The sequence below is a fragment of the Acipenser ruthenus genome, chromosome 20, assembly GCF_902713425.1.
Source record: "Acipenser ruthenus chromosome 20, fAciRut3.2 maternal haplotype, whole genome shotgun sequence".
Taxonomy (NCBI): domain Eukaryota; kingdom Metazoa; phylum Chordata; class Actinopteri; order Acipenseriformes; family Acipenseridae; genus Acipenser; species Acipenser ruthenus.
In genome coordinates this window covers 19,825,594-19,927,554 of record NC_081208.1, presented here as the reverse complement: position 1 = coordinate 19,927,554, position 101,961 = coordinate 19,825,594, and the positions used below count along the sequence as shown (strand labels likewise).

Here is a 101,961-nt window from a genome sequence, read left to right as displayed (position 1 = left end):
TGTGGTATTACCAAGAAAAAACACGTCTAGATATCCCATAGTAATCCTGTAATAAACTGGTCACTAATCCTATTGCAACTGTCTGCAAAAACTCCTGCAGCATTTAGTGTAACGTTTTGTCGCGTGGGTCCTGCAAGAGTGCTTCTGGGTAATATGGGATTCTAAACCACTAGAGGATTACTGTTACACAATTACAATATAATGCACTGTGCAACTATTAGTCATAATCCATGCAATGCAAGCAAAGACGCAGCCCAGAGGTTAAAGATTGCATGTGCACTGCGCTACATGTTGTAAAAAAGAATGTATTAATTTGCTTAGGCACTGCCGTTTCTGTAGAGACAAACTGATATATAAAATTGCCTTGGACCTTAAAGAAGTGCCAACTAACGTTAGCAATCCTTTATTTTCAGTTACTATTTTTAACACCAGCAATCTGATCCGTGGTCCCTCTTTTTATCCGTGGTCCCTCTTTTTATCTGTTGAAGATGGTCTGGTTCTTTGCTTGTAATTTATACTTAAGCATGCAGATATCTCAATGGGCAACACTATCGTTGAAATGTTGCTGCTGCTCCTTCCTGGTGCCTCCTCACTCATCATATGTTGTAATTGAAAGTCACTCCAAGAGTTGCAATATGACAATGTGACCTACAGAAAAGGTACCAGGATGCAGCCGTATATCCATGGCGTTGTACTTTAAATATTTGCGGATGCATTAAAAACAAATTTAAGTGAAGTTGGGAGAAGAACCGAAAGATTCTAAGCACAATAAATGGTGGGCCAATAATAATGTTAATAAAGCAAATAAAGACGAAAGAAAATTGATTTTAAAACACTGATTAGCTCTCTAATAAGTTTAAAGAGGTTCTCAACACAGTATCTTAACAAGCAGACTCACTGCCTTCTAGTTATAATTTATCCATCCATTCCAAAGATTAGGATTTGTCATGCTACAATAAAACAGTCACTGCTACAGTAACTACATTTAACAGTTCAGACACTGCTCTTCAGTTCTAGTTGCCTGTCATACTGTAGCTATGTGTAGCACAGGATAGATCAGCCAAAGAGTCTAAATATTGTAGAACAGGGGTGTCCAACCACGGTCCTGGAGGGCCATTCCACTCCAGGTTTAACAGCTAAAATGAACTAATTAACTACTTTGTGGTCCGGATGTAGGTTTAATTTAGAACAGGGTTAGGACAAAGAAAGGTCAGGAGTCAAAGGGCCAACGTTGACCACCCCATCTAGTGATCTGCCCCTTTGGAGCAAGTTTCCTTTCTTTTCGCTGGGCAATACTACAGAGATTGAAATGCGTTTGATGCATTCCTGGTTTTCCTAAGAGTTTAATAAGACACACCTGAGCTTGTTACCTGTACACTGTGGCTAATCAAGCTTGTGTCAAAACCTGGAATGGGTGAACCTGCTATGCAATAGGAATCTGTTCTACTGGATCCTTAACACACTTATGAAAATTATTATTATATTTCAGAAACACTTGATGACTACAAACATCATAAAAAGGGGGCAGTAATTACATAAATAAGAAAAGTTCTCACATTTCCATGAAGTTTTTCTATAGGTGGTACTCCCCTGCAGCACACTGCCATGTGGTCTGTGATTGTTTTCAATGGAACGGATACAGTAATTCAGCTTCTCTGAGCTTGAGAAAGTTGCCAACATGCTAAATTACTGAAACAGTTTCGGGATGGTATTACGTAAGGAAAGAAGGTCCCTGCACACTGCGGATGCTTTTAAATTTATCACCACAAAATAAAACTCACCATCATTTGGGCTGAGAAAACTGCATTGCTCTATTGCAAGAAAGTCTCCTAAGTTATGCACAAGCAGAAGTTTTTCAAGCAATGCAAATTTAAAGCAGCATATTAGTTTGCTGTAACGGTATCCATTGTACCCATCATTTTCACCCTACTCAAATACTTCTTTCATGCACTCTACCGTGAAGAATGCATATATTTAGTTCTCATATTTTTATTACAAAAGAAGAAAAAAAACTGTCCAGGCATTTTCTGCCAGTACACTTTAATACATAAACCCGAAACAGAATACACTGGGGTCTGGTCCCTTGATCTAAATACTGTCACTGTTAAAATAATGAATGATGATGTCATTTCATTTGTTTTAATAAAAGAAACTCACAAACACTGTTAGAGATGTTGGTTTGCTCAATGTCTCTTTCTTGTAATGATTTTAATAACAGCGTTAATAACATCTGCCACCACTTACCTTACTGTAGATCAATTGAAAAGACCTAATTATCTTCATACCGTAAACAAAAAAAAAAAAAAATCTACCAAACTTCAAAAGCCTCGAGTTGGGTTACAAAATAAATTAGCCCCAAATCCAAGGTCAGACCCCTCTTAATGTAATATAACTCGTAACTAAACACATAATACAAAATTAGGCACTTTCTAAGTAGGCATTGCTAAAAATGATGTTTTCCTGATGTTTTTATTTTTGTTCTACATCAAAAGATGTTGGCATTGTACCCATACAAAAATACTGCTTAGTTATTTATAAAAATTGTATCCTTTTTTAAAAGTAAGTGAAAAAAAAAATAGTGCAGAAATAATAGGATCTCTGCAGCATTAGAATAACCTCTTCCAGGCTAGCATGTATTATTCATATTTTATGAGCTACACAAAATTCTGCAGCAGATGAAAACAGGTCAATCTGTGACCTTTATTTCAAAACACAATGGGTTAGCTTCTACCCCGGTATAGACTTTGTACCGGTTTTGAAATAATATTGACAGTATTGTTTGTGATTTGTTTTTTAACCATGTACGCAATACATGGTTAAAAAGCACATCACAAATAAATGTGCTTATAAAAGCTAAATCCTTAATATGCAACTAATATGTAAACTACACAAAACGTATTAATTTATATTACTAGACCACACTTTTGATTTGACGTGGCCACCATATTGTCATCTAAATTCCAAGAGTGATGCACAGATTGATACCTTCCAAATGGCTCCTTTTGAAATCATTGCGAGATTCCCTTACGGGAAGGGGAGTTCCTGAGAGGTTACTGACAAAAGTTTATACAAAGGAATAATTTAGAGCAGGAAGACTGCCCAGCTTGTAAATGACTAATAGCAACACCTGCAAAGAGGGGTGTGGGACTGGAATAACCTGGAGATGGGGTAGACCAGAGCCCTCTACTGGTCCAGCACACACTAAACAGCTCCCTCAGACTAAAGCTTGGTCCCCATTTCTAACACAAGCTTGTATTGTAGTTCCAACGATTCACGATTCAAAGAATTGGCCCTAAGTTTAGACTGTTTTTTTTGTTATGTTACAAAGCTTCAAAACGAGATCAATAATTTTTTAATGGTAATTCTGTAACATTAATCTTTAAATATACACTTGGGTGAATGTCAACTAGGAGGACATAACAGATCCAGGTTGAATATCAAGATCCTATCAGGTTACCACAGTGAACAAGCAACCCTTTCACCTTGATATTAAGATGCTCATAAACTACTTAAAGTATCATTCCATTGTTTTCTTAATTCCAATTTTTATTGAAATGATGTGTGGGAGCTGAATTAAAATGACGGGGATCAAATTTAAAAGATGTGTGCAAATGACTAACTGTCAAGGTTACCTGCACAGCAGTTTGCCCCAACGATGCTTCCTACTGAGATGGGAAAGCAATCGGAGATGATTGCTTAAACAAATGAAATACCAAACTGACATTGACAAACTGGAATTGTATTTCCATCCGTGAACAACGTGCCGGTTTAAAATGAATGCAATTTTAAAGTTTAAAAAAAGTGGTCAAAATGTAAAGAAAAAAAAAAAAACACTTAAAATAACACACACCTTACGTAAACAGTTGTAGCAACACATGGGAAAATGTAACACAAAATCAAAAGGTCCTTATGTGCCCTTTAAGTCTTATTATAAAAATATTTAAAATATGTGGTAGAAAAATACAAAAACACATGCTTGTAGTATTGGTCTAAGACATTGCATATATCTACCATATGATTTACTGCCTGCTATTATAATATTCTGCCATTGAAGCCCCTTATATATATATATATATATATATATATATATATATATATATATATATATATATATATATATATATATATATACATATACATACATATATATATACACACACACACATATATATATATATTGTTTTTATTGACATTTTATCTTTTTTCTCTATTGTTCAATCTTACAAGTTGAAAGGTCACAAGGTTTGAAAGCAAGGCAGCCTGTTAGACTGAGCAATAAAATTCTGAATATCAGTAAACCTCATTTAAAGGATGTTTGTAGTTATATGCACTTTAAATAAACAAACATAAACACTTCCTAATTAAGGATCAAGTATCGAATTAATAACACTATGTAACACAATTTTTGTTCCTGGGTAGTAAGTGTTATTTCCTAATTGCTTATGCCTCAAAAGTATAGAAAATGGCTATTATTCCCAACAAACTTTGCTTTTGTGACCAGGACAGTGATATTTTGAAATTTACCTATTTCCAATGAGAAAACGGGCGAATTAATGTCTTCGTTCACATAAAGTCAGAAAAAAACAACATATGAGTCCAAATTAACATGTATTTATACTAAAGTAATACAAAAATGACTACAAAAGATTTAGAAGTGAGTAGTTTTTCGAGATTTACGATTATACTGTAAATCACTTTCACGAATCAGCCCCCAAATGTAGTCTCCCATCATGTTCTCGTTATACTGTCCTTGGTAGCAGCGTTCAAAGTCCAGTATATCCTGGTGGAAGCGCTCGCCTTGCTCCTCCGAGTACGCTCCCATGTTCTCCTTGAATTTATCAAGATGAGCATCAAGGATATGGACTTTGAGGGACATCCTACAGCCCATTGTGCTGTAGTTCTTCACCAGAGTCTCAACCAGCTCCACATAGTTTTCGGCCTTGTGATTGCCCAGGAAGCCCCAAACCACTGCGACAAAGCTGTTCCAAGCCGCTTTCTCCTTACTAGTGAGCTTCTTGGGGAATTCATTGCACTCCAGGATCTTCTTTATCTGTGGTCCGACGAAGACACCGGCTTTGACCTTTGCCTCAGACAGCTTAGGGAAGAAGTCTTGAAGGTACTTGAAGGCTGCCGACTCCTTATCTAGAGCTCTGACAAATTGTTTCATAAGGCCCAATTTGATGTGCAGTGGTGGCAGCAGCACCATCCGGGGGTCCACCAGTGGCTCCCACTTGACGTTGTTCCTCCCCACAGAGAACTCGGTCCGCTGTGGCCAGTCCCGCCTGTGGTAGTGCGCCTTGGTGTCCCTGCTGTCCCAAAGGCAAAGATAGCAGGGAAACTTGGTAAAACCGCCTTGGAGACCCATCAGGAATGCCACCATTTTGAAGTCTCCTATGACCTTGATGCCATCTCAGAAAAATGCAGATATGTATCCACTTAGGCAGCTGGAACTAAACTGAACTGGTGGGCTTAAGGCCCCTGTATTTATACTACTATTGATATTACTGGAAAGTTCTAGAAGTTACTCGAAGTTTACTCAGCACTGAATCTATCTGGAATGTTCTGGAAAATAGGTAAATTTCAAAATATCACTGTCCTGGTCACAAAAGCAAAGTTTGTGGGGAATAATAGCCATTTTCTATACTTTTGAGGCATAAGCAATTAGGAAATAACACTTACTACCCAGGAACCAAAAAAAAAAAAAAAATTGTTACACGGTGTAATCGTTATACTTTTGTTCTTTATATTATATGACCTGTGGAAGCTCTCTGCTATTCCCTTTAATTGGGATTCCAAGTCCTGTAATGGACTTGGAATCAGCACAAAACTGACTTAAAATAAATAAATAAATAAATAAATAAATAAATAAATAAATAATTAAAATCGCAGGTAGGTTTTGTTGTTAATGGACGGCTGAACATGATCCGGAGCTGTGGCCAAAGGCCAGCACTTACACGGACATCACTGCACCAACTGTTCACGAATAAACTGTATTTGCACCACGAGTGCTATATATATCACTCACTGTGGACTTGTGTTTGTGTTTTGTCTTACACCTGGGTGTTAAAGATCGGGACTATTATTATTGCGGGATGAACCCGTGGACTAAAACAGAGCAATACACGCAGCTGTATTGCCTATTATCACTGTTATTATTTACTGTCTTTGTGTCATCAGACAAATTGGAATACAAATAAAATATCATTGCACCTTGATTATCGTTGTCTGCTTGTTTATTGATCACCGCTGTATTCCTGCACATGCACACTGTTAACGAAATTGCCACAGTATCATAATAAAGAAAATTAACAAACGGGTAAGTCCTCTGATAAATGATGTTATAAAAACCCTGATGCAAAACATAACCTTGTTAATTCACTGTGGCACATCTATTATTATATATCCCAAAACCACTTTGGAATAAATACGCTATCAGATATTTAACAATGGCAAAGTCTGCAATACAGCAAATCTACAGAAAACCTTAAACGATAAAATAACCAAATAATACAAGCATAACTTCACCAAGTTATACACACAAACATTACAATTATAGCAAACCGTGCCTCCTCATCCTGTGGAGATATTGGAGGATTTTCAAATTAACTAGAATGAATGTTGAATTTTAGGAGCATGCAAGTTCTTGAAATAACAGGTAAATTCTGTATATTGTATTAAAAAGAACGTCAACTGTATATACTGTGTGCAGTCATTAAAAAAAGCAAGGCTGTTGTAGGTCTAATATTCCAATGCACAAAAATGGTGTCGACAACCTCTCTGAAAGAAATGGTCATTTTTAAACATTAAAAAGATGAACCTTTGAAACTGGTTTCCTGTGTGTTTTATACGTTTTAATTCCATGCAAGAAGGACTTGCTTTAGTCAATGTCTGTCGTTCATGTGGGCTGGTATAAGTTCAGACCAGGCTATCATACAAAACCTTTGCCATGGCACGAGCCACCTTCACAACTTTCTTTTCCTTGGCTTCTGGACCCATATTTGCCCGGGATACTTTCACCCAGTACTCTTCAGTCCTGCTCAGGTAGTCTGCATACTCCTCTCCAGGCTTAACAGGAGGGTGATCATTCTCTATAAAATAAAAAGGAAACATTCTGTAACTGATACGGTCCACGGCAGATATTAGGAATATTTATTCTGTTTTTGGCACACATTTACCATTAAGTTCCATCTGTCACTATGGCATTTCTTTTTTTTTTAGGTAGGCGTTTTAAGAAAATTGCAATCATTGCAGTGGTCATTTTCTTAAAGCAAATTGCACTTAAGAAATAAATCTACATTTCCAAGTTTTTAACTCAGTTTCCGAAGTTTTGTTGTTTCCAGTTTAATTCGTAATTCAAATTTTAAACTGCATTGGTCTGCTTCTATTTGTTTGCCACTAGCAATCAGCACAACAAAAACACCTTTGGGAAATAAAAATGTAAAAACAATGCCCATAAGTGCATATCACACAGATATTTAACAATAAGCAACTTGTTCTTTCAGCATCGTCTAAATCACTGATGTTACCCGTGGTCTTTTCTGTGTCAGTACTAAAATTCAGCATGTGTCGATATACTCCAATTCACTTTACGCCATCCCTGTAGTTAAGTGGAAAGCTGAACGTAACTGCATAAGGAGAAGTGAAATGTTGTGGTCATGCTTGTTACCTTCTCCTTCCTCACTTTCTTCCTCTGAGTCATCTGATTCGTCCTCTTCATCATTCCCCCCCGTCGCTCCTTCATCAGACTCGTCCGACGATCCCTCAGAGTCAGACTCCTCCAGCCACTCCTGCGTTTCTGTAACAAAAAACTTTCAGCCCCAGAGCGCTGGCAACCTGCTGGACTACCAAGTCCAAGCAAACAGTGGCACATCTTAATACAGCTGCTCTGAAATTAAGAAACCAGTGGCCGGTTGCATTAAATATCATATATTACATTCAGACCCCATAAGTATAACACCGCAGCAAGCAAATTTTGTGTGAGAAAACTGAGTGCGCTGCTGAGTGAATAACTGTTTTTAAATGGCTCTCATTTTTTAATCTATCTTGCATTCATTTAAATCTAACAGAATGGTGAATTGTACTGTTCCAAATTATGTTGGGTTGCCAAGCAGATGCAGAGCTCTTCAATGGAGGCTTAAACATACTTTTTTTTCCATACATTTTACCTTCATAGAGTGCTGCAGTTATTTCCCTCATGAGGACAGCTGATAACAACCCGTTCTGGGGCTAGTTGGTTATTGGGCTCCCTCATTCATGGAATAACTACAGTACTGTGTACACCCCAGTACACATGATCTGGATACTCACTGGGATCCATCTCCACAAGAACCTTCCACTCGTCCATCTTGTGCAGGTCGACACTGTAAAAGTCATTGAGGGTGAACAGCCGGTCTCCGACCTCGAACATGCCCCCGTAGACATAGAGGACCCCGTGCTTCACAGTGGTCATGGCGTTGGAGCGAGGACAAGGCTCCACCATGGCAGCGTCAGCTCCACCCGCCCCGCTCCCCTCCTCCTCCTCGCTCTCTGAGTCTGATGCGCCCCCCTGGGCGCTGGGTGGTGAGATGACCTGCTTGATGGTCATGACGGTCCCATCCTCTCCCACAATCTCCTTCACAATCTCCACCGGCTCTTGGGGTGCCTCCCTCTCCACACCCGGCTCTCCCCCAGCACCCTCCTCCTCGGCCTTCTTGTCTTTCCGACGCTTTTTCTTCTCCGTCTTGGGACCCTTTAAGAATAGATATAGAACGTCTCTTAGTCTGAAGACCTGCCTGCTCAAGTAGGCTTATAAGCAAACAACTGCTCATTACTTCACATTATTTCGAATCAAGGTTTGTTTCCTTACCAAATCAAGTTTTGTGAGCTGGAATCTACACAGTAGAGGATTCAAATTAGTGCATGGGTTTTTAAACTCTTTTGTATATTAAAATGTTAATATTAAACTGTTCTTTTTGAATTTGTTGTAAAATAAAAAAATACGTAGCATATGGTGACAATATACAATGCTCACCCTTTATAACGCTATAGTGGGGAGCCATGGTTACAAGCTATTTGTGTTCCGCCTTATAACGCGTATAAAAGGGCTACTGCAATGGCATTATGGAGCAAATGGGAGCCACGACCCTACCGTGTTATAACCGATTCCGCACTATAACGAGGCGCGTTATAACAGGTTTCGATATGTTGTACATATCTTTCTCAAGGGAGCATGTGTTTGAATTAAAACGTTGGAGGTATTTATAGGTTTTTGACGGCATTACAACTACTATTTATCCATTTATTTTCTTTTATTCTTCTATATGTCGCATTGTCTAATTTTAGCTGTTCTAATACTACAAACTTTACGTCATTTATGTCATGTCCTTGACTGGTGAAGTGCTGTACTATTGGTTCATTAATTTTTTTTTTTATTTCTAATTAATGAAAGGTGTTTCTGAATTATTTTATATAAAGTTGTTCCAGTCACTCCAAAATATTTTATTTCATCACATTTTTCACAGGCTATTCCATAAACAACATTGCTATTTTTACAGTAGGTATTAGTTTTTAGTGGATATGTGTTGCTTATGTTTAATTATATTTTATACTTTTGTCCATATATTTACACACTTTACATGTACTAGTGCAATTACTTGTAAAACCTATTCTGTCAATTATTATTTTATGTTTACTGTGAACTAAAATATCAACTAAAGTAGCTTTTCTTTTGAATGCTACAACTGGGGCCTTAAAAAATCCTTTTTTCAATTTTTCTGAATTATGTAGAATCTGCAAGTATGTAGAATGGAATAGAATAGGCAAAGGTTTAGAGTAAGTCATTACTAATGGGACTCTTTTGACCTCTTTATTTCTATTTTTATAAACTAGTAGATCATCTCTTTTTAGTTTATCCACTTTTCTTAACTCCGTCTCAAATTCTTTCTTTGTATCCTCTTTTTTTTAAGATTTGTTTTTAATACATTTCTTTGTTTTATATTAAATCACTGTCTTTTGAGCATATTCTTCGTATTTTTATTCCTAGACCCTTTGGGATTGCCCTTTTAGTGTGTATCGGATGTGCAGAGGACATGTGTAAATACTGGTGCATGTCAGTAGGTTTACAGAAGAGGTCAGTCTCAATTGAACCTTCTTCAAGTTTTACTATGGTATCTAAAAATTATATTTCTTTTCTTTCCATTGAAGGTTCACCTTAATATTACTGTGTATTTCATTTGCCATTTTATGAAACTGGAAAATAGATTCTCCTCCATGTGTCCAAACCCCCAAAAACATCATCTACAAACCGAATGTATTCTAAAATGTTCTCTCTCTGATTTTCTAAGTAATTGTTCTTCCCATTTTCCCATGTATGTACTGGCAAAATGCATTCCTAATTTAGATCCTATTGCTGTACCATCATTTTGTTTGTAATTCTTATCAACAAATCTAAAAAAAACTTTTTGACAAGCCTCTAAAGTTTCTTTACATCCATGCAAAATAAAATTGTATTCTCTGGAAGGTTGTGCTTTAGTGATTCAAGTCTTTTTAAGAATTGTGTTGTATCCTTAACATAGCTTGGTAATTTCTCAACGTGTGACCTAAGTTGTTGAGTTATTTCAGAATATATTTGTCCCAGCACTAATTCAAATGATTATATATATATATATATATATATATATATATATATATATATATATAGACTTAAACTGATGAAAGCCCACCATAGGGTTCATCACAATTGGATGAGCAGTTCTCAAGACACTTATACAAATGTGTCACATACACATCTTCATTGTGTTACCATGGTTGTTCGTTGAATAACAAACATGGTAATATGTAATATTTTTGTAATTGTTTCCCCATCCAGCCAGACAAGCACACACCGTTATAGTAACTCTGCTGAGAAACTGAGGGGTACCTTGAGCTGCCCTGTGAACCAGCGGTTCTTGCCCATGTCGTAGAAGTACATGTCATTGTAGAAGTCTCCCTCCAGCGACTCGTCATCCTCCTCGTCATACACCCCTCCGAACAGCACCGTGCGGTTGTTGGGGCCGACGGCCAGGGAGAATCCTGAGCGGGGTGTGGGCCTCACTCCCGCCGAGTTCATTCGGCTCCATGCCCACTTATCTGAGAGGAGAGACGTGAACACAGTGACAATCCCAACCCCTCTGCATACCAACAGCCCGCTGTTCACCACTCTTCTGCAACGCTGGCATTGAAAACGGGCTAAGTACAGTGTAGTATATTACATTATATAATTAGGCGATATCAGGGCACTTCACGTGTATGAGGAGATATGTTTTCTGAGTGGAGAAATCATTTATTCAGCCCGACGACAGGATGCGGTCAATAAAGACCCTGACACAAACTGTGCCGTGCCATGTTATTATAGGGTAATAGGTTCTGGAATCACACCATGTCAAATAATGAAAGATAAAGGGGTTGTATTATAATTTTTTGGTAGTTTCCTGATTGGGAAGGTTATATTTTATTGTTATACGTAAACAATTCCGGATATGCTAAAGCAAAAAGTGAATCATGAATTTTATTGCATAATCCCAGCCTCTACTTTTATAAACATCAATTTGAAACTCAGCATGAACCAGTACCTTGAAGCGGAAATAACACAAAATAAAACTTGAAACATACCATCACTTCAGGCATTACATTACAATAATGTAATATATTCTAACACGAAACTCCTTCTAATTAGTTTGTTCTAATGAGATTTCTTTTTAACCACATTAAAAAGCCTTTTTGAGTTATCAAGGTGACTTAAAATATAATCAGGTACGGATAAAACATGCATTATCTTGTGTCTAACAGTTGGAGGCAGTGGTCCAGTTAAGGTTTTAGGTCTGGGAGTAACTTACTCTCTAATTTTAACACAGGGTAAAATGTCTTTTCAGGGGGTAAAATGCAAATTACCTTGAAGTCATGAGTAATCTTGATAAATACTGTACAAATACTGTACTGTAAAAAGAGCCTTCCATTTTAACTGCAATGTTACTTTGAACTACTGCTCAAAAACTTAGTATTCAAATAAAATCAGAGACAACAGCTATTCTTCTTCACTTTATTGACCACATCCAATACGACTTTGGAGTTATGCATAGAAACAGAACATATATATGAAGATAAGCACAGAAACAGAACTTCTATTTTAACATTAAATTCTTAAACTTAGTGAACATATTAAAACTTCACTATTATGCCATACAGATAAATAAAGTAAGGAAATGCACTAACAAGTTATAAAACAGTTAGTTTAATATTACAGGCACCTTTTAGCAGTTGCTTCTAATGATGGTTCCACTTGAATTTGTAGCTGGACTGGGGTGTTTACATTTCAACCTGTGTAGCTTTGAATTTTTCTTATTCTTACTGTGATTGGCTGTAATGACAACAGGGCTAGCCGGAGATTGGAAGATGTTTTTTGGGTTGTTTTTTCTTGTGTACAGATCCCTAGTAACTGAAGACATTGCATTCTGGGAGATGTAGTTGTTAGTGGACGTTTTAGGGGAGGCAGACAAGCTGTGCAGCAAAATTGCTATGCTTATTTTTTTAATGCATAAAAACAGCAGGTACTCAGCTTATCTGGACTGCCGTTTGGAGGTATAAAATGAACACATCAATACATACATAAAATCACAGAAGCACTGGAGGGGACAATTAAAACATTTCAAACATCTTGGTGCTTGTGCATTTAGTGCTCATGAAAAGTGAGAGACAATGGCACTGGATACAGTCAGGCACTGTGTTGACAGATGCCCTGCACGAGAGCTTTCCCTTCCAGCTCTGCAAGGCCCTTTGCCTGCCCTGCAGTCCCAAGACTCTGAATTCAATTCAATTCTAACCCGTACCGTTTTGAACCCAGGACTGAATGACTAAGGAATAGTGTCATCGACGGTGACACAGGAATCATATTTTAGTATAAAACTAAACATAGTGCAGCTTTAACATGTCATATTGTGCCACCAGCAAGATTTTTTTTGCTTAACTATGGCTGTAGAGTCTGGCATTTGCAAAATACAACGCCTTCATTAAAATATTACATTGATGTCTGGGGAACTGAGAAGTTTATGTTCAAATGTGAAATACTACAGCAATTAGCTGCTTAGCACTGGATTTAGTAAGAGGATTTTATTTATGCATTTGTCAGCTATACAATTCAAGTTGTTTTTTTTTTTTAACAAATGGATATTTTGGAATTCTGTAACTCTTAGACACATTGTCAATCTATCAGCCATATTCAGAAGTGCTTGAGTGTTAGTGCTCACTTAACCATTAACTTGGCATACTTAAAGTGCTGTTTTGTATTACGGGCGCAAACGTCCAAGTTAATAACATGGATGATGCAGAAATGGAAACAAATGTCGGGACACACCAATATGTCTGTACAGTATCCACAGTGGCGGGAGAAAACATTTGAAATATTGCCAAAAGGGGTTGTGGTGTTGACATTGTTCTGGAGAGATATGTTTGTCAATGATTGCTGCCTCTTATTTCTCCAGGCACATTAGGGGTGGAAATCTGCTGCCACATTAGGGGTGGAAGTCTGTTCTCCGGAGTGAGTCAGAAACTGTACCCTGTGAAACATCAGCAATTTGTGCCATCATGGATATGAACAGGAGCGGAAACTATCAGCAATCAACCGTCAATCAAAGTCTGTCACATCTACAGTGAGACCCAAGAAAATGATAATCAGTTATCGTTCCAACCCGAGGTTCACATTTAAAAATATTACAGAATGCATCGAAAAAGGTTCCATTCGCATAACAAATTAAAAACCGGTCATGTGAGGACAGCCCTTTTACACTAAACAGTGTGCTACATGTGGCAGCAGCTGTGTTACCAGCAGTCCTTGCAAGCTGGGTTAGACTACAAAAGAATGGTAGCTTTCTTTAAACTCTAAAATCACAGATTAATTCCACACTGTATTGATAATCCAGAGACCAACTACTTTGACACAAGACTTCTAAAGACGAGATCCAAAAACGATGTAATCGTTGCAACTGCGACTTTGCAAGTCCATTCCCCTCAATGCTCCTCCACATTCAAGGAATAAGTGGTTTTTCATAACAGTAATACTGCGTTTCACTCAATCTAAGTATACGTGATCATTATCATCGCTTTACAATAGCAATCCAGTTTTGCTTAGAGGAGCTCTACTCTGACAAATGGTACTGTATCTCAAGTCTCGGTTTTCCACGAATAGGATGAAGATTACCTGTAATATGGTTTCTTCGTAGAATGGTGAACTCCACACACAGAGTGAACTCCCAGTCTCCATGTCGCCTGGGTCAGGAGAAAAGCCGATCTCCTTCCCAGAGATCCTTTATATAATCCTTTTTTAGCGCCAAGTAATGTCCCTCCTCTATAAAGCCTCCCCTTCCTGGAGTATCTATGTTCAAATTTCCAAACCAACTACCCAAAGTGAAACCAAGAAAAGGGGGAAGGAGGGTGGGATATAGGTGTGTGGAGTTCATCATTCTACGAAGAAACCATATTGCAGGTAATGTTCGTCTTCTTACCTCGTATGATGAACTCCACACACAGAGTGAACCCTACCATAGGAAGTAGAAAAAGGGTGGTAGGTTAGATAGTAGTGCCCGAAGCCACAGATAATACGAAGTTAGCAAAAGTTGGCTGAGAAGACAACACATTTAAGTTGTAGTGTTTTGTAAAGGTCTCAAAGGAGGCCCACACGGCTGCATTGCAAATGTCTTGAAATGGGACAGATTTTAAATGTGCCCATGTAGTAACTACTCCTCTCACTGAGTGCGCTTTTAACGGTCCTGGAACCGGTTTCTTGTCCAGGTTAAAACAAAACTTGATGCAAGATGTAATCCACCTGGAGACAGGTTTACCTTGATTTTGTGAATTGAAAGCTACAAAGAGCTGTCCTGATGGTCTTTTGTTGATGGTTCTATGAATGTAGAAAGTAAGTGCTCTTCTGACATCAATCAAGTGCTGTCTGACCTCTGATTTTGATTTATGCGGTTTTGGGAAAAAATCATGAAGAGTTATGATCTGATCTAGATGGAACTGTGTCACCACTTTTGGCAGAAACTGAGGATTAGGTCTGCAGACAATCCTGTCCCTGAAGATCAGGAAACAGGGTGCATCAATGACCACTGCCTGTATTTCACTTCTCCTTCTTGCTGATGTTATTGCTACCAAGAATGCCGTTTTCCATGTGAGGAATTTTTGGTCGCATGTTGCCATGGGTTCAAACGGTGGCCCAAAGAGTACTAGACTGAAGTTCAATTGTGGAAGGATATGTTTCCCTGGGGGCCTTAGGTGGTTAACCATCTGAAGAATCTGGACACCGTGGGGTGAGAACCTACCGGGTGATCCTCCCATCCAGGTAAAATACTCGATATTGCAGCGATGTGCACTTTGATGGAGGAGAGCATAAGGTGGTAGGTGGCACCAGTAAGATACAAATGTTGATAGATTTATGTTGGTGGTGTGCAAAGACTTTGAGTTGCACCAATGGACGAATTCCTTCCATTTACCTGTATAGGCTTGAAAAGTAGATGTTTTTTTTTTAAACCAGTAAGATGTTGGTTACTTGTTCAGATAGCCCCTGATCTAATAATTGCTGCTATTCCATTTCCAAGCAGCTAGTTGTAACCATGCTGGGTTGTTGTGAAGCATCCTCCCTCTGTTCTGAGACAGCAGATCGCGGGTCACTGGTAAGTGTAGTGGCCCGGCTTTTGCTATCTCTAGTATTTCTGAGAACCGGAAGCTCTTCGCCCAGTAGGGAGCTACTAGGATGAGACTGGCCCGGTCTCTCTTCACCTTTCTGAGCACAGCTGGAATTAATGGCAGGGGAGGATATTCATACATTAAACTGGTTGACTATGGGATGGACAGACCGTCTACTGCCATTGCTGCTTCTTGTTGGAAACTGGAGCAGAACAGTGACAGTCTGTAGAAAATCCATTGTAAAACCTGTGGCCAGATTTGCCATTTGTGAGGCAACCACTCTCTGCTCAGATGGTCTGCCAGGCTATTGTCGAGTCCGGGTAGGTAAGCCGCCTGTATGTGGATGTCCTGTGTCCTGCACGAATTCCAGATCCTTAAGGCCTGGAGGCACAGTTCCCACGACTTTGTGCCTCCCTGGTGATTTATGTATTTTACTGACGAGGTGTTGTCGGTAAGAACGAGCACGTATTCCTGTTTTAAAATTGGTGCAAAGTGTTTCAGTGCCAGGGAGATTGCTAAAAGCTCCAGATGGTTCATGTGGAGGTTTCTTTGTCTTGCTGACCAGGTTCCCCGTACTTCTGCTTCCTTTAAATGGATTGGTGTTCATTTATTTTAAAATGCTATTGATAAAGTGACCACTCTTGGTATCAGAATTTTCAGGTCAAGTGTACAAGTATCACTTCTAGTAAGTTGTTAAGAGAGACCAGCAAGTCTTTTTTTTTTTTTAGTTTTGATCTCAATAAGTATATACAGAACTGAACTGTACCTTGTCCCTCTTTGCCTTCGTTTTTCAGCAGGAACATGTCTGTATGGTGAGAACCTTTGTCCACATCCTTTTTCACTTTCTAGACAAAACAAAAAAATAAAGGTAAAATTATTGTGTGGTGCTGGGCTCATATGTATTTGAGAGTTTTATAGTTGGATCTGTGTACCAATTCTGCCTTATCTAGAACACAGGACCTAATGTTCTACCACAGTGTTAACTATCCTAAGAAGACTGCTGAGGCTTCATCATGAATACAAAGACATGGCTATGGTGACACAAAGCAAAGTCTATTTTTTTAAAATTTTTTGTCCAACTTATTTTTTGCAACCAGGAAAAATGTGTTTACCGTAACTTGACTACATTCTGTTCCCCCAGAATCAATAATAAGGATTCCTTTTTATGAAACATTGAAACAAAAATCTTGCAATTTTTTTTTTTAAAGAATCATCATTTACAGTTCATTTCTAGTACTGTATCTGAAAAATGTATGTGCAAAATGTAAAATTTTACAAAACTAAAAAATACAGAACTTATATATAAAGAAAGCTATACATACTAAACCAAGTCTACTTTTTTATTTTTATTGAAGAGTGTTAAGATGTTAGATTTACAGCCTAACTAATGAAGCTAATAATAATTCAGGAGCAGCAGAAACAGCACATGTACCTTACCTCATTCCTGAAAGAAAAGCCCTGCTGGGAAGCTTTACATTTCACATACCCACCAGGCTACTGTGACAGCTCAGCAGAACTGACCTTTACCGATCACCTTAAAACTAAAAATGCTAATCATACCAGCGTGTTGTTCTAAGCTGTGTTCTGCTTTGGCGAAACAGATGAACACACAGACGCATGAATTATACATGTGTGTGCTCGAGTGGACATAAACATATTTTTAATTATTCCCCAGGCAAGACTGAAGCAAGGAAATTAAGCTAATTAAACCCCAAAAAATAAATAAATAAACATCATGTTTGAGTAACTTATATAAAATAGAATCATTCTAAATTCTCTTTTTTGGAACAATGTTGTAAAACACTGATTTTCAGTAAACCAAATCCTCTACCGACTCCTATGCCCACAAGGATTCCATCCAGGTTATTACTTCAACCTGTTACTTGTTCAAAGTAGTCTGATGATGCACACAGAAAAATCAAGGCAAAATCATCTAAAATCTCCGACGCTGTGTGTGTTGTTTAATACCCAAGACTGAATTGCCCCCAAGAGTTGGGAACCTCTGCAAAAAGATAGAGAATGCTCTACTGCAAAGGGATCAGCTTGCATTTCACACACTGTATGAAACTGCAATAGATATTTAAGCCATCATTACAGACAGGCAGCTCGCAATTTGTATTATTACTTGCCCTTTATTTGCAATAGTGCTCGTTTTTCATATCTGCGCTGATAACTGGTTGACACAGGATCAGCTGATCAATCAAACAAAAATGTCTAGATGCCAAAAACTGTTCAGGCTGACACCAAGTCTAACTGATGCTAATAGAATGTAGGATTGCTGGCAATCATTCAAATTAGATTTTGAAAGACTGGCTGTTTTTTCCCCCCGCAATACAGTACTCTGATTTTGCCAGCCTCTCTTATTGCTCAGGTATATAAATAATTCACCTGCCGTCTCGACGGCAGACATGGGCCTAGGCTGCCGCCACTACTGCCCTCCCAATCACCCTCCATCAGTCACTCTGCAATCATCTGCCTAGGCCTCCAGTTGCCAAGCAACAGCAGTCTCCTTGCGGGCTGGGTCGTCATGGCTGCAGCCTCGGCAGGGCACAAGGTAACTTAGTTTACTGGTAAATGACAGCATCTGGCTCCAAAAGTATAAAAACTCATGGAGCATGCAATGGATCTTACTGCGCACAGCCTTTCAACCAAGATATCAAATATAAATTAAATATAAATTGCTGACCTGCAAGTCAGCAGCATTTATACTGATCACACACAATTACCGTACGCAGGATGAGCAGATGTACAGCAAAGATTCAATTGATTTAATAATAAAAAAAATTCAATCAATCTGGAAGGAAATAATTTGGATGAAGGGCTCTTGATGCGAGAGCAAAGCAGCTGCTCTTCTGTTCGGTGGATGCAGGGTGCACAGCCTGAGACAAACTATGTAGATTAAAATATTTATGTTCCTAAATCCGCTCTAACATGGACTTCCTCAATCTGTTTTCTTTACTGTATCCATTGATGTTAAAAATCATTCTAAGGGACAACACGTGCAAGATGTAGAGTTAAAATGGGAAGGTATACAGTACCACTGTTTAGATCAGTAGGACCGGGAGCAAATGGTACAGCAACATCAATACAATAGAACCACACAAAACCATAAATACAATATCAAAGTCTAATTTTCTTGTAACATCAGACCTTCACAGGTTCATGCTGTCTAGCTCGATACCTGTTGCTAATCGGATCTGATTAAATTATGTTTTTGCCTAATCATGTTCTAGTTCAGTTCAGTTCTAGCATTGAATTCAATAGATTCAGTTATTATTATTATTATTTATTTCTTAAACAGATATAATTTTAGAATCTAATGTAAATTGCATCATTAAATCCAATGAATGGCCTGACTGCATTGTTACAAATTACACTGCGCTGCTAGAAACGATCTGTTTAATTTTGGTTTAAACAAACTTTTCTTTCTCACATGTTTTAAATGTAAACGGCATACTGCATGAATGTTCATGGAGTTCTGTGTCCACTTCACTCATAAGAATTGCCCAAAACAACTCACTTACCTCCTTCGGGGGCTGGACAGGTTTCGCCCATCCTCATTCGTGGAATAAAAAAAGTACTCTGTAACATTCATGGACTATCCTCTATGCTTTCTCTACGAACAACTTTGATTAATCTTCAAAACAGTGAACGACAGATCATAAAACTTTGAAACTGAGCAATGAAGATTCCTGGCAGGAAATGAAAAAAAAATAAATAAATTATATAACATTATTGCAGTTACAGATCTTTTTTCTTTTTTTCTTTTTTTTTTTTTAATGTTTTGATGTATTAATGCCGTCTCTGCACTGTATGTAACTATGACTGCCAAATTAATCTCTTGAGGAAAAAAGACATTAACTGTGGTGTTAGCTATAGCCGAATAAATAGGGCAGCAGTGTGGAGTAGTGATTAGGGCACTGGACTCTTGACCGGAGGGTTGTGGGTTCAATCCCCAGTGGAGGACACTGCTGTTGTACCCTTGAGCAAGGTACTTTACCTAGATTGCTCCAGTAAAAACCCAACTGTATAAATGGGCAATTGTATGTAAAAATAATGTGATAACTGTATAATGTGAAATAATGTATAATGTGATATCTTGTAACAATTGTAAGTCGCCCTGGATAAGGGCGTCTGCTAAGAAATGAATAATAATAATAATAAATAAATAACCCCACTGTGAGGTCTAGGCTAAAGCAGCAGCAGCTGCCAGTTCACCCACAACCTACTGCCTGCCAGTCCAGCTTTACCTGCTGCATAGCATTAGATAACACTGCAGCTTTCTTTGACCACACTTTTTACCAACAGGCCAAACAGCTGATAACTAGATTGCATCTTAAGGTTAAGGTTCTTTACAAAGAACACACTGGGGAACACACATGCTTGTAGATCTAATCATGTTTATGTTTTGCGGAAACATCTAATAGCTCTTGGACATAATTACCTTGTATGCCGTCACACCAAACTGACTAGCAGTAGAAAAAGGCTGAATCTGGGAATACAGCGGTAATGCTTAGGAACATGCAGCAGTGACATTTTATTTCACAGGAAACAGAATATGCTATTTCCTATTGATGTGGTTCTTAAAGGTAAAATTAGGTCAGGAAACAGGCTTCTAGAATGGAGGAACATTTTCATTTTGCCATTTCTTTGCAGCTCCTGGGATCTGCTTTTAAATTACTTCACCGAGCTCCTAAACTTCACAGTTACTCTACAGTGCAATTTATCAAACTGTTCAGCAGCACTTGCCTAAACATTAAGGTTACACAAAGCTTCTGAAAAGTTATTCAGCAAATGGGCTAAAAAGCAAATAATTTCGGTAACATCCCATCTGCCACTACTGTACACAGATTGTTTGAGTTTGAGTGTACTGTACAGTAGTATGTGTTTGACAGACCAGGGAGGTCAAACAAACGTTCCCTCATTCTGCAAGATGATCAAATCCAGTTCTTCTAAAAATCAGTTAACATACAGTTAACAGTAAATTATCTTTATTATTACGCGCAAAAAATATGTAAAACAACCAACATTTCTAATACAAAACAGCATCTCTGACAGCTGGAGATTTTTACCAAATTTTTACCAGATGAATGGGCCATCACGGCTCCCAAACAACAAGTCTCTAAAATGTTTTTGATGTTCTGGAGACATACATGACCACTGCTCAATGACTACCACTATCCATACAAGTTTCACTTGACAATGGGTAAAACCAGTTCAATATGATTGGTATCTTGTGTTAAAAATAAATATTAGATTTACTCAGCTGGGGCCCTATATTTTCGAAAAGGCAGCACGGTTTTCAATGATGGACAAAACAAACTGCTAAAACTTTCCTGTATACACTATGCAAAATAACAGTCATGTTTCCCTGTAGATCAGGCTGCCTGGTGGTGGGGGAAGATTCAAGGGGTTTAGGAGATATCCCTTCACTGCTGATCTTCCCAGCTGTTTACTGACATGGAGACAATGGTAATCCAGCATTATGTATTAGTGTGAGAGGCAAGGCAATCCTGGCGCACAAACAATCTGAAGTCTTAGAGGCAGCGAGTAGGTGGTTTATGTGTACAGTGGAAATCAACAAAGGTTTTTCTGTCAGAATGCTAAAAAAAAATAAAATAAAAGCCTATACCAAGTGGATTGTTTTTGAGTTACCCACAAAGAACCATAGTGTTTTCTGTTCATCACACACGTAATTAACCATTTACTTATTTTGATAGTTTGAATTGCCCGTTGCTGTGGGGGGTTCTGCATTCCAATAAGCCGTTATTGACACATCACTGCTACAAGCTGGTCACAGAAAAAAAAAAATACACTTTGGACACATGTGCAGTATATAAATATTTAAATTCATACTTAAAGGTGGTACGGGATTATTAGTGTTGGTAATCACTAAATTAGTGAAAACTGTAACTGAAGATTTTACCACTTTGGAGTATCCCCCGTAGATGATGATGCCCCCTTCTGGTGTGGTGGTCATCTGACAGCCAGAGCGAGGGGAGGGGGCGGTTCCGGAGGGGGCAATTCTGGTCCAGGTGAAGGTGTCCAGATTAAAGGTGTAAACATCGTTGTAATAAACATAATCCCTAGACACATTTAAAAAAAGACATGAGAAAAAACATTACACTCGAGACAGACAACAAAGTCTTTGAATAACTTTCATTAAAGAAATCTTATTTCACGGGTGACCCATGTGGAAACTGCAACTTTTCAGTGCATCTGTCCTTTCTTTAGGAACAATGTTCTACTCAATATGAGGATATGAACCTGCAAGGCCCTGATCATAGCAAGCCCCTTTGGATGAGTCACTGGGGACTCAATCTATGCATTCGTTTTAAATATGTATCTTTCAGAGGAACATACATGAACAGATTATTCACCTTGTGCTCTCATGGAAACCTCCAAAGACGACCAGCTGTCTCTTACAGGCCACCATCCGATGCCCACTTCTCCCTGAAGGCCCGCCAGTGGCTCTGTCAAAAACATGAGCTTTTATTAGTACAGACATCACTGCGACTGTGGTCCTGTCCTGTGTGTGGAAAGTTGGTTGCACCATGGATTTTGACAAAGTGAAATCTCATCGGTATAAACAGCCAAAAAAAAGCATGAGCCAAGATCTCCTGATTTCAATAACACCCACTGGGTAGGCAATTCAAACACTGGAGCCTTACAGTCATATTCAGAAAGAACCCTTGAGTGTACAGCAAGCGCTCACTTCAGCGCGCCAAGTTCATGGTACAACTGAGTACAGGCTGCGTATGATATAGTAATGTGTCACGTGTAGCAATTGCCAAAGGCAGTGGGAGTCCAGTGCAATTATCAGTAGTATAAATTGAGGTCCGTATGCATGAATTAACACCACAAGGTTTAGATTATTTTATTTATTTTAGCCAAGAGTTATTTTTTCTTATGGATTCCCAATGTTTTTGAATTAACAAAGGGTTGACCTGGGAGTTCTCATGAGAAGTAAGACTTACACAAAAAGGTTTGAAGAATATTATGATTTCCCCAGCAAAACTGTACTTCTGCAGTATATGACACAAAACACACGCACACAACATAAAGCATAACGACTTGCTCTCTGTAACTACAGGGACACAAAATGTGACATACTGTGTAACCACCACAGGCATTTCTCTGAGATTATTTTAATTCTCACTGCCCTTTCAAGCAGAAGCCCACTCTAAGGGCATGGACGTTGTCTAAAAAAATATTTTAAAAACATGCCAGCCAGACGTCATGCACTTGATCCTTCATGATCCCACAATCGTCTGAAATGTCTTGGCTCACCATGTCAAATCTTGGAGCCAAAGAAAAAAATGCAATACAATTTAAAAAGGGGTAATAGTCAGCGCTTAAACCTGAGACATTTGATAAAAGCTTAATAAGGAGAATGGAGGTCGACCTCAAATTGGGCATTTAAAACTGGGTAGAAACTCATCAGTACAAATATTTATTTAAAAAAAAAATAATCCCTGTCCCCAAAAAAGTTGAGAGGTGTAACGGCTAGACTGTGCTGTATAGATCCATCACATTGAGCTCATCGAGATTTGAGAAAAGAAATCTCGTCTGTCTTTGGAATTGTATGAATTTTAAGTACAAATCTTATTAAAATGTTAATAAATTAATTAATTAGCCATTAATGTCTGATGCAGTCTATAGATCTAGATGGCGGAGACAGCTAACCACTATCTTAAAGTCTTAAAGTAATGACTGCTTTAGGTACTGGATGGCTTTAGGCTTTTTGAAAATTAAGTGGATGAGTTTCAAGAGCTTTAGAAGGCATCTACCAACGGATAAGTAGTGCTCAAATCAGATCCATGAGGTTTATAATATATTCACTGATTTTCAGCACTCATTTTTGATCCAGCGTCGTGTACAGCAATTGTAATGCTTTTATTCCCCACAATAAGGATATTTGATCTTACAAGACTGAAAAGTTTACATTCTTACAGGTACCTCTCAGAAAAACATCTCAATTCTGTCTCAGAATTGATAAGGTCACTTCATCAGCTGGGTCTGTAATGCGATGCGTGCAACCGCCAACCTGGACGGGATCAAATAGGATAAAACTTTTTTCCCCTTCCAGATAAATTGGATTTTCCAAGTTTAATGACATGCTCTCAGTGGGTGGTCTGGGATCTTCAATAAAGCTAGAAAAAAAAAAAAAAAAAAAAAAAAAACTCCTACTTGCATTAATCAGAATCTGAAGGAAAATGAAGGAGTAAAGTGTTGATTTTTCAAGCACAGTATTGTAGGCAGCCATCTGTCTATAACAATGTCATCAGGCTACATTGTCAGAACATTGGTACCCAGAACACCGCTCATCAGTTGAGCTCTGATTGGGCAGCCAGTAGGCTCTTTTACAGCAAGCCACCTGGCAGAGGCCAGAGAGACACCCACACACATTCTGGAGACTTGATCCTTTCACCATCAATTGAGTATTACTGTCAAACCAGTTAAAGGAGAGCAGTTAAGACCAAATAAGAGGATTCCTTAAAGAATCTGGCCTATAAAGCCATGATATTGACCTTGCACTGGATGAGGGGGGGAGAATGCGCAAAGCTTCCTATTGTTGAGGAAGGGTTGATGAAAAGGTGCTCTGATTATTATGCAGAGCGTACCAACTTTATTGCTTGGAAAATGAGTGCTAAGGAAAATGTACCATCATAAAATAAATGAACAATACCTATTTAGAATGAATTAGTAAGTTACTGATGATGGCTTAATCAAGTCATTTGGTGGGACACATTTTAATTTAATGTTATTTTACAATAATATGTTGTTTCTAGGTAATCTCTAAGAATATATTTTGAAGGCACTTGTGTTTTAATAATAAACCTCTTTTTTTTTCTTTTTTTGTTTTTAACTCACCCCTTATTTTAAGCAGTTTTTAGCAAGATGAATTATTTGAATGTACACTTTGACCTGAAATAATATCGATCAGCGCTCATTGTAAATGACAGGGGTGCTGTTCATAAGGTTCATGGGGATACCAAATCCTGCTATAAAACGATGCGGTACAGTTTGGATAAACAAACGTCCTATCATGTCCTACTGCAGATCAATATTCTCAGGAGACAACATTGCAAGCACATCTGATCAGGTTTGAAATAATCAAGTTTGTTTTAAAAAAAAAAAAACACACACACACATTGAGGGCCCTCAATAATCTACAGCACACTTTCTATTTCAATATCAGGCATTTTGGAGAACAGGTTGCAATTACTTATTTTTTTAACTGTATAACAAACAAATGTCCTGAAGAATCAATTGACACCATAGCAACAGCAACAACATAGTCACAGAGCCAAATTACTGATTTGGTTAGATTCGGAGCAAAAGCAGCACTTGAAATACTATTTATTATAACCAGAGGACTCGTCAAGTTCCCTTGTCTCAGAATTTCTGTGACAAGTGGAATATTTCTGCCATGCCTTTCGCTGGGATTCTAAGCCCATAATAACATAACAGGTTACAGTTTAGATAAACATACATTACAAAGGGTCCATAGCAACAGCAGGCTGTCGCCAAGATGACTGTAATCTCCTCCTACACTTGATGCACCCTGTAGTTTATGCTTATATGGCAGGTTGCAAAAGACAACTTATCAATTTAATTTAATTATTTAAAAATGTTGTCTTCTTTATATTCTTGACAAATTTATGAGTTCAGCTTACTCTTCATTCAAACTATGGCTCCCAATTTGCCACTGGAACCCAGGCAGCAAATGAAAGCTCTGTGAAAGGTAATGACCTTAGAAATCAAGCTTACAGTTGCTAGGCAACCATATCCACTCTCCACAGAAACCAGCTTTAAGTGCATGTCCTTTTTTTAGTTGTTTATTGAGATGGGAGTCTAAATAAGCAGTTGTTTAAGTAATTAACTACGGCATATTTTGTCCATTTATTTCAGCAGGGTATTTTAGGGCGAGGTGTGATTATGTTTTTTGTTTTTTTAAATGTTGCTGTTTCTAGCATCTTTATCCAGATTTATTTTGAAAATGTTGTATTCAAATGAATTTTTTTTAAATGTGTCTTTTAGATAATTTAGACTGACCTGAAGAAAAAACAATGCTGGTTTCTGAAGTTAGGTTGTAGGTTAGAGATTTAAATTCTCTCCCCCCCCCCCCGTTGCTTGACAAGATTGTGACGAAGAACATCTGATAAGATCTGATAAGATAAGCACGACATCCTCTGGGTTTAGGAAGCACTTTTTCTCAAATGCTTTAGGACACAATACACTCTCTTTTCTCAGCTTATCTCGTTGCATGAGGAGATAAGCGCATTTCATTTCAAAGATACACTAAACCAACAGAAAGGCAGGGGTTGAAATATTTTTTGGGGATCAGCTGGATGTAGATTTAGGGGCTCCTGCACATACTGGAAGATTGTTGCGGTTATTATTATTATTATTTGTTTATTTAGCAGACGCCTTTATCCAAGGCGACTTACAGAGACTAGGGTGTGTGAACTATGCATCAGCTGCAGAGTCACTTACAACTACGTCTCACCCGAAAGACGGAGCACAAGGAGGTTAAGTGACTTGCTCAGGGTCACACAGTGAGTCAGTGGCTGAGGTGGGATTTGAACCGGAGACCTCCTGGTTACAAGCCCATTTCTTTAACCACTGGACCACACAGCCTCCAGCTTGTTTGGCATGGTATGAGAAGTATTCTTTCAGTAATACATATACATAATTAGTATAAGAGAATATTAAACAGCCTTATAAAGGCTATTCCATGAACACTCATGTGAGTATTGTATTCCACAAATGAAGAAGATAAAATAAATGATAAGCCCCTGAAGACACACTGGGTTTCAGGCACACAGGGCCCAACAATTTCTTGGCCAGGGTACACTTTCTCTTTAAATATGAAAGGTTATCTATCAACCTGGGTGCTGTTGGATAACCCACCATGTTTCAGTTTAAAATGTAACCAGAAAACTGGATGGGTCATATTAAATAAATAGAAATCAACTTATTTACTTTAGTTCTAAAAAAAAAAAAAAAAAAAATGCACCAATGTGTAAAGTGAGATAACCTGCTGTGGGAGAGTAAATCAAGAAGCTAACTACACTTGAGTTTGGTTCTAGTATACATTTGGCCTGGCTCTCAATTTAGATTAGTGTTTTGGTTTATTTTTCTTCTGAAATACAAACCATCTTGGGCTGCCTTTTATGCATTGGAGGAATAATACAAGAATAGGTAGTACTGCATTATTTGAGATTGATAGAAATATACTGTATATGCATCTTTTTTTTTAGTTCAGTCTTTCTAAGCCACACTGTTTGTATTTATCATTCTTTAACACGCAGCTCATCGAATGTGGCAGGCGGATTGCTTATCAAACCATTTCGAAAACCAAGGGGCAGCTGTACAGCATCAGCTCGGTGGGGGCCAGGTGGGCTGCTGGCATCGATCAGGTTTCTTACTTGATCTGCTCCCAGGTCTTGGTGGCCAGATGAAGCACCCACAGGTCTTTGTAGTGGTAAAACTGTTCACCGTCTGGAGATGCGAACTCCCCTCCGAAAACCCAGAGCTGGCCGCCAGCCTGCGACACCACAACGGCCTGCCAGAGAAAGGAGAGGGCAACACTGTTACAAAGTCAGCGTTTAGTAACCAGAATATGGCATCCAAAACAGGTAATGGATTAATAATTATTGATGATGGTCATTTAACAAATTCTCCTGGGGCCTATTGTAGAGTGTGACAGGAATAAATCAGAATTCTGTATTACCTGGGATCAGTTATTGTACTGTATAACAGAAGCCTTATTGCTCATAAGTTGTGGTTAAACACTAAACCGTTTGTCTTTAAAATCAGTTTCTCTTTTTTTCTTGTAAAAAACTAGACTTTGCCCACCCACAAATGCATCTAACCCTAAAAACTAAGACTGCAGTATCTTCTCCCATATATATATATATATATATATATATATATATAAAATGTATGTGGTGGGTCATACATTCTTCCCATAATTGCAGTGCAGGTATGACTCACTCTTTTGGGAATGTGGTGCAATCTTATTAGGTCCTGTCTTTCAAATCTCAAGACTGTAGTAGAGTACGAACCTAACATTAGGCACCAGAAAAGTACATTTTGTGGTCTCTCTGTATTACTAATGGGTTACAGTATGACTTGAATATATTCTCAGACAGAATGGCTTGAGCCCCCAGGTAAGAAATAAATATTGATTAAAATAAGGGGACATGTACTCATCTAGGAGGTGCAATCAGCAATCAATCCACCAATAGAATAATCAGACAGGTGGTGATAAACAATAATGGGTGCACTGAGAACATTTTTGTATTCAAGAAAAACTGAAAGCATGCTTGTGTGTATAATTATGCATAGTAATATATTATATGCATTCAGAAAACTATTATTAAAAAACAAGAAGACACCCGATTTGTCATTAGATTCCGCAATTTATCATCACAAAACAAATACAAAATGCAAGAGGTTTAGTCCAGCAAAACGTTAACGAAAGCCTGTGTTTCTGGGTAGCTAATTACGTGAGTTTTCAAGATACAAGACAGCTTATTCTGCAACCATTCTTTGGTTTCAGAATTACAATCAATTAACGTTATAATTCATTAGGAGCAGGGGTTGCAGATTGGATTGTAGACTGCAGATTGGATTGTAGACTGCAGATGGAACTGGCGGCAGTCCCACTTTGATAATGGAACTAAATGAGATCACACTGGCTTAATGTGCAAATGACAATGTGGCATTAGGTGAGCCTTATAGCCATATTCAGTTAGTGTACCAGGGAAATGGCTTTTCATATTGGGAAAGCACATAAGTGAGCATTAAAACTCAAGTGTGGTTTCTGAAGGTGGCTCTTATTTATGCTGTGAGTGATCAGTTCAGAGATGATTTAGCGAGGGGCTGGTTCTTCAAACTGTTGGCACCTGGTCACTTCAAAGACACAAGCCAGACTGTGTGCAGAATAAGTGCACCTTACTGATGGCTTGAAACGTGCCAGGAATAGGAATCACAATAAACATATATACTGTAATGCTATTCCCCAGCTGCAATCTGGCAAGCCTTTGTAAATAGTTCAGAGACGTAAGAACATCACCATCTGCTGGACAGCAGTGCATGTGTTTTTAACTTTCTTGTCCATTCCAAACAAAAACAACTGAAACTTAACAAATAAGGATACTTAAGGATTTGTTTCTTTCAGCAATTATTATTATTATTATTATTATTATTATTATTATTATTTATTTCTTAGCAGACGCCCTTATCTAGGGTGACTTACAAGATATCACATTATTTTTTACATACAATTACCATTTATACAGTTGGGTTTTTACTGGAGCAATCTAGGTAGAGTACCTTGCTCAAGGGTACAGCAGCAATGTCCCCCATCTGGGATTGAACCCACGACCCTCCAGTCAAGAGTCCAGATCCCTAACCACTACTCCACACTGCTGCCCTAGTAGTAGTAGTGCTGTGATAAGTATTCGAAGAAAAACAAATTGCTTGAAAATTATTTGTAGGCAAAAAATGACTGTACATAAACAAATGCCTAAACCAAACTCTGAAATCACTGAAACTCAATAAAGGCAATGCTATAGGGTGTATATTAAAATATATATTTTTTATTTTTTTAATTACTGTATTTTAAAATTGGAATTACTACTTTTTGACAAAGTTGTAACATCTTAATTCTAATCACTAAGTGGGTACCAGTGGATGGCAGCCAGACACAGTTTATGTATATTGTTTATGTATGGAAAATATATGGTAACACCACCTCGCTCTCATCTTGTTGTATAATTACAGATTATCTCTAGTTTCTAGGTGGTAACGTTACCTGGTGCGCACAGCGGCGCGGTGGAGGGTTTGGAACGTCAGCTTTTGTCCAAGAGTTCTTCTTAATGTTGTAAAAGAACAGATCGCTGTACAGAAAGGTCTGTGGAAGAAAGAAAGAAAGCAAAGTTGTGAACTTGTTCTCAGGTTTGGCCCGATTCTTAAACTCACCAAGCAGAGACGCGCACTCACAAATAAGCTCACCTGACTAGCATACTACTATGGGCTTGTATGCATGGTAAATGTTTTAAGCAAAAATCTCAATTTATAGCTCCTGTTCCTTATGTTTGTGGCCTTTCTGCAAACGTGTGCATCAGCGATCTCAATATGCACTCACTTCCTGAGGTGGGCGTGTATAAGACAACTGATATTGAAACCTCCATTGAATGTTCTTATTTTTCAGGATGAATTAAAGCACAGAGATACAGTAGTGTGGGCTGTAACTGATGTCCACTGCTTGCGGGAGATGAAAAGAAGTAATGAGAAAACCTAGACAGGGCATATTACCTACGCATTTTTTTTCAATCATTTAGCAATTAATACATGGAGGTTTAATGTATGGGGCTGTTATGAGACACGACTTTAATTGCACGATTGAGGAATGACCCAATAACTCACTGGTGGAGAAGCTATCACAAGTCAATGAATTAAATATATAGGTCATTCCTCAGGAGTGCAATTAGTGTCTTGACTGATAACAGCCAATACTGTAACCTATTTCTAATACAACATGCTACACAGGGTGGTTATGAAGGCAGTATTCCACTCTACTATGGAGCTAACCGCAGAGCAATGAAACTTGCCAGGTGGATTCTAGGAAAGCCACCACAGATCATAGAGTGCATAAAATGTTATATTAATGAGGGGCACTGCTGTCTCCAAGTATACGTGATGAGTCCCCTAGTTTGGTCTTTCCCTTTTTAAAGGTGTGCAACATGTTACAGTTGCTATGGTCTCAATAACATGTGTTTATCTATCTAAAATGAATTCCAACGAAAGTGGATGGCAGAGAGATTCCAATTGTCACCCATGTTATTTGTTTATTTAGCAGACGCCTTTATCCAAGGCGACTTACAGAGACTAGGGTGTGTGAACTATGCATCAGCTGCAGAGTCACTTACAACTACGTCTCACCCGAAAGACGGAGCACAAGGAGGTTAAGTGACTTGCTCAGGGTCACACAATGAGTCAGTGGCTGAGGTGGGATTTGAACCGGGGACCTCCTGGTTACAAGCCCTTCTCTTTAACCACTGGACCACACAGCCTCCCAATATCATCAGCCCTGTATAGACAGATGTACAGTGTCCCCCACTTTATAAGTTTAACTGAATCAAAATAAATGTAATTCTAGTCTACATTATTCAGTGACACCTGTATTAGCAACCACGAAGGCCCACTGTCTGTAGCAACCGCACTGATTAATCCTTTAATTATACAGCTGAACCCATCAAGCCTCTGACCAGGTGGAGTAGAATGGCCCAGGACCACAGTTGTCCACCCCTGCAGCAGGGCTACACATTGTTCAATTGCACATTGGCCAATATTATGACTACCAACAGATGGGTTTACAGCTCATTTTATACCATCATGTCCATATGAGGTGCTGGCAGCAATCCCACATTATTATGTACACCCGAGTTTCCATTATTACTATAAACAGGTGTTCTAATCTGTGTGCCAGGGTAGAAAAACCAGTCATACTTACTTTTTGCCCATTGAAATATTCACCACCAAACAGGATTAGCTCATCTTTCTCAGGATGGACAGAGAGGGAGGCGTTTAACCTGTGGGCGAAATCAAAAAATAGAGGAGGCTCCATGAATGTGCATTCTGCATAAAAAAAACGACGATCTCCTGAAGAACATTGTACAGTTGTACACTACAAGGCTGATTTAGCAATTTACGAAGCATGCAGACTGCACAGAAAAATAGTCCTAAACCAGCTAGAAGAGGAGGCCAACACTGGCCAGCCTCTTCACAGAACTGAGTTTCACCAACAGGAACATAAAATCAAATGTTATAAAGCATTCTGCACCGGCAGCAGGCTGCAAGCAAGCTGCAATAAATCCACTTTTAGAAAGGGTAGTCATACAGTACTGTATGTCCAAAATCATAAAACATGGCAGATTCTACACACATAACATTCGTCATTCCAGGTTTTCTGGTGAGGCTCAACTGTAAGTGGCTTATACAGTACAAACGACCCATGGTTTGCAATATGGTTACATTACAATCTCTGTGTCCCCACTTACTTTCCAGCAAGGTCCTGGCCTCTGTGCTGCATTTGAAAAAGTGTTTAGGATTAACTGTGTGGAGCCATTTTTAGAATTTTAAAAACTCTTAACTCCCTGTGTGAGGAGTTTCTGTAACACTGCAAATAAGGAGTCAGTGTTTTTGAGATGTGAGCTGTTGAAACAGCAGAGATGGGTTGACTTCCATACTGTGGAGGAGCTGCCGGATCATCTGCCTTACCGAGGTGAAGGGGGAGGGCAGGCTGTTTCAACAACTTGTGTCTTCTTAGAATCAAGTGCCTGGAACTCAGCTATCAGTGCTTCAAGATCCTCCTGGGGATGAAAGAGATGCAGGATGATCAGGAGAATAATGTTTGCAGTACCAGATACACTCTTGTTAAAGCCCTCCACCAATGTCAATGATGTCATTTCAGCCATACAGGTTATTACTACCAAGTCCCAGATTTCAAAAATATCCTCTTTGATATGCAACTGTAAACAATCAATTTCAAGACAATATTTCTGAGGTCTCAAGCTAGTGTTTGTATATCATAGTTAATCTACTAAACGGTATCAACTCATCAAATACTGTATATTAAATATATATTAATGATGACTTATCTTAAATAATTTGTAGGGGGGTCGCGACAGGCACACGCCAACACTGTGTAGTCTTTGGTGAACTTTGGGCAGAATGTCCTGTTTTTAAATTATGAAATGTCAAAATCTGTCATGTATTGCGAGCTCGTTGATGTTTATTTCAGTAGTCGTTTAATCTTCATCAAGTTTAAATTAATGACACCACTGGGAGCTGCGTTGTCTGACTATCAATATTATTTTCTTCTGAATGACGTGGAATGTCAGTCTATGTAATCTAAGAATGCCTGTATAATTAAAATATAGACTTTCTATTTTCAGTGAAATGTTATTCCTACATGGCGTGTCAACGATGCTCATGTATTTAAAGATTATTTAATTTGGTAAATAATCCAATTTGTATTTTTTCTCAAAGTTTATCATGTTGTTTACCGTTATATTACTACTACTATACTATTAAAACATTACACCCAACTCACCTCCTCTCTCTTTGATCTTTTGGAGACTTTTTTCTCCATTTTAGCGGCTGTCTTTTCAGCCCCCTTGACTTTCTTCTCTTTTTTTCCTTTCTTGACCATGTTTATGTTTCTAGCGCGACTTCTTGAAAACTGCTGTAAACCGTGAAACAAGCTGTACACGTGAAACCACACACATGGGAAAGCAGCAGCACAGTACTTCCTACGGCAAGCAACTGGTAAAACGTGTGTCACTTCCTACTACGACACAGTAGGGGAGGCAGTCAGAAATACGTCTGTCACTGACTCTGGCGACCTCTGCTGAAAAGTGCAGAGACATACATCTTGTTTTGAAAGTCAAATTTTGTTATGAAAAAATAATTCACCACCGCATAATGTTGTAGATTGTCAACAATGTTTGCTTTCCGACTAGATACTATAGATTGAAAAGAAAGCTAAACTATGACGGTATATAGAAGTTAAATGATATCCTACCATCTATTATTAGCACATTAGTGTAATTGAACCTTTAGTTTCTAATACATTTTATTTGTATGTATATCTTTTTGGCAACAACTGGCAGTCCTCTGTCAAGTTTATTCCACCTCATTTCAGTTGCTACAAATCAAAATGTTGCCCTGTTACAGTGTAAAGGCTGGTTCGTACTTAAGTCTTGCGACCACTAGATTTCAAATGTGCGGTTTTTAAAGAAACGCATTATATAGGAAACATGTTTTTTTTTTTATTTTAAAACAGACATCTGGTACTACACCAAGTTTTTCTTACTTAGCTGAATCAGTGGGGACAATTTCAATAGCAGATGTTTTAAAATGAAAAAATTTGCTGTTATGTGTTTCTTTCAGAACTGCACATTTGAAAATGGATATGTATGACAGAGAAAAGTTATGGAACTATTTTGTTGGCTACAATTACTTTAAGGTGCAAGACGCAACAAATCCTTTTTCTAAAAGCTATATTATATATCCAAAACATTACATATATTTGAAAACAAAAAAAAAAACACTTGTTAGTCCAAGAGTTGTTATCATTTTAGTTAATGTATATGTACACCTAACAGGTTATGAATAGAGCCTCAATGCTCCTTTAATATTATGATGAAAAGGTAAATTACTTTCTATCACAAAATGCCAAAAATGTCAGTGGATTGAAACCCCCCCCCCCCCCCCCTCCCCAAATTCCTGAGTGAATGCTGTTTTAAGGCCTACAGCAAGAGAGCAAGCAAGCAAGCTGTGACAAAATAAAACTAATCCTCCCTGCGTGCAAACCACACACGTTTCTCCATTCCACGCTTTATGAAAAAATGTTTTCGGGTAAGTAGCTTTAAATTACATTTCCATTGCTTTTTGGCACTGTCCCCTTACCTTTTTGTATGATATTTGCCATCATTCTGAACAATGCTTATCCCATTAATTACCAAATACGTTTTTCTTTGAAAACATTTGAACACAAGCTGCAGTTATGTAATTTCATACATTACATTTAGACGGAACGTTTGCGGTTAACAACATTTTAGTAAGTTATCATAACAATATCGATAAAAAGACAATTTAAATAAATAGATGCTAGTTAAAAAAAAAATGCTTTCAAAAACATGACAAAGCAGCATGTTGGTTTTAACCACTGACATCTATAAGTCATAAAACTGATTTACACTCCACTCCAGATCACATTGAGAAATAAAACTAATTAGAAGGTTTAAATGAAGGTAGGTTGCTGTACAGTATCAAAATGCAAAGTACAGAGTACTAGACTGAACATTGACAATATTTATTTAATAAAATCTAATGTAATCAATGCTACACCTAGTTCTATATTTAGAAAAAAAAACAGGTATATTATTGTATCAGCACTTGTTCTGTGTTTTATGCTTGTTTCAATGAGAAAGTCAGCTTTGTTTATTATCCCATTGTTCTCAGTCACTATTAGGGAACTTCAAGCTCTGTGATCCAAATACAGTAATCCCTGTAATTACGATTGTTAAAGAACATGTAAGCAATCATTTCCCCCCCCCCCCCAAGACCCTACCTGTACCTCACCAGTATTTAAAATAATTTACACCCACTCATTTGGCTAAATTGTTATTAAACTAAGAAATATATTTATTGTGTTTGCTTCTTTGGTTAAATATTCCTGCCGGTTGCTGAATTAATAACATTGATTTTCTTCATAACAAAACAGACTTTTAAAAAGCAGTCTTTAAAAAAGTACTGTGGATGAAGTAAGACAGTGCCTCTGACACTGCAGAGAGAGAGAGGCCTGTTTACTCAGGTCAAGTTCAATTGCCGGCTCCAAAGAGTGCAGGTAGAGTTCATAGAGTCATCGAGTTCATAGAGGACCTGACTCTTTCAGTTTACAATGCTGACCTATGCTTTCATTTGACTTGTCACATTTTACAAGTGAAGGGCTGTATCATTACACCGCAGTGAATCTACACAGCTGTTTTTCAATAGGGGGTTAATTGCTTAAACATCTCACCGAAGTGCCACATCAAAAGCAGGTCTCTCAAGTTTGAGTGTGATTTCTGTGCTGTGAGTTTTTTGTGTGGGGTTGTGGAGTCTAAACAACCCACAGTCAACTTTTGACCCACACACAAACTGTCAGAGAGAGGAGGGAAAAGTAGCCAATCTACAGCCACATGGAAAGAAACATTTTTCCAATGTTTTTCCCATGGATACCATAGTTTACAATGTTTGGCAATATTTAAAAAAAAAAAAAAAAAAAGCCTTCTCTGGGCTTTATGTGCTTAACCATGCTTTCACTATACTTTATTACACTTTGCTATGTTTTTACTGAGGGAAACTTTTATAAGGGCCCTGCCTTGGTAATAAACAGTTAAAAAGCAGAACCCCAGTGTGCTTCTCGAATGTTGGTACTAACAAGAGGCATCCTGCTTCCCAGCAGAATAATTTCTTATCTGTGCTGGCAAACACACAATACATCCAACAGAAAACAGGAAATTAAATGATAGAAATCACTTGTCTTTATACACCAAAGGATAGAGCCTTTCTTATTTCCAAAGTCTTATCATGCCTGCCTCAGCCATGTTTCCTGTGACCGACCTCCCTGCTAAATTACAGGATATTCTCATCCAATTGATCGCTGATTTTATTAACAGATGACCTTATTCTTAGGCAAACCAGTCTTTAACTGAATAACTTTAACCAGCAGATGGCAGCACTGGCACATATTGACTGCAGTAGTATAAGCTTTTTTTGTTTTGAGGATAAAGGTAACCAAGGTTTTGAAATACATTATCTTCCTTCCTGTTTGCATCTGGAACACCTGCATAGCTATATTAATGTTAAACAAAATACATTAAGCAGAGAATGACGGGCTTATAGAAAATAAAAGGGTTGCTAGGGCCAATAGAAGAAATTCATTTTAAAACCTTGGTTAGAACACATTCAAGATGTTTGGAATCTCCACTATTTCAATTGACTTTGAATTCCATTCCCAAAGACAGTGGGGACTCATTTGATCAAGTATTTTTACAGACAGACATAAACTACTAACATACACTGTTGGAGGACTGATTTTAACACATTCGGACAGATAGACAGACACTCATTAGCTTGCGCTTCAGAAGGACCTTGGCAAGTCTCATCACAATTGGACTAGTAGTTCTCTGGATATATCATTTTGAATTTGCAAGGATATGCATGTCACTGATATCCTGCGAGACTGATATCTAGCTAAACGATTTCAGCTGTTTCAGCCTTTCTTGACAGTTTCCGTTTGGGTGTCTTCGCTTCTTTTTAGATCTTTTGGTACTGAGCTCTTTTTTGATAAGTGAACTGGCTGTAGGCAAGTCTATGGGTAATTAGAAGTCACATTGTTTATAGGCCAACAAATGGAGCACATGACCTCAGACTTACCCTGAAGCTTCTAATCACATACTGATATGGGACAGCATTAATCCTGACCTAACAAAACATGTTTGTGGAGCACTGGAGATAAGTTGGCTTCAGTTGCCTGCAGTGTTAAAATACCAACTCTGAATTGCTGCAAGACAAGTCACATGTGTAAGGAGAGGGGGTTTCAAAAGCATGTGATAGAATTCAGTCTCACACACATTTATCAGAAGGTGGAAGAAAAGATTACTGGAATCTTATGGGACAGAAATACAATGATTCTTGGTTGTAAATCTCCCCCCCAACCTGTGAGGGCGCTAAACAGCGAGAACAGAGTTCCCTGGATGGGCTGGCCAGCTAGGAAGGGGGCAAGACTCTGTTGCAATAATGCATTGACCCGGAAGGGAAACGACGTGGTAGCCGCAGATTGGAGAGGCGGTTGCACTCGTTTACCAAGGGGTCATGTGTGACAGCATAAAAGGGGACGGAGAATCGTAATCTGTTCCTTTGTACTGGTTTGTGTTTATAAACTGAGAAGGACTGTGAGAGACCCTGTTCCGTAGTAAAAAGTACCTTGAGTGTTTTGTTTGTTTTGTCTTGTAATTGTCTTGTCTTGTCTTTCACATTACCAGACAGCTAACACAGTTCCGAAGCTGTCGCCAAGGGCCAGCACTAAGCCGGAATGGCACTTCACCAATAGTTACTAAATAAACTGTATCACCCACCACGAGCACTACTGCACGCACCCAGGACTGGTGACTGTGTATGTATTACTGTTGGTCAGATATCGTGTTTATTAGTTGGGACTGCAATCCCGTTATTGTTTTGTTCTGTAGGCATACATTCCTTAAGGATTACTGTTACTGTTACAAAAATTGATTCGATACTAAGCGATGTATCGCTTAATGCCCCCCCCCCCCCCCCCCCCTCCAATTAAGAATGTCCCATATGTTCCTTACTACAGTAATCCCTACAAAACCCCAGCAGCTCTACAGCGGATGTCGGCGAGCCGCAGGCCTCTGGAGGACAAAGGTCAGACCCGCTTTGAGATCACAATGCGAGAGAGGCAACAACAAGGTGAACATGTTGACATTTAGAAGTCTCCCAAACTACTTTGATAAAATGCTCCCCAAATTCAGGTGTATTCACGCTGTATTTATCACAGACAGTTTAAATTATAACCATATAACTACTATTTTACATATCCAGTAAGAAAGAATTATGTCCTATAATTCGGAGCTTTGACTATTTTTTACTCTGAATTTGGCTGCTCGTCTGTGGTTAGACCTAGCAGGGCCTGATTTAATTTAGCTTTTTCCATCCTGGTTGCCATGGAAACCTGCCCATAAGCAATATAAGGTGGTGTGAAGGAGAGATGAGGACAGTCAGACTACCTCTAAATAAAAACACATAGATGGACTGCCCTTCACTTGACACGTATTCCATCATATATAAAAGCTGCATCTCCCTGTTGCACTTTCACTCATAATAAGCAAAACAGCATATCTGACAAGACTAGGTTGACAGGTGCTTCAATACAGTCAGTGCCCACGAGTAGCATTAAGGCAGGTGTTTATAATCATATGTCAGTTTTGTTCTAAACAAAATACAGTACCCAGTAATGACATTATAGGAAATTCAACTAATCACAGCTGATGCAGTTAAACACATTATATTATCAGAACAGAAAGGTACACCAGTGTGAATAAGTGTACCTGCAAAGCAGTTCATATTTACTGCACTGACTATCTCCCAAGATCTTCTATGTCTGTGGTTATGCAAATTCACAGTTAAGTCTAATTATATCTTAATAGCTGGTATTGAGAGAACAACACTGGTAACTGACAGCCCGTATCCATCTCTCTTCCATGTTGAATGACTGCCCGCTCTGATGCTAAGCCTTTTTAAAGATATTTTTAGTAGAGGGGATTACAATACTCACTTGCAGACTGTGCAGACGTGAACTACTTTGTGACAGACCCGTACCCAAATACTAATACACATTTTATCTGCATGTGAAGTGATTGTGCATTCCCCGTGCCTAAATACAATTATACATTCTAAATCACTCATGCTACATAGCCCAATGTGTACCCCATGCACCAATATATACACACCAACAGTAACACACCACATACAACATAAAACACAAAATACACACAGGGGAGGGGCACCCTGCCACAAATACTCTTGTAATTGTCAACATAAAGCCGACTAATGTGGCAAAAATTTGTTTCGTTCTGAATATACTGTAATACTTGAAGTGTATAAAGAGTCGCTTGCTTTTCATCTGTTGCAATGTGCGAACCATTTTTGTTTCTGCTAGAGAAATTGGTCGGGCCTAGTTCACAAAGCTTTAACATTTTTAAAGCATGAAATATTTCCTACACTGGCAATGGTACAAAATGTTACTTTATTGATGAAAACAGACTTTGTAAAAGCTTTACCATGGTAACCTTTTATAAACTAGAAATAAAATACCCTTTCATCTAATTAAGTTGTTTTTTTTCCTATTACAGAATCTGTATAAACTGCCTTTTAATTTAATTACTTTTACACATTTGGTGCAAACTTTGCAATGTGAATGGTATTATCTGTGTTTGGTAATGCAAAGTGCTTCAATGGAAAGTTATATTGGTTATGTAAGGAAGCAGTCAGAGTGGTTAAAATAGGCTACAAAATGTTCCACCCAGCATCACAAAAAAGTGGTTGAATACTTTTGAGTCACTGTTGTTACTTGAAACTCTGTTTCCACCCTTGCAGCTACTCATTGGTCTAATTGGAAAAGCAAAAAGGGGAGCGAGGGTGTAGTGTATATATTGAATTGTCCAATGACCAGATAATGCCATCTACCAAGTAAAGTTAATAGGAGCTGTCCTTGAAAACACAACTAAATTAAGTCAAGGGATTGGGAGATTCTTTAGACCAAGTAAACAGCTGTGTATTCCAAAGGTAAATAGGTCCAATATCTTGAGATCTGAATAAGGAAACACAGCCTGCTTCCAACAAGCAAAATAATCTGTCTGGCCAATAGGGCTGCAAAGAAAATGATTTTAACCAGGCAGTTCCAAAGACTGCACAGGGTGCATGGCAAGCTAAACCACTTTCCCCTCTGTCTGGATTTTCTCAGAACAGGTCTGTGGGGGTGAAACCCCCTCACATGTAAACAGTGTTTATTTTTGTGTTTTTATTTGATGTAAATAGCTTGTTATCAGTCACTGCCATATTGTACAGAATAAGTGTGCACAATTATTCCACCAACTACATCAATAACAGTATAATTTTTATAGTCCTATTGCAATGCATTAACTTTATTTCTTGGGTAAATGTTCAGTAGTGTTAGTTTTTGTTGCTAAACGTGTATATTACAGTAACTGAACCCAGGAAAGGGTTAAGTTTCAGCCTTGCTTTCAATAATCTTTCCACGTGAGCATGTGGATGAAATGGAGAAAACTGTGGGCCTTTATTGGTGGTTGATTTTAATGAATTGTTCAGTTTAGTTTAAATGATGCAGGTGTGTATAAAAGGCTGCAACTAGCTGGGATGTTCATTCTTGTAGAGGCTGAGGCTTGAGAAAGAGCTCCAGTGGGTTGCTCCTATATGCAGCCACAATGTACAACTTGTCATTATTGGTTAGAAAATCATTTATTTTACTTTATTTTTGTTAAATAAAGGTGCTCAGTAGCATCCCTATTTCAACGGATGCCTGACCGCACTTTCGCCAAACCCTTTCAAGGTCACAGATATGAGCCATAATGCATAATGCATGTTTTTTCCATTATGGGGTAACAACAGCATTGTACTGAGTGTCGGTTCCATTCATTTCTTAATCACTTGAGCCATGTGGTTGTTATGGACTACTGAAAAATGCAATACATCCCAACAATGAACCCAGAGCCTGCTGTTGGAACACCCCCTCCCTGGCCCCCTGCTGCAGTGCAAGGCCAGTATTAACATCCCACAGGAGAGAATACAGCACAAACACACACCTCAGACACGGGCTTCAGAGTCTAATGGTTTCTTTTGACAGAAAGTGGTCTGTGCCACTAACAAATAGTAGTGAATGAGTGCTGATGAACTTGGAAATTAAATAGCTTTTTGTTCTTGTTAAAAGTGTCTATAAGCGTTTTTGTTTTGTTTTGTTTGCTTTTTTGGCTCACAACTTCCCTGAAAAAGAACATTGGTCATAGAACATCTTGTCTCCAGCTATTTGTACTTGAAACTTTGCTAGGCAGCCTGGCTTTAACATTGGTTCAATGGGAAAGACAGCAACTGAGATAAAGATATCCTCCATGAACAGATGAAGGGAACAGCTTGCCAAGGTTGAAGATTGTGATAGTTCGTGAAGCTAACTACATAATTCCAGTAAATCTTAGCTAATACCTAAATACCGATTTTCAATTATGTAATGCACATTATGGCAAAGGTGAACTGGATTTTTTAATGATATCACTATGTAACACAATTTTTGTTCCTGGGTAGTAAGTGTTATTTCCTAATTGCTTATGCCTCAAAAGTATAGAAAATGGCTATTATTCCCCACAAACTTTGCTTTTGTGACCAGGACAGTGATATTTTGAAATGTACCTATTTCCAATGAGAAAACGGGCGAATTTGTGTCAGAAAAAAACAACATATGAATCCAAATTAACATGTATTTATACTAAAGTAATACAAAAATGACTACAAAAGATTTAGAAGTGAGTAGTTTTTCGAGATTTACGATTATACTGTAAATCACTTTCACGAATCAGCCACCAAATGTAGTCTCCCATCATGTTCTACGTATACTGTCCTTGGTAATGGCGTTCAAAGTCCAGTATATCCTGGTGGAAGCGCTCGCCTTGCTCCTTCGAGTACGCTCACATGTTCTCCTTGGATTTATCAAGATGAGCATCAAGGATATGGACTTTGAGGGACATCCTACAGCCCATTGTGCCGTAGTTCTTCACCAGAGTCTCAACCAGCTCCACATAGTTTTAGGCCTTGTGATTGCCCAGGAAGCCCCAAACCACTGCGACAAAGCTGTTCCAAGCCGCTTTCTCCTTACTAGTGAGCTTCTTGGGGAATTCATTGCACTCCAGGATCTTTTTTATCTGTGGTCCGACGAAGACACCGGCTTTGACCTTTGCCTCAGACAGCTTAGGGAAGAAGTCTTGAAGGTACTTGAAGGCTGCCGACTCCTTATCTAGAGCTCTGACAAATTGTTTCATAAGGCCCAATTTGATGTGCAGTGGTGGCATCAGCACCTTCCGGGGGTCCACCAGTGGCTCCCACTTAACATTGTTCCTCCCCACAGAGAACTTGGTCCTCTGTGGCCAGTCCCGCCTGTGGTAGTGCGCCTTGGTGTCCCTGCTGTCCCAAAGGCAAAGATAGCAGGGAAACTTGGTAAAACCGCCTTGGAGACCCATCAGGAATGCCACCATTTTGAAGTCTCCTATGACCTTGATGCCATCTCAGAAAAATGCAGATATGTATCCACTTAGGCAGCTGGAACTAAACTGAACTGGTGGGCTTAAGGCCCCTGTATTTATACTACTATTTATATTACTGGAAAGTTCTAGAAAGTTCTAGAAGTTACTCGAAGTTTACTCAGCACTGAATCTATCTGGAATGTTCTGGAAAATAGGTAAATTTCAAAATATCACTGTCCTGGTCACAAAAGCAAAGTTTGTGGGGAATAATAGCCATTTTCTATACTTTTGAGGCATAAGCAATTAGGAAATAACACTTATTACCCAGGAACCAAAAAAAAAAATAATTGTTACACGGTGTATTTTATGCGTGACAAATATTTGTACTGTACAAAAAAACACCTATAGAGCTAAAGTATAGCCTATTTTACATCATCAGTTGCTCAGTGGCTCACTGTTTAGACTGTGACAGAGCACAATAAATATTTGATTTAGATGTTTTTCCTTTATAATTTCCCTAGAACTGAATGGAGCTGATCTTTACTTAAAGATCTCACATCCCCCCCCCCCCCACTTGTAATTAGCTGTCTTACTATTCTCCACAACCAAACAGCTGTAAGGGGCATGTCCGGTCCCATCAATTGCACACTGCTGGGGCTGCATCATTTGTTTAGGTTAATATTTGTGTAGCGCTTAGTCATTCTATTAAACAATAAACAGACTGTATTGACTGTACGCATCATATCCCCTTCAGGCTGAGGTCACTATGTGGGCAGAAAATGGTGTGTTAAATTTATAAAAGGACTTGTGTATTCTGTTGAAATGTAGTTTAGAATAATGAGTCTTTCTTAATTTAAAAAAATGGGACTGTAGGGGATATAGTGTATCTTGCTAATTTTTTTGCTGCTTAGATTGATAAAACACTAGAACATGTATTTTTAGCTTGTGAAGTGTGGGAACTAAAATACATTAATATTGTCTTCTATTTCTGCTTTGGATGCAGCACGAGAGGGTAAAAAAATAGGTAGTTATTATTTTCTCAATATACTGCAGTTATGTACTTATGTATGTAAAACTCTGTGACAGCAGTTTTATTTTTACCAGGAAATAATTCAATTGAGATTGAAGCTCTCATTTCCAATGGCATCCTGGCAAGACAACCACACATTCAGATACAGCAGTTTCAAACATAATAACACAATCAACTCAAATATAAAGGAGTCCCCAGAATGTGTGACGTGTGAACTGCACAGTCATTTCCTAAATAGTTAATAATGATGCTAACCTAATGGGAATTCGGAAGTTCCAAAATAATCTTTTTGCCTTTGGGTGGCTTCATCTTTGAGACCGTCCAAAGAACAGCATTATCAGGGTGAGTCATACAGCGCAGGTTCACATCCTGGCTGTGCGACGTATGCCGGCCTTTGCTAGGAACTCTTAAGGGAGCGTCACATTGGCTCAGGCACTCCCGTGGGTTAGAGAGGTAAAACTGGCAGGAACCGTTTCTCCTCATCGCTCTGCAGCTAACCCTGCTGGCCAAGCACCCAGTGAGCTCAGAGCAGACACCCGCAGGGCTGGCCTTTGTCCTCCAGAGGTCGGTAGCTTGCTGACATCTGCTCTAAAGTTCCTGGGTGAAAAATGAAGCTGGCTTTTGTCGTGGGATCGGAGGACGCATTCTGAATCTTCGGGTCTCCTGAGCCATGTGGGGAATTGCTGCGGTGAGGAGAAAAGCAATTGGGCATTGCAAATTGGGAGATTTGACCAGATGAAAATGTCAGTGATTCATTTTAATAGAACAAATCACAAGATATCTAGCCGCACAATTTTAAATAGGGAAAAGCAGCGCCTGACAGATGCAGTTACTATATCACCTTCACAGGGGAGAGGCAACCCCAGCAGGTAAAAACACATATCCAAGTGTAATAAAAGTTGCTTTGGGCATTCTTTAGTTATTGGGGGTATCAGAATCTGGGGATATAAGTAGGTATGTCTGTCTTAGGTATACACTTATACATTTACATATATCTAGAGAACAAGCTTGGTAAAGCAATATAATGGAATCTGTATATGGGGATGGAGGTCCTTGTGAAAGACTGATACAGTAGCTCTATGCATTTACAGCTGTGATGGGGGATGTTATTGACACACTGCTTTTCTTTGTATACATTTTCAATTATGTAGTAAGAGAGTGCGAGTGGGGCAGATGAACAACACTCTCATACCAACACTTCACTACATGGGGCTCCCAGTGGATTTTCTTATTGAAGACCATCGACTGGTTGTGTGACCTGGAATGTTTGTACAAAACGTAGAGTTTGCTGTATGCCGAGACCTACTTGTGAAATTCAGCACTTGGCAGCAATCCCTACTGCAGGAGGCACTGGTTTTATTAGTTTGAATGACTGTTACAGACTACATTTAGATGATCACAGCATTTCCCACAATGTGAAATTACACGTACTGCAGAAAAGTGTGGCGCTTTCAGTTCTTTCATTAGCTTTAGTACGATTTCCACTGCTCTCCTGGTCATTGAACTTTTTAATTTCCAATAAACACTTTTCTTAATGCTATTAATCATCAGTCTTCTCCAACGTTGCCTACTTCCTTTAGAAACCACTAAATGTTTGGTTACCTTATGATGGAGCACTACACTTGGACTAGCTGATGTAAAACAGTTTAAGAGAAGTGCTAAATATGGGGTTGTGAAAATCAGACGCATTTGTTGCAGAAGTATACATCTTAGCTGCCATTTTATGCAACACAGTATGTTTGTAGAGCCTATCATCTTTGATAGCCCTCTTTAGAAAGAACATAGTTTTAGAAAAATGTGTAAAGAAAAAAAGGTTTTAAAAAAAAAATTCAGTCAGGGTCTGATTGGAGCTAGCAGGACTTTAGAATCTTGAAACTCTAAATACAGACATGAATTCTTAAAACAACAACAATTATAATAATCTTTGTAAATCAGTTAGTGACTAAGGGTAGCATTTTGAAGTAAAATAAATCACGAAAAATGAAACAAGACAAGTATTTTTTTTATTTAATTTGTTTCCAGGAGAGAGAAAAAAAGTAGTCAACTTTTCAGACATATTTGACAAAAGTAATGAGAAATGTCACAAGAGAGTAATTTTTGGTCATTTTAATGACTTTCAGTGTACATAGTTTCTTTTTTTTTTTTTTTTTACAATTTAATATGACAGCATAAAAATAGGATGCCATGGTAAAAACATGTGGGGGCCACATGATCACAAATACAGGTAAAGTAGCCAATCCCAGTGCAACCACAGGTACACTGGATACAGTATCCCACAATTCAGTGCAGTCTCAGTTATGGAGTGGTCCTTTTAAAGTTTTTAGAGGTCCCTAAACAGAAGTCTAGCTTAACAACCCAGATGGGGAGTTGACTGCGATTCAAAATGGATTAAACAAGTCAAAATGGTGATTCAATGTAAACATGAGAAGAGAAGGGCTCATGAAGGTCCCACAAGATGTGCCCTCAATTAGCAACTTCGACATTTCAGATTGTCAAGAGGTACAATAGTTCACCCTTCCTATCTTGTATAGTGTACAATGTACTAGCATGCCAAAGCACAAAGCTTCAATGTAACATTAATTAGGAAAATGAACACTGTATGAAGACTTCACATGGAACAATATTTACCATTTAAGACGCACAAACATTTTCACAAAACACCAATTCCACTACAGGTAAGGGAAGCAGCATTGCCAGCCCCCATCATTAAAATCTGCTCTGCAAGGCTACAGTGAAGAGAAACTAGAAGACAGGGATCCCTCTGATTTAGATAGAAAATGTATTGCACCACAAATGGAAGCTTATTTCAGATTGATATACTGAAGTGTACGGCAAGTGCTACCTTTTCTGTCAATAACACATACTTTTTTTTTTATTACTCAAAGAGGTTTGTTTTAATATGACTATTATGCCTTGCCTAAAAACATGTCCTATTCAGTGAAATATTCCATGTGGCCAGTCCAGAATACAGTACAGAGACAAGACTGTAAACATTCTCTGGAGGAGTCTACAGAAACAGCAACCTAGTGCTTATCTTCTTTAGCTTCATCAGTACATAGGCCCAAGCGTGATCATGAATAACCAACCAGCTGAATGAGATAAAGGTTTACACAGCGCTGCTATCCCCCATTGTAAATTAAACTTTTAGATGCTACTCAAGTTACTTTTCTGCTCAGCATTCAGGAGAGCGCTTCCCCTCACAGCTCTGAGAAAGAGAGAGAGAGAGAGAGAGAGAGCACCCCTATCACTCAGCTAGACGCAGTCTACCAATTATGCCAAATTAGGGGGTGTTTGTATTGTGGATTACTCCTACGTCCACTAGGTTAAAACTCATTTCACCTACAACCTGAGGGGTATGCTTCAGAACCCTCTTACCTTAGAAAATGTTTACAAATTCAGTAAATAAATCACGAGTGAAAAGATTTGTGAATAAGGACCCAAGACCAGTACTGTGTTTTCAGTCAAAGTACGAGCTTCACTGCTTGCAACGTGACATGCTTGTCCTTTCAGAGGAACTCAAGTTCAGAAAAACTCCATTCTGTGCTCCTCTTATTGTGTGAACTCACATTATGGAACATTTTCTTACTAGTGGCAGCAGTAAGAAGCTTTTGTTAAGAAAGGAGTCTAGAGCAAGGTGGCACCAAGCGCTCTGAGCGCCAGCGATTCTTACCGAGGCTACTGTTAGAATACTTTAGAAAACAATTGCTAGGTTAGAGTTTCTCTAATCTTGTTCTCGTATTCAACCAATCCTTTGAAAGGATATCCCCTTATGATCTTCTCACTTATTTTAGGTTCTGTGGTTTTATTTGAATATCAGAGAACTGGCAGGGCTAGCAGGAAAAGATTAACTGAAGGGCATGTGTAGGCATGCCCTTCACTAACAAAGGGATTTGAACTTCTTCGTATTTGTTTAGCATCTGTGATGTTGAGGACTTCAAATCTCTGTACAAGTTTAAAAAAAAAAAAAACACACACAACACTTTACTTACATATTGTATACGTATATAAAGTTAGTATCTACCACAATACTTTTAAAATGACAAAACAAACTATTTTAAACTTTTCTTAGGCATCACTGGCTGAGCGCAAGAACATTGTACAGGAACTACAAAACGCATTTCACAAAACCACAATTTTAGTTGGATGTTCTCAACAATCCATTAGGACTAGATTGTATACGTATATAAAGTTAGTATCTACCACAATACTTTTAAAATGACAAAACAAACTATTTTAAACTTTTCTTAGGCATCACTGGCTGAGCGCAAGAACATTGTACAGGAACTACAAAACGCATTTCACAAAACCACAATTTTAGTTGGATGTTCTCAACAATCCATTAGGACTAGATTACTTTTTACAGGCTGGAAGGCTATCGTAACCAACTTTTAATCAGGGCTTTGAAATCAACATCTTGCTTCCTATTAGTATTCCATGTATCATAATTGGTCCCCTTTTTATTTTTCCGCTTGTATACTCCATCAGTACAGGATGTAGCAGGGTACATTTTCTAAAGACACAAGATGTAGTGCTTGTAAACAATTAAAAAAAAAAAAAAAATAGTATGTAAAAAAGATGATGTTTAGAACTTGTATTTTAAAACCTTGATTATCAGTGCTTTCAAAACACAGCCTTTGATGCAGTGTTGCCAAAAGAAAAGAAAAAAGTGAACAAAACATTACTAATACAACTACAATTTGTTTAATACATTTTACATAGCGAAGATAAGTGACTAGAACAGGAATCTCTCCACCTTATGACCAAACCTGAATGTCCTTGCTCAGTTCTGAAACTAAATTGCCATCTAATTTACAAATCAATTCAGACCAGTTACAATACATTCCCTAAAATAAATAGGCAAGTGGCCTATTTATCTTAGTAAAATTATCAACTAGGAAACACAACACTAGATTAATTCATCCAGGTCTTCCCAAAAGGTTTCTGTCTATGCTGGGAGAGTTCTGTTTCAACAGTACAATCTGTCAAAAGCATGTATATAATATTAAATTCATGTGTAAAAGTTACAGTTATCAGCTTTTAAAAGAAGGGAGAATCTGAACCCATCTCAAATACTAAAATCTCTCATTCCGGAAAACATTAACATTTCATGACTCCCTGTGGCAGAGAGTCCCGTCCCTATGCTTATTTTGTGTTTTAGGTTGTATGTGGTGTGTATGTATTCGTGCACGGGGTATAAATTGGGCTATGTAGCATGAGTGATTTAGAATGTATATTTGAATTTAGGCACAGGGATTGCACAATCACTTCACAGGCAGATAAAATGTGTACTAGTATGTGGGCACAGGGATTGCACAAATGAGTTCACGTGCCAGGATTCAAGTGAATGATTAAATCAGCAATTGAGTCCCGGCACAGCTGTATATAGAGGCACGAATCACTCGGGGTTGGGTGTTCAGAGGTAGAACGAGAGAGCGAGACAGTAAGACCTAAAGAAATATAAACAATTGCTACTCGTGCTGGCTTTAAACCAGCACGGTACTTGTTCGACTTAGTGTTTGCTTTGTTTTGTGTTTTGTCTGTCTGTTTTGGCCACCATGCCGTTTTCTTTTGGAAAGTGTTTTGTCTGTTTAAATAATTTATTTCACAATAAATCACAGCAGCGCCTTCACTCACAAAACTGTTGTCTGTCTACTTCCTGGCCTGACGTCACCACAAACTATCCTGTTCACACTCCCCAAAACCTTGTCTTAAAAGCATTAGAGTGCAGATTGAAGGGGCTCCTTCCATCTGCAGTGGACTGTAACGTGTATCGTAATAGCTTGCAGCAATTACAATTTGCCTAAATCTCTACTAAAACACCAGGCCCCTAAGCCCTTAACAGGAGCCATAGTTGCTATGCAAACAATGTCATTTGGTTTAATACTTTGCATTAAAAGAAATTCTAAATGGCATTTTGCACACAGTAAGACTGGTGTTAGGCAGTGCTACAAATGGCAACAAGCTATACTTTGTACTATTTGCAGAATGTTTTCAGCATAAATTTCCCAAGCTGTTAAAGGAGCGATAGTCAAGGCTTTAAAATCAAATTTCTTACTAGCACTAGAAACGTTACCCTTTTAAAGGTGTTCTTTGAGAAAAGTCTACGAACATTTAATTTTACTTTGTGAACCAGGGGTCCAGACGGTTAAAATACTGGATTAAAACACAAGCTTAAAAAAGGTTCAGTTTGCCAGATTCTTTAGTTGCTTATTCAGTATGGGTAATCAAAGCTGTACAGGATTTAAGCTTCAGTGTTTCTAAACCCTGCACACAAGTGCCATTTCTTACATGGTTGCACAGATCTGCAAAATTAATGATCAAATTGTGATTAAACATTTCAGTGCTAGTTCCTGTTTTATACTACTGCTATATTTTATTATGTGTCAATCCATTTTAGGATTGAGACAGAATATTAAAAAAAAAAGTTCAACATAATTTTGATATTTTATTTAACATCATGTAAATCAAGAAATTATAAAAATGATATCACAAAAGTCTACCAGAAGCCACCGTAGTAGTACAGTATTTCATGTTAGATTTAGAAAATGTCACATTTTTCAATTTGTCAGTTTTTCAATAAGTATATGGAAAGGGTTAGTATTAATGTTCTGTTAACATAATTCAATATGTTAACAGAACATTATTCAACAGGTTTCTTCTGAATTTATGAAGCAAAATTGGTTAATTCTATAGGGTGATACAAAACAGTTGGCCATAACTGTACATAAAACTGTGAATGAATTGAATGGATACAAAAACCATACCTCAATATTAAAGAGCACTGCAGGGCTGTTTGACAGCCTATACACGTTATGCTCTTCCAGGGTTTACTGAAGATATCTCCTCTATATCCAAGCTCTTTTGTGACTGTTCCTACCAGCGAGGTTGAAACGTAATATTCAAGTATTTGTCTTTGAAACTGAAGCAGACTAGATGTCCAGCATCTTACACAAAGACAAGACAACTGTAGCTCAGGTTAATATACTGTGTCTCCGCTTTGTGAAAAGCATGCCTGCACTGGCCTGTTAAAAAGGTATGCGTATTATACTGCTGTTTTTTTTTAGAAAATATATTATATTGGATGTTTTTGAAGTCAGAGATATCAAAGCAGGATCATATAACTTCGCAACAAAAGTTAAAAAATAAATAAAAAAAGAATGGGAGGTAAACTATTTGCCATCTAAAAGCACAGCAGAAAATATGCTACACATAAAAACTCTTTTGTAACCAAATTAAAATAGCCCACCTTCCCTCCCCCTCCTCAGTCTCAGCTGCACCCCCTCCTTTACACAATTCATATGCCCTATTCAGTTTGAGGTACGCAGCAGCAGCGGGTGGTTCCATGGTTGCTTGCCAGTTTCCAGTGTTCACTTCATAAGTGTGGGTAGCAGGAAAGTCGTTGTGCGCAGGGCCGAAAGGACAGCTGCTCCACCTCAGGATTGCTGAGGCACCACCTCCAAGACTTTCTGGCATAAAGCGGTTGAAGAAACTGGAAGAAAAAAAAAAAAAAACAACCTAAAACCTTTTGTTTGAAATCATTTTTCAAGATACTTTCCTTAGACCGTCTCAATCTGTGGATAGTAGAATTACAAGTTCTATCACAGCTGGAGTCCTCTAACTGTGGGACTTGCACCTCAACACGACTCACCACCTTTAAAACGTGTAAATGCTTCCCTTTAGTTTAGTAGCAATAAACATTTATAAAACCCATAAACTATCAATATTTTGCATTCGGGTTCATTATTAAAACAACCTATCTTTTACTAGTAAAGATGGTCTGTAGATGTATTCTTACTTCAAACTACAGAGTCCGCAGTGCACCTGTGAAATGAACTCAGAGGCTGGCCTGTGGAGTGTAAATTGCCTTTCTGTTGATCATGATGCAATATCAACATTCAAATGATTATTTTATCTCCATTTGTGCAAGTTACCTGTAGATTTGCAGCATGTTTGGTACAAGTGAAATTTAACTGGAAGTGGGTGTGCAGCTTAACATCATGCTTTATGTTAATCAGCCATGAAGTTTTCTGAATGCTCTGTACTCCAACACAGAGGAGCAAATAACTTTTCCTAATGTATCTAATTTGTTTCTACCTTAATACAAAATATGTAATAGCAGTAGTATAGTAAATGTGAAAATTTTTAAATGCCCAATGAAAGTTTTTACATTTTTATTAATGGCATTACTGGTTTTTCTTGAAATGGCCCCGCCCATTAACCTGTGCCGTTTAGTTTACTGCAGATAGTTTACAAAAATGTAAACATGGCAGCCTTATGACTCCGTATAACCTGTTAATCTAGTGTTCTATATTTTTTTTTCTTTTAAAAATGTTGTCGCTGTCAATGAATTTACCCCAGTTTTCTCCCCAACTGGGAATCGCCAATTTGTATTTTATTAATCCCGGTTCACCGTTGCAACTCCCTGGTGACTTGGGGAATGCCGGCGCTTGGCTAATTGTTCGCCGCCCCCTGGAAACTCCTGGTCAAGGTCGGCAATGACATAGCCAATAAATGGTATTTTCTTGACCTTAAGCTGTAGACGAGTTGAAAGATGTGTCACTGGATTTCTGTTAAAGGTCAATTAAATAAATTAAAAGGTCTGGTTGGAACAAAGTCCTGCAGTGGGATGGATTGGAAGGTTACCTACCCGATTTAAAAGAGATAGATTGGTCATACTTTAGCGTTTCCAAAGATTAACACTGTTTAATATAATATAAACTACACCAGGAGGTTCGGTAAAGGCTCCATGTAAATGCATATTAGGTTCCAGCACCTAAAAACCTACAGTTTATGATTTATACTGAAAATCCAAACAGCCATTTAAATGGATACAGGGACTGAGGAGGATATTGAAGGGTTGCAGTTCTATTTTCGACCATGAGGTGGTGCACAATTCTACAGATGATCTGCAGGCGATTGCCTTCAGTGTTCTGCTAGAACCTACAGTGACGAGGACAGGAATCCACATACCTTCCCTTGGGTTCACATCCTGGGAATGAGCTGTTTGGATAACACTTGAACCTTGGGTTAACATGCAGCTGTATATGGTTGTCAGACAAATTTAATTCTAGACAATATAATACATAAAAAGGTGAATGTTGTGGCAATGCTACTGATAATTCCTGTACCAAGGGGGAACAGACAACAACATTCCTCACAAAACCAATGTGTTTGAGGTTTACTTTCCCATATTTATTTTATCTTGTACTCAGGTGATGTCAATTTAGCTGGGCCACTAAACTATAGATTTACTTCCTGTGCAGCAGGTACAGCATTTCTCAGCTGGGGTACTACAATTAAATAACTTATCATAGGTTTACACACATTTCACTTTGAAATTGTCCTCATATTCTCTGAGCTTGCTATGTTTAGTGCCACCGCTTGCTAGGGGCCTAGCTGTATTTCTGCCTTGCTCTATCGTAATCACGACTCTGTTGTTAAGGTCAACTTTCTAGTGGATCAGTTGTTTCCATGGCAATTCAACCCGATTACACTACCTCTGGAGTTTGTGAGTCAGATCAGAGAGAGAGAGAGAGAGAGAGAGAGAAAGAAAGAAAGCATTTTTATTTTTTTTGTGCACTTACATTGTTGCAGTAATATTTATAAAATCAGGTCTGGCTTAAGGAGACAATTTCACCCAGAAAATTGTATACAAACAGATGATAAAGCTGGGGGCCACTCCAATGAGGGTTATACTGTAATTGTTGTCGGTGTATGCCAAGGTGGCACACAAACTAAAAAGATGTGTACAAACTAAAAAGATGTGTAGACAACACAGAACAGATCACTATGCTTCATGTAATTCTCAGAGAAAACTGTTTCTGTATTTTAATCTGGGTATAATGTTGCCTCACTGCTGCCACCATTCCCAGTCTGTCAAGCCCTGATAGCAAGGGCAAACCTGGGAAGCCTCTGCCTGGACTTGTGGGCTGAATGATCAGTAGAGGTTGGAGGAGTGCCATTATGTGAACTAACCCCAGAGCATCTTTTTCCCCAAATCAGCAAGTGTGACAGAGCAGTGCGTCATTCATTTTGGGTCACACTGTCTCTCCTCTAGTAAAATATTAACCAAATATTCAAACTAATATTTTGATTAAGCATCAAAAACCCATGCAAGTCCCAACACCCCCAGTGGCATGTTTTTATTGAAACACAGCAGGATAGAACCAAGGACATGACTGGTACAAAGTACTGGAAGGGAAGAACCACATGCAAGCAGCACTGATCGTGCACACACTACTCATAGCCCGGGAATTTTTAATTAAAAAGGATGAATTGGGAAATAGGTCTATTGGCCGGATACTTACAGATGACTTGAAGCACCCACTTGGGCTTGTTTGTCCACCACACTCCGAAATAGTAAACAGGAACCCCAGAGAGGATGATGGCAAAGCCAATGGCACACTCCACCGGAGTCATGCAAATGGACACGATGATCAGGAACACACAAGCCAGGACGAAGGAGATCGGCAGCAGGATATTGACCTAAGAGCACAGCAAAATATGGGCCAATTATAGTGAATGTAAATACTGTAGCTGAGGCCTATCTTCCCCCCCAGGCATGGTTGACTCGCTTATTAACAATAAACACAATAAAAAAAGAGTGGAAAAAGATCTGTGAAAGGGCAACATTGACCTGTATAATACCACAATCAGGTTCAAATTTACATTAAAAGTCATTTCAGCCTGATTGTGGAGCTCAAGATTCAATGCGACTCTCTTTCCTGAATCCCTGATGAAGACCAGCGACTTCGCACAGACAGGACACTCCCCTGCGCTCACCTGACAGTATGACTCACCCTGCACACCATCTGCCACGCTTACAGGCGAGCCACTCCCTTTAAAATTGGTCTTAATTGGACCCAAATATGATTTTGGCAGTTGGGAGATAAGTCTCCTCTTGAAACCTGCTTGCCACAATTAGCCCAGTAGGCATACTCTTAAACTAGATTCCGCAGCAGAAAATCCACATCTGTACAACTAATAATTGTCTATGGACCTCAGTGAACCATAGAGTGTGTTAATAAATAAATGCAGCTACTGATATACAATCCTAATCCTTATTATTGGATTTAAAAATATTTACACTGAAAGCTAAACAGTACTTAGATTGTTCTCCTTGTTCCATTTTTGTTTAACAATAGAGTTTTAAACAGAAGTGGCAGTCTATTGCCAAGTTTCAGGAAACTGTGAAACAAAAAACCCTCTGTGTGCCCGAGCAGGACCAATCCAACGCTGGTTCAGTTCCCACACAGCCCTCACCTTGATGGGTCTCTCCAGCTCCGGCTTCTTGTATCTCAGCCACATCATCCCGATGATCGCCATGGCGATGCACAGCCAGTTGAAGAAGCTGAAGAAGTTGATGACTGAGAAGATGTCATTGGAGAAGGCGTACAGGAGAGTCATTATACACTGCGGGGAGGGCAAAGCAAACAGCATTATAAATGGGACACCAGGAAGGGATACCTTTTAATCCTGTGCATGTTATTCACATTCTTTATATTTTGTTTGTTTAAATGTTTGGTGAATTTGCTCTATTTGCAGTGCAGTGGTTTTACTGCCGTCATGAAATTAAGGGCTGACCCATTCACCAATCCAAAAATGACAACAAAGATAGCGTTGTTACCCCTCTGTAGTAGGAGGATAAAAAGAAGCAAGCTACATACTGTAAATATCAGGGAGGGCAGTGGAGTGAGCAGGGTAGGGTGGATCATGGACAAAAGGCTGGGCAGATGTCCCTCTCGTGAACCAACAAAGAACAACCTGGAAGTAAAAAAATAAAAAATAATAACACATACCACACACACTTGGTTATTCCTAACATTTCAAGCATACCTACGGCAACTGACGATATGGAGGGGTTTTAAGAACATTACTGTACACTATTCCACGATAAAAAATAAATAAAATACAAGCAAAAGGCAGCTGAAACTGCCTAGTACTGCACTCTAATGGCAGAAATTCAACACAAGAAAGATATCACTAACTACAAATCAAAAACTAAGCAAACAACCTCAGTTGTCTTTGGTCAGTAACATACACCCATATTGCATGCTTTTGTATTAAGATGTAGCAGTTTGTAGGCATGACAACCCCCAGTTAAACCTCAACCCTTTTGTAACATACTTGAACATCTTGCTCTGTTTTTACAGCAACAATGCACAGGAAACCATGACCACTGTTACATAATACGTGAACAAGCAGAATAGACACTAACAATGCAGTTAATTACCAAACAATGAACGGGGGTGGGGTCTGAAACTCCCTCATGACAATGAATGTTTCATTTTTTTGCTCACCACACAGTCAATAGCAATCCCTAGCTGTCATGTAGTTCAGCTCTTTGGGCCTGCTTTATTCTAGGGGGTGTTCCTAATGAAGTGATAATAATAAAAAGCATCTGCCAAATAATGAATATGATTACAGTGGCCCCACTTCATGGCCTGTGCGCTTCTCTTACCTGGAGGAGGTGAAGAGAGAACCGTTCACAGAGCCGAAACAGGACAGACCCACAAACACAGGGATGATCCAGGCCATGACTCCCAGGTGATAGTTACCAAAGTCCTGTACAGAAAAAAATGTAAATCACCCAGTGCTAAATGCGCTGCTATGAGCGTTTGTCAGGGCTGAAGCAGCACCACAAACAATGACAGTCCAAACACACGCAGTTGTTACTTAGGACTACTTTGCTTTTTATAGTGTGTTCAATTACCACAGCAACAGCCTCTGAAGTGAGCATTTTCTGAGGGCTGAGGGTAGTGAAGTAGGCCAGGTTGGTGAGCACGTAGACCAGGGTCACTATCGGCAGGGAGATGATGATGGCACGGGGAAGGTTTCTGTAGAAAGAAGAGTAGGGTTCACTTAGCATGATCGAATTGTAGCTGCAAAGCATGGCTCCTGACAGCTCTGAAGAGCATTCAACAGTGGGTGTAAAACATTAAGTCACACAAACTTTAAAACAAGACTCAAACAAGAAGTATCTTTACTAGATTTTCTAGACAAAGAATTAAAAGGAAACACAGAAGGTAGTGCTTGCAATGGTTTGTAAACTGCAGGCTCAAATTTACATCATTGACAGAGGTTTATACTGTAAAATGTGAACTGTAGACCGACATGATAAAATACATTAGGGAAGCACAGATTGTGTTTTTCTTTTCAATTCAGATTTCTGATTAGGTCATATCCCTAATCTGCTGATATTCTTTCTTAATTTTAATAAATGAAACAAAAATAACTGGCAACTTGAAAGCTTAGTTGAACTTTAAACGTATCCCAGCACACAAAAACATTTTATATACATTTAAAAATAGACGTTATGGACCGATGCCAAAATCGGGCAGTTGCCGAAATGTCCGAGCAGTTCGCAAAGTGCCCAGCTGCGGCGGGCAGATGCCAAATTAGCACTGAATTTTATGTAATTTCGGCAACTGCCCACAGACACCCGGGCTGATGGCGAAGAACGATTAACAGATACAGTATACTAACCTCTCTATCTAACCCACGATGAAAATAACCTTGTGCATTGATATTTTGTTGAGTACCATTGCTCTAAACTAGCGTTGTCAGAAAGTATTAAAGTTATTTAAATAAACATGGCAATGGGTGGATCGATGGTGCTGCACTTTTGTTCTTAAAGGCAACAGAGGTAATTCGCTCTCTTTTAGCAGTATACTGTATCTGTTAAAAATATTTCTTCACCACCAGCCCGGGTGGCTGTGGACAGTTGAGAAACTGCCCAAGAAGATGCCGAAATGCCATAAAATTCAATGCTAATTCGGCATCTGCCCACTGCAGCTGGGCACTTAGCGAACTGCCCGGGCATTTCAGCAACTGTTCGATTTTGGCATTGGTCTATAACACATACATAACAACTTACTTGAAAGGTTCAATCATTTCTTCTGTGACAAAGTTCAAGTAATTCCTGAAAAGAAAAAGGAACACAAATAGTATTCCTTCAATGAATGGAAAAGCCAAAATGGTACACAATCTCACAAAAAAATAAATATAGATTTGTGGACTTGGATATGTTTGTTGTAATACCTTTTCTGTTTGTTCAATAAAATGAACGATAAACCTTTGAGAAGTGTGGATCACTACAAGAACAAATCACCAAGTGTGCGACCCAGCTTGTCTCTACAACTGGACAACAAGGAAACAAGGTTTGATTTATCATTTCCAACAAGTTTTTGTGAACCGACAGAGACAATTCCTTTCATAGACAGCACCTTATATTGGTGAGCATCTCTGTCTAAGCTTAAGCATTGCAGTAAATGAATGGGTCTTCTCGCTTTTTGGAATTTATATTATATATGACACACACACACACACACACACACACACACACACACACACGTTATAACGCGCCTCGTTATAGTGCGGAATCGGTTATAACACGGTAGGGTCGTGGCTCCTATTTGCTCCATAATGCCATTACAGTAGCCCTTTTATACGCGTTATAAGGCGGAACACAGATAGCAGAGTCTTGTAACTGTAGCTCCCCACTATAGGATAAAAGGATGAGCACTGTGCATATATAGTATGTATAGTCATAATTTGGTACTGAACATTCAGAGAAAAATAAAATGTGTTTATGTGTTATGCCATGTGCACTTTTTTTTTTTAATACCAAGGATGTAAAACTAATGACAAAATATTTAAAATGGCTGTAACTGATTACACTGAAGTCAGAAAAGATGATGGTAGGACTCTGTAGTACAGTAGCACTCCTCCCCCTGTATCTGTGCTGCTCAGCAGGCAATGTTATTTCTAAATCTGAATAGTTTTAAAATAAAACCCACACAACGGGCTCTATTTAAAAGTAAAATCTGAACAGCTCACTTCCTAGTTCCGTGGCTCCTGCTGGACACAGGATTGGAATTCCTCTCGTGATTCCAGCAACATGACATGCAGGTGAAACACGAGACCATCTCAAATATAGCTCCTTATAGGAAGCCATTGTTTCAGGAAAATACTACAGGTTCAAGACAAAAACTTGTATAATTGCGCCTCCCTCTCCTGTTACATGCCAAACCTGTTTGATCAAATCTGTACAGCTACTTAAAAGAACCCCCCCCCTCCCCCAAAGCTCCATTCAGAGCCGTTTTGTACACAGTCAAACCTGGACCTGTGAGCAGTGTTAACATTAACCAACACCAAACCACATGACCACAATATGGCAGCCATATTAGGTCACTGGTTAGTGAAAGTGTTAATGTTATGTTTTGCTGGTGGTTTATGATATACAAGCTGTTTAAGAGGTGGAGGATTTATAAAAACTAAATTATATAAAACAAAACAAAAAATTAAAACAATAAAAAATAAAAAACACACCAGATCAAATCTGTGCCCACTAATAGACAGTATTGTGCCCGTGCTGGAAACTAACACTGCAATACCGATGTGTTGGTAGGGGAACCAAATGAAGTATATATATATATATTTTTTTTTACAGGGCTTGACAAACAGTGGGAATGGTGGCAGCAGTGAGGCAACATTGTACCCAGATTCAAATACAGAAACACAGTTCTCTGTGAATTACATCTAGTATTTTATTTTATATTGGAGAAGATAGTCAAAATGTCAAAAGAGAACAATTATAATGTCATGACCTTATGAGAACGACACAAATGTGCACGTGGCCAAAACATTTTGAAGACCAATGTGGGGACTGGGTCGGGAAGCTAAAAGTTTGATATTAACTGAGACAGTCAAGAGCAGTTTCGTGAATAGCAAACGTTATTTATGAAATTGAAACACCCATAAAATAAATACAATATAAATAGGTCTTAAATAAAGCTTTTAAAGATTCGTAAATAGGGTGCACATACTCGTGTTAAACTGAAAGGAATCCATATTGTTTATAGTATCTACAATACCAGTGCATTTGGGCTATTAATGTCATTTCAGTTACAAAACAACAAAGTGCCTCACCAGCCTCCGTAAGCAAAGAGTCCACTGTAGAGAGCCAGGCCGATCTTCCCAATGTCAGTGTTGGTGTCTTTGAAGGCGTTCTCCGGTAAAAGGTATTCAGTATCACCTGTGTGAAAACAAAACACCACAAAATGAGATTTATTGCAGAAGTAGGTCACAATAACTCTATTTGAGCCTTACCAAAATAGAAAATATTATGAGGGCACTCCTTTTATCTTGTTACATTAGCTATCAATGTTGTATGCAGGGGTCAGAACCTATATTCAAAACGAAATCTCTATGCACACAAATAATTTACATAGCATTCATCATTTATGCTAATAGCATGTTTTAAAATTTTTAACACCTCACAAATTTCTTTTTACAAACATCCTGCCATATGTATACTAAAAACAAAATAAAATTGAAATAAAATGCTAGTCATGTGGCCCCATAACAGGTCAGGATCCCATCTGTAATCTCACCTAAAGCTTTGACACATGACAATTCACAACTACAAAGTAACTGTGCATTCCCACGCTAAGTAATTAATTTATTAATAAATACAAATATAAAAAAGGCAATTCACTTGTACAGGGACTATAGCATTCTGCATAACAAGCTATTTACTTCCTTTTAAAAAAAAAACACACAACACACATACTTTTTCAGGGTACTATTCATAACATTAAGAAATGTTTTGTTAAGAAAACATGAAATACAAATAACCTGTATTTAAAAATTGATGTCGCTGCAGATAACGGACCTTCTGTGCACTTTCATACAGTATATAATGCAGGTCTCAAATGTACAATTTGTTAAGAAACACATGTTTGCAAACATGCATTTTCATTTAAAAATATATACTATTCACTTAATCTCTTTGGAAGCCATACAGTGTGTTCATCTCCCCAACATCACACAGAAACATGCAGTACTGATAACTAACCCTATCAGCCTGCCTTACCAAGACAAACTGTATACAGATGTCAGGACTGCCCAGTCCCTGACCACATTCCGGCGCCTCCTCAAGACTCACTTCTTCAAGATTTCCATTACACGAGAGTAGATGTTAAAACTTCATGCTGATTTGAACTCGGCTCTCGCCAAGATAAGCACCAACTAAGACGTAGCTTTACAGTAAACTAATGTGATCCATATGCGTCTCCATCCATTTACGTTTCCTTCCATATGATGATGTAGATATCCTTCTGTCTGGTGTTAATGGCTGAAGTGTAATGCTGGCTCCAGGGATCAGCTTATTTTGCCTCCCTGGCGCATCAGCACACACAACGGCTGCGATGCTGGCTCCGGGGATCAACCAAAGTGCGGCCTCCCCAGCGCATCAGCATGACAACCGTCTGGATTGAGCTAAGTAGGGTACATCTCTGGGGTTTTCAAGTGGGCACCTTCCATCCTCAGTGTTTCGTCGACTAGCCCACGACACCTCAAGAGGGCTCGACGGTGATTCTGGCGTCCCAGCATCACCCCCCTCCGTCCCCCACTCAACTCAGCCCAGCTTACTTACCTGTCCCCAGCCAGAATCTTTCCGTCTCAACCACAGCCAGTTGCTGCTCCTCTCTGCTGCTTCAGATAAGTTCTTCACTGTGCGACGCAACTCTTGGCCACTGAATCCGACGTCTCTGAGAAACCGGGTTGTAGAGTGTGCCACAAATCCTCGACAACCCACTTCCACTGGGTAAACCCGAACTCTCCATCCTCGCTGTTCCGCTTCAGTGGCTAGTTGAGCATACCGCAGTTTCTTCCTCTCATACGCCTCATCTACAGCGTCCTCCCATGGCACTGTTAACTCTACCAGGTGAACAAGGCGTGCTGATCCAGACCACAAGACAATATCTGGTCGAAGGTTAGTGGTGGCAATCTCAGGTGGAAAAATAAGCCGTTGACCAACATCTGCCAGCATATTCCAGTCTCTAGCAGCTTCCAGTTGTCCTGGGCGAGGATTGGTTTTAACACCTTTTCTTGGTGGTTGCTCTCCTGGGCGGAGGAATGTTGTCTTTTGTGTGTAATGTTTTGATGGAACAGGTGGCAACTTATTGGTCATGTTACGCTTGTCTTCCAATGCTAAGGCCAAACATCGCAGCACCTGGTCATGGCGCCAAGTAAACCGTCCTTGGCTAAGAGCCACCTTACATCCTGTCAAAATGTGCCTTAATGTTGCAGGTGATGAACACAAAGGACATGAGGGATCCTCTCCTACCCAGAGGTTTAGGTTCTGTGGTGATGGGAGAACATCATATGTTGACCTGATGAGGAAACTGATCCTGCTCTGTTCCATTGACCATAGGTCTTGCCAGCCAATCTTGCGTTGTTCCACACTCTCCCATCTCATCCATTCTCCCTGTTTGGCCTGGGAAATGGCCTTTATACACCTCATCCTCTCCTCCTGCTTTTGCACCTCGTTGACTACCAGCTTCCTTCTTTGAGCTGGGGCCGCCTTGTGCCATGTAGGAGGAGTTGAACTGAAACCAAGACCCCCTCTTCCATGCTGAACTTGCCCCATGATATCACCAATTCGAAGGGCAGCCTTTGCATCTTCCACAGCTTTCTTTGCCGCCCACTTTCTTCCAGTTTTCAACACAGGTGCTGCCTCCCTTACGCATTTATCGCGTGACTCTACTAATGTCATTTCCAGTCTGACCTTGGCGCACTTAAACTCCTCGGTTAGAGCAGAGACTGGTAGCTGCAGTATTCCTTTACCATAAAGTCCCACTCTGCTGAGGCAGCGTGGAACTCCCAACCATTTCCTGATGTATGAACTGATTAAAGCTTCCAGCTTCTCTACTGTTGTCAAAGAAACCTCGTACACAGTCAGTGGCCACAGCAACCTCGGCAGTAGACCAAACTGAAAGCACCAGAGTTTTAGTTTACCTGGTAGAGCGCAGCTGTCTATGCTCTTCAACCCTTCCACTGCTTGTTGTCTAACTTCTCCCACACGAACTGTGTCCTTTAGATCCCCGTCGTACCATCTCCCAAGACTCTTCACTGGCTTCTCAGACACTGTTGGTATTGCCTCACCATTAATGAAGAATGTTTTATCTACTACTTTGCCTTTAATTATAGAGATGCTCCTTGATTTAGTGGGCTTGAATTGCATTCGTGCCCATTCAATGTTATTGGTTAATTTGCCCAATAATCGATTAGTGCAGGCTACTGTTGTAGTCATGGTTGTCATGTCATCCATGTATGCTCGAATTGGTGGTAGTCGCATTCCAGAAGCCAAGCGCTCTCCTCCTACTACCCATTTTGATGCCCTAATGATTACTTCCATTGCCATGGTAAAAGCCAGTGGAGAAATGGTGCATCCTGCCATTATTCCAACCTCTAGGCATTGCCATGTAGTGCTGAATTCTGAAGTTGAAAAACTGAATTGCAAATCTCCAAAATAGGCTTTCACTAAATTTGTTATTGTCATCGGTACACTGAAAAAATCAAATGCTGCCCAAAGTAGTTCATGTGGCACTGAACCATATGCATTAGCCAAATCCAGGAATGTCACATGGAGCTCCTTCCTCTCCTTTTTAGCTGATTGAATTTGTTGCCAGATCACATTGATGTGTTCTAAGCAACCTGGGAAACCTGGAATGCCCGCTTTTTGTATTGAAGTGTCAATGAAGCAGTTCTTTAATAGGTAAGCTGACAATCTCTGAGCAATAATGCTGAAGAAAATCTTGCCTTCTACGTTTAATAGGGAAATGGGACGAAACTGACTGATGCTTGTAGAATCTTTTTCTTTAGGTATAAAGACTCCACCTGCTCGGCGCCATGCTCTTGATACAACCTGTTTTTCCCATGCCACTTTCATCAATTTCCACAGAATTCGTAGAACTCCTGAAGCACTCTTGTACACTCTGTACGGAACTCCATTAGGCCCTGGAGATGATGAAGCCCTTGCTTTTTTCACAGCTTGCTCTATTTCTTTCCACTTAGGTGCACAGTCCTCCATTTGGTATTCTGGTGGATTGATAGGTGGGATGTCTGACGGAATTGACATAGGCTCCTGCCTTTTTGAATCTGTATGTGTTTCCTCCAAATATCTCTCCAGCTCAACCTTAGATGCTTTTAGTGTGCCATTCTTCTCACTGGTGAATAACTTCTTTACAAATTTGAATGGGTCTTTATAAAAGTTAGCTCTCGCACGCTCCTTCTTTTTGTAGCGTTTCCGTAGGCGCTCAGCTCTGCGCAATGTTGCAAGCTTATCTTTTATGACCCTTTGTAAGAGATTGAGTCCCTCCTTCTGACTTTGTTCTGCTCTTCTCCATTGGTTCCTCAGCTGTCTCCTTTCTCTAACTAAGCGTTCAATCTCCTGCTGCCGTCTAGACTTTCCAGGAATAGTTTGTACTTTTTCCTTCCTTTTTTCAACTCCAAACCTCTCACTTCCATATGCGTAGATGATGTCCCCAAATTTATCCAGCTTCTTTTCAACTGTTCCACTTAATCTTTCCAATGCAACGCAGAGATCTGTGTTTACTGTGTCCCATGCAGTTTTCTCACAAGCTCTTGGCCATTTAACTCCAGGCTTGTGCCCGTTGAGGTTCTTTTCTCTCTTATGCTGGTTTGTCTGACCGGGTTCACAAGGATCATTAGGTTCATCACTAACTGTGTCCATGCAAGTCCTCCTCACATCTATGACAGGGGTGCTGATATCCTGCGAACTGTGGTTTGCTTCCTGTCGCTGGATTTCATTCGACTGACTTGACTGACTTCAAAGAGCACCTGTAGAACTCCTCTGTTTGTATCCTGGGACACTATCGCCCTTCATGTAAATGTGCTTTATTTTGCTCTTATCTGCCCCCTATTTTACTGCATTTAATCCTGTACTTCAGAATACTGTAATCTGCCAAGTGTTTAACCTGTAGTACTTTGTATTTAATCACATCCTGATGTAACTATCACTATTTAATCATATCCTGATGTAACTATCACTATTATCTGCTGTATTATTGAATTGTGGTTTGTCACACTTGTACTTTGCTTGAACAAAAGTTATTGTATTTCTTGCTCTTATTGTATTCCTTGTATTGTAACACTTGAAATGTATTTGCTTACGATTGTAAGTCGCCCTGGATAAGGGCGTCTGCTAAGAAATAAATAATAATAATAATAATTTCATCTGGGGTCCATCTATACCCAGACAGGACACACAGGTTATTGTGCATTGTACTCCAATATAAAACGCAGGCCACAGAGTTTGTACACAGTCTAAAAACTGTGTGTGCCTGTGACAGAGACAGAATGATTCTTGGTGATAAATCTCCCTCCCGACCTGTGAGGGCGCTGTGTAAAAGGAACACAGTGCCCTGGACTGGATGGTCAGACAATTAATTCCTAGGGTTAGACGTAAGTCGGCCATCTAGAAAGCGGGCAGAGCTACGGTACACAAAATCATTGACCCGGAAGGGAAACTGTGTCGTGTCAGCCGTGCATTGGCGGAGCGGTTGCACTCGTTAACCAATGGGTCATGATTGATGGTACAAAAGGGGAAGTAGCGAAGTGATCAGTTCTTTTGTTATGGTTAAGGCTAAACTGGAAGGAGACCTGTATTGTAATAGTGAGTGTTTTGTTGTGTCTAAAAACTGCTTGTTGTTATTAGATGGCTAACACGATCCAGAGCTGTCGCTACAGGCCAGCACTAAACCCGGACAACACTGCACCTTGGTCACAAATAAATTGTAAATCACCACGCGCACATTAATAATCACTCTGGACTTGTGAACGTGTGTCTTTGTGTGCGTTCTACTGTGTATTATATACAAACTGTGTCTTGTTATTTCGGGACTACAACCCATTGTTTTGAAACCGTGAAATACACATTGCTGTGTATTGCCTGGGATTATTCTTTGTGGTCGCCAGACCAGGATTATAAACAATAAAACTGGTTTGTTTCGTGAACTTTGTTGTCTGTCTTCCGTTTCACAATCACATCATTGCTACACCTGTGCACTGCAAACCACTTTGCCACAAAAAGAAATTTAAACCTGCTGCTGTCGAGAAAGGCATTTCGTCTGGGTCCACTTACAAGATATATCAAAGCGTAAAAACAAAATAATGAAGCTCTTCAAAGTGATGCCAAAAATGTTACTTGTATTAAACTATGTATTTCTGTTGTGGAATAGAAAGCAATAAAATTAAAAAGATCCAGGTAGAACATTCCTGAAAAAACACATCATAGTTTGTACCCAGAAACTTTGAGCTCACACACACACAAAGATGACAATTACTGCATCTATGAGATCTATTCCTCAACCAAAAGCTATGAATGTCCCAGGGTCACTCTAAAAATACAAAGGCTCAAATCCAAGCCATATACTTGAGTCATTAAATTGGTCTATCAAAGGACAAAGCCTTAGTGTAATTGCTGTGGGAATATTACAGACAATCACTGGGTGAGAATTTTAATTAATTATCCGTGTTTTTTCTACGGCATTAGTTGGCATGTCCCTCAAAATGAACAACAACCTGATGTAACTATCACTGACACTTATCTGCTCCATTATTGAATCGTATTTTGTCATACTTGTACTTGCTAGAACCAAAGTCATTGTATTTATCTTGCTCTTAATTGTATTATTACTTGTACTGTGAACCTTGAAATGTATGTTTGTTTACGACTTTAAGTTGCCCTGGATAAAGGCGTCTGCTAAAAAATAAAAAATGTAGCACATTAATTTGTAATGCAAATATATACAATAGAATGGAAAGGCAGCCATTCTGGAGAATTGATGTCGCTGCAGATTTCCACCCCCCTTGAAAGGCAGTACTAATTGAAGTGTGGTTGCCCAACAACCTGTTGACAGTGTTATGGTGGGTGTTTCTAATTTTTTGTCAACCATCCCTACAAGTTATATATGCCAGTTGTATCTGGGGTGTGGGGTCGTATACTGCCAACTCTGCCAAAGGTATCTAGTCTTCATTGAAAGACGTTCGGTTAGACTTTCCTTTATGCAAACTCAGCTTATGTCCATAAAGTTCAACTAATAAGCCACCCAAAGACTTTTGTAGATGGCTTGCTGATTGGAATTTGTGACAAGACGCGGATTATACGTTGCGTGTCTGTGCGCAGTAGTATCAAAAGGCCTTCAGAAACCTTCTTTGCTGGCTGTTTTGTTAAGCTCACAGACTGGACTGTGGACTTTTTGTGTTGTTCTTTTACTCGGTTGCTAAAATCCGGCAACAGCAAACTTCATGGGAGACCATTAAAGAAAGCCCTTCTTTGGAATATCCAGTGATCTAACACCTCCTGCAGTGGCCATGTTGTGTATAATGAAAACAAACTCAAAAGAAAGTGCCATGCTAATTACATTTTGGTGCATACTCCTGAGCAATCTCTTCCAACTCCTGACTTTTAAATCTATCGTCGCCAATGAGGCTGACACTTTTATTTATCTGTGAAGATTGGAGCTCAACAGGCCCCTTCAGCTTTCATTTTAAATTTTAATTACAATTCCAGAAGAAACCCCCTATTGTCTAATCTAATAAGCCAAGGGGTCTTTTACTCCAAGGATTCCTTTTATAGCTCATTAATAAAAAGAAGGGGGGAGAGCGCAGATTCATTTTGACAATCTCTTTCTGGTCGCTTGACATGATGTTCGCTGTGGCGTTCTCTCGTGAGGGGGCCCAGTCATGGGAATGACTGATCCTCAAATTAGCAAATTTGTCAATCTTCAACCAGGCAGATTAGGTAGGTATTTAGCTGTCACATGGAGCTCCTTCCTCTCCTTTTTAGCTGTTTGAATTTGCTGCCAGAACACACAGATGTGCTCCAAGCATCCTGGGAAACCTGGAATAACAGCTTTCTGTACTGAAGTGTCAATCAAGCAGTTCTTCAATAGGTAAACTGATAATCTCTGAGCAACAATGTTGAAGAAAGTCTTGCCTTCCACGTTTAACAGGGAAATGTAGTAAATTACATCACAAGCACATTCATATATTTGATCACAAATAAAGGAGTATAGTTACCATACCACAGATTCATTCTGAATAAAGGAAAAGTCAGACCCTGTGTTTTCAGATTAGGTAGCAGGAGAAATTGCTTGACAGAACTAGCAAGTACTTTATTTAGTTGGCAGCTGCTGTAACTGCCCAATCGGGCTACCTTCGGTATTCCTTTTGCTAAAAGGCCCTTTGTTCAGTGTTTTAAATAGTGTAAGATTAAGCTCTATTAAAAGCATATACGGCACAATAAAGGGTGTATATAAAAACCCTTAAGAGTGTATCCATTTTGTATCAATTTCTGTCTTTGTCTTGTGTGTCAGGAGTGAGTGCAGTTTTGACAATTTCTATTCTGAGCTCCCTGTCAAGGCATAAGATAAGCAGAGACACACAATCTCACAGAAACACATAACACTGGTGAAAACTTATCGTGCAAGGACGAAAACAACTGGAGTCCTGCAGTCCTGTCTTCCATTCTCACGGTATATTATCTGCCTATTTATTATTAACCATATATGGAAATTGTATTTCAAATGCGGAGCATGTCTTGTGCTTTGAGCGGATGCAACTCTCTCATGTATAAATGAGGACGCAACCCAGGGTCGGGGGCTCATGTGCATCCTACCCACACTGGAGTTATCGGCTCTGTTTGTATTCGATTACTACAATAAACTATACCTTATTTTTTACTACCATTGCACGTTAGTGGTGTGTGTTTTCTTACAAACTCTTGCAAATTACATAGCTCTTCAGTGAATGGTGGCGACACCTGCTGGGCGCAGAAGGAAGCTGCTACACATCCGCTGCACATGATGCAATAATCAGACAGGGCAATCTAATTCTAAAAATCAAAGCAAGTACTTCATTTAGAGTACAAATTAGCCCATTAATTATATGTGAAGATACATTTTAAAAGGGGATTATTACCACTCTGGAGGCACATACCGACTCACAGGAAATCTTCAATGAAAACGCAATGGCTCTGTCCTACGGGGCAATGGCAGCACAAGGGCAGCTCCAGCGATATGCCCTTGGCAGAATGGGAACACTTAGAGGGAACACTTATAGTTTGACACACAAATGGTCCCAGTGTTACAGTACCACATCACAATATTGTTTTTGTTTTGTTTTAATGTCCCTGAAATTACTCAAAATGGTGCACAATTGTTTTATTCTTCCCATAGATGCTGCTTTCCAGATGGTAAAAATGGAATGGAAATGGAGGCAAATCCACCGTTTACTTAAATCGACAAAGATATTCAGCCCCCTGCATGGGAGAAAGTCAATTCCATGAACTACTGCAGCTACTGATGCTTGGAAATAATCAGTCCAAGGCTTTTTTTTATTTTTTTTATTTTTTTTTTACCAGCAAAGTTTGAAAAAGTACAGCAAGCCTTTGAGTTACTGAGCATAAAGTCGGGTGCCCAGGCATGATTAAGACAAAAGTGTGAACTTTGTTCCTGTGCTTATTTTGTAAATACAGTCTTTATTATTAATTACTGGAGTCAGCAAAACTACACTGGGCAGGCTTGTCCAGAGGCTGGGAGGTTGTGAGAAAGGATGACTGTCAGATCCTGCAGCCCCTGAGTTAGCAAGATTACTAGAAACATTTTGCAGCTTGTGATTTTATCCTGAAACAATGGACCACTCAGCAATAACCATAGCATTGAGCATTCCCAAAGAGCCAGGGGGTACTGGAATGCCAATGGCTTTTAACCAATGGCTTAGCAAAAATGCAAGCTCTTTGAATAAGGAGACTTAAATCCACGGTCTTTAAAAATATATATTACTTTAACTCCTCTATAAATAAGTGTCACTGTTTTGTCACCATTCAAATCAGTACGTCTGTAAAAATACACATACAAATTAGAACCATCAGCAACATGAAGCACCATGAGCTACCTAAAATACGCAGCTTACAGGCGACACAATTACATATGTGCCTCTTCAAAGCCCAAAATACTGTTGTTCTCAATAACTAAAAAATTATACTTTAGGAGAGTTTTATCACAACTGTAAAAGCAGTTCTCTAGATATACTGTATGTAATGTCTTTAGCGAGTTTGATCACAAATTGGGTAAGCGGTTCCGTCTACATAAATATTTTCCCAGTGGAGGATATTTAAAATGTTGCCGGTTATCCCCGTCACTTTAAAAGCACAGTTTGGGAATATAGAAGGGAGAAGGGTACATGTATACTATAAAGCAGTTACTCACTCACATACCACCTCACCCCAAGCCAAGTCACACTGTGGGAAAATGAGCACATTTCTGCAGTAACAGCAAAAAACTTTTTTATAGCCTTACAAAAGGAAATGAAGACAATGACATTAATTAAAACAGCAGAGATCAGTGGCAAGTCTTGCAATAGCACAGGCGGAGAGAAAAGTCTGAGCTTTCTTGCCTAGGTCTTGGCATGCCAGCTACACAGCCGGTCCAAGCTGGGATGAGTTTAATCAAATTAAAACAAGCAAAGACTTCTACAGAACGCAAAATGGATTACAAAGCTCACACTGTAACTGTACAACTCGGCACCATTTCCATTGCATAGCTCCGTCAGAGTTTAATTTGAACGAACGACACAAGAGTTTGAGCTGCTTTCAAAACTGCCTTTCATGGTCTCAAGAGAGGCAGGAGGGAACAAAGCAGATTGCCAAGGAAATGTATTATGAAATTGTTTTTTGTAACTTATCAGGTTAAACATAGGGCAGGCATTATTCTGAAGCACATACCTCTGCTTTGGTGATTTTCATTATAAGTATAGAATACAATACTACAGTTTAAACTGGGAAGGGAGATTCCGTGTCATCTCCTGTGTAGTTAAATTGTTATGCAGTGACCCATATTACTACCTTAACCCCACAAACCCTGGCTGCCAATGGAAGTTACCCAGACACAGCAAACACTGCACACTCTGCAGAGCAAGACAAGGGAAAGATCACAAGTGCGCTGCTTCAACATCATCAAAAACATTTCCCTGTGATTCTAAATCTCGTCATTATTTATGCAATCTGAAAGGATGTCTTTCGAGTGTGAAAAAAAAAACCTGCGACTCCATCTGAGCACAAATTCAAACTCAGAAAGATGACATTAGAGTGAAGGGGTTACATATTAATGTTGCTGTTTTATTTCTGGAGAAGCCTTACCTGTATGCAAATTTTGATATAGCAAATGAATTACTAAATTGACCAAGTTTTAGACTGTACGGTATGTGGCTGTTCATTTAAAAGAGCTGAGTAGCTATAATGAGGCAACATAAAGCAATCTTGATTCAAAGGTGTAGAATAACAGAGTAAATAGCAAAAACAGAAAAAAAGAACTTCATTATTTTCCCCACGTGGAGAGTAATACTGCGTTTTAACTGAGTTGTGGGTAAGCTGCTGGCAAACTGTTAAAGAAGGACTGACTTGGACCACAGGAGAAGAAAATGGTTGATGGTTTTCTTTGGCTGGTATTCAGAAAACACACTAGATTATTACTGAGGGGACACTTCCTGAAGTGAACAGTTCAAGAGTGGACTGTATCCAGACAGCAAAGTCAGAGCTCCCTTCATGGAGTATAACTTTAATACTTGAAGCCATGAAGTGTTTGTTAGGTTTGTGGAGCGATATGGTTGTACTGCAGCAGGTGAGCATTACACTGACAGTAGTTCCAGAGCTAGGCTCAATTTGCTCTACGTGTCTGCCATTAGCCAATCAGAGAGCAGTATTGCTCTCCATTGTGCTTGAATATTGGTTAATGTATGCGTGTTACATTAGAATGTGCGTAGTACACTTGTGTATTCTATATCGTATACTATAATGTTTTTGATGGGCGGTATACAAAAGTAGTTGCGTTACACAAGATGTGCGCATTATGAAGGATATAACAACCCTATGCTTCACACTTACAGTATGGGCGTTTTACACAGGTTGAGAGTTACATTCTAAACATACACAAGACTGGTAGGGCTAATAGTCTTGGGCTTGTAGCATTTTTATTTTTCGTACTTTTATACACTGTAAAGTAGCGGGTTATGAGAAACAGCAGGGAGGGGGTTAAAACCTCCCTGCTATAGAAATGCACTGTTTTGATTTGTGTTGCTTTATTGTTTTGTTTAATTGTTTAATTGTTTTATTATTAATCATCATCCGCACCTGGGCGTTATTGGAAATTAGGCCCAGGTGCGGGGTTTAAAAGGAGAACAGGCAGTCTGCTCGAGGCTGCTGAATGGAAGGAGGCAGAAAGGAGTGCTCTGCTTCCTGGCAGTCCCGAGAAAAGGTATAGTGCAAACCCGTGTGGTTGAGTTTTGATGGAACAGGGAAACGGCTTAGCCGTCCTGTGATAGTTAGGTTCCTGCGTGTGTAGTTAATGCTCAGAAGAGCTAGGTGTTTATTTTGTGTACTTTGTTTTACTTTTGTGTGTTATTAAAAAAATTGCGCAACCGCGCTGAAAATCCAATTCTCGTGTCTGGGTCGCATTTTTAAAGGGGCAACGAACGCGAGTGGGTGAGTCCGTTTTACAACACATTTAATTAAGAGGTTTCAAGATTAACCAGCAGCAACAGTTCTTCATTTTGACGTCAGATCAGTTTCTGTTGGCAACAATGTTGTGGACGATTTTCCCCTCTGCAGCTGCAGACTGTCACACTGGTTTACTGCACCTTCCCACTGCTGCAAAAAACAGTTAATCCTCAGCTCAGCATCTTGTCAATCTTACAGAGGCTACCAGCTGCCATGCTAATCCTATACACCATCCACATGGCTCTTTGGACTATAGACTTCTGGACAAAACTGGCTACCATAATAAAAATGTAATCTGTCAGCATCACTGAAACTGTTTTAAAAAAAACAAGGAGACCTGCTCTTAAATGCCCTTTCTATGGTAGTAGTGTGCATGTCTTGTGCTTTGATTCCACCCTGCAAAGTGCACATGTGGATAACCACTTCATTCACCCAGTGCTGGTTAAGATTGCTGTGCTTTTGTAAAAAGTATCTGCATGACTGATTGTTAACTGTATGCGTAATCCCTGGCAGGTACTCTATTATATAAAAGCTCCATCTCCCCAAGTCAGTTGTCCATAGCCATCCTAACAAGTGAAATAACCACAGCACTCCATTGATGTTCATGGAGTATTCTGTTTATACAACAAGTACAATGGGTGAAAAAGAAAGTTTGTTAAAACCTGCATCAAAGAGCTGAAGTCAGAGAATGAATTTCCTTAGATCAAGCTCTGCATCTACTTAGCAAAGGTCAGCTGGTCATTCAGTTTAAAAAATATTTATATTATACTATACATACATACACATCCAAAAAAAACAAAAATAAAATCACTCAGCAGCACAGACTGTGAAGGTTATTCAATACCACATCTCAATATTTGTTGTATAAGTAGAGGCTACGCTAAGAACAGTTCTACTGTAGTCATTCCACAGATGACGATAGACAAATAGTCCACAAGCCCCTATAATTTAACAGCAGATATCAGAGAATTCATTTATTTTGGTCACGCTCCACATCTACTTACCAACATGGCAATTCGCACGGTCATTCTGTCGTTGGATTTGAATGAACGCATGATAGATTCTAAAATTCAATCCAGTAAGAAATATTCACTCAGGACCACCGAATATGAAAAAGCTGTATAAGTGTATAAAAATATCTGGGGCCTAAAATAGGGCAGGTAAAGCAACAATATATATTTTTTATTAAGGCCCAAGTCTGAGGTGTGTGGTCACAGCTGCACCTGGTGTTCCAACATTCTGTCTATTATGGCAGGCATTTCTCATACGTTGTCCAGTGCATGTAAATGCAATACACTCCAATCTGTTTATCGGTCCAGACTGAAACCAATCTGGTGTTGTGATACACCCGTTGAGTGACTCGCATGCTGTGCTGAGATAACCTTCAGGGAACATACCAGGCTTAGGAATAATTTTGTATGATACTGTTTCATTATACATTTTTTTGCAGATTTTACCATGGTTTTCTGATTAAATATGTGCACGTGTTCTGCAATCTCAAAGCACAAAAGGACAAAAGGTTTTACTAGACCACCAACAGCTGGTTTCACAGACCATGTGGGCGTTTAAGGCCACAGAAAGAGGAACATTCAAAAGCTACACTACAGATGTTACCACTTTTACAAAATACGCAGTGATTTAGTTCCAGATCTGTTTTTTGCATCCTAGTTATATTTATACATTTTTAAAACCAAAGCATGCTGGCAGAGTCAGGTCCGGTTCCTGTCTTCAAACCACCGAAGAGGGAAATACTGTGGTAGTAAAATTGTGGCGTGTTTTTCCATTTGATTTTTAAATCCACCCCTCTACCAGAAACAGTTTCACTGGCAACAGAGGTGCTGAAAATAGAACAACTGCACTACCTTGACACTTTATCAGGCCCTTCTGTAGGGCATGTTCTACTTGTATTCCTCGACTACTCTGGAAGACCTGAAAGAGGAATTCATTATCCTGATTCTCTAGCTTCATCTCTGCACCAATTCCATGAAATATAAAGTACCTGAATGGATAAACAGTGTGCACATGTGAATAAAATATACCCCAGGTTCTGATACTCTAAGAATTTCCTAACCGGTCCTACATTGTAAAATGTAAGCATGACAAACACATTGGCAATTTCCCTATAAGCAGGGATAATCCTCCTCCACCCTCAGAAAAGTTGCCACGCCTAAAAAAGAACATTGTTTGGGATGGTCCCCTTACAAGAAAAACATGTGAATTACAGTCCACTAATTTTCCACGAAAGAACATAAAGTTCTGCTTACCTTTGCCAATCTGAACAAAGCCGATAATGATGATGATCCCGAGGGCGAACAGTTTGGCCGCGGCGAAGGCATCCTGAACACGGGTAGCTGCCTTCACACTGTAACAGTTCACTGCTGTCAGGACCACTGAAACACAGAAACACACAGCAAATCAAAACACCATACCAAACACAGCAGGCTGGAAAGGGCGCGAAAAATCCACTTTGAGAATAAAATAAACGTTTTCATTTCCTCAAAAGTGTACGCTGCTTATACCCCACTACAACATGGTGGTTGGCCAGAGAAGAGCCCCACTTATAGGGAGAGGTGCACATTAAGACACCCTTATATGTGTACATCAAAGGTATACAAGAGGAGGTCAAAAGGTATATATAAACATATGTCTTGCTTAACTGCAACAGTACTAACTAAAAATGTTGACACCGATTTAAAAACTAAAGCTTTTTAAACTGGTATGCCTACACGGGTCCGGACCTGGGTTCTGGCTATCCGGGTCATAATCCTGCGTAGTGTGAAATCACGTAACTGGGTCGTACCCAGGTCCCAGCGACCCACTGCAGGATGTGGGTTAACACGCTTTGACCCGGGGCGAGTGACAAAAAATGCATGACGGCGGATGAAATAACTAACAGCCACGCCTGCGTGAAGGTTTCAACTCCGCAAGGAATGTTTGTTTATTCTGTTTAGCCATATTTTTGTTGCTTGAGACACACCATGAGCCAGATTGAAGCAGGGATGAAGTTTGCTCTAATCAACACGGGCAGGCGCTTCAACCCAGAGAGGCTTGGATGGAAGTGTCTGTAACAAGCTGCTTCTGGGGCATTGATACATGCATTGTTTACTTGTGTCTGTTACCCAGGTCAACCCTGCTTTATCAAAAGCAGTGTGAAAACGCATAGCCAACCCACATGACACTGGGTATGGAGGTGCAGCAGATACTGATTTTAGGAATATCACATTTCATTTAGCACAAATAGTCACATTTAAATTTTTGCCAAAATTACACAATAAAATGTGGTTTTGATGTCCAGTTTCTTCAATAAAATCCACTTTTAAACTGTTCTTATTGCTGCCCAATCACCATGGGCAACAGCGCGTCCATCGCTTGAATTTTTATTTGTTAAAAGACAGCTCGCTTATCAAAATATTTTGGCATTTATCGTTTTCTTTTTTATTAACCAAATTAACTTCTATATAATTGAAATGCAAATTTAAAGGCTGTAATTTGCCGAGTCACAAGTAAACAAAACATCCAATTTTCCAAAGCTTGGACACCCAGGAAAACTCAAAGACGCCTTTGTGAGGAAGTAAGGATTTGGGGACAAGGCTCTTATATTTTCAGTCCAAAACCCAACAAGCCAAGGACAAACTACTTTCCAAGTCCTCTCAACAATGTGTCAAGTTTGTGCTTGGGAGGCAAACGGTTCTTTTCCCACACAGAGCTGAAAGCCATCTCCCTCGGCAGCTACTGGAATCACTGCCAAAATATTTCAAGGGTAGGATGGTACTTTACATGCTCAGGAACTAATTAAGCAAGTAATGCACAAATCAAAAGGAGCAAGAGGATTCTAAAGGTGAAATACCCAAGGTTAAAACAACCTTTTCTTCTATCCGATTAGCATTCGAATGAGGCGTTTCATTGCTGATCCTGGTTTTCCTGATTTGATCACACTAAATGTTTGGTGGTAGGACCGCAAGTGAGCAAGGAAAAAAATGTGTGGTGCCCATATTAAGACTGCATCTTTACACTAGAACTACATACAGTAATGTACAAATCTTTTAGAACCTCAAGATTTGTCGTTTACATCCTTTATATACCTAACTGCATGAAAACCTCTGGGTGGGACAATTTCAATTTCCGGTCAGTAATCAGCGATATAGAAACAATAGGTAACTCGTGTGAAAATGTTAGACCACTTTGTGCTTTAATTAGGCATCTAAACAACTTCTAAAAAGTTACCATTTGTGGCTGTGTTCCTTTTCTCTTGTTTTAAATTAGTTGCATGTGTTGCCCATTAAAGTCAAATAAATAAATGACTAATTTGCCAATTTTTACAATTCAGTTACAGTGGTTTGATTTGATATGCACAACAAATCAAAAACTACAGATGCAATGGGGTATTCTAATAAATTTGCATACTACTGTATTTGTGGGGCGAGGTGGGGCTCCATTACTCCAACACAGAGAAATATATGGACAGTGTAAATATAACCATTCTATAATGCTGTAGTAAAACTATAGTATCATTACTAAACTATCATAGTTGTGCCTCGGAATTACACCGAGCCAAAAAATAATGCCAGTAAATCCTATTTAGTAGGTCTCACGTTTTCCATAAAAAGATGATCACATTATGGTAAAGGTGTATTTGATATTTTAATTGTATTTTTTCAAAAATATTAAAACTGGATGTCTCATTGTGCTTTTTTTGGATTTTGTTTCATTTGATGTGTACAACATTTGCCCTCACAACTAAAATACCTAAAATGCATGCTTGTCTTTAATAGGTACTGATCTGCATGTTCCGCCTCCTGTGTTGCAGGTACCGGCGTGTTGTAGGACTGAAGGCAAAATAACACTCCAGGAAGGCTTCATTGAAAAGTTAGCAGAAAAGAGGTTTCTTTTTTTCCTAAAATCTGTGTGGGTGCTTGAACTGTGATCAAAACCATGTCTTCCTAAATGACAGTAAAACTAAAAGCATCATTTGGCAATATAGGTTTAAAAGAAGGGGGTAGACATCATTTTTGTTCACAGAAACAAGCATTTGAATTTTGAACCAGACAGGACTGAATGTCTAAATTGTGGCAGCTTGAGGGAATCTAAAAATAAGTCATTAACGCAGAATGATGGAAAGCTCTAATCCCTGCAAATTTGTGCAAATGCATCAGCCATCTTGGAGAAAGCCTGCCTGGAAACAAAGAGCAAACTGTAACAGTTACATTAAATGGTTTCCTATAAAAAGACACACTGTGTGAATTATGGGTCAATGGGGGGCATTAGATTGAACAATTGATGCTGTATGTATGCAGTGGAAGTCACGTAACTAGTAGTTTGGCATAATATGTATAAATAAATACATTTACAAATAGGTGGGGGTCCGTGAAAATACTTCCTTTTAGTCCTTTGAGTTTTTGTTTTATGCTCAAGACACCTGCCGAGACAGACATCCTCTTCCCAGACAGCGCAGTGCTTGCATCATCCATTAACGACAGGGAGTGCCCCACCCCCACTGTAGCAGAGGCAGCATGGTCTGTCTGCCACAGGAGATTAGGCCAACCTAAAACACAGTGCCACTGGGACAGAGGGAGATTAAGATAACAAAGACCAGCCCCGTCCACCACCACATGACTGATGGCCTGCTACGAACTTTATTTCTTTGTAGGAATCTTTATTTCAAGGATATATGGGATGATACAATCTGAATGGCTTATTATAAAACTGCAGCTCTTACTCCTACTGTTATTCCTGAAATGTGCAACGGACCCAGCTTGAACTAGACAGCAGCTCATTATCATGCACGCCATTATCATGCCCATAAATGTTGTGGGCACGGCAGACAGATGCTGTCCATACCCATGTGGAAAAACAATATTAGATGCATGTTGATTGGTAGTGATGGTATAGTTTACCCTACTTGATTCAATGACAATGTCATATTAGACAAACCGTATCTTAGCTGTTTTGCATTTGTATTCACAAAACAGGTCTCAAATGTGCAGTTTTATAAAGAAACTAATGTTGTAGCCAACACAGCTGGTTAATAAGCATGGCTTGCAAACAGATTTCTTACACCTAGTGCAGTACCAGAGATCATGTATTAAAATACTAGAATATGTTTCTTTCAAAAGGCACATTCGAGATATAGGCTATAGTCAATGGAAGTGCAAAACACTTTGTCAGCTACACGATTTTACAAGAATTATAGGTTAACCGAACCAACAGCATATTTTAAGCAATACTTATTTTGCTATTCATCCCATACAAAACATATTGCTTTATTGAATCATCTGCTTTGTGTGATCAAAATTAAGGTGTACAAATGAATCAATCTAATAGTGGAACTGATAAGTGCTGTACCCGTGTAAGTATTAGCACATACTGAGGTTTGCAGTTGTGGGATAAACTTTAAAGGAATGTCACAGAACCATGTAAATATATGTTTGTTCTAGAACTTTCACTGTAGTGGTACATAAAAAGTCCATGATGGATAATTCCTGTAATTAATCAGATTCTTCAAAATTATTTCTAAAAAAGGACTATATTTCACATCTGACACTGTTGATCCAGTCCAGTATTAAAGGTCTTCAAAGTCCTATTGTCACATGCAGCTGCTGCTTCTATGAGGGATTTAAGTGCGCTGACAACTTCAACAACCACAATACTGAACTGTGAGATGGCAAGACAAAAGTGACCAACTGATCCACGGCAGCATTGGAGAGCCACAGCGGCACTACAATGGCAATGCTGTGGCTCTGATCCACTGCATAGAGAGGAACGGTAATTCCTAGCGCCAAGTTACAGCGAAGCGCGAGAACTGCCAGTGACTATCTATACAGCACAGATAGTTTACATGTTTTCAGGGTATTGGCGCAGCAAAAGTAAAAATCAGCCAAAAGCACCATTCCACATTTAATTTGTAGTTCCCAACACTCATGTGAAATGTAGGTAAAAGAAAGGTTAAAATGTCCATCTCCTCCTCCTTTTTCTCCAGATTTTTGCAGACCCCATTTTATCCACGCATACGTATCTTACAGGATATCCGAGTTTAATGACAATTGACGTATTTTGTCAACATGGAAATATACTAGGTAACGCCGTTATTGTGACTTCTATATCATTTATATTAAATGATTTATTTCTGTTTTAAAATGGAACATTTGCCTGGAAAAAAAAAATTAAAAATCTATATAAGTAAAAAAAAAGGTCTGGTATACGTCAGATTTGATATGAATGACACTTATTAAAACATACATACTTTTGCACACATAACTTTAACATGCACATAATTTGTTGATAGTTTCTATTGTATATATGTGGTATACTGTTCATGAAATAATATGAAATCATGATCGAATTTGGATGTCAACTGCATTATGCTGCATCAATAATATTTATTTTTAAAAAAAAAAGCACTTTAAATTTATGTGGCAGATTGCTGCTGAACATATGTAGCACCTGGGAGGGGCAATCGTTCTTTTTGATCAGGGTGGGATCAGCCAGGCAGAATACCAGTAGGAAAATAAACTAGACCACACTACTAGGGTCAGGTAATGAGCATTGTTTTATTAAATACAGGTGGTAAACTATACTTACAAACAGGGCAGATCTAGACTACAGTCACGGCAAGTGGTTTGCATCGCCAGAGTGCCCAGTGCTACCACCTGAGAAAGAGAACCCTGCGCCGTAGCTGCCGCCAGAGCTCCGCTCCACAACTGCCGTCTGAGAGTGTCCCGCGCCGACCAAGAGAAAGTGTCCCACTCTGCCAGTGACAGCACGCCCACTGCTGCCAGTTAGACTGTACAGTGATGTCAGCAAAAGAGTACCTACAGACGTGCTCAAATTTGTTGGTACCCCTCCACAAAAAACGAAGAATGCACAATTCTCTGAAATAACTTGAAACTGACAAAAGTAATTGGCATCCACCATTGTTTATTTCATATTTAATAGATATCAGACTTTGCTTTTGATTTTTTATTCAACATAATATTGCAAATAAGAAAACAAATGAAAATGGCATGGACAAAAATGATGGGACTGCTAACCTAATATTTTGTTGCACAACCTTTAAAGGCAATCACTGCAATCAAACATTTTCTGTAGCTCTCAATGAGACTTCTGCACCTGTTAACAGGTAGTTTGGCCCACTCTTCCTGAGCAAACTGCTCCAGCTGTCTCAGGTTTGATGGGTGCCTTCTCCAGACTGCAAGTTTCAGCTCTTTCCATAGATGTTCGATAGGATTCAGATCAGGACTCATAGAAGGCCACTTCAGAATAGTCCAATGTTTTGTTCTTATCCATTCTTGGGTGCTTTTAGCTGTGTGTTTTGGGTCATTATCCTGTTGGAGGACCCATGACCTGTGACTGAGACAGAGCTTTCTGACACTGGGCAGTACGTTTCGCTCCAGAATGCCTTGATAGTCTTGAGATTTCATTGTGCCCTGCACAGATTCAAGGCACCCTGTGCCAGGCGCAGCAAAGCAGCCCCAAAACATAACCGAGCCTCCTCCATGTTTCACTGTAGGTATGGTGTTCTTTTCTTTGAAAGCTTCATTTTTTCGTCTGTGAACATAGAGCTGATGTGACTTGCCAAAAAGCTCCAGTTTTGACTCATCTGTCTAAAGGACATTCTCCCAGAAGGATTGTGGCTTGTCAATATGCATTTTAGCAAATTCCAGTCTGGCTTTTTTATGTTTTTCTTTCAAAAGTGGAATCCTCCTGGGTCTTCTTCCATGGAGCCCACTTTCGTTCAAAAAGCGACGGATGGTGCGATCAGAAACTGACGTACCTTCACCTTGGAGTTCAGCTTGTATCTCTTTGGCAGTTATCCTTGGTTCTTTTTCTATCATTCGCACTATCCTTCTGTTCAATCTGGGGTCGATTTTCCTCTTGCGGCCGCGCCCAGGGAGGTTGGCTACAGTTCCATGGACCTTAAACTTCTTAATACTATTTGCAACTGTTGTCACAGGAACATCAAGCTGCTTGGAGATGGTCTTGTAGCCTTTACCTTTACCATGCTTGTCTATTATTTTCTTTCTGATCTCCTCAGACAACTCTCTCCTTTGCTTTCTCTGGTCCATGTTCAGTGTGGTGCACACAATGATACCAAACAGCACAGTGACTACTTTTCTCCATTTAAATAGGCTGAATGACTGATTACAAGATTGGAGACATGTGTGATACTAATTAAAGAAACTAATTAGTTTGAAATATCACTATAATCCAATTATTTATTATCTTTTCTAAGGGGTACCAACAAATGTGTCCAGGCCATTTTAGAATATCTTTGTAGAATAAGCAATAATTAATCTCTTTTCACAGCTTCTTTGCTTTATTCTATGACATACCAAAGGCATGCAAGTATACATGATAAAATAGCTTTTAATTTCGTCACTTTTCAGGAGGAATGAAGCATTATTTCAATGAGCTGTAAGGGTACCAACAAATTTGAGCACGTCTGTATCTGAGCTAAGCCACTTCATGAGAGATTGTCCATTTGCCTGCTGTTCCAACACTTCCATAAAAAGCGAGGGCGTCTGCTAAGAAATAAATAATAATAAATGGCTGGGCACTTTTGATAACTTGGCGTTCTTTCACATTTCCAATGTGTTTTTGTTTCAGATTTTACATACACGCTATCTTTTCAGTAAGTGCAAGGAAAACAACTTAAACATTTGTCTTGCAATATGACTCTGTGAGAAAGTGATTGTCCCAACTTGTGACGCAGAGGTTAATATTTTTTCTATTTTCTATTCCATTTTTTCCGATACATTAAGCACCTTATAGAAGAGTTTTAAACTCAACTGTAATCCTTTCATAAAATAACTATACTAACAAAGGAGCACGACATGAGCACGACAGTCATGCATTCTAAAAGACCTGGGGGAGAATTGAATTATGACATCAGCTCACTTAACATAAGAAAGTTTACAAAACGAGAGGAGGCCATTCAGCCGATCTTGCTCGTTTGGTTGTTAGTAGCTTATTGATCCCAGAATCTCATCAAGCAGCTTCTTGAAGAATCCCAGGGTGTCAGCTTCAACAATATTACTGGGGGGTTGGTTCCAGACCCTCACAATTCTCTGTGTAAAGAAGTGCCTCCTATTTTCTGTTCTGAATGCCCTTTATCCAATCTCCATTTGTGACCCCTGGTCCTTGTTTCTTTTTTCAGGTCGAAAAAGTCCCCTGGGTCGACATTGTCAATACCTTTTGGAATTTTGAATGCTTGAATCAGATCACCGCGTAGTCGTCTTTGTTCTTTGAGCCTGTCTGCATACGAGATGCTTTTTAAACCTGGGATAATTCTGGTCACTCTTCTTTGCACTCTTTCTAGAGCAGCAATATCCTTTTTGTAACGAGGTGACCAGAACTGAACACAATATTCTAGATGAGGTCTTACAAATGCATTGTAAAGTTTTAACACTACTTCCCTTGATTTAAATTCAACACTTCTCACTATATATCTGAGCATCTTGTTGGCCTTTTTTTATAGCTTCTCCACATTGTCTAGATGAAGACAATGTGTTTATAAAAGCATAAAGATATAAAAGCAGCATTTACACAGGCTTACCTGATCATGGCATATGATATTTATAATGCAAATTTGTATTGCCTGTGTGTAGTACCTTACACTTTTCTCTATTAAATGTAATTTGCCATGTGTCTGCCCAGTTCTGAATGCTGCTTCTGCAACACTTGTTTTAACACTAAATACAGGGATGGAAATTGGACTCCCGATGCATAGTAGTTTGATCCCTACCTGGTTTTACTAGTATTTAAATAAGACACACCTGAGCGTGCTACCTATACACTGTGGCTAATGAAGATTGTAGTAAAACCTGGAATGGGTGAAACTGCTCTGCAATAGGGGTCTTATTTCCATCCCTGAAAGTACAGGGAAGCAATATTCAAATCAGCATAACCAACGATAAACTTTTGCAGATTTACTTGAGTTGAAACAAAATCTAATGATTTTTAGACAGATTTGCTCACGCATTTAAGACTTTCTATGGTCTAGCCTTCATAAAAAAAAAAAAATGCCTTTGATGTTAAATCCCAAAGTCTCCGTTGAAACTACAAGTTATAACTAGTTTATGAACTGGCTCAAAAGAAAAGAAAAGGATTCCATTTCAAATGAATGGGATGATGCAAGTAACCCTATGGGTTCAAGAAACATGCTTGCTGGTTCCTGGCATGCAAGCCAAACAATACCTTGGCACCAAATGTAAGGTTGGTGATATCCGCTTCACAGGAGCTTCCTGTAAAATGTTTAGTAAAACAAAAACACCATTTGTTTAAAGTTTTGCATGTGACACAGTAGTATTTTAAAGAGTGGCAAGACGTTTGAATGCCTTTATAGGAAAATGCTCCTAATGACAGGTGTCTCCAATCACAGACCTGTAAGGCCATTCCACTTCAGGTTTAGCAGGCAACATGGAATAGTTAACTGCTTTAGGGTGTGGAGGTATATTTAAAATCAACTTAGAACAAGTTTGGAACAAAAAACAGGCTAGACGGGCCAACTTCAGCCACCCCTGCCTAAAGCAATATAAAAAACCTGTGTGGTTTACTTTCTAATGAAGAAGGGAACAATAAAAAAAAGAATGCAGCAACAGGAGGCAGGGGTTTTAGAAAACAAATTGTGTGGGCTGTAAATCGAATAGACAAATTAAGCCAAAAACTAGAAGATGGAAACACCAGAGGTACTTTAAAAGTAATTGGATCCAACACTGTTAAATACAGGCCCCATCCTGAGCCAAAGTAATAGAATAATTTATAGTGCCTTTGTTTGACCTGTCCCAGAATATGGATGTTTAAATCTGTCTTTATTCCCTTGAAAACAAACTTTGGAAGTCAGAAACAGCAGAGGTAATAATTCAGTGCTATCTGATTTGTACAGAAACTGGTTGATGCAGAGAGTGCTGATTGAACAGCCTCCTGCTACCATGAGCACTTGTATGGGAGTGGGCGGGGAGCTACAGCAATGCAGGCAGCACCAGAGCATTACAGATGTGCTATGCTTTGTTTGTACATGGATAAAGAGCTTGATAAAATTGTGTTCAACTGGTGCACACTGGGTTTGCATGGGCATTATTGCTGGCATCTGATCTGTTTTTGAACAAGGTATTGTTAAAAAGCAGGACTGGATGTGGGGCAGGTATCATGAGTTGTGAGTGACTGTGGTACATGACCTCAAGTAGGGTTTCCCAATCCTGGTCCAGGGGACCCACTGTGTCTTCTGGTTTTTATTCCAACCAAGTTCTCAATTACTTAATTAAACCTTAATTGAATTAATAACGTGTTTAATTGGACCTTTTAATTGTTCTCAGTTCCTAAAAATGTTGAAGATTTCAAGTGATTTATAAAATGGAAAAGTTAACATGAAATCTTCAACTGTTTAAAAAATGAAAACAAATAAAAAGCTTTAATCAAGCTAATGGCTAGTACCATTAAGGCTTATATTAAAAGTAGTACAATTGATAACCAGCGGCCGGTTTTTCAAAACGTAATCTGGATCAAGTGATCCGGATTTTGTAATCCTAGATTTTGTGACCGAGATTCCTTTAAAAACAAAACGAATCTCGTAAGCGTAATTATTTGTAATGTGGATACAATCAAGCAGTGACATTTTCCTAAAAAAAACCAAAAACAAAAAAACACACAGATCAAAACGATCCAGATAAAAATAAATCTGGAACACAAAATATTGGAAAACAAAATCCGGATCACGGTTATCCAGAAGAAAGGTTTGTCCCCACGACTAGGATCGGGAAACACCGATTTAAAGCATGCCAGCTACTACTTGCTGTCTACCAAATAAATTTGTGAATAATGGATAGATATACAAGGTTACTGTATTATTAACCCTCTAATTACTAGTCAAATATATTGAAGGTCAGATTGGTCATGCATAACTTGTTCATAATTGTTAAGGTTTTGTACTGTTGTCTTTGTGCGTGTTGCTATTAAACAAACAAGTGCAATTTCCAATACCTAGGATCCTACTTTTTAGTTCACTGTACAGGACACTGTTACACTGGCAGAGGGAGGATGAGCCAGTACAATGTAGGGTTACAGAAACCAGACAGGAGAAATTGAAGTTATTTACGGCGTTTTGCTATTACTGTGTAAGACTTTTCAGTTCAGCTGATAGATTCTAGCGTTTTGGCACCTACTTTTACATTTCAGCCTAGTTATATACACCAATGTCAAACCTTACTCGGGATGCTCATGGTACGGGTTATGTGAATACGGACAACATGGCGAATATACATTCACAGAATAGACTGCTGGTCTAGTTTCTGTATTTGTGGTCTGTGTTGAAATATTTCACAGGAAAATAAAACCGTGCATTAAAATAATGTTCACATTCTGTATCTTTGGTATTTTCCACATTTCAAGTATAAATGGGATGATGAAATAACGTCAAATTAAATCACTTCCTGCTACCAGACCCACGTGTACTTGTTGTATGATGAAACACTGCAGAAAGAATAGCTATGAGAACGTCCTAATTTTTATCGTATAGTAAAAACGCACCATGTGCACAGAACAGTGCTTGTGACATAGATAATAAATGTGTTGCTTCTTTGTTGGACCATTTAACTAAATAAAAGTAAGCTAATGACCAGAAATGTAATGTCATCAACATAATAAAACCACTTATTTACTGTGCATCCTTGTCTCAACAATTCCAAGGTGACCCGTAAAACACCTGACTTGAGAAGGCATTGGCTTTAAGACAAAGGCAGTACTTACATATACAGAGACAAGCCACGAGTTTGGCTCCAGAATCTGGTACCGGACAGTCCGGGAAGATGGGTTTGAGGAGGTAGGTGGCAAACACGAAAGCCACGATGTACTGCGAAGAGGGGCGGATAATGAGCAGCTCGATCCACAGCTTTAGGAAAGCTGGCAAGGACCCGTAGACCTCCAGAATGTAAGCATAATCACCGCCGGATTTAGAGATGGTTGTTCCTAGTTCAGCATAGCACAACGCACCGATAGTGGAAAAGACTCCACAGACAGCCCAGATGATAAGAGCTAACCCTACAGAGCCGGCTTCCTTGATCACCCCCGTAGGGGTTACGAAGATCCCAGAACCGATGATGGTACCGACAATTATGGCAACGCCATTGACAAGTGTTATGGTTCTTTTTAGGGCGACTCCATCTCCCTCGCTGGTAGCTTTGTCTGGGCTTCCCGTGTCCCCGCTTTTGCCGCCGACAGAACCCTGCATCTTTTCAATTGCCTGGCTATCCTCTGCCCGGTCCACAGACGAATTCGAATTTCGTTTTTTTAAATTGGACATTGCTTACGCTGATGATATACGGAATGTTCGATTATTATTATTTTAAAATCAAGCGTCTCCGAACAGAAAGATGGGGTGCTCAACTCTAAACACACAACACTCTGTATTGAACGCAGACCGCTAAACTGTTTAGGTACGATTATCTGTTACGCTTTATCAGTTTAGGTTAAGCATCATTGTTTCCTCCTCCTTTTTATGCTAGTAGCGTCACTACAACACCCCAAACATGATTCACAGGCGCGCTTTTTAACCTGTTGAGGGCCAATGACATCTTACTACCATCTTACTACCAGGGTCTGTATCAACATTGCATGTGGCATGCCGTTCAGACAGTCATTGCGTTGCCTAGAAACAGTTACTTTGACGCTGTAAAATATATTCAGTCATCAGTCTACACTAAAGAGTTCATATATATTGTAAAGATGAAACGAAGATTATAGGCCAAAAACGAGCCCGACAAACAATGGAGTGGAAATGGACGTTGCGCCATCTGGTGTCCAAGACCAAGTTGCTTGGGAATTTCAATGTTGAAAATATCAGCTTTTTAGGAGCGATTGGAGATTTTATTTAAACCCTACTACTGTACTGCAAGTTTTGACGTTATTGTGTGTTCTTGGGTCACAGAGTGACAGGAGTTTGGCCCACTGCTAAAACTAGAGGAACGTAAAGAAACTGGACAGCCATCCAGACATTACAATCGTTCAAGTTTACACACATTGTACTGTTTGCTACATTCTGGCCCTTCCGTGCAGTCTACATCTTTGGAAAGCTGAACGTAAATGCTTGTGCATCATTTTCCCTTTTACACACACACACACACACCTATCTATTGACGTGAAATTTAAAAAATGTATGAATGTGTGTGTGTCTATATATATATATATATATATATATATATATATATATATATATATAGACACACACACACACACACACACACACACACACACACACGTAACTTATTTGACTATATGATTCTTTTGGATTTTTTAAAAAAATGTAAGCTATGATAAAATAAATCATGCATTCATCCCTTTACAAAGCTCAGCCTTAAGAATATCCAGAATGTATATTAATTGGGTCAGCTCAGTTCATGCATGCTTTCCTTACTGTTTTTTTTTTTTTTCTGAAGTACTGCACTTTTATACATACGGTCTGTAAATACTGTATGTATAAAACTTGAGCTTATGGTGCCCCCTTGTGGTGCAACCTGCACTCATCTTTTCAAAAAGATGACCAAGTGCATTCATCTTTTCAAAAAGATGACAAAGATGACCAAGTGCCTTCACCCCACATTGCAACACATATTTATTTTCACAGTGTACATAACAGCTCTCTGATTTTATTGCCAGGAGTTGCCACGTCTTTCAAGCAACATTTCAGGGTAGTGCAACGGGCCGCGTTGCGAGGTGCACTGTCGTTACAGATTCTAACCCCGTCATTGAGAGGAGGTTAAAAGCTCCAAAGCCACACCTGCAAGCTCTGCTCTTTTGCATAGTGGTGAAGACACTCACTTGCAGTGTGCGTGGTCTCCGATTCACATCCATACTCTGTCCCTGTTACAGTACAGTTCCTGGCAACACATGCAAAACTACATTCCAATACCAAATAAGATGCATATTTTCCTGTTTGAGAAAATATTGACAAAAGAACAAAAAAAGACAACTGATTAAATCTAGCCCATGTTTATTTATACATGCTCCCCCTCCCCCCAAAGAAAAAATATAAAACTTCAATAAAAGTATCCAGCGACAAATGTCATTGTGGTTTGAACATTTTTTGGGAGATCCAAGCATGTTTCAGGAATATTACCTATTGCAGATTTCAAATCATATTAAATGTACCTTTAGCCTTTTTATTGGGAAAACTCCTTCGAGGATCCACCAGCACCAGATGCTGGGATTACCAGAACCATGTTTATCATCCTCTTGTTTACATGTTTGAAAGTCAGGGAATGCCGAGCTACAATGATTTATAAAGCCCTTTACAAGCTGGTAAATGTGCTAACCCATCTCCCAAACCCAAGTAACATTTAAAGTGAATACAAAAAATAATTCAAACTTGAAAATACTTAAGTAAAAAAGTCAAAGACAACAGATAACAAAGCAAGTGAGAAGTTTCTAAAGTTGCATTTTCAGCCCATCTGGTTTACATTTTTACACATGGTTATCATACAATTACATAAAATGAGTTGGTACCATGCTTTACAAAAACAAACATATCCCTTTCAGGACTGCCTGAAACCTAGACATCTCCATCACATATGATCTTGATGCAGTAACAGTAGTATTATGCATTAAGAACAAACCAACTGCTATGGGCAGTCGGGTGGAATAGTGGTTAGGGCTCTGGACTCTTGACCAGAGGGTCATGGGTTCAATCTCTGGTGGGAACACTGCTGCTGTACCCTTGAGCAAGGTACTTTACCTAGGTTGCTCCAGTATATAAAAAAAATAACTGTATTAATGGGTAATTGTATGTAAAAATCATGTGATATCTTGTAACAATTGTAAGTCGCCCTGGATAAGGGTGTCAGCTAAGTAATAAATAATAATAAACAACAGAAACAGTTTTTTAAACCAAAACTGTTCAGATCAGATGAATATAGTTTTCTGCCTTTAAAAAGTTATCTTTAGTCACTGAAAAAGGGATATGACCGCTTCAAGGCATTTAGTGTGGTTTTCCAAAATAATTTTAAACCTGATCTCATTAAAAGCACATCAGGCCTGGTTTTCAAAACTTTTATCAGTGGGTTTTATCTAAAAAGTATGAACAGCCTTTAATGTTCCATTGTGTTTAGTGAATGTAAATCTAAAAACAAAAATATGCTTAGCTTATTTAGTTCCAGCTTTAAATAGTTCTACCATTGTCACATTTCCTCAACAGGAGTTACCAAGCTTTGGGGGGAAACATATATTTAATGGCCCTTAGTGTGAAATTTTCCCCTTTTGAAAAAAGTTTTAAAAAATTGTAAACGCAGTCCAGTGGTCCCTGTTGTTGAAGCCTTTCTACTCCTGCAAGCGGTTTTTTGTGACAGAAATAAAAGGTTACAAATCTAATCAGAAACAGTAAGGCAGCTTTGTGAAATAGGTGCCTGTAAAAGGGTTGCATTTTGACTAATAATGTGGACATGCTGCAATGATCTGTGCAATGAAAAATTGTATTTCCCCCCAAACAATATGATGTAGTCCCACAGAAATGAAAAGGCTAGTAACTTTTGTATATTAAACCATCAACAGCAAAACATTACAAAAAAAATAATAAAGAAAACACAAACAAAAATAGTAAAACTTTCTGTATGAGAGCCTGAAAGCGCTCTACAAATAGACAGCTTACTATGATTGAATTGCACTATAAAAAGTATTCCAATGCAACAATAAAGACTTTCACTTTATAGTAGCTCTAATCCCCAGCACGGGTTGTAAAATTACCCTCTAGATAAAATTGAACACCTACCACATCCCAAAATAGCAAACCAAAATGTGCTTAAAACAGTTATGATTTTTTAGAAGAAAAAACAAAAAATATATATGTTAAAATGTCTAAAATTACAGTATATTTATTTACAGGTCTATGATTGAGGTACATTCCTAAAATGTACAATTACACAGACAAACCCTAAAGCTCAGAGAACATGTTTAAAGCTTTACACTTTAAGCACATGAGAGAGTGCTCGACAATCCAAGTACATAAGCCTATAATTGTAGGTTCCACGTGTAGCTGTATTATCTCCTCTCCTTTAATGTGCAATTCCTGTATTGTTACTTTATCAAGGTTTGGCATTATGGAAATCATTTAAAAGAGCATGTGTGCCCAAATGCTCCCCATGGACCTTGGCCATATCTCATTAAAACCGATTTAACAATGTGCCTTTGTATTTAATTGGATTACTTTCAATCAAAATGGCAATCTATCTAAAATTAATCCTGCGGAGACTAGAATCTAAAATACTTTGCAAACTCATATGGCTAGTTTCAGAGACCCCGATTAACACTAGTCTTGGACTAGCCAACTATTAATTTACCCAAGATATGGTAGACTTCTAATAATTTGATCTCGGGCTTGCAGTTTATCAGAGCGATGACCATTTACATTAGTTAACCTGCTTGCAACTGCCATCATAAGAAAGAATAATAGGTGCAATGTATCTAGCAGGATGGCAATATTCCCCCAGAACAGTCTACAGTCCACATTCCCTTCTTGTGAGCATTATTAAAATAAAGACAGACGTCTTCTGAAAACTTGAATATTCTGCCACTGTCAGAAGAAATGCTGTATTGTAATAGAAAGTTGTTATTAATTAAAGCTGGAGCCAACGGGTATCCATTGTACTTCAAAACAAGTCTCTTCAATGCTGCTGCTACGGACAAACTCAGTCTCCATTTGCCTAGACACCTCTCAAAAGTTGTCAGAAGGAATATGGCAACACATTAAAATATCCCATGCTTACCTTAAATTAAATGACCCCATAAAAGGCATGTTTTTTATGGGGTCAATTAGAAAAACAAAAACAAAAAACAAAATGCAGTGTGGACTGAAAGCTATAGTCAGTAAAAATTAAACGAACATAAGGCCTCCTGGCAAGAGAATTATCAGCTCTAGAATTCCTGGAACACTAAGTTGGCAATTTGAGGGGTAAGTTTGTGGATTTTATACTTTGTACAATCCTCCTTATTTGAAAATTTAGCCAGTTACTTTTTTTTGATAGATAAAAATATCCTAGAAAAAATGACATTTCCTTGCCACAGATTAAAAATACTTAAATCATGAATGAATGCATTAAATGTTCATTCAATTAAAAACTACTTGGGCATTATGTAACAGAAAATCTCTTCTTGACCTACTTTAAAGTAAGCAAGTTTACAGTATATCTAACAGGTTTGAGCTATGCTGTTGTTTTAAAACCTTACATCTCTGATGCTGGGGATTGTGATGCAAGTGCTTCCCTTTGTCATCAAAAAGCAGGGATCCAGCATTAAAACTCAGTTACTTGATCTCTCGGCACATGTGAAGTTCATAAGGCAGTTTTAATTCGTGGTTCTGGAATGACCCATAATAACCCAGAGGCTTGACAGCATTTTTGTGACACATTTTGTGGCACAAAACACCTTACAAATAGACAGTACAAATATTTAACTACACCTTTCTGGATACACCAAAAGACAGTGCTCATAATTTCTCATTTTTGCTATCTTGACAATGTTACATGGACTATTATATTGATCTAAATATCGGAGCTGTTTAAAAGTCTCCCAATGGATATTTGCCTAATTTGTAAGGCAAATGGTGAAGGTATTAAGGTTAAAGTTATTGATGGCCTAATTTAAATTGATCTAAAAAAAAAAAAAAAAAGTTAAAACTATGTCAATCAGACAAACATTTCAGTTAACCATTGAAGATACTGAAAATGTTTGTCTTTGTGACTTTGTTTAGGTTTAACTTCATTAAAAAAGGCTCCATGTTGAAGATTTTTATTAACCCAATGTTGCACTATTAAGAAGCAAAGAACTAAGTCTGTGCTGTAAGAGCTCAGTATTGGTGCATCTATGTTTCTTACATTTAAAAAGTGCCCTGTACGACCAGCGGATTGTAACAGTAAGGAATGCTTCAAAACTGAATTAATACTTGCAGGTTACAGAAAAAAAAAGAAAAAAAAAAATCAACTACATCTACTCATTATAATTTCTCAGCCGTAACCAAGAAGTTAACTGAATATTTCTGCTGTATTGCTTTACCCAGAATACAAATCAGGTTAAGTGTTAGGAGTTGCCAACTTAATATGTATGTAATCACTTACTCCATACGTTCTTGGTGACTACATAAATAGAACTCACCAACTTCAGTTACTGTATTATTTAACCACAGTGTATATACAATAATATATCTGTAAAGCTTTGATCAGTGTCCAGGAGAAATGATTACAACACCCTAACTGCAGAAAACATTGGATAGTATACTAGCTGATAAGATACATCTTTAGACTTAGGCAAAAAAAGGAAACTCCACTCCACCAAAATCTACATGAACTAAACCGATTTAAAAACCTAAATTTACCAATATGCAAAGTGCCAGCTATGTTCTTACATAATATTCTATTTGTGTGTGGGGAAAAAAACAAAACTTGATATCCCACAAAAAAAAAAAAAAGGCAGAAAAACCATTTCATCTTGATTGCATACGTCAGCGAATATTTAATTCACAAAATCTGAACCAACTACCGTTTCTCTTTGAAAAAAAATACAGTGACATATCAAGCTTCCACCACCTTAACTCTCCTGTGTTATCGGTCCTTAAAGGGTTAAAAAGAAAGAACAGAACAGAATTCCTCGGCCCAGCCGGAGCAGACCTAAAGAGACTCTGTGGTCACTGCTTGGTTTGGGGCTGGGGCTCCATGCTGCCCAGGAAGGGGGAGAAGGAGGAGCGTACAGTGCGGTTCATGAGCGGCTGTTGCAAGCGGAAGTTGTTCACCATGCTCTTCTGCTCTTCCTCGTCAGCAGATGTGAAGAGCAGGCTGCGGAATACAGCCAACTAGAGAGAAAAAAAATAAACTATTATATCAAGAGTTCAGGGCAATGTCATTTTATTCAGTAGATATTCTGGAATTTCTCAGCATACATTTTTCACACGTGCAGATTTTGACATCTTTATTACAGAATAATACGGGCCTGCATCGAAAGAAATAATGAATTGCACTGCAGGGTATTTTATTAATTAATTAATTAATTAATTAATTAATTAATTAATTAATTAAAATTATTTTCTTAAAACCAAGTCTAAATCGCAGTTCAGAGTATTAACAAATATGATTCTGCTGCAGATCACAGGCAGAGCAGATTCCACATTCAGAGCAGAGCATGAAGTATGTTCTATTCCACAGCAGAGGGCAGAGTGGAGCAAAAGGGAAAAGGAATCTCAACAGGGTGTTCCAAGGTCAGGCATCATAAACATAATTGTTAATATTGGTCGTCTATTTCAGGAGTGAAATGTCTATAGCAAAGAGGAACATTCCATCTCGGCATAATACAGGATACTGACTTTGATGCCGGATTTACGGGACATCTGTACATTAGAACTACAATTCTGCACCGCCCTTCTCTACCACTGAATCATTTTACTGTATTCACTGTTGGCCATCAGTACTGGGGTCTCATCTGTGGACAGATAAGAACATAAGAAAGTTTACAAACGAGAGGAGACCATTCAGCCCATCTTGCTCGTTTGGTTGTTAGTAGCTTATTGATCCCAGAATCTCATCAAGCAGCTTCTTGAAGGATCTCAGGGTGTCAGCTTCAACAACATTACTGGGGAGTTGGTTCCAGACCCTCACAATTCTCTGTGTAAAAAAGTGCCTCCTATTTTCTGTTCTGAATGCCCCTTTCCCCAATCTCCATTTGTGACCCCTGGTCCTTGTTTCTTTTTTCAGGTCAAAAAAGTCCCCTGGATCGACATTGTCTATACCTTTTAGGATTCTGAATGTTTGAATCAGATCGCCGCGTAGTCTTCTTTGTTCAAGACTGAATAGATTCAATTCTTTTAGCCTGTCTGCATACGACATGCCTTTTAAACCCGGGATAATTCTGGTTGCTCTTCTTTGCACTCTTTCTGGAGCAGCAATATCCTTTTTGTAACGAGGTGACCAGAACTGAACACAATATTCTAGGTGAGGTCTTACTAATGCATTATAAAGTTTTAACATTACTTCCCTTGATTTAAATTCAACACTTCTCACAATATATCCGAGCATCTTGTTGGCCTTTTTTATAGCTTCCCCACATTGTCTAGTTGAAGACAATGTGTTTATAAAAGCATAAAGATATAAAAGCAGCATTTACACAGGCTTACCTGATCATGGCCGACTTCTACTGGCCTCTTCTTGATGATCCAGGCGACAGACTCTGTCAAAGGCGGGGTGGTCAGCGAGCCGGAGTAAGTCCAGTAATCCAGACAAGTGGGCAGCAAACAGCTGGGGTTAAAGCTGGTAAACTCGACAACGCTATCCTGAAAGAGCAGTGTTTTTAGTTTGTCATACTTTGGAGCCCCTGATTAGCACACATCTTGGACTACCTTACCCAAGGTAATATTTGTAGCAGTGTTTGTTTACATTTCAAGAAATTAAAGACAATCTAAGATTAAACACATTTAAATTGATGACCACTCAGAATAACCCATAAGAGTTATAAATAAAGGACTTCATTAAGACTACAACACAGATGTGTATATGGAACAAATAAATGACCTGACACAGTATAGTTTGAACTGTAAACCATTAATATCCCAAAATATTAGGCAGTTCAAGATTAGTGCGGACTTGTTTTTACTGTGGCATACTGCAGGGTAATGTTTTGTAGTCTTTACATGGCCATCCCCAAGCATTATTGTCTTGGTAGTATGTACATTCATTCATTCATTCATTCATTCATTCATTCATTCATCCATCCATCCATCCATCCATCCTTGTCCTACCTTGTGTCTCACAGCAGGCAGGGCATCCACCAGCTTCTGCAGTCCTTCATGTCTTTTTCCAATCTGTGAGCACAGACAAACATGGATTTTAATTAACCACTGGATGACTAACACAGATGTATATACAACTGGATGCTTGTCTAGATGCGCCTGTCACAGTCAGATACTGTAATTCACTGTGTCCCCTCTCACAGGCAGTATCACTGAAGAACGAAAGTGCCATTTAACAAATACGATTAGCCTTTCCCAAGCTCCCTCAACAAAGATAAATCTACTGGAACATTCTATTAATTGCTTTATGTTCATAAAACTGTAAACAGTTGCCATCTGTTTTCAAAGTAAATTCAATATTACATCTTCTGAACAAGGAACATGTGAGCTTGCTTTTAAAATCAATTTTAAGGAAATGTAACTATTAATGTAGCAACCACAAGTGTTATGAAATCTAGAATAATAAAAACTTGAAACAGTTCAAATCAACTTACCTTTAAAAACACTGCTACCACTGCTAGCCCATCACCCTCCATTACAGCTTCTTCAAAGCTTTTGTATTTGCTTGAATTCCAGTGTACTAAATGGAGCTGAAATACAGAATATAAAGTCCAGTTTATATTATTATCTAGATAAGGTCATCGTTAGCCAATCAGTGTGCATAACGATGGACCAATAGGATGCTTTGTTGGACCACAGTTCAAAACCACATGGGTTATGTTAAACTCAAATCCGGAACAGCAACACAACTAGACAATGGACACCTGAAGCACATTCTGATGGAGATGTAGTCTACACCATTTATTAAAATATATTAGAGGCTCCCACTGCCTTTAGATTTATGGTGATATGCCGAGACGCCGCCACACACCTCAGCAGGGAAGAGTGTGCCGTCAATAGTGTGTTCGGAGCCCACAGCATTGCTCTCGCCCCAGTGGAAATGGAACTGGCACAGCCTGTACTGGTTCAGCAGAGGACCGCCACTCAAAGCTGAAATCAGAAGCAGACACATGTATTTACCAAATGCGATCATATCCCTGCTAACCCGTACAGGGTTTTGCTGCAATATCTCCTGCAAAGGTTTAAAAAGTAACAAAAAGAATAAACCAAAAGTACCATAAAAAAATCGTTATCAAAAACAGACAGATGGTTCCTGAGATAGTCTTCCATCAATAAACAGCTCAACCAATAAGGTTACAATGGAGTTTAAACCAGTCATGTAAGCTTATATAAACAGCAGATCAACTGTACATGCATTAAGAACTTGTTTACTGCACATAATCGTGGGATTCTAAAAGGCATGGTACATGGGTACTATTACACAAGTCATGCTATACAAAAGTATTATACAAGTACATGAAAGAGTGAAAGGAGAAATAAAGGAAGTTTGTGGGACACTGAAGCTTGAAACAAAATGCATTTAAAAAACGTGTCCAAAGCTTAAGACCGCAAACAATTCCAAGGTAAGTCGGATTTTCAGATCTAGAATTGCACAAGAGTTGTATTTGTCCTCAGATACTACGTTCAGGTTGAAAAAGACAGCAAATTGAAATACCTAGATTGTCAAGATATATGAATATATTGGTGGTGGATTTGCTTCAAAAGTAGATTTATATACTTGCATATTTTTTATTTATTTTTTGTTTCCAAACTAAGCAGGTCATATACCTGCCCTAACGCCTACTAAATAATTAGAATTTTTGCAGTTTACAGCCGAAAGGACAATAGGAAGTGTACAGTACACATTACACAAACATTCTTCTGGCTAAACACAGAAATTACAACATTTCAACTTTGGATTTAAAACAGTCCAGTTATCTTGCGAAATGTTCTCAGTAACAAAGACCAAAGGAAATGTGTTGAAAAGCAGGTTTTAACAGTGTGGTGGTGGTGGTGGTGGGTGGGGGGGGGGGGGGGGGTTGGGTAGTTTGTTTGTTTCCCCAACTAAAACAAACTAAATTTGCCCAAGGTTTCTAATAAAAACTGCACATAAGAGTAAACCATGGGAGAATGTAGTAAAGAGATTCCAAGACATGAAACATTTGCGCTACACTGCAGCTTTAAATCAACACATTTTAAAACTGGACATTTCATTGATAGCTGCAGGGTGCAAACAATTGCAAGATAAGCCGGCTTTTGAAACCTTAATTGCACAAGTTCTATTTGTCCTCAGGATTGTTGGCAAGACGCAGAGCTCAGATACCTACATTGATATTTGCAAGACATACTTTTAATCAAAGAAATGAAAGAGATTACATTTCCAAGACCCTGCTTAGCACATTTTAATAGACTTCACAGCACCCTAAGAAAGTCTAGAAAAAGCAGGTTTTTATAGAGCTTAGCAGACTTCTTGCATGGGCAGCATGGAAATGTACAGCAGTCAACAAAATCGTGTGGCTTCCAAAAACTAGTCATCAGAACAGCCGGTTTAAAAGGAAACAGTGCAGTCACAGGCAGGCCAGTAAACTACCAGAGCATTGCAGGTTACACCCCCTACACCAATTAAATAGTTGCTAAGTATTTAGTACTCTACTACAGCCCACAGCAAAGTTTATGACTATGACCCTTCGTCCTTGATTTACTGCATGGACTCCCAAAAACAACATTACAATTGTAATTTGAGGTGTTGTGCTATTTTCAGGGATGTCCCTACCCACCATCCACTTCCATTTCAAAATGGGATATTATGCAAGGGTTATGATTTTGCAAAAAGACAAGAAATACAAATGCTGGGTATTTGTACGGATATGAGGAACAGCAAATTAACAGCTTGCACAATCTGGCTTATAGAACATATGTTATTAAAAAAAAAAGAATAAAGTACCTGTACTTTTGAGAGGACAACTATAAGCCCCACAGATAAAGTTACCTTTGTGTCAACCAAGAGCACATTCCAGATTCTAAGAATTTCACCTTGTAATTAGAATAATGTTCTTTGCATGTACAGTAGTGGTGTTAATACAAATAACAAAAAAGATAAAGGAGTCCTTTTAAAATTCTGATTACGGGGCATTATCTCAGAAATGCCTTTCTTTTGCAGAATGTTTTTTTTTCCTTTTTATAGTTCATCCTAGATAAACTGTGCCAAGGGGAACAGAAAAGTGGCGTGACTAAGATATACCACATCAGATAGAGCACACTGAAAGACCCTTTATTTGACTCCTGCTTTCAGCTGGGGAGTACCACAGGCTTGTGGGAATCTGGCAGACAGGCAGATACAGCCCATTATTGTCAAAGTGCTGGAAAAGCACCAACTCAGCAGAAACAGACTAACAATAAAACATGAACCTATTCAAAAAACAGCTGCAAGGCAACAATGAAACCTGATCAGTGAGGAAATACATTAGAACTATCTGTTGCTTACTGTGTTACAATTATAAAACAATGCAGCAACAGCAATTCAGTGGTTATACTTTTAACCCTTTTTATGTTTCACTTTCAAAATTTGACAACTTTTACACCTACAACCAAGCAACCCTTTACAGTTTCAACCATCTGCACCACTTGTAAGAGAAACTTAAACTACATATATTTTAGACTAATTGTAACTAAACCTATGTTTTTTTGGTATAATATTAGTTTTGGGAATTCTGCATGTTGGGGACACAAAAATGAGACAAATTCAGATTTAAAAATAGATTTAACAAAAAATGTGTGTACAGAATGTTGTACATCAGGACATCACATGAAAAATATTAAAATCGAAGACTTAAAGAAGTTCAGCCTTACAAGAAAGGAAATAACGGCTCATTAAAAGCCTTATGTGTGGAAACATTTAAAGCAGCATTCTCTGCTTATTCAAAAAGAAAACTCTAGGGATACTCATTCTCTCATTTCAGCTGCTGTGCATTGGAGGTTTTTCAAAGTAGACAAAGTAGTTTTGTAAATTTCTGAAGGAAAGTATTTTTCAAAATACTCAATTCTCTTTGAACTTAACTGCAGCTGGAGTGAACACCTGTGGGTGGAATGGTTCTATTAAATTAAGTTATCCTGCTTCCTCCACACATCAGGAGTGGCAGGAGATGCTCTCTCCTCTGGAATCAGTAATTGCCCTCTGGATCAGGAGATCATCAGCATCAGAATCATTAGAGTTAAAGTTATCTAAAACATTACTAATTGTCATTCATCTGCCATAGAAAGCTCTATACTAGAAGGTCCTGAAACAAAAAATAAAGAAATAAAATGTTTTAATCTATGTAGGCTATGGTACTATTATGAAATACTACCATACATTTTTATGTGAAAAAATAATTTATATTAAATAACACAAATAATTAGAAAACAAGTATAGAAATGACTTCAAATCAACCTCAAACCTATTTAAACTTCATTAAATAAAACTAAATGCGCTCTAACGTAATAAAAGATTAAACGAGTCTATTGACCAGTCCTGGTTACAAGCCCTTTTCTTTAACCACTGGACCTCACAGCCTCCTAATGCACCAAAAAGGAGGCACCGCTTACTTGATTTGTCTGTGGAGTCATCAAACTCCACCAGGAAGGAGTAACCATTGTTCCAGATCTGTGTGCAGGTGTTGGGGTCATAGCGGATCTTCAGTGGCTTGAGGTGGGGGTCATGCAGGCTATCCCGCAGGGTGATGTTGATGGGAGACTGACGCCTTCCACCAGGAATTGAGAGTGGGGACTGCCACATAGGGTGCACTGCAACACACAAACAAAAAAACACATTAATGATTGGGAATATGACCCCTTATGTCCAGCTGACTGCACGCCAATTGAAGCTGATTTGGCTAGCGGTAGTATCAGAAAGAGAAGTTAACTTCCTCAGCTAAGAACCTTGGAGTCACCCTGGACCCCTGCCTCTCTTATTCCCAGCACATCTCCACTCTGGCACGCACTTGCCGATTCTTCCTGAGCAACATCCGAAGAATCCGACCCTTCCTCACCAACTATGCTACCCAGCTCCTGGTCCAGGCCCTGGTACTCTCCCGCCTAGACTACTGCAACTCCCTCCTGGCTGGCCTCCCTGCGTCCGCCACCCGTCCGCTCCAGCTCATCCAGAACTCTGCTGCCCGCCTAGTGTTCTCTCTGCCTCGCTTCGCCCACGCTACTCCACTACTCCGCTCGCTCCACTGGCTCCCGATCACCGCTCGCATCCAGTTCAAGACTCTTGTACTAGCCTACAGATGCCTTGACCAGTCTGCACCCAGCTACCTCCAGACCCTCATCTCTCCCTACACCCCCACTCGACCTCTCCGCTCCGCCTGCACTAGAAGACTAGCTCTACCACCGCTACGCTCCCCTGCCTCCAAAGCCCGCTCCTTCTCCACCCTTGCTCCGCAGTGGTGGAATGACCTTCCTACAGATGTCAGGACTGCCCAGTCCCTGACCACATTCCGGCGCCTCCTTAAGACTCACCTCTTCAAAGAGCACCTGTAGAACTCCTCTGTTTGTATCCTGGGACACTATCACCCTTCATGTAAATGTGCTTTATTTTGCTCTTATCAGCCCCTATTTTACTGCATTTAATCCTGTACTTCAGAATACTGTAATCTGCCAAGTTTTTAACCTGTAGTACTTTGTATTTAATCACATCCTGATGTAACTATCACTATTTAATCATATCCTGATGTAACTATCACTATTACCTGCTGTATTATTGAATTGTGGTTTGTCAAACTTGTACTTTACTTGTTTTATTGTATTTCTTGCTCTTATTGTATTACTTGTATTGTAACGCTTGAAATGTTTTTGCTTACGATTGTAAGTCGCCCTGGATAAGGGCGTCTGCTAAGAAATAAATAATAATAATAATAATAATTAAAAACTACACAGAACTGGTTACATTTTACTTCCAAAACCTAGTTATTTCTTGCTAGTTTCATACTGGTACACTTTTTTATTACTGTTACAAATCTACCTTTGCACTTGCTTCAAAATATGATCAAACATGTCCAAAGAAGGCATTCTACTATAGACAGGGAAACAGCATATAAAGGATATAGATGTAGGTGAAAAATTACAGACTGAACTAGGCCTGTGTAATTGTTGAAATGTTATCAACACATTACTGCATCCGCGTATATAGGTCCGTTAACCTGCTCACATGAATCTGTTTTTATGACAGGAACACTGTAGGCAAGTAAAACTAACCCTTTACTGTAGGTCGTAGCAATCATTGTTATGGCACTAGTCCCATGACTGCACACTATTGTGAATTTTGAAAGACAAACTTAATTTAGGTTTGCATTGCATTACAAGGAGAGATTTTGAGGGTTATTTTTTTTTTTTTTTTTTGGTAAGACATTGCCGATTCTATCATTTGCTATTGCCCAACAGTACAGTGTGTGCCACTTTCATTTTCCAGACTTCGAAAAACACATGAATTTTTAATATGAAAAGAAAGGCACATTTCTTGTCTAGTGCTTCTCCTCCATCTTAATTTTTGCAAGCCAGTATTTCTCATCTCACTTGTTGTACACAGCCCAGTGTAACCTGACTCCTGCTCCCTGTACATTGCACCACCCGACTGACTTACTTACATACAGGTTAGTCTTTGTAGGATTCACAACATTAGCTGCATTTACAACACAGAACCCTGTCTGGAAACCACCATCTTTAAATGGATGCACTAAGGTCTCATTATCAAAGCCCAGCTGGGGCTACCAACTTTATTCAGTAGGTCACCCAGATACCGCTTTACAGTAAACAGACACACCTTGTGTCTACAAAAAGATTCCAAATGTTTAACTGACCAAAATTATCTCATAAAACTCGGTCCATTGTGTGGAATACCGATGTTCTGTGAAAAGATAAACAGAACATCCACTGCCTGTATACACATTCAAAAAACGGTTTTTAAAAACTTGAGACATGCCAATATAATTTTTGTTAGAGACTTAATCGGTAAACAATAAAAGTTAACAATTGTAAGATGTGTGATACATCTAAAAATGCATTGATTGAATCAATCCCACTGTTCCTTCAAAGTATCAGATTACATACACACTCAAGATAGATGCTGGTAGCATTGACAAAAGTATACAGTGTAACACGTTTGACAATATAACAGTAACAAACATCAACATGTAGCTCCCAACTCCATACAGAAAGATACAATGAAACGTAGAAAAACAAAATAAAGACGTATCTTAATGCACACAAATGTTGTCCCATAAACTGCTACTTGAGCCAATACTGGGTAGGTTTTCAATGCGTTTTGAAAAGGAAAACGTCTTACGTTGATGCCTGAGTTTGTAGGAACATCCAGCCAAACTACACTTCCTCACGGGCGTCCATCGATGAGCTGTTACGCTTCTCCTCAGGTGCATGGCTAAAGGAGCCAGAATCACCCTAAGAGTAACCATAGTTAAAAAAAAAACAAACGGTTCGTTCGTTTCTCTTTTGTGAAGTTGTGGTACAGTCACAGAACCAAGCGAAGACACTGGGCATAAATAACACCAGTCTTCAATCCCCACACCGATATATATGAGCTCGCAACATTACGAAAACAAACACCCAGCCAAGGACAGTTTCAGGATAACAAATGGCTGGTATCATCCAACCCCGAATCACCTATGACTCTGTTTTATTTTATTGGCTATCGGGGCCAAACTAGGCGGGCCTCTCGATGTGAACACCAACAGAATAAGTTGACGACTGGAGGCGTGCGAAGCCTGTGGGTGGGGGTCTGGTGAGGGATGTTTTTTTCGAAGAATGCGTCCATGATGTTGTCATTTTTGTTTTTAGTGTACACTTTGTACCTGCAGGTCTG

At 38.9% G+C, this 101,961-nt stretch overlaps 3 protein-coding genes across 3 annotated transcripts; all 3 read right to left on the bottom strand.

Annotated features, from left to right (window-relative positions):
- Positions 1-6,202: 6,202 nt before the first annotated feature.
- LOC117425159 (kelch domain-containing protein 4) lies at positions 6,203-33,103 on the bottom strand. Its single transcript, XM_034041878.3, has 12 exons — positions 32,825-33,103; positions 31,990-32,081; positions 31,223-31,301; positions 29,522-29,620; positions 27,129-27,265; positions 22,074-22,166; positions 21,620-21,779; positions 16,460-16,538; positions 10,898-11,106; positions 8,308-8,728; positions 7,667-7,795; positions 6,203-7,088 (listed from the first exon to the last, which is right to left on the bottom strand). The coding sequence occupies exons 1-12, from the start codon at positions 32,921-32,923 to the stop codon at positions 6,916-6,918; spliced, it is 1,770 nt and encodes a 589-aa protein (XP_033897769.1). The 5' UTR covers positions 32,924-33,103; the 3' UTR covers positions 6,203-6,915.
- Positions 33,104-45,097: 11,994 nt separating this feature from the next.
- Positions 45,098-86,111, bottom strand: LOC117425642 (large neutral amino acids transporter small subunit 1-like). Its single transcript, XM_034042755.3, has 10 exons — positions 85,220-86,111; positions 73,744-73,869; positions 59,047-59,152; positions 56,993-57,037; positions 55,829-55,952; positions 55,577-55,680; positions 54,783-54,879; positions 54,379-54,528; positions 53,424-53,601; positions 45,098-50,605 (listed from the first exon to the last, which is right to left on the bottom strand). Exons 1-10 carry the CDS (start codon positions 85,770-85,772, stop codon positions 50,550-50,552), a joined length of 1,539 nt encoding a protein of 512 aa, XP_033898646.2. The 5' UTR covers positions 85,773-86,111; the 3' UTR covers positions 45,098-50,549.
- Positions 86,112-87,441: 1,330 nt separating this feature from the next.
- Positions 87,442-101,757, bottom strand: ca5a (carbonic anhydrase Va). Its single transcript, XM_034042756.3, has 7 exons — positions 101,428-101,757; positions 98,691-98,888; positions 95,098-95,216; positions 94,721-94,816; positions 94,236-94,298; positions 93,615-93,770; positions 87,442-92,300 (listed from the first exon to the last, which is right to left on the bottom strand). The coding sequence occupies exons 1-7, from the start codon at positions 101,552-101,554 to the stop codon at positions 92,136-92,138; spliced, it is 924 nt and encodes a 307-aa protein (XP_033898647.3). The 5' UTR covers positions 101,555-101,757; the 3' UTR covers positions 87,442-92,135.
- Positions 101,758-101,961: the final 204 nt, after the last annotated feature.

Coding starts and splice junctions, on each gene's coding strand:
- LOC117425642 (XM_034042755.3), bottom strand. CDS start 85,772: ATGTCCAATTTAAAAAAACGAAATTCGAATTCGTCTGTGGACCGGGCA. Junction 57,038..59,046: donor CTCTTTGCTTACGGAGGCTG/GTGAGGCACTTT, acceptor TTTTCTTTTCAG/GAATTACTTGAACTTTGTCA. Junction 55,953..56,992: donor GAAATGATTGAACCTTTCAA/GTAAGTTGTTAT, acceptor TTCTTTCTACAG/AAACCTTCCCCGTGCCATCA.
- ca5a (XM_034042756.3), bottom strand. CDS start 101,554: ATGGTTACTCTTAGGGTGATTCTGGCTCCTTTAGCCATGCACCTGAGG. Junction 95,217..98,690: donor TGACTCCACAGACAAATCAA/GTAAGCGGTGCC, acceptor TTCTGATTTCAG/CTTTGAGTGGCGGTCCTCTG. Junction 94,299..94,720: donor TGGTAGCAGTGTTTTTAAAG/GTAAGTTGATTT, acceptor CTGTGCTCACAG/ATTGGAAAAAGACATGAAGG.
- LOC117425159 (XM_034041878.3), bottom strand. CDS start 32,923: ATGGTCAAGAAAGGAAAAAAAGAGAAGAAAGTCAAGGGGGCTGAAAAG. Junction 21,780..22,073: donor GGTTTCCATGAGAGCACAAG/GTGAATAATCTG, acceptor AAATGTGTCTAG/GGATTATGTTTATTACAACG. Junction 7,089..7,666: donor AGAAAGTGAGGAAGGAGAAG/GTAACAAGCATG, acceptor TTTATTTTATAG/AGAATGATCACCCTCCTGTT.